Here is a 137,503-nt window from a genome sequence, read left to right as displayed (position 1 = left end):
CACACACAGTTTAATTGACTATTTTAATTGATTGAAAGATTGGGGAAGACCATTGGACCAGCGATTATTAGTTCATTAAGATTTGATTGTTTAGTTAAATATGTTAAAGGGTTAAATAACGTTCAGGAGGGAAGTGTTTTTAATAGGAAAGTGAACACAAGAACAAGGGGACACAATCTGAAGTTAGCTGGGGGAAAGATCAAAAGCAACATGAGAAAATATTATTTTACTGAAAGAGTAGTAGATCCTTGGAACAAACTTCCAGCAGACGTGGTTAGTAAATCCACAGTAACTGAATTTAAACATGTCTGGGATAAATATATATCCATCCTAACATAAAAATACAGGAAATAGTATAAGGGCAGACTAGATGGACCATGAGGTCTTTTTCTGCCGTCAGTGTTCTATGTTTCTGTGTTTCTATGATAAATTGGGACTAATAGATGGGAACTAATCACACACAGTTTAATTTACTATTTTAATTGATTGAAAGATTGGGGAAGGCCATTGGACCAGCGATTATTAGTTCATTAAGATTTGATTGTTTAGTTGATAGAGGATCATCTACTAGACTAACAGCCAGATTAATTGAATAGATAACTCCAATTGATGAAAAACTATCCAACCAATTAACTAATTGATTGATTGCCCCATATATTGAATACCTGCAAATAAGGAATTAACTAGAAACCAAAGTTTCAAACTTGACAGGTACTCGAAAACCTGATACTAGGCACTCATTAGTCACTTAAACTTTCAACTTTAACTAGGCTGGGATTCCTCAAATTCAAAATCTCAACTGAACTGGGGGAACACTTCAATCCCCAATTGGACTACCTTAGAAAACAGGGTAAGACACGCTACACCCCACTCTCAACTAAAATCACACATGGAAGAAGGCACAGACACCACTGTGATCTGCAGAACTTGTTTCGGGTACACGCTTATGCCCACAAATACCAAAACTACATATGCACCAAATGCAAATTAATCAAACTACTATAAGAAAAAGTATAACTATTTACGGGACTGTCTCCTGCTGCATAGTTCCATGCGACTGATTAGAGCTCACATGGTTGGCCTTCTCCAGGTTCTATTGACTAAACAGTGTTGGTTGGTGGGGCCCCGGAGGAGGACCTTCTCTGTGGTGACCTTCCACCATTCTTGTAGCCCGTCTTTGGACCCGTTCAATTTTGTCAATATCTTTTTGTAGGTGAGGTCTCCAGAACTGAACACAGTACTCCAAATGTGGTCTCACCAGCGCTCTATATAAGGGGATCACAATCTCCCTCTTCCTGCTTGTTATACCTCTAGCTATGCAGCCAAGCATCCTACTTGCCTTTCCTACTGCCCGACCACACTGCTCACCCATTTTGAGACTGTCAAAATCACTACCCCTAAATCCTTCTCTTCTGACGTTTTTGCTAACACAGAACTGCCAATGCAATACTCAGATTGAGGATTCCTTTTCCCCAAGTGCATTATTTTACATTTGGAAACATTAAACTGCAGTTTCCATTGCTTTGACCATTTATCTAGTAACGCTAAATTATTTACCATATTACAGACACCTCCAGGAATATCAACCCTATTGCACACTTTAGAGTCATCGGCAAATAGGCAAACCTTCCCTACCAAACCTTCCCCTATGTCACTCACAAAAATATTAAAAAGAATAGGACCCAGAACAGACCCTTGTGGCACACCGCTTGTAACCTGTCTCTGCTCAGAATACTCACCGTTAACAATAACTCTCTGATGTCTATGCTTCAGCCAGCTTGAAATCCACTGAACTATCCAGGGATTATGAAACCAGGTTGCAACGCCTTGGTCTCTTCTGCCTTGAAAGACGGTGTTTACAGGGTGACTTGATCGAAGTGTATAAAATCACGTATGGGATAGAAAAGGTGGATCGAGAAAAATTCTTTATCACACAATACTAGGACGAGGGGGCACTCCCTAAAGCTCATAGGTAAGAAAGTGAGGACAAATAAAGGGAAATATTTCTTCACCCAGAGGGTCGCTGGTTTATGGAATTCACTTCCAGAAGAGGTCGTGACAGCTGTCAGCCTTGATAGCTTCAAGGCAGGATTAGACAGATTCATGGATGCCAAGTGTATCAGTGGTTATTGAAATATGTCCAAGTGCTGCCTGTATGTTGGTTGAGGCAGGCAGGATTCCCTTGAGTGCCATTTGTTGGAGGTCAAGGGAAAGGGAGGGTCTTGCCTTCTCTTTCTGCTCAAGATCCCCATGGACAATTGGGCCACTGTGTGACACAGAATTCTGGACTCGATGGGCTTTGGCCTGATTCAGCATGGCTCTCCTTATGTTCTTATGCATTGTGCTGACCACATCCACACACCATTTAGTGAATGGGGGGAGGCTAATAGGTCACCTGACACTGCCATGACAACTTGAGTTTGACACCCCAGGTCTACAGGGGGAGTTCAAAAGCCATAAGTTCCCAATTAGAGGAACAGTCCATTTCCTCAGAATCAAACTTTGAAGCTCAAATTAAAATGTGTAAAATCTGTATTATACCTCACACCCTATACACACACACACACACACACACACAAACACACTAGTTCCTAGGGTCCCACCAAAGCCCCCTGGAGGGGAATCAAAAATTGTCTTATCCTGTGACTTCTCTGAGGAACCACTGTTGATGGTGGGAGCCTCCCAAAACAACAAGCAGCTAGAAGGACATCAATTATGCTGCAGAAAATGTTAACCCAAGTCTTTTTGGAGTAGCACTCGTCGCCTGGTGAGTAAAAAGGATTAACCATTAACCAAAATGGGTGAGCAGTGCAGTCAGGTGGTAGGAAAAGCAAATAGGATGCTTGGCTGCATAGCTAGAGGTATAACAAGCAGGAAGAGGGAGATTGTGATCCCGCTATATAGAGCGCTGGTGAGACCCCATTTGGAATACTGTGTTCAGTTCTGGAGACCTCACCTACAAAAAGATATTGACAAAATTGAACGGGTCCAAAGAAGGGCTACAAGAATGGTGGAAGGTCTTAAGCATAAAACGTATCAGGAAAGACTTAATGAACTCAATCTGTATAGTCTGGAGGACAGAAGGAAAAGGGGGGACATGATCGAAACATTTAAATATGTTAAAGGGTTAAATAAGGTCCAGGAGGGAAGTGTTTTTAATAGGAAAGTGAACACAAGAACAAGGGGACACAATCTGAAGTTAGTTGGGGGAAAGATCAAAAGCAACATGAGAAAATATTATTTTACTGAAAGAGTAGTAGATCCTTGGAACAAACTTCCAGCAGACGTGGTTGGTAAATGCACAGTAACTGAATTTAAACATGCCTGGAATAAACATATATCCATCCTAAGATAAAATACAGAAAATAGTATAAGGGCAGACTAGATGGACCATGAGGTCTTTTTCTGCCATCAGTCTTCTATGTTTCTATTCGTATAAATAAATATAAATTCAATATAAATCCAATAAATAAATGAATAAACAAACAAACGAACAAACAATTCTACCATGCCACGGAGTCCGTTCATGCTGTAGAAAAACCCAGTTTGTTTCTTGAATGCTGTATCAAATATCCATCCTGTCTTTCCGGGACTTCTGCCAGAATGATGTAAATCTGGAATATTAATAACTCCTTCTCAGAGACTGTAATGAACTGCTGGAATTCAGTGCAGATAACTAATTGACACATGGACCATGTTGTGGTTAGCTCTGGCCCTGCTCCTGCCCCAAGGACTGGATGTGGGGGAGACATCCACATGCTGCAGGCCTGTTTTGCCCCCGGTGGAATCTGCTGATGAAGGCTCCTCTGACCAAGAAGACATGAGTGACAGGGAGGAGGAGAGTGTGGCAGACAGCTCAGAAGGAGATCAATTATCTAGCTCCTCCTTGGATTCAGAACAAGAGTTCATGATACAGCCACGCATGAGGAGAGCGATGCATCGGCAGCAACAACTGAGAGATTATTATCAAAGAAAATGAGGCCACCTGTGGTTGGGTGGGGCTGTGGTAATGAATGAGGCTGCTATAAATAGCAGTCTGTGCGTTTGGCCATTGTGGAGGATTATCTGATCATTGTGTTTCATGACTGCTTTACTGACTTTGACTTTTTGTGTGCTGATTTTTCCCCGCTTTGAAACTAAACCAGAGCAAAGTGTTTCACTTTGTGAAAGAAGGAGGACTGTGAATTGCCTCATAGTTGCAAGCTAAGTATCACAGAACTGATAATGGACTTGTACAAATTACCAGTTTGTTTGGAGACGAGTGCTCTTTGCTATACCAAAAGAGGGCTTAGTTTAAGTGAATTTTCATTATAAAGAACATTGTTTTGAATTTTCAAACGTGTGTGTGTCTGAAATTTGTACCTGTGAATTTTTGGGAGGATTCTACCAGAGAGCCCGACAGAACAGACCGTTGCCCAGCTCTTGAATAAGCTTCTTTCGTGTATAAATCTGAAATGCTAATTTTAATACATCTATTTTATATGAACCCAGTCTGATTCCCTGGTTGCGTGAATGTTATTTCCTAGGGTTTGCCGAGCCCAATCAGAACAAAATATATCTATAAGCAGTGCTGGGTTTCAAATAAATCAACAAAGGGTTCTCTGTCCTACTGACCAGCCGGGTGGTCGTGGCCATGGTAGGCAGTATTCGGCCTCCTGCAACTCCCTGGGAGCAAAAACGGGCCACGGGGACATGCCATCCGGGGGTGGGTTCCAACTTACCTCACTGCTGGTTTGCTTCCTCCTGTGCTGCATGGCGATGCCTCATGACTGCATGCGTGTTTTGCTCGCGCACACATTTGCAGTGCAATTTTTTTTAAAAAAAAAATTAAATGCTGAAACCAAAATGGTGACGCATATAGTGCCAGAAATTTGGCTTCTGCGCATGCGCAGAATTTTTTTTTTAAAGATGACAGCGCCCGGGGACCGGCATTGACACATCCAGTTCGGTGACGTCATTGTGACATCACCAGTGGGTTGCTACCGGTTTGGCCACTTCCTGTTCTGCCGGCTTATGACACAAGCCTTCAATTAAAAGTAAAAGTAGCCAAATTCATATTTTGACAGCAGCCAGGATAGTATATGCGCAAAATTGGAAAGGGGAAAATGTCCCCAAAGAAGAGGAGGTTATTAAGAAAATATTGGACTGCGCTGAAATGGATATGATGACAAGACGGTTAAAAGACCAGGAGGAAACAGAATTTTATGAGATATGGCACAAAGTGTATATATGGATAAATAAGAAGAAAAACTAAAAGTAAAAAGAATATGAGAATTGTACAAGTAGGGATATGATTTAAAAGTTATGTTAGAAGTACAGTGGTACCTCAAGATACGAACCCCTCGTCTTACGAACAACTCAAGATACGAACCCGGGGTTCAGAAAAAATTTGCCTCTTCTTACGAACTTTTTTCGTGATACGAACGCCAAACCCGAACTTCCGGGTTTGGCGTTCGGAGGCTGCTGGGAAGCCCCCCAGCGCGGCTGTCAACTTTTAAAACAGCCGCGCGGCTTTCCAGCAGCCTCCGAACGCCAAACCCGTAAGTTTGGGTTTGGCGTTCATATCACGAAAAAAGTTCGTAAGAAGAGGCAAATTTTTTCTGAACCGTTCGGAGGCTGCTGGGAAGCCGTGCGGCTGTTTTAAAAGGTGACAGCCGGGCGGCGGGGCTTTCCAGCAGCCTCCGAATACCAAACGCGGAAGTTTGGGTTTGGCGTTTGGCTTCGGGAGACGGCTGGGAAGCCGCGCGGCTGTTTTAAAAGGTCACAGCCGGGCTGGGGGGGTTGCTGGGAAGCCCCCCAGCCTGGCTGTCACCTTTAAAAACAGCCGCGCGGCTTTCCAGCAGCCCGTGAACGCCAAATGCGGAAGTTTGGGTTTGGCGTTTGGTTTCGGGAGACGGCTGGGAAGCCGCGCGCGGCCGTTTTAAAAGGTCACAGCCGGGCTGGGGGGGTTGCTGGGAAGCCCCCCAGCCCAGCTGTCACCTTTTAAAACAGCCGTGCGGCTTTCCAGCAGCCTCTGAACGCCAAACGCGGAAGTTTGGGTTTGGCGTTTGGCTTCGGGAGACGGCTGGGAAGCCGCGCGGCCGTTTTAAAAGGTCACAGCCGGGCGGCAGCGGGGGTTTTTTTGGTTGCACGGATTAATTGACTTTACATTGATTCCTATGGGAAACAATGTTTCGTCTTACGAACCTTTCGTGTTACGAACCTCCCCCTGGAACCAATTAGGTTCGTATCTTGAGGTTCCACTGTAGTTTATATATGAAGACTTACTATATAAGGTAAAACAAATTTCTTCTTTTTATTCAAAGCAATGAGTTGATTTAAAGTGTATTCTTTTTTCTGTATTGAAATTTTACTTCTAGAATAAGCGGGGAAGATGCAACCCCATTTCTATGTTAAATGTATGTTTGTCAGTTTTGTCTATTATATGAAAATTAATAAAATGTATTGAAAAAAATAAATAAAGGTAAAAGTAGCCAAAACAGACACACACATGGGAAAATGCAACAATAGTTTCTTTATCCAAAGAAAAATAGAAGCAAAACCCCCTTTTTAAATTCAAAGGGATTTCTTGTAAAAACAAAACACACTTGAATGCAGTGAGATAACAAAGACAATAAAACTCCAGTCAATTAACCAGTAACTGTGAAATTTGTCACAGCCACTACTCTTCAGACGTTGTAAAACTCACTACGATTTATGGTCAAAGTCCTGAAATCCGGAGTCCTGAGAACAATCCTGAACGGCAAGTCAAGGTCCACAAGTACGATCAGATAATCTTCCACACTGCGAGGCCAGCACGCTGCCCATTTAACAGCAGCCCTAATTACTTGAACCTCACCCAACCACAGGTGGACTCTCTTATCACCTGTAATACTTTTGAAGCTGTTCTCTCCTATGCATAACTCTACGCATGCATGGATCTATCATTGTTTCCTCATCAGAGTCTATCGAAGATAATGAGGACTGGCTTCTTCCTCGGCTGTCTGCCAGGCCCCCCTCTTCCATCTCACAGAAACTTCCTTCTTCAGATGATAATTCACTGGCCGACTCTGTCGGCAGCAAAACAGGCCTGTGACATTTGGATGTTTCCCCCACATCCACTTCCAGTCCTTGGGGCAGGAGCTGGGCCAGAGCTAACCACAACACTTCTGTGCATTGTTTTATGCCTAGTAGGCCTCCCTGCAGCCTCCTGGGATCAAGAATGGGCAGTGGGAGCATCCCTCATGCCGTTTTGTGCCTGGTAGGCCTCCCTGCAGCCTCGTGGGAGCAAAAATTGGTGGTGGGAGCACCCTTCATGCCCCATTTTAGTCCTCCTCATAGGCCTCCCTGCACTTAACTCAAAGCGAAAACGAGGTGTCTAGGAGGCATGAGTGGTTACTTAGGAGATTTACTCATGAGTAGCTGGCTATTGGGCCACACCCTCACGATATTTAAAATGGAATCACGCATTGCTTCAGTGCAGAGAACAATGTCGTTCATCTAAAAATCTAGTTTCAGTTCGTGTATTCAGTTCGTGTATTGTGTTTATAAGAACCACATTCTTTTCTTTCTTGATGAGCTCCGGGCTTTCAGCCAACTCCTGTAAGTCTACAATAAGAAACCTACTACAATCTAGTAATTATTTGTGGTATTTATCTACTCCTGGGACTCTGGACAGCTGCTAAGACTTTATAATCAGTGCAGTAAAACCTTTGCTGGATTTTACCATCTTTACAAAAAGACTCAAACTGCATAAGACTTTTGTAAATAGTAAAACCTTTATTAGTTAATCCGGTGGTGTGCGTCTCATTTTTAGGGGTCTCGGTGCTGGGACAGAACAAGTATACAGTGTTCCCTCGACTTTCGCGGGTTTGAACTTCGCGAATAGCCTATACCACAGTTTTTCAAAAAATATTAATTAAAAAATTATTTGCGGTTTTTTTTCTATATCACAGTTTTTCCTGCTCAATGATGTCATACATCATCGCCAAACTTTCGTCTGCCATTGCTGATTGGCCGAAATCTCAGCCAATCAGCATTGTTATCACAAAAAAAAATTATTGTTAATAAATAATTACAGTGATCCCCCGGGTATTGCGATCCCGATCATTGCGAAACGGCTATATGGCGATTTTTCAACCCGGAAGTAAACAACACCATCTGCGCATGCGCGCCCTTTTCTTTCTATGGCCACGCATGCGTAGATGGTGGAGTTTGCCGGGCAGATCAGCTGCTGGGCGGCTTCCCTGGGTCTTTCCCCTCCCGGGGTTTCCCCTTTGCGTGGGCGGCGGGGAAACCCCAGCCCCGCTTCCCAGCTGAGTGGCGCGAGCAACGGCGTGGGCGGGCGAAGGGCGGGCGAAGGGCGCGCGGACAAGCGGCGGCCGCACCAGCAGCAGCGAGGAGGCGAACATCCGTGTTTCCCCTTTCCGTGGGCAGCGGGTTTCTTCGGCTCCTCGCTGGTCCCCAATTCCGCCAACATCAGGCTCTTGTGGCCGCCCATTCATGCCGCTCCGTCGCTCGCCATGCTGGCTTCCCCTCAGGAGACGCGCCTGAGTGGCCTTTTTGCTGTTCCTCTCAAGAGTTCTTGCGGGGGAAAAGCCGCTAGCCGGCTTTCGGAGCTCCTCCGGCGTCACCCGGCTTCTGGTAGAAGCCTTCTCTCTTTTTTTTCTTGCGGCGAGCCCGAGCCGTTCCTCTCTCGACCGCAGCCGAGCTTCCCTCGGCCCCCTTTGGCCCCGTCACCTCCTCCCCGCCTGCGAGACTCTTCTTCTCCGGCTTTCGGAGCTCCTCCGCCGTCACCCGGCTTCTGGCAGAAGCCTTCTCTCTTTTTTTTCGTGCGCTTGGCGAGGAAAAGCAGGCGGGGAGGAGGCGACGGGGCCAAAGGGGGCCGAGGGAAGCTCGGCTGCGGTCGAGAGAGGAACGGCTCGGGCTCGCCGCAAGAAAAAAAAGAGAGAAGGCTTCTACCAGAAGCCGGGTGACGCCGGAGGAGCTCCGAAAGCCGGCTAGCGGCTTTTCCCCCGCAAGAACTCTTGAGAGGAAGAGCAAAAAGGCCACTCAGGCGCGTCTCCTGAGGGGAAGCCAGCATGGCGAGCGACGGAGCGGCATGAATGGGTGGCCACAAGGGCGCTCTGGGTCCCGGACGCGCGCGCTCCCCGCCGAGTCTCCCCGCCGCCCAGCAGGATCGGGAGCCCGGGTGAGACGGTGAATTGAAGACGGGCAGCTCGGCGGACGCCCTCATGGAGAGGAACCCTGGCGGGGCGGAGCGCCGATCCGCTTCCTCCTCTACCTCGACGGCGGACGGCGTCGCCTCGTCTTCCTAGGCTTGCCACCCTCCCACGCGCTCCTGAGGCCGGCGGGGAGATCCTTCATGCCCCTGCCCGCCGAGTGCCCCAAACGGCAGGATCCGCTCGGTCGCCCGCGGCTTTTTTCCTGCGGACTCGCCCCGCCGCTCTTGCCCCCGCCTGGAGAAGATGCACTTGCGCGGGACTTTGCTGCTCCTCTCGCTCCTCCTCAGCAGCGGCGGCACAAGCGGCGGCCGGACAAGCGGCGGCCGCACCAGCGGCGGCGGCACGAGCGGCGGCCGGACAAACGGCGGGCAGGCGGGCGGGCAGGCGGCTCCTCAGCTGTTGGGCGGGGGTCTTCCCAGGTGCGGAAGTAAAAAACACCATCTGCACATGCGCGGCCATGGAAAAAAGGGCGCGCATGCGCAGATGGTGTTTTTACTTCCGCACCACTATATTGCGAAAAACTGATCATTGCGAGGGGTCCTGGAACGGAACCTTCGCAATGATCGGGGGATCACTGTATGTTCATAAATATTAGGATCACTAAGTGTCTTATTCAATGGTGAGTAAATGGTTTTTACAGGAATGGGAAATAGTAATTTAGGGGTTTAAAGTGTTAAGGGAAGGCTTGTGATACTGTTCATAGCCGAAAATGGTGTATTTACTTCCGCATCTCTACTTCGCGGAAATTCGACTTTCGCGGGCGATCTCAGAACACGTCCTCCACGAAAATCGAGGGAACACTGTATTGCCATTTTTTTCTTCCTCCTTCCTGTCTACAAATTTTTTTCTTTTCTCAATCCGCATCTAATACCATTATAAATTCTTTGCAGTCAAATTAAATGGTCAGCTTCTCAGCTGGATTTACAAGGGGACATTAGAAATGAAATTCAAGCCTTCTCTACACTTATCACTTGGAGCCTCAGGTGGATTCTCATGTGTGCAATAAGGGTACAATGTTTCCTGAAGCACCATCCACACACAGAACACGCAAATGGTTTCTCCTTTGAGTGTATAAGCATATGATTTAGAAGGGTGGTCCTAACACTGAAATTTTTCCCACAATCTGGACACTCATATGGTTTCTCTCTTGTGTGAGTTCTTTGGTGTGTCACTAGGCTGGAACTCTGGGTGAAATTTTTCCCACAATCAGTACATTCAAAGGGTTTTTCTCCTGTGTGAGTCCTCTGGTGTACCACCAGGCTGGACCTCCGACTGAAACTTTTCCCGCAATCAGGACATTCAAAGGGTTTCTCTCCTGTGTGAATCCTTTGGTGTACCACCAGGTAAGAACTCTGACTGAAACTTTTCCCACAATCAGAACATTCAAAGGGTTTCTCTCCTGTGTGAGTCCTCTGATGTATCAACAGGTAGTTCTGACTGAAACTTTTCCCACAAACAGGACACTGAAGCAGTTTCTCTCCTGTGTGAATCCTCTGGTGTCTCACCAGGCTGGAGTTCCAATTGAAACCTTTCCCACAATCAGGACATTCAAAGGGTTTCATTCTGGTGTGAGTGCTTTGGTGTGAAACGAGGTAAGAATTTCAACTGAAATTATTCCTACAGTCAGGACATTCAAATGGCTCCTTGCCTTTGTGAATCCTTATTGTATCACCAGGCTAGAATGATCACAGAAACATTTCCCTCAAACAGGACATTCAAACAGGTTCTCCTTGGTATGAATCCATTTGGCCATGCTCGCTAAAGGATTTACCACATTGGGAGCACTTGTAGGTCTTCTCTCAGGTGTGAATCCTTCCCTGAAACAAAGCAGAGTTGTTCTGATCAAAGATTTTGCCACATTCAAAGTACAGTGATACCTTGTCTTACGAACTTAATTGGTTCCGGGACAAGGTTCTTAAGGTGAAAAGTTTGTAAGACGAAGCAATGTTTCCCATAGGAATCAATGGAAAAGCGATTAATGCGTGCAAGCCCAAAATTCACCCCTTTTGCCAGCCGAAGCGCCCGTTTTTGCACTGCTGGAATTTCCCTGAAGCTCCCCTCCATGGGAAACCCCACCTCCGGACTTCTGTGTTTTTGCGATGCTGCAGGGGAATCCCAGCAGGGGAATCCCAGCATCGTAAAAACGAGCGCTTTGCTGGCAACGGAAGTCCGGAGGTGGGGTTTCCCAGCAAAGGGAGCATCAGTGAAATCGCAGCATTGCAAAAACACTGAAGTCCTCGAATCCCCACCTCCAGACCTCTGTGTTTTTGCGCTGCTGCGATTTCACTGAGGCTCCCCTCGCTGGGAAACCCCACCTCCGGACTTCCGTTGCCAGCGAAGCGCCCATTTTTGCGCTGCTGGGATTCCCCTGCATCATCACAAAAACATGGAAGTCCAGAGGTGGGGTTTCCCATGGAGGGGAGCCTCAGGGGAATCCCAGAAGCGCAAAAACGGGCGCTTCGCTGGCAATAGAAGTCTGGAGGCGGGGCATCCCAGCGGCGGCGGTGGGTTTGTAAGATGAAAATAGTTTGTAAGAAGAGGCAAAAAAATCTTAAACCCTGGGTTTGTATCTCGAAAAGTTTGTATGACGAGGCGTTTGTAAGACGAGGTATCACTGTACACTGCTCAAAAAAAATAAAGGGAACACTCAAATAACACATCCTAGATCTGAATGAATGAAATATTCTCAGTGAATACTTTGTTCTGTACAAAGTTGAATGTGCTGACAACAAAATGAAATTGACTGTCAATCAGTGTTGCTTCCTAAGTGGAGAAGTTTGATTTCACAGGAGTTTGATTTATTTGGAGTTATATTCTGTTGTTTAAGTGTTCCCTTTATTTTTTTTTAGCAGTATATATGTAAGGCTTTTCTTCAGTCGGGATCCTTTCATGCATAATCAACTGTGATTTGCAAGTTGTATCATTCCCACAACTGGGAGGGGGGCATTTGCCCAGGTTCGCCTGGTGCACCAGTTGTGGCCCTATTTGGACAGGGAGTCACTGCTCACAGTCACTCATGCCCTCATCACCTCGAGGTTCGATTACTGCAACGCTCTCTATATGGGGCTACCTTTGAAAAGTGTTCGGAAACTTCAGATCGTGCAGAATGCGGCCGCAAGAGCTATCGTGGGGCTTCCTAGATTCGCCCACGTTTCTGCAACACTCCGCGGCCTGCACTGGCTGCCGATCGGTTTCCGGTCACAATTCAAAGTGTTGGTAATGACCTTTAAAGCCCTACATGGCATTGGGACAGAATACATCCAGAACCGCTGTATTGTCTGGCCACCAGGACTCTGCTGTGAAGTCTCATAGCCTGCCTGTTGGGAAGAACTTGAATTTCACCGTCTACTTTTCCCAGGTAGAAATCTCTCCTTGATTTTCTTTCGTTTCTCTCTCACTTACTGAGGAAAGTGAAGAATTGTGTGGCTTTCTCAATATTTAGAATGTAGTGATTTTCTATTAGCAAATGAGATGCCTATTTTTTTTTATAAACCACGACCATTACTTTGTTCCACAATTTTTCAGTCATTGCTTGTCTTGCATTAGCTAATTAGCTACGTTATCATATACAACATATATGAAGCAGAGTATAAGATCATTAATTATGAGCTCTGGCTGTAGAACAAGGCTGCAATCTAACATTCATGAAATGACTAAGTCCATAACTTTTCATTAAATATAAAACATATTGCACTTCAAACTATCTGTATCCTTACAATAAACAAAGTTTATATCAGATGATAATTATTTTCAATTTGGCGTTACAGATTGTAATTGGCGATGCAACCACTCAAATGCCAGCTGCTTTAGATAGCTAACAGAAACAGTTTATCACAAAATTAATGTTAAAAGTTTGATTTTAGTTTTCTGTAATTCTCATCCTGCAAATTTGACAAAAAATTAAAAATGATTGAACCCTCATAATATCTAATTGCAAAGTCTGTTTTAATAACTATTTTACATGGTTTAGTATTCCCAGATTGCTAAATTGGAATAATTCCAGGGATTAAATGTTGTGAGCCACCCTGAGTCTCATGAGAAGGGCAGCATAGAAATCGAATAGATAGATAGATAGATAGATAGATAGATAGATAGATAGATAGATAGATAGATAGATAGATAGATAGATAGATAGATAGATAAATAAATTTTTATTTCTGGACTGACTTGTTTTGCTATTCAATGTTGTTTATTATCCTCAGGGTTGTCCACAGTGCTCTTATTGCCTTCCTCTTTGTCTATAAGATTCAAATAAAAAGGATATCTTTAATTGTGCATAAAATGGTTGCAGAAGATGAAAAAAAAAGGAAAACCGTTTACATTCATTAGAATGAAAAATGATGAATTTCACTTGTTGACTAAGTCAATCGCAAATTCTTAGCAGTGCAAAGGGTTGTTTCAAATACAGTCAAGTGAAAAAGAAAGTACACACTCTTTCCTTTCTATGGTTTTACTTATCCAGACATAACAAATATCATCTCAATTGAGCAGAATTGGAAGGGACTCTGCGGTCCCTCTAGCCCAGCCTTTGCTCAAGCAGGAGATCCAATACCAGGCCTGTGAAACTGGCAGCCTGTTGGTCGGACATGGCCTGTGCAGGGTACCCCAGTCTCCAGTGATGGAGCACCACAACTTCTGAAGGCAAGCTGTTCTGCTGGCTACTTGTTCCCACCATTAGGAAATTTCTCACTGCTTCCATAGTACAGAAGAAGCCAAGTAGCATCACTCATGCCCTCATCACCTCGAGGTTCGACTACTGTAACGCTCTTCATATGGGGCTACCTTTGAAAAGTGTTCGGAAACTTCAGGTCGTGCAGAATGCAGCTGCGAGAGCAGTCATGGGCTTCCCTAGGTATGCCCATGTTTCACCATCACTCCGCAGTCTGCATTGGCTGCCGATCAATTTCCGGTCACAATTCAAAGTGTTGGTTATGACCTTTAAAGCCCTTCATGGCACTGGACCAGAATATCTCCGAGACCGCCTTCTGCCGCACGAATCCCAGTGACCGATTAGGTCCCACAGAGTGGGCCTTCTCCGGGTCCCGTCAACTAAACAATGTCGTTTGGCGGGCCCCAGGGGAAGAGCCTTCTCTGTGGCGGCCCCGACTCTGTGGAACCAACTCCCCCCACAGATTAGAACTGCCCCTACTCTCCCTGCCTTCCGTAAAATCCTTAAAACCCACCTTTGCCGTCAGGCATGGGGGAACTGAAACACCTCCCCCGGGCATGTACAATTTATGCATGGTATGTTTGTGTGTGTGTTTATTAATAAATGGGGTTCTTTTTAAATCTTTTTAAATATTTTAAATTTATTTGGATTTGTCATGATTGCTGTATCTTGCTGTGAGCCGCCCCGAGTCTGCGGAGAGGGGCGGCATACAAATCTAAATAATAAATAAATAAATAAAAATAAATAAATAAATAAATAAGTACTGCTAATGAAAAGCCCTTGATCAATTGATCATCATCAATTATGACTACATTTATAAAAGCTGAAATTGTAGGAGTTTCCTGCTCTCCGGCATAGAGGTGTGTATTAACACAATACCAAAGAGTAAAGACATGAGCAGTGATCTTAAGAGAAGGAATTGTTGCTGCCCATCAATTTGGAAAGGTTTAAAAGGCTGTTTCCAAACAATTTATAGCAATAGCATTTAGACTTATATACTGCTTTATAGTGCTTTTACAGCTCTCTCTAAGCAGTTTACAGAATCAGCATATTGACCCTAACAATGTTGGTCCTCATTTAACCCACCTCGGAAGGATGGAAGGCTGAGTCAACCCTGAGCCGGTGGTGAGATTTTTTTAAAAGATACATTTGTAAAATAATGATCAGATCATTTGTAAAATAATGATCAGAGAACTTCCATTTTAATATGAAATGCACCTATTTAACATAACAAAATTATAAATGCTTATTTGGTCACTACAAAATCTTTAAAGGTTGTTTAATTGTAACAAAATTATTAAAAGTACTGTAATTATTACAAAATAATTGAACCTTATTTGAGGGTGGCTTGCTGATGTTGTTGGGAAAGTCAGTCCCATATTCCAGAGCTGTAGCTGTAGTACCTTCCCTCCCCACTCCTCCTTTCCTTTCCTTCCCTTTCCTTTCTTCTTCCTGGACTGGATTAATTGCTCTCCGCCATATCTGGCCCAGGGACCAAGATTTTTCCATGGACCACCAAAGGTAGAACGTGGTCCGGGGACAAGATTGGTGACGTGTGCTCTATAGAGTGCTTGCCTTTTTCTATCTCTTTGTAATGTAGTGGGATAACAGTATATAATATCTCCGGGACCGCCTTCTGCCGCACGAATCCCAGCGACCAGTTAGGTCCCACAGAGTTGGCCTTCTCCAGGTTCCGTCCACTAAACCAGTGTTTCCCAACCTTGGCAACTTGAAGCTACCTGGACTTCAACTCCCAGAATTCCCCAGCCAGCAAATGCTGGCTGGGGAATTCTGGGAGTTGAAGTCCAAATAGCTTCAAGTTGCCAAGGCTGGGAAACACTGCACTAAACAATGTCATTTGGTGGGACCCAGGGGAAGAGCCTTCTCTGTGGCGGCCCTGACCCTCTGGAACCAGCTCCCCCCCCACCCACCGGAGATTAGAATTGCCCCCACCCTCCTTGCCTTTCGTAAACTCCTTAAAACCCACCTCTGCCCTCAGGCATGAGGGAATTGAGACATCTCCCCTGGGCCTATACAGTTTATGCATGGTATGTTTGTGTGTATGTTTTGCTTTTTAATAAGGGGTTTTTAGTGACTTTTAATTATTAGATTTGTTATACATTGTTTTATTACTGTTGTGAGCCGCCCCGAGTCTGCAGAGAGGGGCATCATACAAATCTAATTATTATTAATAATATTAATAATAATATTAACATTAATAATAATAATAATAATAATAATAATAATAATAATAATAATAATATAAGCTGCAGTTCTCCTTTAGGTCAGGGCTGCTCAGAAAGCTGGCAATACTTTGCTGGAATCTAGGGTGAACAAGGACCGTTTGCATATTTAGTATATGTTGAATCTCTTGCTTTAGATGAGGCAGGATTTAGCCATGTTTCCTTTATGCTTCAAATTGTTCTAGCAGTTTGCAATGTCCGCAGGTGTGACAGCGTGCAGCACCAGTGGACTTAGGAACCTGCAGCAGCAGCCGCTGACATGCTGCAGTCCAGTTACTTCTCTGCTTCCAGGCCGTGCAGGAAACCAAACAGCCCGACTTGCTCCTGGACTCTTCCCCCACCCGCTCTCAACTCACCTTCCAGCTGCTGCTTCGATCATAGGAAGAACAAAAAAAGCCGCTTTACACTCCACCTTTCTCCTACGAGTCTCCCGGAAGAGGAAGTTCCTCTGCGCTTCTCTTCCCTCACATCCTTTCTATATTGCAGTACTCTATGGTTTAAAAAACCTTTTTTAAGGTCAAGCAAGGATGGCACTAATGTGTTGATGCCTTTCTATGCACAGGCTCCATCTAGCGACAGGAGGTGGAAAAAACAGTCGTCCAATCTCCATCAAGGCGTTTGGAAGCTGTTTTCACTGATTACATGGCAGTAGGTCGTTTCCACTCCTAACAACCGGCTTTTGCATTTGAGCCAGGGGTGAGCTACTGCCCGGACGGGGGGGCGGAGCTCCACCCCAGAGCACCCAATTTGCACTGAAAGATGTTGGGGAAAAATGCATAAGCCACGCCCACAGTGATTTGAGCCAAGTTGATGTCTGACCTTGCAGTTTCCCTGGCAAGGGTTTTTAGAACTTATTTTCTCCCTTTCCTTAACCACAGGGATAGGTTCCTCCCGGTTCAGGGAGCAAAAATTCTGGGAAAACTAACAAAATTCATTCATTTATTTACTTATTGGATTTATATGCTGCCCCTCTCCGAGGACTCGGGGCGGCTTACAACATATAAAAACAATACAAAATACCTAAATCCGATTAAATTTAAATGTAGCCAATCTAAAAGCCCAAATTTTGTAAAAATCAATCATTCCAGTTCAAACCAGCAAACATACATCAGGCAAGGAGCAGATCCTAACGGCCCCAAGCCTGACGACACAAATGAGTCTTCAAACTGCTGCAGAAGGCCGAGGAGGATGGGGGCAGTGCGAATCTATGGGGGGAAGCTGACGGTCTAAGTGCAAAACTTTACTTTTATCTATGTAACATACAGTGTTCCCTCGATTTTCACGGATTCGAACTTCGTGAAAAGTCTATACCACGGTTTTTCAAAAATATTAATTAAAAAATACTTTGCGGGTTTTTTCCCTATACCACGGTTTTTCCTGCCCGATGACCCGATGAGTATTGTGAGCAGAGTCAGGTTACAAGCGGTGTGCCACAAGGGTCTGTTCTGGGTCCTATTCTTTTTCATATGTTTGTGAGTGACATAGGGGAAGGTTTGGTAGGGAAGGTTTGCCTATTTGCCGATGACTCTAAAGTGTGCAATAGGGTTGATATTCCTGGAGGCGTCTGTAATATGGTAAATGATTTAGCTTTACTAGATAAATGGTCAAAGCAATGGAAACTGCAGTTTAATGTTTCCAAATGTAAAATAATGCACTTGGGGAAAAGGAATCCTCAATCTGAGTATTGTATTGGCAGTTCTGTGTTAGCAAATACTACACAAGAAAAGGATTTAGGGGTAGTGATTTCTGACAGTCTCAAAATGGGTGAACAGTGCAGTCAGGCGGTAGGGAAAGCAAGTAGGATGCTTGGCTGCATAGCTAGAGGTATAACAAGCAGGAAGAGGGAGATTATGATCCCGCTATATAGAATGCTGGTGAGACCACATTTGGAATACTGTGTTCAGTTCTGGAGACCTCACCTACAAAAAGATGTTGACAAAATTGAACGGGTCCAAAGACGGGCTACAAGAATGGTGGAAGGTCTTAAGCATAAAACGTATCACGAAAGACTTAATGAACTCAATCTGTATAGTCTGGAGCAGTGATTTTCAACCTTTTTTGAGCCGCGGCACATTTTTTACATTTACGAAATCCTGGGGCACATTGAACGGGGGGAGGGTGGGGTTAAAAAAAGTTTGAACAAAAAAATTATCTCTCTCTCTTCCTCCCTTTTGCTCTATTTTTCTCTCCCTCCCTCTTTCTCTCACTTCTTTCTCTCTCCATCCCTCTTTCTTTCTCTTCCTTCCTTCCTCTCTTTTTTGCTCTTTCTCTCTCCCTCACTACCTCCCTCTATGTCTTTCCCTTGCTCTCCTTCCCTCCCTCTCTTTCTCTCTCTCTATTGCTTTCTTTCTCTCTTTCTCTCTTGCTTTCTTTCTCTTGTTCTCTTTCTCTCTTGCTTTCTCTCTCTTGTTCCCTTTCTCTCTCACACTCTTTCTCTTTCTTTCTCTCTCTCTCTTGCTTTCTTTCTCTCTTTCTTTCTTTCTCTCTCTCTCTGAGCTTCGCGGCACACCTGATCATGTCTCACGGCACACTAGTGTGCCGCGGCACACTGGTTGAAAATCACTGGTCTGGAGGACAGAAGGAAAAGGGGGGACATGATCGAAACATTTAAATATGTTAAAGGGTTAAATAAGGTCCAGCAGGGAAGTGTTTTTAAAAGGAAAGTGAACACAAGAACAAGGGGACACAATCTGAAGTTAGTTGTGGGAAAGATCAAAAGCAACATGAGAAAATATTATTTTACTGAAAGAGTAGTAGATCCTTGGAACAAACTTCCAGCAGACGTGGTAGATAAATCCACAGTAACTGAATTTAAACATGCCTGGGATAAACATATATCCATCCTAAGATAAAATACAGAAAATAGTATAAGGGCAGACTAGATGGACCAGGAGGTCTTTTTCTGCCGTCAGACTTCTATGTTTCTATGTTTCTATGATGTCATATGTCATCGCCAAACTTTCATCTGCCTTTAATAAATATTTTTTTTAATAAACTTTAATAAATAAACATGGTGAGTAATGATCTAAATGGTTGCTAAGGGAATGCTAAATTGCACTTTAGGGGTTTAAAGTCTTAAGGGAAGGCTTCTGATACTGTTCATAGCCAAAAATAGTGTATTTACGTACGCATCTGTACTTCGCGGAAATTCAACTTTCGCGGGTGGTCTCGGAACGCATCCCCCGCGAAAATCGAAGGAACACTGTATTGTTAAATAGGGACCAATCTTAAGTTTGTCAAGTCTTTTTTGGAACTTGAGCTGGGGTGTTGGCAATTCCTGCCAGTTTGTTTGTTTGCTGTTTGTTTGTTTATTCATTCATTCATTTATTCTATTTTTTTAAAAACTCACGGCAGCTTACATGTTAGCAATAGCACTTTTTAACAGAGCCAGCATATTCCCCACAATCCGGGTCCTTACTTTACCCACCTCGGAAGGATGGAAGGTTGAGTCAACCTTGAGCCAAAGATGAGATTTGAACCGCTGACCTGCAGATCTACAGTCAGCTTTAGTGGCCTGCAATAGTGCACTCTACCTGCTGCGCCACCTCGGCTTTTTAAATGGGACTCTACCATGAGGCTCTGGTTACTGCTTGATTTATTTATTATATTATTTATTACTTAGATTTGTATGCCGCCCCTCTCCGAAGACTCGGGGCGGCTCACAACATGTGGAAACAAATCATAAATAATCTAACAAATTTAAAATTAAAAGATTTAAAAGACCCCATATACTAACAGACATACACACAAGCATACCATATATAAATTAAACATGCCCAGGGGAAGATGTTTCAGTTCCCCCATGCCTGACGGCAAAGGTGGGTTTTAAGGAGTTTACGGAAGGCAGGAAGAGTAGGGGCAGTTCTAATCTCCGGGGGGAGTTGGTTCCAGAGGGCCGGTGCCGCCACAGAGAAGGCTCTTCCCCTGGGGCCCGCCAAACGACATTGTTTAGTTGACGGGATCCGGAGAAGGCCCACTCTGTGGGACCTGATCGGTCGCTGGGATTCGTGCGGCAGGAGGCGGTCTCGGAGATATTCTGGTCCAATGCCATGAAGGGCTTTAAAGGTCATAACCAACACTTTGAATTGTGACCGGAAACTGATCGGCAACCAATGCAGACTGCGGAGTGATGGTGAAACATGGGCATACCTAGGTAAGCCCATGACTGCTCTCGCAGCTGCATTCTGCACGATCTGAAGTTTCCGAACACTTTTCAAAGGTAGCCCCATGTAGAGAGCATTACAGTAGTCGAACCTCGAGGTGATGAGGGCATGAGTGACTGTGAGCAATGACTCCCGGTCCAAATAGGGCCGCAACTGGTGCACCAGGCGAACCTGGGCAAACGCCCCCCTCGCCACAACTGAAAGATGGTTCTCTAATGTGAGCTGTGGATCGAGGAGGACGCCCAAGTTGCGGACCCTCTCTGAGGGGGTCAATAATTCCCCCCCCCAGGGTAATGGACGGACAGATGGGATTGTCCTTGGGAGGCAAAACCCACAGCCACTCCGTCTTATCCGGGTTGAGCTTGAGTCTGTTGACACCCATCCAGGCCCCAACAGCCTCCAGACACCGGCACATCACTTCCACCGCTTCGTTGACTGGGCATGGGGTGGAGATGTACAACTGGGTATCATCCGCATATTGATGATACCTCACCCCATGTCCTTGGATGATCTCGCCCAGCGGTTTCATGTAGATGTTGAATAGCAGGGGGGAGAGGACCGACCCCTGAGGCACCCCACAAGGGAGAGACCTAGGAGTCGATGCCTGTGCATTGAGAAAATCTCCGTTCCTCTGCAGATATGAGCAACATGGAAGTGTTGGGCTGGATTTTTCTGAGGAATGGACTTCAGGCCAGGATCGGTTTCCAAGGAAGTTTTTATTCTGGCCAACTGAGCAGAGGTCATTTCCATATAATGTGATGACAATTTTACAACAGAGAAAAGGGCAGAAGATGCAATTATATGACTTTTCTTTTTTTTTAATTCCTTTCCTGCTTCTCTGTATCAATTGTTTTTGTTTGTTTTGTATATTTTATTAGATTAAAATTTTGAATTAAAAAAAAGGAATGTGTATCAAAGAAAGACAATTTTGATACATTTTTGTACACACTTTTCTATTACCAATCTTTTTTCTGTTGAAATGCCTTTTGGAAACATTTCTCATACCATATACAGTCAGTCATCTCCTCTTTGTTAAGACCCCTTTTCTAGCTCTGCTGGGTATGTAACTTTCTCATTTTTGACCTAATGCAAACTTCTCTGTATGCAGTTACAAACACACAAGGCGTTTAGCATGGGGGGCAGGGCTTGGAAGCATCTTTGGCTGTTGATATTGGCTGTTGGTGGTGGTAATATTGTTAGTTGCCTGGCTGAGCTGTTTTGAGCTTAATTATTGAATTAGAGCTGTAGTGTTGAGGATTGCTTTAGTATCTACATACAGTGGTACCTCGGTACTCGAACGCTTTGGTTCTCGTACATTTCGGATAACGAACAAAATTTTCGGCAAAAATTTGCTTCGGTATCTGAACAAAAATTCGGATACTGAACAGCCACAGAAAATGTTGTTCATTATCTGAAATTTTACCGTCGGGGGCTGCTGCAATCCCAGCAGCTTCAGGGGGCTGAGGAGCTCTATAAGAGCTCCAAGCTGCAGGAAGGGTGGGGGCGGCTGCAATCCCGGCAGCTTCGGGAAGCTCCTTTCCTCATTGCTTCCTCTTATTACATGTAAGCAGCTGCAAAAACTTTGTCCTTCCCGGCGGCGGCAACGGCGGTGGCTTCCCTTCGAGGAGCAACAGCGCCAGGAACGTCACGTGATGAAGGGAAGCCGCTGGAGCCATCTCAGCAGTTGCCGCTGCTCCAGCAGCGGCAACTTTATAATTATAATATAATTAACTCAGTTCTACCCAATAATACAGTGATCCCTCGAGTTTCGCGATCTCGATCTTCGCGAAACGCTATATTGCGATTTTTAAAAAAATATTAATTTAAAAAAAACCCACTTCCGGGTTTGGCTTCGGGAGTCAGCTGGGAAGCGGCGCGGCTGTTTTAAAAGGTCGCAGCCGGCCTGGGGGGCTTCCCAGCACCCCCCTGAACCCTGGGTTCGGGGGGGTGCTGGGAAGCCCCCCAGGCCGGCTGCGACCTTTTAAAACAGCCGCGCCGCTTCCCAGCTGAGTCCTGAAGCCAAACGCGGAAGTTCGGCGGCTGGACAAACGGCGGCCGGACAAGCGGCGGCCGCGGCAGCAGCGAGGAGCCGAAGATCGGGGTTTCCCCTTTGCGGCGCTGCCGAGCAGATCAGCTGCTGGGCGGCGGAAGGAACCTTCCCTGGGCCAGGTGCGGAAGTAAAAACACCATCTGCGCATGTGCGGCCATGGGGAAAAAGGGCGCATGCGCAGATGGTGTTTTTACTTCCGCACCACTATATTGTGAAAAATCGATTATCGCGAGGGGTCTTGGAACGTAACCCTCGCGATACTCGAGGGATCACTGTATACAGTATTGGGTAGAACTGAGTTAATTATATTAATCCGGCCCTTTAAAACCATCCCAATTTCTCAGGCGGACCCATGGCAAAATTAATTGCCCACCTCTGCTCTTGGGGCTGCTTTCTCAGTGCCAGGGGCTTCATCAAGCTGAACTGGGGGTAGAAAGCAGCAAATGTGTGGGTGAAAGCAGGAAGTGATGTTGTTCCATGAATTCCCACGAATTCTCAAGTTCTGGATGGAATGGGCAGACTCCATTACATTCGTAGCTCAAGGACTCTTACCCGGATGGAAGTGGTGGGCAGCACCCGGTGCGCCCAGAGCGTGGCACCAGTAGGTTGGTTGCACCCAGGGGCACGGCTCCGGTACATCGGCGGCCGTGCATGGGCACAACCAGTGAGATACCAGCGATTTTTGCTTTTTGCTTCCGTGCATGTGAAAAATGCCCAAATCTCCTGCGCCTACGTCTTTCCGCGAGGGAGATTTGGGTGAAAATTGCCGAAATTTCACACGAGGACGTTTGTGCGCTAGAGATTTGGGCGATTTTCACCTATGCCGAAAATTGCCCAAATCGCTCATGCATGAGGACGCTTGTGCGAGATTTCATGTGTTGCGTATGGTTAGAGCGCACACCGTGAGGCTGGTGGCTGCCAGCACATCACTGGCTGAAGGCCAGATAGCCATTATCAAAGGAATATGTTCCATTTTCTTTTCTCAATCCCCATCTAATACCATTACAAATTCTTTATAGTCAAATTAAATATTCAGTTTCTCAGCTGGACTTACAAGGGGACATTAGAAATTAAATTCAAGCCTTCTCTACACTTATCCCCTGGGGCTTCAAGTGGATTTTCTTGTGTGCAATAAGGCTGGAATGTTTCCTGAAGCACCACCCACACTCAAGACACTCAAATGGTTTCTCCCCTGTGTGTATAAGCATATGGTTTAGAATGCTAGTCCTAATACTGAAATCTTTCCCACAGTCTGGACACTCGTATGGTTTCTCTCCTGTGTGGGTTCTCTGGTGTATCACCAGACTGGAACTTTGACTGAAACTTTTCCCGCAATCAGGACATTCAAAGGGTTTCTCTCCTGTGTGAGTCCTCTGGTGTATCGCCAGGTAGGAATTCCGACTGAAACTTTTCCCACAATCCGGACATTCAAAGGATTTCTCTCCTGTGTGCATCCTTTGGTGTCTCACCAGGCTGGAATTCCAACTGAAACTTTTCCCACAATCAGGACACTTAAAGGGTTTCTCTCCTGTGTGAGTTCTCTGGTGTTCCAGCAGGCTGGAATTGTGACTGAAACTTTTCCCACAGTCAGGACACTTAAATGGTTTCTCTCCTGTGTGAGTTCTCTGGTGTGTCATCAGGTTGGAATGCTGGGTAAAATTTTTCCCGCAATCAGGACATTCAAAGGGTTTCTCCCCTGTGTGAGTCCTCTGGTGTGAAATGAGGTGAGAATTTTGACTGAAACTTTTCCCACAATCGGGACATTCAAAGAGTTTCTCGTTGGGGTGAGTCCACGTTGCCATGCTCGATAAAGCATCTACCGCACTCCTTCACGTGTGAGTCGTTCCCTGAAACAAAACAGAGTTGTTCTGACCAAAGGTTTTGTTACACTCAGAGTATATGTAAGGTTTTTCTCCAGTCTGGATCCTTTCATGGATAATCAACTGTGATTTGCAAGTTGTATCGATCCCACAACTGAGATTTTTCAAAACTCATATTTATTTATTTTATTTATTAATCAGATTTGTTTGCTGCCCCTCTCCGCAGACTCGGGGCGGCTCACAGCAATAATAATACAATGTAAACAAATCTAATATTTAAGTTAATTTAAAACCCCATTTTAGAAACCAATCATACATACAGACCTACCATGCATAAATTTTATAAGCCTAGGGGGAGGGAAAGTCTCAATTCCCCCATGCCTGACGACAGAGGTGGGTTTTAAGGAGCTTACGAAAGGCAAGGAGGGTGGGGGCAACTCTGATATCTGGGGGGAGTTGGTTCCAAAGGGTCGGGGCCGCCACAGAGAAGGCTCTTCCCCTGGGTCCCGCCAAATGACATTGTTTAGTTGACGGGACCCGGAGAAGGCCAACTCTGTGGGACCTAACTGGTCGCTGGGATTCATGCGGCAGAAGGCGGTCCCGGAGATATTCTGGTCCAGTGCCATATTCCTGAAGTCATCAAAAATATAGATGATGGCTTGTTTATTGATGCTTTGATTCAAGCTGTTTTCCTCCTCCCAGAGTGAGGCCTGCAACACTGTCTGCACTATGTAGTTTTCCAATTGACCTTTAACTCCCCACTGACTTTTTCACTTCCCTCTTTTGCTGAATGGAAAAATAATCTCCCTTGAATTTCACGTAATGCTATGCTTGGATTTCACCCTCTACTTTTCCCAGGTAGAAATCTCCTTTTGATTTTCTTGTTTCTCTCTCACTTGTGGCCCTCTGAAGGAAATGGAAAATATTTTTTCCAAGTCTTGGGAGAAGGGCGGCATACAAGCCTAATAAATAATAATAATAATTTTGATTTCTGGATTGACTTACTTTTCTATTCAATGTTGCTTGTTGTCCTCAGTTTTCCAAAGCGCTTTTATTGCCATCCTGTTTGTCTATAAGATTCAAATAAAAAGGATATATTTAATTATAATAATATTTTATATATTAATATTTTATATATTATATAATATATTTAAAAATAAAATGGTTGCAGGAGAAAAAAACATTTACATTACAACGAAAAATGATGAAATTTACTTATTACTGACTCATTATCACAAATTCTAGGCAATGCAAAGGGTTGTTTTGTACAGTCAAGTGAAAAAGAAAGTACACTCTCTTTCATATTATTATTATTATTATTATTATTATTATTATTATTATTATTATTATTATTAAATTAGATTTGTGTGCCGCCCCTCTCCAAGGACTCGGAGCGGCTTCCAACAAACATTTCTTTGTTTTTACTTATCTGGACATAACAAATATCATCGCAACTGAACAGAATTGGAAGAGACTTTTCAGTCTTCTAACCCAGCCTTTGTTCAAGCAGGAGACCCAATACCAGGCCTGTGAAACGGGCAGCCTTTGCAAATACCCCCAATCTTAGCTCCAAAAAGGCAAAAAAAAAATAAAATGCAATCAAATAAAATAAATAAATAAATAAATAACTGACTGCAATTGGGACTGTCATTAAGTGGCCTAATCAATAGCTATTTTTCAAAAAGTGCTGCATTAAGCACAAGAACCTAGTTTATTTATTTATTAATGGGATTTGTATGCCGCCCCTCTCCGTGGATTCAGGGCGGCTCACAACATGTCAATAAAACAATATACAAATTACAGTCAGATCCCAATTAATATAGATAATTAACTAAAAACTAAGCATCACAATCATTCATTCAATGCACAGTTAATACACAGACGAGGGCACCAATAGGAAACACGGTGCTTGTTAGCTAGAAATGGAAGTAAAACAATAACCCAAAAAGGACCAGAAGCAAATCAGTCTGATCTTGCTGCCCGGAGAACATCAAGTCCATAACAGAATAATTGAGTTTTGGAGGGACCTTGGAGGTCTTCTAGTCCAGTGTTTCCCAACCTTGGCCACTTGAAGATATCAGGACTTCAACTCCCAGAATTGAAGACTCCCAGTTGAAGTCCAAATATCTTCAAGTGGCCAAGGTTGGGAAACACTATTCTAGTCCATCCCCTATTCAGGCAGGAGACCTTATTCTATTCCGAACAAGTGACTGTCCACTCTTCTCTTAAAACCCTCCGGTGATGGAGCCTCCACAACCTCCGGAGGGAAACTGTCCCCAAAGACTTTTTCAATCTTCCCACCAGCAGAATATTGCAGCCACCAGTTTCACAGCGTGCAGCACCAGTGAGCTTAAATTTGGGCAGGAGGGGAACCTGCAATAGTAGCAGAAGCTGACACGCTTCAGCCCACTTGCTTCTCTGCTTCCAGGCCGTGGAGGAAACCAAACAGCCCGACTTGCTCCGGGACTCTCCTCCCACCTGCCCTCAACTCACTTTCCAGCCGCTGCTTCGAACCCTGCAAGAGCAGAAAAGCCACTCTGCACACCATCTTTCTCCCAGGAGTAATCCGGAACAGGAAGTTGCTCTGCGCGTCTCCTTTCCTCCCAACATTTCTAGCAATGTAGTACTCTATGGTTTTCAAAAGTCGTTTTTTTAAGCTCAAGCGCCTATGACACTACTGAATTTGGTGCCTTTCTAGGCACAGACGTTGCCTGACCGCCATCTAGCGACAGGGGGTGGAAAAAGTCGTCTGTCCAGTCTTTACCAAGGCGTTTGGAAGATGTTTTCGTTGATTAAATGGCAATAGGTCATTTTCGACTCCCAACAATCGACCTTTGCAACTGAGCCAAGTGAAATAGTGAAACATGGCGCTACTTAGCTTCAGTTTTGGTGCCTTTAGGTCAGTTTTGATGCTCGGGAGGGGGTCTCTCCCCCACCCCCCCTTCCTGCTGCCTAGGCTTGAGAAGACCGGCCAATACAGGGAGTGGACAAAAAACTGGAAACACCTAGCAGCTCTTCCCTGGAATCCAGATTTGTGAAGCTCCCTTCGAACAAATTTTGTGGAAACTGGGTTATGTATATGTCTATTGAGCTCTGCGGTGATTTTAGGAGCTGCGGTCTTGCGATCCGCTCTAACAATTCAGTTTAGAGTGTAACGGTCTCTCTCAGACAACTTCGACTTTCGACCAGACCTGTGCTTGGCTGAGGACGTTTTCCCTTCTCTTTCAAAAGCAGTCATTACTTTTGAGACATTGCCTCTTGAAATGCCAAACATTTGGGCACTTTCTGTTACACTAGCACCTGCCATTCGAGCACCAACAATTTGGCCTCTTTGAAAGTCTGAGAGATCTGCCATTTCTTACATAGAAACATAGAAGACTGATGGCAGAAAAAGACCTCATGGTCCATCTAGTCTGCCCTTATAATATTTCCTGTATTTTATCTAAGGATGGATATATGTTTATCCCAGGTATGTTTAAATTCAGTTACTGTGGATTTACCAACCACGTCTGCTGGAAGTTTGTTCCAAGGATCTACTACTCTTTCAGTAAAATATTTTCCCATGTTGCTTTTGATCTTTCCCCCAACTAACTTCAGATTGTGTCCCCTTATTCTTGTGTTCAGTTTCCTATTAAAAACACTTCCCTCCTGAACTTTATTTAACCCTTTAACATATTTAAATGTTTCGATCATGTCCCCCCTTTTCCTTCTGTCCTGCAGACTATACAGATTGAGTTCATTAAGTCTTTCCTGATACGTTTTATGCTTAAGACCTTCCACCATTCCTGTCTTTGGGCCTGTTCAATTTTGTCAATATCTTTTTGTAGGTGAGGTCTCCAGAACTGAACACAGTATTCCAAATGTGGTCTCACCAGCGCTCTATACAGCGGGCTCACAACCTCCCTCTTCCTGCTTCTTATACCTCTAGCTATGCAGCCAAGCATCCTACTTGCTTTTCCTACCGCCCAACCACACTGCTCACCCATTTTGAGACTGTCAGAAATCACTACCCCTAAATCCTTCTTCTCTTCTGAAGTTTTTGCTAGCACAGAACTGCCAATACAATACTCAGATGGAGGATTCCTTTTCCCCAAGTGCATTATTTTACATTTGGAAACATTAAACTGCAGTTTCCATTGCTTTGACCATTTATCTTCTTGAAGGTTATAACCAATTTCCTTAAATTTCTGCTTTAAAAAAAGGTAGTTTTAAAAAAACATATCAAATAACATAATTTTTTTTAAAACTATTAAAATGTCAAGTTTTGATTGATTTGAACATGTTCAAACATTATGATGCCAAAAATTCAAGTGTTTCCATTTTTGTGTCCACCCCCTGTAATTTGACCCACTCCTCCTTATGGCAGTCACTCTAATATTGGAATCGGGGGGGGGGGGTTCCACTTACCGGCCACTACCAGTACACCCTCCAGGATTGTCACACATGCCCTTTGGCATAAGATTTGACTTCTGCGCATGTGCAGCAAGTGAAATCTCATCTGAGGACGCCCACGCGTTATTTGTTTGCTTCAGTGCATGTGCAGAAGCAAAAAACCCGCCGAAAATTGGCAAAATCCCATGCGTTGAGAGCGTCCTCGTGTGCGATTCCGCTTGCTGTGCATGAACAGAAGCCAAATGTCACACGTGCACAAGCGTGCATGCGTCCGGGGCGCGGAGAGGCATGCGCATCTCGGTTTATGCCACTGGAACCCCGATCCCAGCTATACCGGCTGCAACCCATTACTGATTGGAATAAAGCACAATTTACACCTTTTTTTTTTTCAAATGCACTTGCAAGACAGGCATGGTCAGACACCTTGTGGCCTGACATAAGTGGCATTGCAACACCCCCCCTCTGGAGGGAAGGAAGGGAACCACTCCCTGCAGGCAACGCCAGAGTCAGATCTCCCCGAGGAAAACCCGGCAAGCCCAAGAACGGGATCTGCAGCTCCCTTCCTCCTGGCAGGGAGAAGATCTCCTGGAGGCTGGAGGGAGAGCAGCTTTACTTGCACCAAACGGGATCCAGGAGCCTTTCCAGAGGGATCCAGCACTGATCCTCGCCGGGTGAAGGAAAACGGAGATCCAGCCACTGGTTAAAGGCAACTGATGAGTTACCGGGGGGGGGGGGGGTCACCTTTAGTGAAGCCAATGAATCCCACAAAACTATTTGAAGTGATATCTCTATGGAAGATTTAGTAATTGGTTCCAATGTAGACCATCTCCTCTGACTCTTAAGGTGGCTTTGTTTAATTTTGCTTGATATTGTTATATAGCCCTGTGTGATAGCTTTTATTTATTTATTTATTTATTAGTTTATTTGTTTGTTTTGTCAAAAACAAACGTATTGGTGGTATACAAAGATATAATATTTATATACATGATACTTGTAAAAAAGAAACATTAGGACAGAGAACGGAAGGCATGCTGGTCCACTTATGCACGCCCTTTGCTGACCTCTTAGGAATTGGGAGAGGTCAGGAGTGGATAGTCTAAGGGTAAAGTTTGAGGGGGTTAGGTGATGATACTACAGAGCCTGGTAGTGAGTTCCATGCATCAACTACTCGGTTACTAAAGTCATATTTACTGCAGTTCAGCTTGGAGTGGTTTACATTAAAGTTTGTATCTGTTGTGTGCTCATGTGTTGTTGTGGTTGAAGCTGAAGTAGTCGTTGACAAGGACATTGTAGCAGATGATTTTTATGGGCTATGCTTAGGTCGTGTTTAAGGCGACATAGTTTTAAGCTTTATAAAACCTAGGAGTGTAAGTCTAGTTGCATAGGGTTTTCTGTTGCGAATGGAGGGCTCTTCTGGTAAAGTATCTCTGGACATTTTCTACAGTGTTTATGTCTGAAATGCGGTGAGAATTATTTCTGGAAATTATATGAAAGACATACATTATTTAATAATTTAACATTTTAATTATTTAGACAGGATTATATACGTGTCAAAATATAAAAACAATGATATACCAAACGAAGATGAAATTGTAAGGAAAAATTTTAACTGCTAAAATGGATAAGATGTCCAAAAAATTGCAAAATAAGAAAGAATCAGAATATTATTTAATTTGAAACAAGTTTTATGAAAGGTTAAACAATAGGAATTCAATGCTACAAAATGTTAAATAACAAATTGTTAGATCTATATATATATAATTATATAAAAATGGAAGAGATCTATGTGTAAATAAATGTATATAGAAATTGAAGAGAGAATATGTATTAAATCCAGAAAAGAGATATATGAAATAAGATAAAAGGTAGACCAGAAAGTACATACAAATAGAAGAAATAGGTATGGAAATAAATTATAAATATAACAAAATATTTAAACTATAAGTACAGTGTTCCCTCGACTTTCACGGGGGATGTGTTCCAAGACCACCCGCGAAAGTCGAATTTCCGCGAAGTAGAGATGCAGAATACAGTGATCCCCCGATCATTGCGAGGGTTCCGTTCCAGGACCCCTCGCAATGATCGGTTTTGCGCGAAGTAGCGCTGCGGAAGTAAAAACACCATCTGCGCATGCGCAGATGGTGTTTTTACTTCCCAGCAGCGAGGAGCCAAAGATTGGGGTTTCCCCCAACTCCTCGCTGCTGCCGCGCCCGCCGCTTGTCCGCCGCCTGCCTGCCCGCGCGCCCGCCCTTCGCCCGCCCACGCAGTTCGCTCGCGCCGCTTCCCAGCTGGGAAGCAGCGCTGGGGGTCTTACCGGCCGCCCACTCCTCGCTGCTGCCGCGCCCGCCGCTTGTCCGCCGCCTGCCTGCCCGCGCGCCCGCCCTTCGCCCGCCCACGCCGTTCGCTCGCACCGCGACTCAGTTGGGAAGCCACGCGGCTGTTTTAAAACATCGCCGCCGGCATGGGGGGCTTCCTAGCAGCCCCCCAAACCCGGGTTGGGGGTCCGGGGAGTGCTGGCAAGCCCCCCATGCTGGCGGCGACGTTTTAAAACAGCCGCGCGGCTTCCCAACTGAGTCGCGGCGCGAGCGAACCCGGGTGGCCGGGCGAGCAGCGAGCGAACGGCGGGTGGCTGGGCGAACGGCGGGCGAACGGGTGCTGTGGGGGGCCTTTAAACAAGCAGAAGATTTATGGTGGCTTTCCATTTTAATTATGTCTGGATACAGGATTTCCTTGGGCTTAAGCTGCAATCACCCACAAAGCTTGGGCTTAAGCTGCAATCACCCACCCTCCCGCCAGCAAGAGGGGGAAGACCCAGGGAAGCCGCCCAGCAGCTGATCTGCCCGGCGCCATCTACGCATGCGTGGCCATAGAAAAAAAGGGCACGCATGCGCAGATGGTGTTTGTACTTCCGGGTTGAAAAATCGCCATATAGCCGTTTCGCAATGATCGGGATCGCAATACCCGGGGGATCACTGTACACTATTTGTGGCTATGGACAGTATCACAAGCCTTCCCTTAACACTTTAAAACCCTAAATTACAATTTCCCATTCCCTTAGCAACCATTTAGATTATTACTCACCATGTTTATTTATTAAAGTTTATTTTAAAAATATTTATTAAAGGCAGACAAAGGTTTGGTGATGACATGACGTCATCGGGCGGGAAAAACCATGGTACAGGGGAAAAATCAGCAAAGTATTTTTTTAATTAATATTTTTGAAAACCAGTGGTACAGTAGTCCCTCGCTATATCACGCTTCACCTACTGCAGCTTCACTTCATCACGGGTTTTCAAGAAATATTAATGAGAAAAATCATTCGCGGATCTTCACTGGTTCGCGGGTTTCTGAGAAAGTCAATCGGCAGATTTAAACAGCCTGCGAAACTCGATCGGCAGGTTTTAAAAAAAAAAAAATCTAAAATTGTAAATACTGTATTTAAATACTGTATCTAAAATAAATACTGTGTGGGAAGGGTTTATAAACACTTAAAACAATGAAAACTTACCAAACAATTACAATATAAATACTTAAATAAGTACTATCAGTCAATAAATTCCCCATCGCGGATTTCACCTATCGCGGCCGGGTCTGGAATGTAACACCCGCGATAGGTGAGGTCTTACTGTATAGACTTTTCGTGAAGTTCGAACCCGCAAAAATCGAGGGAAGGCTGTATATAAAAATCTTGTGGACTGATCTTGCGCTATAACCTAAATAGGAACTATGGTTTCTACTAATGTATATGTATATGTTATATAATGTTTTTGTGTATATTATAATAATAATAAAAATAACAACAACAATAAAAAGAAATGAAATTCAAGCCTTCTCTAATATCATCACTTTGGGCCTCAGATGGATTTTCTTGTGTGCAATAAGGGTGGAATGGTGCCTGAAGGACCGTCCACACTTGGGGCATTTAAATGGTTTTTCTCCTATATGTATAAGCATATGATTTAGAAGGTTAAACCTAGTACTGAGATCTTTCCCACAGTCTGGACATTCATACAGTTTCTCTCCTGTGTGAGTCCTCTGGTGTTTAACCAGAGTGGAATTCTGACTGAAATTTTTCCCACAATCAGAACATGCAAAGGGTTTCTCTCCTGTGTGAGTCCTCTGGTGTCTCCCCAGGCTGGAAATTTGACTGAAACGTCTCCCACAATCAGGACATTCAAAGGGCTTCTCTCCTGTGTGAGTCCTCTGGTGTATCACGAGCTGGGAACTCTGAGAGAAACTTTTCCCACAATCCGGACATTCAAAGGGTTTCTCTCCTGTGTGAATCCTTTGGTGGCTAATGAGATTGGAACTCTCACTGAAACTTTTCCCACAATCAGGACATTCAAAAGGTTTCTCTCCTGTGTGAATCCTCTTGTGGCTAATGAGGTGGGAACTCTTACTGCAACTTTTCCCACAATCAGGACATTGAAATGGTTTTTCTCCTGTATGAATCCTCTGGTGTATTACTAGGTAGTAATTCTGACTAAAATTTTCCCCACAATCAAGACATTGAAAGGGTTTCTCTCCTGTATGAATCCTGTGGTGGCTAATAAGGTGGGAATTCTGACTGAAACTTTTCCCACAATCAGGACATTTAAAGGGTTTCTCTCCTGTGTGAATCCTCTTGTGGCTAATGAGGTTGGAACTCTTACTGAAACTTTTCCCACAATCAGGACATTGGAAGGGTTTCTCTCCTGTGTGAATCCTCTGGTGTATTACCAGGTAGTAATTCCGAATGAAGCTTTTCCCACAGTCAAGACATTCAAAGGGTTTATCTCCTGTGTGCATCTTCTGGTGCTGAAACAGGCTGTAATTCTGACTGAAACTTTTCCCACACACTGGACACTCATATGGTTTCTCTCCTGTGTGAGTCCTCTGGTGTTTCACCAGGCTGGAATTGGTACTGAAACTTTTCTGACAATCAGGACATTCAAAGGGTTTCTGGCCTGTGTGAATTCTCTGGTGTATCACCAAGCTGGAATTATCACTGAAACTTTTCCCACAAACAGGACACTGAAATGGTTTCTCTCCTGTGTGAGTCCTCTGGTGTTTCACCAGGCTGGAATTGGTGCTGAATCTTTTCTGACAATCAGGACATTCGAAGGGTTTCTCACCAGTGTGAGTTCTCTGGTGTATCACCAGGCTTGAATTCTTACTGAAACTTTTCCCACATACAGGACATTCAAATGGTTTCTCTCCTGTGTGTGTCCTCTGGTGTGCAACGAGGTCAGAAATCCGACTGAAACTATTCCCACATTCAAGACATTTACAGAGTCTCTCCACCGTGTGAATCATCTGGTGGCTGACGAGGTAGGAGTTTTTAATGAAACTTTTCCCACAAACAGGGCATTCAAAGGGTTTCTCGCCTGTATGAGTTCTCAGGTGTATCATGAGCTGGTAGTTCTGGGAGAAACGTTTACCACAGTCGGGACATTCAAAGGGTTTCTCGCCTGTGTGTGTTCTCTGATGTAGGAAAAGCTGGGAATTCTGAGAGAAACTTTTATCACAGTCAGGACATTCAAAGGGTTTCTCGCCCGTGTGAATCCTCTGGTGTCTAATGAGGTTGGAATTCCTATTGAAAGGTTTCTTACACTCAGGACATTCAAATAATTTCTCCTTGGTATGAGTCCACGTTGCCATGCTTGCTAAAGCATTTACCGTATTGGAAGCACTTGTAGGGATTCTCTCCCATGTGTATTCTTCCATAGATCATAACAGAGTTGCTCTGACCAATGGTTTTTGTCACCTTGAGAGTATTTGTATGGGTTTTTCCCCAGTCTGGATCCTCTCAGATATAATCAGCTGTGATTTGCAAGTTGTATCTTTCCCACAACAGGCATGTCTATGGAGCTCTTCCACAACTAATATTCCTGAGGAGGTCCAAAATATGGATGATCCCTGCTTAATAGGGCTTTGATTCAATCCATTTTATGCTCCCAGAGCGAGACCTGCAAAACCATCTGCTCCATATGGCTTTCCAATTGAAATGTTTCTCCCCACTGACTTCCAGATATTTTCCTCTTTTGCTCAATGGAAAAAATAATCTTCCTTGACTTTTCATGTAGCGTATGCTTGAATTTCACACTCTACTTTCCCCTGCTAGAAATCTCTTCTTGATCTTCTCTTGTTTCTCTCTTGCTTGCTGAGAAAGGTGCATAATTGTAGGCTCTGCAAAAGAAATGGGAAATATTTTTATTTCTGGACTGACTTTTATTTGCTATTCAATGTTGCTTGTTATCCTCAGTTCTCCAGAGTGCTCTTACTGCCCATCCTCTTTGTCTAGAAGATTTTTTTTTCAAGTGTATCTTTAATTGTACATAAAATAGTTGCAGAAGATGAGGAATGAAGGAACTAGCTAACATTACAAAGAAAAAGCAAACATGCCACAATCCTCCAATAAGCTCTTACATTAATCATGATTCATTTGAGACATGGAAGGCTACCCAGATACAAGTTTAAATATGCATTCAATGACTGGGTCAATTAAAAATCCTTAGTAGTACAAAGGGTTATTTTCAAATACAGTCATACCTCGTCTTACGAACCTAATTGGTTCCAGGGGGAGGTTCGTAAGACGAAAAGTTCGTAAGACGAAACATTGTTTCCCATAGGAAACAATGTAAAGTCAATTAATCCGTGCAACAACAACAAAAAACCCGCAAAAAAACGCTGCCGCCCGGCTGTCATCTTTTAAAACAGCCTGGGGGCTTCTCAGCGACCTCCTGAACGCCAAACGCCAAACCCGAACTTCCGGGTTCAGCTTTCGGGAGGCCGCCGAGAAGCCCCCCGGCTGTTTTAAAAGGTGACAGCCGGGCGGTGGGGCTTCTCGGCGGCCTCCCAGTGCCGAACCCGGAAGTTCAGGTTTGGCGTTCGGCTTCGGGAGGCTGCTAGGCAGCCCTCCGGCTGTTTTAAAAGGTGACAGCCGGGCTGGGGGGCTTCCTAGCAGCCTCCCGAACCCCGAACATTTGCCGAACTTCCGTGTTCGGGGTTCTGGAGGCTGCTGGGAAGCCCCCCAGCCCGGCTGTCACCTTTTAAAACAGCCGGAGGGCTTCCTAGCAGCCTCCCGAACACCGAACCCGGAAGTTCGGGTTTGGCGTTCGTAACACGAAAAAAGTTTGTAAGAAGAGGCAAAAATTTTCTGAACCCCGGGTTCGTATCTCGGGTTGTTCGTAAGACGAGGGGTTCATATCTTGTGGTACCATTGTACAGACAAGTGAAAAAGAAAGTAAACTCTCTTTGATATGATAGGCTATCATTGCAACAGAACACAATTGGAAGGGACTTTGAAGGTCTTCTAATTCAGCCTTGCTCAAGCAGGAGACCCTATAACTGTGATGGTGAACTTATGGCATGTATCCACAAGTGGCATGCAGACCTATATCTGAGGGCACATGAGATGTTATCCCATGTCAGCTCCAGTGCGCTTGCCAGCTGATTTTCAGCCTTCCGGAGGGATGGGGAAGCCATTTTTGCCCTTCCCAGGCTTCAGGCTACAGAGCCTGTTGGTGGTGAAAAACGGGCTCAAGGGGCCTACCAGAAATGAACTTCTGGTAGGCCCATTGGGCTGTTTTTCGCCCTTCCCAGGCTTCAGGCTCCAGAGCCTGTTGATGGTGAAAAATGGGCTCAAGGGGCCTACCGGAAATGAACTTCCGGTAGGTCCGTTGGGCTGCTTTTTGCCCTTCCCAAGTTTAAGGAAAATCTCTTGAAGCCTGGAAAGGGCAAAAAATGGCCCAATGGGCCCACTGGAAGTCTGAAGGCTTCCATAACAAATTCTTTCTAGAAAGCCAAGGTCATCCTTTGTCTCTGCACTTCTGCACCTGCACGTAAAGAGATGGACTCTGCCAGCATAGCAAATGGAGATTGGACAATGTGATGGATTTGTGGGTGTGGGGGCAAGGACTTGAACTTTCAACTGGGTGGTGAAACCCAGGGGACTTCAGATTCAGTTTTCACCCAGATGTACATAGAAACATAGAAGACTGACGGCAGAAAAAGACCTCATGGTCCATCTAGTCTGCCCTTATACTATTTCCTGTATTTTATCTTACAATGGATATATGTTTATCCCAGGCATGTTTAAATTCAGTTACTGTGGATTTACCAACCACGTCTGCGGGAAGTTTGTTCCAGGCATCTACTACTCTTTCAGTAAAATAATATTTTCTCATGTTGCTTCTGATTTTCCCCCCAACTAACTTCAGATTGTGCCCCCTTGTTCTTGTGTTTACTTTCCTATTAAAAATACTTCCCTCCTGAACCTTATTTAACCCTTTAACATATTTAAATATTTCGATCATGTCCCCCCCCCCCTCTTTCCCTTCTGTCCTCCAGACTTTACAGATTGAGTTCACTAAGTCTCTTGTGAGTTCCTGATAAGTTTTATACTTAAGACCTTCCACCATTCTTGTAGCCCGTCTTTGGACCCGTTCAATTTTATCAATATCTTTTTGTAGGTGAGGTCTCCAGAACTGAACACAGTACTCCAAATGTGGTCTCATTAGACCATTAGAATAGCAAAAGACCAAAGCTTGTACAATTTCCTGGAGCATTTCAAACACATTACCCCCAAAGAATGTATAAAGGCCCAAACAGTATTCTTTCAGCTGTCCAAAAACAACATGCAGCTGCTGTTTCTGCTCATAAGGAAACAGAATCCTTCTTTCCAATCAGCCTCCATTTTATTTCCAGCTTCTTTCTCCTGGCTTGCAAGTTGCAATTGGACCGGAATTTTCTTCCTACAATCTATTTAGCTTTTAATGGGTATGTATTACCTTCTGTCTCTAAGCTAAGCTACATTGTGTCGTGGTAAGGTTTGTGGCCAATACATTTTATTTATTTATTATAAACAAATAAACAAACAGATACAACTGAACAATCAAAATGTTCACTAGATAGATTACTGTAAGTAGAGTTGAACGAGGTGAATACACAGATGGGGGCATCAATAGGCAACACAGTGCTTGTTAGCTAGAAATTGACCTAAAACAAAACAACCCACAAAAGACCAGAGGACCATCAGTTTGAATTTGTGGCCCAGAAAACATCAAATCCACTACACAATAATTGATTTGGGAGGGACCTTGGAGGTCTTCTAGTCCAGTGTTTCCCAACCTTGGCAACTTGAAGATATCTGGACTTCAACTCCCAGAATTCTCCAGCCAGCATAATTGGCTGGAGAATTCTGGGAGTTGAAGTCCACAAGTCTTAAAAGTTGCCAAGTTAGAGGACCACTGCCCTACTCGATCCCAAACATTTGGCGGTCCAATATTCTCTTAAAACCCTCCAGTGAAGCCATTCCGAAAGAATCAACCTTAATTTAAAAGGGACTTTTTAAGTCTTCCCACCAGCAGAAAATTGCACCCACCAGTTTCCCAGCGTGCAGCACCAGTGGGCTTAAATTTGGGGAGGGAAGGAACCTGCAGCAGCAGAAGCAGAAGCTGACACGCTTCAGCCCACTTGCTTCTCTGCTTCCAGGCCGTGGAGGAAACCAAACAGCCCGACTTGCTCCCGGACTCTCTTCCCATCTGCCTCCAACTCACCTTCCAGCTGCTGCTTCCACCGTGGGAAGAACAGAAAAGCAGCTCTGTACACCACCGTCCTCCTATGAGCGATCCGGAAGAGGAAGATCAACTATGCTTCTCCTCTCCTCCCAACCTTTCTAGCAATGCAGTACTCAATGGTTCAAGACTTTTTTTTTAAGTTCAAGCACAGATGGCACTACTGAATTGATGCCTTTGTAGGCAGAGATGTTACCTGACCGCCATCTAGCGACAGAAGGTGGAAAAATACGGCTGTCCAGGCTCCACCAAGTCGTTTGGAAGATGTTTTCACTGATTAAATGGCAGCAGGCAGTTTTTGAGTCCTAGCAATCAATTCAATTCAATTTATTAGATTTGTATGCCGCGCTTCTCCGAAGACTCGGAGCGGCTTGCAACCGACCTTTGCAATTGAGCAAGTGAAATGTGAGGCTACTTAGCTTCGATTTTGGTGCCTTTAGGACAGTTTTGATGTAGTTTCCATGGCAAGGATTTCTGGAAGGGATTTCCCCCCCTTTCCTGCTGCCTAGGCTTAAGAGGACTGGCCAAAAGTTTTTATTTATCGATTGATTGACTGATTTTGTCCAATACACAATGAGGTCAGTTATCTGTATTTAGGCAGAAGGTTATAGAGGAGATACTCGTAGTAAAATATATCTAAGAAAGAATAGAAGAGAAGGTTTCATAGATATATTTTATATATATATATTTTTTACTATATTTTACTATGAATATCTCCTCTATAACTTTCATCATGTATTTTACTATGTGTGTGTGTATGTGTGTATATAGCTGATGAGGCCAAAATAAGGCCGAAATAGATCTATCCTAGTCTCCCCTAATTTTATACATAGAGAGAGACACACACACATACACACACACAGTAAAATACATGATGAAAGTTATAGAGGAGATACTCATAGTGAAATATATCTATGAAACCTTCTCTTCCCACTAAAACTCTCGTTGTATATTGGACAAAATAAAATAAATAAATAAATAAAGTATAGGAATAGAACATATCAATGAAAGAATAGAAGAAGAGATACATAGGAATAGAAGAAAGGAATAGGAGATATAGGAGAGCAATAGGACAGGGGATGGAAGGCACTCTAGTGCACTTGTACTCGCCCCTTACTGACCTCTTAGGAATCTGGATAGGTCAACCGTGGATAATCTAAGGGTAAAGTGTTGGGGGTTTGGGGATGACATTATGGAGTCCGGTAATGAGTTCCACGCTTCGACAACTCGGTTACTGAAGTCATATTTTTTACAGTCAAGTTTGGAGCGGTCAATATTAAGTTTAAATCTGTTGTGTGCTCTTGTGTTGTTGTGGTTGAAGCTGAAGTAATCGCCAACAGGCAGGACGTTGCAGCATATGATCTTGTGGGCAATACTTAGATCTTGTTTAAGGCGTCTTAGTTCTAAGCTTTCTAGACCCAGGATTGAAAGTCTAGTCTCATAGGGTATTCTGTTTCAAGTGGAGGAGTGAAGGGCTCTTCTGGTGAAGTATCTTTGGACATTTTCAAGGGTGTTGATGTCTGAGATGCGATATGGGTTCCAAACGGATGAGCTGTATTCGAGGATGGGTCTGGCAAACGTTTTGTAAGCTCTGGATAATCCAAGGGCAAAGTGTTGGGGGTTTGGGGATGACACTATGGAGTCAGGAAGTGATGGTTGTGCCCTTCAGGTAGGACTGGAACTGAGAGTTTCTCTGACTTTAATCTGGTGCCTTCACCACTATATCAAACTCCATCAGCAAATTCAGAGATGCAGCTTTCAAAAATCAACCAATCAGAATAGATCTAGAAAGGACCTTGGAGGTCTTGAGTCCAACCCTTTGCTCCAGCAGGAGACACTAAGTTGCTTCTCTGTGTCATTAGTTTCCATCCATTGTTCCTTGCCTTGCCTTCTGGTGCTTTGGAAAATAATAGCCATTCAACTATTGGAATATTGCTATCATGTCTTCTCCCCCTTTTTCCTTTCATTAGACTAAAGTCTAGTGGGCTGCAACTTTAAACACTCAAACAGCCATTTGGTCCTTTTCCCACAGAGAGGAAAACCTGGGTTTCTCTTGGGAACAGGTCCAAATTGGTCTTTTGAATGTACAAGGTCACTAGACTCTAATCCAGTGTTTCCCAACCTTGGCAACTTGAAGATGCCTGGACTTCAACTCCCAGAATTCCCCAGCCAGCATTTGCTGGCTGGGGAATTCTGGGAGTTGAAGTCCAAATATCTTCAAGTTGCCAAGTTGGGAGACACTGCTCTAATCTAATGAAAAGAAGGACAATCCTCCCTCTTTCTTTCTCATCTCCCCCTCTCTCTCTTTCATCTCTCTCTTTTTTCTCTTGTTTTCTCTCTCTCTTGTGAGTGTTCCCAGATAAATGAAGCTCTTTGGGCCCCCTATTGGGGCTTCTTGCTGGCTGAACCTACCACTGGTTGGCCCCACCACCTCCCCTACCCCTCCCTGTCAGAGGTTAAGGGTGATGGTGGCAGATAGAGACTTGCTCCATATTCCAGAGCAGGGGAGAAGTGGTCCTATACTTGTCTCTTCTTCCGGCCCTTGTTGGTGCTGTGTGCATTTCTGTTGCTCGGGGAGATAAGTAATTTCTCTCTGCCCCAAGACACTGGCCCAGCCACTCCCATGGCCTGCTTGCTGCTCTTTCTTGAAGCACCTTGTGTAGCACACTTAAATTTAGCAAGCTTCACAATGGGGGAGATGGCATCCCCTGCTCCTCCTGGAGCCCATTTGGATGCGGAGCATTGGCTGCTTGAGGAGACGCCTGACTTTTTCTCCTCCCTGGGACACTGGCCCAGCCCAGCCCGGCTGCAGCCGATGCTCCACTTCACTGCAGGGATATTTATCTATCTATCTATCTATCTATCTATCTATCTATCTATCTATCTATCTATCTATCTATCTCCCTCTCTCTCTCTCTCTGCCTGCCTGCCTGTCCATTCATTCATACATACATTCATTCAGAGTTGAAAGGGACCCTGCAGGTCATCTAGTCCAACCCCCTGCTCGAGCATGCGGAGCATGTATGTATATACACATACATACAGTAGTACCTTTAGATACGAGTTTAATTCGTTCCAGAACGGAGCTCGTATGTCGATCAGCTCGTATCTGGAACAAATGGCTTTAGACTTTGTTTTTCCGCCCCGGAGGTAACCAGAAGCAAGGATTCTTGCGCCACCTAGTGGAAGCTTGGCTCGTATCCCGAATTTGAGCTCGGGTCTGGAACAGAAATTTCGCTCCCGTCGTGGCTCGTAACTTGGAATACTCGCATGTGGAGCAGCTCGTATCTAGAAGTACTACTGTATATATATATATATATATATATGTATGTATGTATGTACGTACGTACGTACGTATGTATATATATATATATATGTTTTCGTAGATTTTCACGGGTATATGTATGTAGATTGTTCTGAGTTCGGGTTTTGCCCCGTGTAATATTTTGAGTGTCTATGCGACGTTTCGGTGAAATCACATTCACCATCATCAGGCTGGAGTTATAAGCTTCGTGCTGCTGTAAATATAGAATGTTCGCAACTGCCATTTGTTCCACCCCCAACACTATATATAAGGAACAAATGGCAGAAACACCAGCCTGAAGATGACGAGTGGGACCTCATCGAAACGTCGCCAGAAATTTTCAAATCCTACACGGGAAGAAACCCGAATATACCAAGACCGTCATACCTGTACCCGTGAAAATCTATGAAAATATATATTCATTCATTCATTCATTCACTCATTCATTCATTCATTCATAGTTGAAAGGGACCCTGCAGGTCATCTAGTCAAACCCCCTGCTCGAGCAGGAAATCTTACACCACCCCAGTAAGATGGCATTCCAGTCTCCTCTTGAATACAGGTAGTCCCCAGGTTACGTCATCCCCGAACGTCGGTCTCAGAGGCTACAGCAACGCAGTGCCGAGAAGGACCGGCTTCAAGGGACCAACAGCCGGTCCTTCTCGGCGCTGCGTTGCTGCAGCCTCGGAGGCTGCCCACCACGGAGATCCCCTTGCCTGAATGGAGGCAGTGGCGGCAGCCTGCTACTCCAACCCCAGATTCAGGACTGCAGCTTCCAACACCCAATTTCCATGAATAACACATACTTTACACCTTTCAATCTCAGCTTCAAATTTTGATTCTGAGGAAATGGACCGTTCGTCTTATGGATTTTGACCTCGCCCTGTAGACTGTCCCCTCTGACTCATAGGTTGGCTTTATTTTTTTCTTGATATTTTTACATGTTGTGGTTGGCTCTGGCCCAGCTCCTCCCCCAGAGAATGTGGAGGTGGATGCAGGGGAAACTTCAACATGTCATAGGCCTGTTTTATTGCCGACAGAGTCAGGTAGTTCAGTTTCCTTGGACGAAGAAGGTGGGAGCAACTTGGAAGAGGGGAGCTTGGCACACAGCCCAGGAAGTCAATCTCCAGGCGCAGAGTTATGCGTAGAAGAGACCAATTGAGGGCATATTACAGGAGATAAGAGTGGTCACCTGTGTTTGGGTGGGGCTCCAGTAATTAGTGCTGCTGATATAAATAGCAGTGTGTGGGTTTGGCCGTTGTGGAAGATTATCTGATCATTGTGCTTCAGGAGTGCCTTGCTGTCTCCAGACTTTGTTTGTTGATTTTTCACGACTTTGAAACCAAAGCAGAGCAAAGTGTGTGTGTGTTTCACTTCGTGGAAGGAGAAGGGCTGTGACGTTTCTTCACAGCTGCAAGCTAAATATTTAAAAACTGATTAAGGGACTTGTACAGACTACCAGGTTGTTTTGGGACGAGTGCTCTTTGCAATACAAAAAGACTGCTTAGTTTATTTTGAATTTTGAGATAAAGAACATTGTTTTGAATTTTCAAACGTGTGTGTGTCTGAAATTTGAATTTTCGGGAGGCTCCTACCAGAGAGCCCGACAGAACATTACATAGCCCTGTGAGAGATTCAGAGTCTTTGGCAACATTGAAAGGGTTTCTGACTCTTAACCATAACAAAAATGAGACGTAATAGAGATGGTGTACTAAACTGTGACATCCAGGGAGGGGAAAAACGAAAATTGATTAAATATATTTTTACTAATTTAAATTTTAGAAATGTTGCATATGTTTACATTTGAAATCACTTGGACTTAAGACTCAGGCCAAGAACCTCTTGGTTTCTCCACCAAACAGTATCTTCGTGGTTGGTCCGGTCCTGGTTGCTGTGTGCCTGCAAGGTCCAGCCTCTCCTTACTCAAGAAAGTAAATGTATGTCTCGGCGCAGCCCTGTGCGAAACCGTTGACATACACACAGCAGAGTTATAGCAAGGGTGTAGTTGTGTGATCCAGCCAGTAAGACACAGACTTAGTATTTAACAAAGTATTATTTACATATATACAACACAAAGTAGCAAAAGATAACAAGCCTCACACAGCTGCACATAGCTAAGAATATCTCTAAGTAAACTTCCCCCACAGGAAAAAGTACTGGCGCCCTCTTATGGACAAACCAGTCAAAGCTCTTAAAGACATATTACAACTTTACAGTTATAAACTACCATGGGTAGTTCAATACACGGCAACCCAAAAAACAGGTGAGTACCATGTACTAACAGTATAAGACTCTTGAAACTTTAGCATTTCAGAAGGAACCTTGTATTGAACAGAAGTGATAGGACAAAGGAAAGCAGACTCTGAGATTTCCCCAGGCAATACAGTTAGGATAAAGGATTTAGAAACCTCTCCATTCGGTCTGATGTGGAGATGTTATTGTAATGGCTTTCCTGAGAATTTGATAAGCACACGTTCTCATGGTCATTTTCTGAAGTTCTTCAGAATGATACAACCCACACGGCCCTCCTCCCACACATACCCCCAAAAGATGAGAAAATCCCAGGACAATTAGGCTAGGGAAAGGTTACAGGGAAAAGAAGCAATAACTGACTAATCCATCCAGGGCTACCACTGCCTCCTTACCCCAGAAGAATGGCAGTATCACGTGAGGGATCTGATGGTGTCCTTCATCTAATGAGTTACTAAAAAAAATTGTGATGAAAGGAACAATCTTGGAATTCTTTGGTGTCTTCCAATCCCCAAAAATCAGGATCATTCATCTGCCTAGCTAAAATGTCACTTTCGCTGCTGCAAATAATGTTCCTCCCTATATTTGAAGGATAATTTTTTTGGGGAGGGGGGAGAACATTAGGGAGTCCTGAGAGACAAATGAAAGAACAGGAAATGTCTTTGGTTTACAGAAATGCTAACACCTTCCTTTATTTGTCTTTCTCAAAAGCTATTCAAGATTCTAACGCAACACTGTTTTATAAATAAAACATTAACTACTGTACAATTTTCCCCCTTCACATCTACCTACCGGGGGGGGGGGATGGACAGACCACAAAAGTATCAGTATTTTGGTGCGGCAGAAGGAGGTCTCAGAGATATTCTGGTCCGATGCCATGTAGGGCTTTAAAGGTCATAACCAACACTTTGAATTGTGACCGGAAACTGATCGGCAACCAATGCAGACTGCGGAGTGTTGGTGTGACATGGGCATACCTGGGGAAGCCGATGATAGCTCTCGCAGAGGCTTTTCCCAAAGGGCTGCCAAAGCCTACAGGAATGCAATTCTCAAGCACATTGATTGATTGATTGATTGATTCATTCATTCATTCATTTATTAGATTTGTATGCCGCCCCTCTCCATAGCCTCGGGGCGGCTTTCTGGCCGACAAGAAAGTAAGCTTGAGAGGCTGTGGGTGTGAACCCCACTCCAGGGGTTGCTTTCTCACCACCAGAGGCCTCATCAAGCCAATCTGGGGTTAGAGAGCAGCGAATGCCAGAGTGAAAGCAGGAACTGATATCGTTCAATGTAAGAGATCCACTCCCATGAATTCAAGAGTTACAGGCTGACTGGGCAGGATCCACTACACTCGTAACCTAAGGACCACCCAAATCCACGAGTCCACGGAGAGGGGCAGCATACAAATCCAATTAATAAATAATTAATAAATCCAACAACTTTTGCTGCTGATGGCCAGACAGGCATTATCAAACTAGTATGTTGCCATTTTCCCCTTCTAATACCTACAAAAAATAGGTCAAATTCCTTATAGTGAAATTGAATAGTCAAATGTCTCAGCTGGACTTACAATGGGACATTAGAAATTAAATTCAAGCCTTCTCTACATTCATCAATTGAAGCATCAGCTGGATTTCTTTGTGTGCTTATAAGGCTGGAATGTTTCCTGAAGAACCATCCACACTCAAGGTACTCAAATTATTTCTCCCCTGTGTGTATAAGCATATGATTTAGAAGGCTAGTCCTAACACTGTTTTTTTCCCCACAGTCTGGACATTTGTATGGTCTCTCTCCTCTGGTGTATCAGCAGGTTGGAATTCCAACTGAAACTTTTCCCGCAAACTGGACATTCATATGGTTTCTGTCCTGTGTGAGTTCCCTGGTGTACCACAAGCTGGGATCTCTGAGATAAACTTTTCCATTATCAGGCCATTTAAAGGGTTTCTTTCCAGTGTGAGTCCTCTGGTGTTCCATGAGGTGGGAATTCTGACTGAAACTTTTCTCACAAACAGGACATTCAAATGGTTTCTTTCCTGAGTGAATCCTCTGATGTTGAACCAGGGTCGAATTCTGTCGGAAGCTTTTTCCACAGTCAGGACATTTAAAGGGTTTCTCTCCTGTATGAATCCTCTGGTGGTTCACTAGACTGGAATTGTGACTGAAACTTTTACCACAATCAGGACATTCAAAAGGTTTTTCTCCTGTGTGAGTCCTCCAGTGTCTGACAAGTCTGGAATTCTTACTGAAACTTTTCCCACAAACAGAACATCCAAATGGTTTTTCTCCTGAGTGAATCCTCTGGTGTTGAACTAGGGTGGAATTCTGACTGAAACTTTTCCCACAGTCGAGACATTTGAAAGGTTTCTCTCCTGTATGTGTCCTTTGATGGTTCACCAGGCTGGAATTGTGACTGAAACTTTTACCACAATCAGGACATTCAAAAGGTTTTTCTCCTGTGTGAATCCTCTGGTGTGAAACGAGGCTAGAATTTCGACTGAAACTATTCCCACAGTCAGGACATTTAAAGGGTTTCACGCCTGTGTGAACTCTCTGGTGTATCACCAGGTTGGAATTATCAGAGAAACATTTCTCACAATCAGGAATTTCAAATGGTTTCTCATTGGTGTAAGTCCATGTTGCCATGCTCGCTAAAGCCTTTACCACATTGGGAGCACTTGTAGGGCTTGTCTCCTTTGTGAGTCCTCTGGTGCACCACAAGCTGCAATCTCTGAGATAAACCTTTCCATGATCAGGACATTCAAAGGGTTTCTCTCCTATGTGAGTCCTCTGGTGTATCACCAGGTTGGAATTGTTGCCGAAACTTTTACCACAGTCAGGACATTCAAAGGATTTCTTTCCTGTGTGAGTCTTCTGGTGTTTAATCAGGGTGGAATTCTGACTGAATTGTTGCCCACAGTCAGGACATTTAAAGGGTTTCTCTCCTGTATGTATCCTAAGGTGTTGAACCAGGGTGGAATTCTGAGTGAAACTTTTTCCACAGTCAGGACATTTAAAGGGTTTTTCTCCAGTGTGAGCCCTCTGATGTTCCACAAGGTGGGCATTCTGACTGAAACTTTTTCCACAAAGAGGACATTCAAACGGTTTCTCTCCTGTGTGAATCCTTTGGTGTTGAATCAGGGTGGAATTCTGACGGAAATTTTTCCCACAGTCAGGACATTTAAAGGGTTTCTCTCCTGTGTGAGTCCTCTGGTGGTTTACCAGGCTGGAACTGTGATTGAAACTTTTACCACAAACAGGACATTCAAAGGGTTTTTCTCCTATATGAATCCTCTGGTGTCTCACGAATCTGGAATTCTTATTGAAACTTTTCCCACAAATAGGACAGTCAAATGGTTTCTTTCCTATGTGAGTCCTTTGATGTTGAACCAGGGTGGAATTCTGACTGAAACTTTTCCCACAATCAGGACAGTTAAAGGGTTTCTCTCCTGTGTGAGTTCTCTGGTGTTTCCTGAAGTGGGAATTCTGACTGAAACATTTCCCACAAACAGGACATTCAAATGGTTTCTCTCCTGTGTGAATCCTCTGGTGGCTAACAAGGCTGGAATTCTGACTGAAACTTTTCCCACAGTCAGAACATTTAAAGGGTTTTTCTCCTGTGTGAGTCCTCTGGTGTTTCACCAGGCTGGAATTGTTGCTGAAACATTTCCCACAATCAGGACATTCAAATGGTTTCTCCTTGGTGTGAGTCCACGTTGCCATGCTAGCTAAAGCACTTATCACATTGGGGGCACCTGTGATTGAAACTTTTACCACAAACAGGACATTCAAAGGGTTTTTCTCCTATATGAATCCTCTGGTGTCTCACGAATCTGGAATTCTTACTGAAACTTTCCCCACAAATAGGACAATCAAATGGTTTCTCTCCTATGTGAGTACTATGGCGTGAAACAAGGTGAGAATTTCAATTGAAACTATTCCCACAGTCAGGACATTTAAAGGGCACGTGCTTTAGCGAGCACAGCAACTCCTTTGTGAAACATAACAGAGTTGTTGTAATCCAAGGTTTTGCCACATTCAGAGTATATGCAAGGCTTTTCTCCAATCTGAATCCTCTCATGAATAATCAACTGATTTGAATCTGAAGTTAGTTGGGGGAAAGATCAAAAGCAACGTGAGAAAATATTATTTTACTGAAAGAGTAGTAGATCCTTGGAACAAACTTCCAGCAGACGTGGTTGGTAAATCCACAGTAACTGAATTTAAACATGCCTGGGATAAACATAGATCCATTGTAAGATAAAATACAGGAAATAGTATAAGGGCAGACTAGATGGACCATGAGGTCTTTTTCTGCCGTCAGTCTTCTATGTTTCTATGTTTTTATTTGCAAGTGGTAGCTTCCCCACAACTAATATTCTTGAGGTCAAAAATATGGTTGTTCCCTTGTTCAGTGATCTTTCGATTTCTCCCAGAATGTCCTTCAACAGTAGCTTTCCAATTGACCTTTTCCTCCCCATTGATTTTTTTCACTTCCCTCTTTTACTGAATGGAAAAATAATCTCCCTTAACTTTTCATGTAACATATGCTTGAATTTCACCCTCTATTTTTCCCAGGTAGAAATCTCTCCTTGATTTTCTCTCATTTCTCTCTTACTTTGATGAGGAAGGTGAAGAATTGTGTGGCCCTCTGAAGGAAACGGAAAATATTTTCATTTTCTGGACTGACTTGTTTTGCTATTCAATGTTGCTTGTTATCCTCAGTTGTCCAAAGTGCTTTTATTGCCGTCCTCTTTGTCTATAAGATTAAATAAAAAGGATATCTTTAATGGTTGCAGAAGGTGAGGAAAAAAAGTAAAACATTTAGATTACAATGAAAAACGATGAAATTCACACTGATTGGGTCAATCACAAATTCTTAGCAGTGCAAAGAGGGATAGAATCAAGGTTACATTAAGCGTTAATACAAGTAGGATGCTTGGCTGCATAGCTAGAGGTATAACAAGCAGGAAGAGGGAGATTATGATCCCGCTATATAGAGCGCTGGTGAGACCACATTTGGAATACTGTGTTCAGTTCTGGAGACCTCACCTACAAAAAGATATTGACAAAATTGAACGGGTCCAAAGACGGGCTACAAGAATGGTGGAAGGTCTTAAGCATAAAACGTATCAGGAAAGACTTAATGAACTCAATCTGTATAGTCTGGAGGACAGAAGGAAAAGGGGGGACATGATCGAAACATTTAAATATATTAAAGGGTTAAATAAGGTCCAGGAGGGAAGTGTTTTTAATAGGAAAGTGAACAAAAGAACAAGGGGACACAATCTGAAGTTAGTTGGAGGAAAGATCAAAAGCAACATGAGAAAATATTATTTTACTGAAAGAGTAGTAGATCCTTGGAACAAACTTCCAGCAGACATGGCAGATAAATCCACAGTAACTGAATTTAAACATGCCTGGGATAAACATATATCCATCCTAAGATAAAATACAGAAAATAGTATAAGGGCAGACTAGATGGACCATGAGGTCTTTTTCTGCCATCAGACTTCTATGTTTCTATGTTTCTAATACCACTATATAAGGCCTTGGTAAGGCCACACTTGGAATTCTGCATTCAGTTTTGTTCACCACAATGTAAAAAGATGTTGAGACTACATAAAAAGTACAAAGCGGAGCAACAAAGATGATTAGGGGGCTGGAGGCAAAAACATATAAATAATTAATTTAATTTATTCGACTTCTATGCTACCCAATCCCGCAGGGCTCAGGGCGGCTTACAACAATAAAAAATAATACAATAGTACAATAATAAAAAGAAGTCAAATATCAACTGTAGATTAAAACCCCATTATAACCCTAACAAACCCATTATAAAAGAAAGGTTACAGGAACTCGGTATGTCTAGTTTAATGAAAAGAAGCACTATGGGAGACATGAAAGCAGTATTCCAGTATCTCAGGGGTTGCTACACAGAAGAGGGAGTCAACCTATTCTCCAAAGCACCTGAGGGTAGGACAAGAAACAATGGGTGGAAATTAATCGATAGAAGCAACTTAGACCTAAGGAGAAAATTCCTGACAGTTAGAACAATTGATCGGTGGAACAACTTGCCTCCAGAAGTTGTGAATGCTCCAACACTGGACATTTCTAAGATGATGTTGGATAACAATTTGTCTGAAATAGTGCAAGGTCTCCTGACCAAGCAGGGGATTGGACTAGAAAATCTCCAAGGTCCCTTCCAACTCTGTTGTTATTATTAACCTGGAAATAAGGAGGAACTTTCTGATGGTGAGAGGTATGGCAAGAGTGACAACCTGCTGAGGTTATGAGAGCTCCAACACTTGAGACTTTCAAAGGGAGATTGGATTGTCATTTGTCCAAAATGGTGTGGACTCCTGCTTAAGTGGTGAGTGGGTGTTGGATTAGATGATCTACAAGGTCCCTTCCAACTCTAACAATCTATAATCTACAGAGAGAAATAAAAATATACACATCTACAATAAGGAAAAAAATCCATGTCTTTCAAGCCTGAAAAATATCTCAAAATGGTTACAGGCAAACCTTTTATACTAATGCCAATTAGGAATATGATGAACTTGCCATCTCATGTGTTGAGATGGCAAGGCTGAATATGGTAAATGATTTAGCTTTACTAGATAAATGGTCAAAGCAATGGAAACTGCAGTTTAATGTTTCCAAATGTAAAATAATGCACTTGGGGAAAAGGAATCCTCAATCTGAGTATTGTATTGGCAGTTCTGTGTTAGCAAAAACTTTAGAAGAGAAGGATTTAGGGGTGGTGATTTCTGACAGTCTCAAAATGGGTGAGCAGTGTGGTCAGGCGGTAGGAAAAGCAAGTAGGATGCTTGGCTGCATAGCTAGAGGTATAACAAGCAGGAAGAGGGAGATTGTGATCCCCTTATATAGAGCGCTGGTGAGACCACATTTGGAGTACTGTGTTCAGTTCTGGAGACCTCACCTACAAAAAGATATTGACAAAATTGAACGGGTCCAAAGACGGGCTACAAGAATGGTGGAAGGTCTTAAGCATAAAACGTATCAGGAAAGACTTAATGAACTCAATCTGTATAGTCTGGAGGACAGAAGGAAAAGGGGGGGACATGATCGAAACATTTAAATATGTTAAAGGGTTAAATAAGGTTCAGGAGGGAAGTGTTTTTAATAGGAAAGTGAACACAAGAACAAGGGGACACAATCTGAAGTTAGTTGGGGGAAAGATCAAAGGCAACATGAGAAAATATTATTTTACTGAAAGAGTAGTAGATCCTTGGAACAAACTTCCAGCAGACATGGTTGGTAAATCCACAGTAACTGAATTTAAACATGCCTGGGATAAACATATATCCATTGTAAGATAAAATACAGGAAATAGTATGAGGTCTTTTTCTGCCGTCAGTCTTCTATGTTTCTAACATAACATAACATAAGTAGAACGTAGTAATAGAAAGGATAATAAGACAATAAGACAGGGACATTAGGCACAAAAGTGCACTTATGCACGCCCCTTACAGACCTCTTAGAAAAGGGGAGAGGTCAATTGTAGATAATGTAAGGTTGAAGACTTGTGGACTTCAACTCCCAGAATTCCTGAGCCAATCATGCTAGCTCAGGAACTCTGGGAATTGAAGTCCACATGTCATAAGAGCCAACTTTGCCTACTTCTGCACTAGCAGATCATTGCAGCCACAAGTTTCACAGCGTGCAGCACCAGTAGGATTAAATTTGGGCAGGGGAGGAATCTACAGAACCAGCAGCTGACATGCTTTAGCCCAGTTGCTTCTCTGCTTCCAGGCCGTGGAGGAAACCAAACAGCCCGACTTGATCCCGGACTCTCCTCCCACCTTTCCTCAACTCACCTTCCAGCTGATGCTTCGATCTTTGGAAGAGCACAAAAGCCGCTCTGCTCATCACCTTGCTCCCATGAGCGATCCGGAAGAGGAACTTCCTCTGCACTTCTCCCCTCCCATCCTATCTAGCAGTACTGTACTCGACGGTTTTAACTCCTTTTACTCTGAAGTACGAATGACATTAATGTGTTGATAGCTTTGTAGGCAGAGATGTTACCTGACCGCCATCTAGCGACGGTAGGTGGAAAAACACGCCTGTCCAGGCTCCACCAAGTCGTTTGGAAGATACTTTCACTCAATGGCAGCAGGTCTTTTTCAACTCCTAGCAACCGATCTTTGTGATTGAGCAAGTGAAATAATGAAACGTGATGCTACTTAGGTTTGGTTTTGGTGCTTTTAAGTCACTCTTGATGCCTGGCCTTGCACTTTCCTTGGCAAGGGTTTTTGGAAAAAACCCTTTCCTGCTTCTTAAGCTTGAGAGGACTGGCCAAAGTTGAACATGTTGGAAACAGTTCTAGTTGCATATGGAACTACTAGAGATAGCACTTGAAATCAGCAAAGAATTTCATTAATGTGTTTGCAAATAGTGATGTGCAAAGATGTGGGCCTGTATCACAGTGCATAAGGGTGATTTATCACTCACACAAACCCACTTCCTGTTCCCACCCTTCTTCCTTTTTAAAATATGTTTCTATTTCAAAGTTCCCCCAAAAGTGTTCAGCATGGCATCCTGTTTCTTTCACAGCTTTTAGCCCAGTCAAGTCTTATTCCCTGCTTTCATCTGGCATTTGTGGTTTAGCTTAGCTTAGTTCCTGTAAAAACAGTCTATATTCTTTCTGGTTACATATAGTTTCAAGTTTATTGGATTTATATGCCGCCCCTCTCCGAAAACTCGGGGCAGCTAACAACAATCATAAAAACCAAACATACATACAAACATACCATGTATACAGTTGTAACGGCCTAGGGGGAGAAAAAAGTCTTAATTCCCCCATGCCAGGCGGCAGAGGTGGGTTTTAAGTAGCTTACGAAAGGCAAGGAGGGTGGGGGCAATTCTAATCTCTGGGGGGAGTTGGTTCCAGAGGGCCGCCACAGAGAAGGCTCTTCTCCTGGGTCCCGCCAAGTGGCATTGTTTAGTTGACGGGACCCGGAGAAGACCCACTCTGTGGGACCTAACTGGCCGCTGGGATTCATGCGGCAGAAGGCGGTCCCTGAGGTAATCTGGTCCGGTGCCATGAAGGGCTTTATAGGTCATAACCAACACTTTGAATTGTGACCGGAAACTGATCGGCAACCAATGCAGACTGCGGAGTGTTGGTGTGACATGGGCATATTTAGGGAAGCCCATGATTGCTCTCGCAGCTGCATTCTGCACAATCTGAAGTTTCCGAACACTTTTCAAAGGTAGCCCCATGTAGAGAGCATTACAGTAGTCGAGCCTCGAGGTGATGAGGGCATGAGTGACTGTGAGCAGTGACTCCCGGTCCAGATAGGGTCGCAACTGATGCACAAGGCGAACCTGGGCAAACGCCCCCCTCGCCACAGCTGAAAGATGTTTCTCTAATGTGAGCTGTGGATCGAGGAGGACGCCCAAGTTGCGGACCCTCTCTGAGGGGGTCAATGATTCTCCCCCCAGGGTGATGGACGGACAGATGGAATTGTCCTTGGGAGGCAAGACCCACAGCCACTCCGTCTTGTCTGGGTTGAGTTTGAGTTTGTTGACACCCATCCAGGCCCCAACAGCCTCCAGGCACCGGCACATCACTTCCACTGCTTCGCTTTATGCTCAAGCTACTCAGAATCAGTACATATTTTAGAAACAATGCAAACTCCATTTTGTTTTACATATGATTATATTGATTGTGTATTGATTATGTATTTATATAAATTCTCCCTTTTTCTGTTTCCTGTATTGATTCCTAAACATTTTATGACAATTTCATACTGTTGTTCAAATTCTTGCAATAAAGCTCGACTGTTCATTTTCTTCCTCCTCTTAATCACATAATTTCCCCATTTTAGTGTGATGGATTTCTTAATGCCATTCTCTTAGTTATTGCAGTTTCTATTAATCTTTGAGTTGGCTCCCTCACAGAAGGAATCATACAACACTCTAATGCTACCAAAACACTAAACACAGCTACAAGGGATGTTGCCAGAATCACACCTTTCCATTTCCCTGTAAATGAGGTGTCTACTCCTGCGTTTTCAGCTAATTCCTCTGATAAAGTGGTTAATCCTTGTAATGCTGATAATGGTTCCATCTGGAGCAGTGTTATTAGGGATGTAAGTACAGCATCCTTTGTCCAGTAGAATGACCCATAGCTCCCCACTTTTCTGCCAGTAACATATCTGTTTGGTTTTTAATAAGGGTTTAATTATTTTAAATATTAGATTTGTCATATGATGTTTTATTATTGTTGTTAGCAGCCCCAAGTCTACGGAGAGGGGCGGCATACAAATCTAATCTAATCTAATCTAAAAATAAATAAATAAATAAATAAATAAATATTTATTTATTTATTTTCCCAAGCCATTTGGCTAGTGCCGTCCAATTGTTCAGATATTCCTTTGATTCAAGGATGGGTTCCTACCAGTTCGAATTGGATCACCCAAACTGGTAGAGACCCACTGGTGAAGTCACTGACCTGGATTGGCCAATGCTGTTCCCTGGACGCCGGGTGCTGGTCCATGGACGCTGCCACCTTTTAAAAAAAAAATTAGCTACTTTTTTATTGTTTTGAAGTATTTTCCTTTTCTGCTGCATGTAAAAGGGTCCTCTCACCTGCCCCCGGGTCTATACTGCTCTTTATTCCTTCCCCCAAAGCACAGCTGTTCAGCTCCTCAGCTGTGTTTAAGGCCAATTTCAGCTATGGAGTTTGCACGGATGGAGAATTGAACAAGGATGTGCACACAAAACGTCACGATGCGAAACACCACCCCTGCTTTATGAATAGTTTATGAATCTCTGTTGGTTATGACAGATATAATTGATCCAACCCACATTTTTATTAATTGTTATCCACCAAAACAGAAATGATTCAAAACCAGTTACTATCTGGTTTCTTGCTTTATATTCCGTTAGCTGGGAGCTTGAAGAAAAGGCTTCAGACAGGCTTGTCTTAACAGGGACGGTTTACTCAGCCCCAAATCACAGCCGTAGAATGTAAATGGGTGTACAAAAATAAATTTGAAGTCCAGACCAGACATAGCTTATGCAAAAAGCAACTTAAGTCACTTTACTGTTGCACCAACCCAATTGTGTTGGATGGGTATAAAAAGGAATTCTCAGGTATTTAAAGGGAACTGTGAACTTGGGTCTTCAAATACAGATGTGGGAAGAATATTAAGTGATTTGCTTTTATTTCTATTCCAGTTATGAAGGGAGGAGTATCACAGTATCAATCAGTTTTCATAGACTGGAACAGACACGGCAACAAGTCAGCCTACGGGGACTGTTTGGAAACTGAAACATAGCTGAACCCCCCCCCCCCCCTCCCCGGAAGAATGAAATACAGTAATACCTCGTCTTACAAACTTAATTGGTTCCGGAAGTAGGTTCGTAAGGTGAAAAGTTCGTAAGACGAAACATTGTTTCCCATAAGAAACAAGGTAAAAGCGATTAATGCATGCAAAAAGAAAAAAATCGCAAAATGGCGCTCCGCTAGGCGCCGCCAGGGGGCTTCTCGGCGTTCTCCCAAACCCGAACCCAAAAAGTTTCAGAAGGTGACAGCCGGGTGGCGGCACTTCTTGGCGGCCTCCTGAACCCGAAAACATTGTTTTCTCAGTGCCAGAGGTCTCGTCAGGCTGATGTGCAACGGTAAAAGCAGAGAGTGATATTGTTCAATGTACCAATTCACTCCCATGAATTCACGAGTTATGGATGGATTGCCCAGGATCCATTACATTCCTAACCTGAGGACTACCCATATCCAGCAACTTCTGCTGCTGATGGCCAGGTAGGAATTATCAAGCTAGTATGTTGCCATTTTTCATAGAAACATAGAAGTCTGACGGCAGAAAAAGACCTCATGGTCCATCTAGTCTGCCCTTATACTATTTTCTGTATTTTATCTTAGGATGGATATATGTTTATCCCAGGCATGTTTAAATTCAGTTACTGTGGATTTACAAACCACGTCTGCTGGAAGTTTGTTCCAAGGATCTACTACTCTTTCAGTAAAATAATATTTTCTCATGTTGCTTTTGATCTTTCCCCCAACTAACTTCAGATTATGTCCCCTTGTTCTTGTGTTCACTTTCCTATTAAAAACACTTCTCTCCTGGACATTATTTAACCCTTTAACATATTTAAATGTTTCGATCATGTCCCCCCTTTTCCTTCTGTCCTCCAGACTATACAGATTGAGTTCATTAAGTCTTTCCTGATACGTTTTATGCTTAAGACCTTCCACCATTCTTGTAGCCCGTCTTTGGACCTGTTCAATTTTGTCAATATCTTTTTGTAGGTGAGGTCTCCAGAACTGAACACAGTATTATTCCAAATGTGGTCTCACCAGCACTCTATACAGCGGGATCATAATCTCCCTCTTCCTGCTTGTTATACCTCTAGCTATGCAGCCAAGCATCCTACTTGCTTTCCCTACCGCCTGACTGCACTGTTCACCCATTTTGAGACTGTCAGAAATCACTACCCCTAAATCCTTTTCTTCTGAAGTATCCTTTTCTTTTCCTTCCTCCTTCAAATCTAATCCCATCACATATTTGCCTACAAAAAAATAGGCAAATCCTTTGTAATTAAAATTACAACTTAAATTTAAAGAGTTAATATCTGAGCTGGACTTACAATGGGACATTAGAAATGAAATTCAAACCTTCTCTACACTCATTACTTGGGGTCTCATGTGGATTTTCTTGTGTACAGTAAGGGTGGAATGTTTCCTGAAGCACCGTCCGCACTCGGGGCACACAAATGGTTTCTCCCCTGTGTGTATAAGCATATGATTTAGAAGGCTAGTCCTAATACTGAAATCTTTCCCACAGTCTGGACACTCGTATGGTTTCTCTCCTGTGTGAGTCCTCTGGTGTTTCACCAAGCTGGAATTTTCGCTGAAACTTTTGCCACAATCAGAACACTGAAAGGGTTTCTCTCCTGTGTGAGTCCTCTTGTGGCCAATGAGGTTGGAATTCTTACTGAAGCTTTTCCCACAGTCGGGACAGTTAAAGGGTTTCTCTCCTGTGTGAATCCTCTGGTGGACAATGAGGTTGGAATTCTTACTGAAACTTTTCCCACAGTCGGGACAGTTGAAGGATTTCTGTCCTGTGTGAGTCCTCTGGTGGACAATGAGGTTGGAATTCGTACTGAAACTTTTCCCACAGTCGGGACAGTTAAAAGGTTTCTCTCCTGTGTGAGTCCTCTGGTGTTCCGTGAGATGGGAGTTCTTACTGAAACTTTTCCCACAATCGGGACATTCAAAGGGTTTCTCTCCTGTGTGAGTACGCTGATGTACAATAAGGCTGCAATTGTGACTGAAACTTTTATCACAAGCTGGACACTCAAAGGGTTTCTCTCCTGTGTGAGTCCTCCGGTGTTTCATCAGGTTGGAACTTTGGCTGAAACTTTTACCACAATCAGGACACTGATACGGTTTCTCTCCTGTGTGAGTCCTCTGGTGTTCCATGAGGTAGAAATTCTGACTGAAACTTTTCCCACAAACAGGACATTCAAACAGTTTCTCTCCTGTGTGAGCCCTCTGGTGTTTTACAAGATTGGAATTTTGGCTGAAACTTTTACCACAATCAGAACATAGAAAGGGTTTTTCTCCTGTGTGAATCCTCTGGTGTCTCACCAGGTTGGAATTATCACAGAAAGATTTCCCACAATCCGGACATTCAAATGGTTTCCCCTTGGTGTGTGTCCACGTTGCCATTCTCGCTAAAGGATATACAGTGTTCCCTCGCTTTTCGCGGGGGATGCGTTCCAAGACCACCCACGAAAGTTGAATTTCCGCGAAGTAGAGATGCAGAAGTAAATACGCTTTTTTTGGCTATGAAGAGTATCACAAGCCTTCCCTTAACACTTTAAACCCCTAAATTGCAATTTTCCATTCCCTTAGCAACCATTCAGATTATTACTCACCCTGTTTATTTATTAAAGTTTATTTAAAAAAAATTTATTAAAGGCAGACGAAAGTTTGGCGATGACATATGACGTCATCGGGTGGGAAAAACCATGGCATAGGGAAAAAACCCGCAAAGTATTTTTTAATTAATATTTTTGAAATACCATGGTATAGACTTTCTGCGAAGTTTGAACCCTCGAAAATCGAGGGAACACTGTACTGCATTGGAAGCACTTGTAGGGCTTCTCTCCTATGTTGGTCCTTCCAAGAACTGCAACAGAGTTGTTCTGATTAGAGGTTGTGGCACATTTAGAGCACTGTATGTCCTCGGTGAGGGGCGGAATATAAATCCATTAAATAAATATATAAATTGTATGGATTTTCTCCAGTTGAGATCCTCTCAGCTGTGATTTGCAAGTTGTATATTTCACACAATAGGCACATCTATGGAGCTCTTTCACAACTAATATTCTTCAGGAGGTTCAAAATATAGATGATGCCTTCGTTGGTGTTGCTTTTATTTAGTGGCATTTTCTTCCTCCCCGAGCGAGGCCTGCATGGCTTTCCAATTCAAATTTTCTTCCCCACTAACTTCCAGACATTTCCCTCTTTTGCTGAATGGAAAAATAATCTCCCTTTATTTTCCATGCCATGTATGCTTGAACTTCACCTCCTACTTTTCCCAGCTAGAAATCTCCTCTTGATTTTCTCTCGTTTTTCTCTCATTTGCTGAGGGAAGTGAAAAATTGTGTGGCTCTCTGAAGAAAACAGAAAATATTTTGACTTCTGCCTTGTTTTGCTATTCAATGTTGCTTGTTATCCTCTCAGTTCTCCAGAGTGCTCTTATTGCCTTCCTCTTTGTCTATAAGATTCAAATAAAAAGACATGTTTAATGGTTGCAGAAAATGAGAAAAAAAAGTTTATGTTACAATGAAAAAGCAAATATGCCACAATGCTCCAATAAGTTCTAACATTAGTCATGATTCATTTGAGACATGGAAAACTATCCAGATCCAAGTTCAAATATCCCTTCAATGATGAAATTCACTTGTTGTCTTGGTCATCACAAATTCTTAGAAGTTCAAAGGGTTGTTTTCAAATACAGTCAAGTGAAAAGGAAAGTACACACTCTTTCCTTTCTATGGTTTTACTTATCAGGATGTCATACATGGGGCTACCTTTGAAAAGTGTTTGGAAACTTCAGATCGTGCAGAATGCAGCTGCGAGAGCAATCATGGGCTTTCCCAAAAATGCCCATGTAACACCAACACTCTGCAGTCTGCATTGGTTGCCGATCAGTTTCCGGTGACAATTCAAAGTGTTGGTCATCACCTATAAAGCCCTTCATGGCACCGGACCAGGGTATCTACGAGACCGCCTTCTGCTGCACGAATCCCAGCGACCAGTTAGGTCCCACAGAGTGGGCCTCCTCCCGGTCCCGTCAACAAAACAATGTCGTTTGGCGGGACCCAGGGGAAAAGCCTTCTCTGTGGCGGCCCCGGCCCTCTGGAACCAACTCCCCCCGGAGATTAGAATTGCTCCCACCCTCCTTGCCTTTCTTAAGCTCCTTAAAACCCACCTCTGCCGTCAGGCATGGGGGAACTGAGATATTCTTTCCCCCCTAGGCCTTTACAATTCATGTATGGTTTGTTTGTATGTATGTATGTCTGGTTTTACAATAAGGGTTTTTAGTTGTTTTAGTATTGGATTTACATGGTTTTTTGTTACTGTTGTTAGCCACCCCGAGTCTACGGAGAGGGGCGGCATACAAATCCAATCAATCAATCAATCAATCAATCAATCAATATAGCTGCCAACAGAACAGAAGAGGATAACAACATTGAAAGGCACTTTGCATGTCTTCTAATCCAGCCTCTGCTCAAGCAGGACACCCTATACCATTTGAGATAAATGGCTGTATCATCTCTTCTGAAAAGCCTCCTGTGATGGAGCACCACAACTTCTGAACACAAGCCATTCTGCTGGTTACTTGTTCCCACTATTAGGAAATTTCTCACTGCTTCCATAGTATAAAGAGGCCAAGTAGCAGCCAAGTACTGCTAATAAAGTGCCCTCGATCAATTGATTATCAGCAAGTGTGACTACATCTATCAAAATCAAAGTTGTAGGGATTTCCTGATCTCCAGAATTGAGATGTATGCCAACACAAAGCCAAAGGATAAAGACATGAGCAATAATCTAAGAGAAGCAATTGTTGCTGTCTATCAGTTTGGGAAGGTTTAAGAGGCCATTTCCAAACAATTTAAAATCCATCCTTCTACAGTGGGAAAGATTATTCACAAGTGGGAAACATTCAAGTAGGTTGCCAATCTTCCCAGGAATGGACACCCAAGAATATTCGTGCCAAGATTAGATGACACAATGAGAAATTGCTAAACAAAAACCCAAAGAGCTGTATGTCAGACTCTACATGCTTCGGTTACTGGGACAGAGCTAGCCAGAATGGACGACAGACGCTGAATTTCTGTCTCCTCCAGGCCGTCGCAAAGAATGGATTTTAAAAATACCATCTTTTCTGCCGGGCTCTCTGATAGGAGCCTCCCGAAAATTCAAGGGTACAAATTTCAGACACAAAAAAATTCAAAACAATGTTCTTTATCACAAAATTTAAAATAAACTTAAGCACTGTTTTTGTATTGCAAAGAGCACTCCTCCCAAAACAATCGGGTAGTCTGTACAAGTTCCCTTAAGCAGTCATTAAGTACTTAGCTAGCAGCTGTGAAGAAACTTGACACCCCTTCTTCTTCCAACGAAGTGAGACACACACACACACGTTGCTCTGCTTTGGTTTCAAAGACATGAAAAAGCAACAAAGTCCAGCAACACAAGATTCCTGACGAACTGCGATCAGATATTCTTCCACAATAGTCAAACCCAGATGCTGCTATTTATAGCAGCAGCCCTAATTACTGGAGCCCCACCCAAACACAGGTGGCCTCCCTTATTTCCTGTGATACGTTCTTACTTGGTCTCTTCTACGCATAATTCTGCGCTTGCGTGGGTCCAAAACGTCATCATCTGAATCAATGGAAGATAAGGGAGATTGACTGCCTTGGCTGTGTGCCAAGCCCTCCTCTGCCGAGTCACTCCCACCTTCTTCTTCGTCCGAGGAAACTAAACTCTGAACTGATTCTGTCGGCAATAACACAGGCCTGTTACATGTTGAAGTTTCCCCTGCATCCACCTCCCCATTCCCTGGGGCAGGAGCTGGGCCAGAGCCAACCACAACACCCATCTAAAGATTATGGAATTTAAGAGATTATGAAACTGGAATATGTATTGATGTTTATGTGGTGTGTAAAAAAAATTAAAAACTTGCAAAAAAAAAAAATTAGGAAAGACTGTGTTTGTTAGCTAGAAATGGAAGTAAAACAACCACCCAGAAAAGATCAAGAGACACGTCAGACCAATCTTGTTGCTCGTAAAACATCAGGTCCGTAACAGAATAATTGAGTTGGGAGGAACCTTGGTGGTCTACTAGTCCAGTGATTTTCAACCTTTTTTGAGCCGCGGCACATTTTTTACATTTACGAAACCCTGGGGCACATTGAGCGGGGGGGGGGGGGCTAAAAAAGTTTGGACAAACAAATTCTCTCTCTTCCTCCCCTTCGCTCTATTTCTTTCTCCCTCCCTCTTTCTCTCCCTTCCTTCCTCTTTCTTTCTCTCTCCATCCCTCTTTCTTTCTCTTCCTTCCTTCCTCTCTTTTTTGCTCTCTTTCTCTCTCCCTCCCTACGTCCCTCTATGTCTTTCTCTCTCTCTCCTTCCCTCCCTCTCTTTCTCTCTCTCTCTTGCTTTCTTTCTCTCTCTTTTTCTCTCTCTCTCTTTCTTTCTCTTGTTCTTTCTCTCTCTCTTGCTTTCTTTCTCTCTAGTTCTTTTTTCTCTCTCTTGCTCTTTCTCTCTCTTGCTTTCTCTCTCTCTTGCTTTCTTTCTCTCTGAGCTTCGCGGCACACCTGACCATGTCTCACGGCACACTAGTGTGCCACGTCACACTGGTTGAAAAACACTGTACTAGTCCATCCCCTACACAGGCAGGAGACTCTATTCAATTCAATTCAATTCAATTTATTAGATTTGTATGCTGCCCCTCTCCGAAGACTCGGGGCGGCTCACAACAACAATAAAAACAGTATAACAATTGAACAAATCTAATAATAAAATTACATTAAAAACCCCCAACAATTGTTTACATTCCAAACAATTCATTATTTATTTATTTATTTATTTATTTTTGTCAAACATGTAGAAGATGATAGTTATTGGTATAAACATAAACATTAGCAAAGTAAGTACAGGTAAATTAGGCAATAGGACAGTAGGACAGGAACTGTAGGCACAGTGGTGCATTTTTGCACGCCCCTTACAGACTTCTTAGGAATGGGGTGAGGTCGACTGTAGATAGTCTAAGGTTAAAGTTTTTGGTGTTTGGGGAAGTAACCAGTCAGGTAGTGCATTCCAGGTATTGATCACTCTGTTGATGAAGTTGTGCTTTCTGCAGTCGAGCTTGGAGCGGTTAACATTAAGTTTGAATCGATTGCGTGCTAGTGCTTTGTTGCGGTTGAAGCCAAAGAAATCACTGACAGGTAGGACATTGTGGTAGTCGAATTTATGAACTACGTTTAGGTCAGATCGAAGACAAGGAAGTTCTAGGCCAAGGATAGGCAAAGTTGGCTATTCTATGACTTTATTTATTTATTTATTTTATTTATGCCGCCCCTCCCCGCAGACTCGGGGCGGCTCACAACAAAGTGAAAAACAATTTATAACAAATCTAAATTTCTACTAAAAAAACATTTTAAAAACCCCATTTTCTAAACACACATACATACACACATACCATTCATAAATTGTATATGCCCAGGGGAAGATGTCTCAGTTCCCCCATGCCTGACGACACAGGTGGGTCTTAAGGAGCTTACGAAAGGCAAGGAGAGTAGGGGCAGTTCTAATCTCCGGGGGGAGTTGGTTCCAGAGGGTCGGGGCCGCCACAGAAAAGGCTCTTCCCCTGGGGCCCGACAACCGATATTGTTTAGTTGACGGGACCCGGAGAAGGCCCACTCTGTGGGACCTAATCGGTCGCTGGGATTCATGCGGCAGCAGGCGGTCTCGGAGATATTCTGGTCCAGTGCCATGAAGGGCTTTAAAGGTCATAACCAACACTTTGAATTGTGACCGGAAGTTGATCGGCAACCAATGCAGACTGCAGAGTGTTGGTGAAACATGGGCCTACCTAGGTAGGCCCATGACTGCTCTCGCAGCTGCATTTTGCACGATCTGAAGTTTCCGAACACTTTTCAAAGGTAGCCCCATGTAGAGAGCATTACAGTAGTCGAACCTCGAGGTGATGAGGGCATGAGTGACTGTGAGCAGTGAGTCCCGGTCCAGATAGGGTCGCAACTGGTGCACCAGGCGAACCTGGGCAAACGCCCCCCTCGCCACAGCCGAAAGATGTTTCTCTAATGTGAGCTGTGGATCGAGGAGGACGCCCAAGTTGCGGACCCTCTCCGAGGGGGTCAATAATTCCCCCCCCCAGGGTAATGGAAGGACAGATGGAATTGTCCTTGGGAGGCAAAACCCACAGCCACTCCGTCTTATCCGGGTTGAGTTTGAGTCTGTTGGCACCCATCCAGGCCCCAACAGCCTCCAGACACCGGCACATCACTTCCACTGCTTCGTTGACTGGACATGGGGTGGAGATGTAAAGCTGGGTATCATCAGCGTACTGATGATACCTCACCCCATGCCCTTGGATGATCTCACCCAGCGGTTTCATGTAGATATTGAATAGCAGGGGGGAGAGGACCGATCCCTGAGGCACCCCACAAGGGAGAGACCTCGGAGTTGACCTCTGACCCCCCACTAACACCGACTGCGACCGACCGGAGAGGTAGGAGGAGAACCACTGAAGAACAGTGCCTCCCACCCCCAACCCCTCCAGCCGGTGCAGAAGGATACCATGGTCGATGGTATCGAAAGCCGCTGAGAGGTCAAGAAGCACCAGGACAGAGGATAAACCCCTGTCCCGGGCCCGCCAGAGATCATCCATCAACGCGACCAAAGCAGTTTCCGTGCTGTAACCGGGCCTGAAACCCGACTGCTGGGAACCTAGATAATCGGCTTCTTCCAAGGATCGCTGGAGCTGGAGTGCCACCACCTTCTCGACAACCTTCCCCATAAAAGGAAGGTTGGAGACTGGCCGGTAGTTATTAAGTACGGCTGGGTCCAGGGAAGGCTTCTTGAGGAGGGGGCACACGAGCGCCTCTTTATAGGATGATGGAAAGGATCCCCTCCCCAAGGAAGCGTTGATAATCTCCTGGACCCAGCTCCGTGTCACCTCTCTGCTGGCCGAAACCAGCCAGGAGGGACACGGATCCAGTAGACAGGTGGCGGAACTCACAGCTCCAATGGCCTTGTCCACTTCATCAGGTGTCACCAGATCAAACTCTTCCCAGACAGGTGGACAAGTACGGGCCCCAGTCACCTCAACTGACTCGTTGTCAGCCGACTCTGTTTTCCAATTGGAGTCGAGGTCCGCCCGGATCTGAGCGATTTTATCAGCGAAAAACGTGTTAAAATCCTCGGCACTACTCTGCAAGGGCTCCCCAACTCCCCCCTGATTAAGAAGGGAGCGGGTCACCCTAAACAGAGCGGCCGGGCGGGATTCCGCTGATGCAATCAAGGCGGCATGGTACGCACATCTTGCCGCCTTGAGCGCCACTTTGTAAGTCTTAATAAACGCTCTTACAAGTGTTCGATCAGATTCAGACTTACTCTTCCTCCATCGCTTCTCTAGACGTCTCTTCTGGCGTTTCAACTCCCGGAGCTCCTCGTTGAACCATGGAGCTCTACGGGGTCTAGCGCTATGGAGAGGTCGCAAAGGCGCAATCCAATCAAGAGCCTCCGCTGCAGCCTTGTTCCAGGCTTCCGCAAGAGACTCCGCCGAACTGTGGATGAGTGCATCTGGAATAACCCCTTGTGGACTTGTGGATTTCAACTCCCAGAAATCCTGAGCCAATCATGCTAGCTCAGGAATTCTGGGAATTGAAGTCCACGTCATAGAAGAGCCAACTTTGCCTACCCATATTCTAGACCAGTGTTTCCCAACCTTGGCAACTTGAAGATATTTGGACTTCCATTCCCAGAACTCCAAATCTCAACTAGCAAATGCTCTGTTCTACACATTGGGAAGAAGAATCTGAACTCCAAATATGAACTGAATAATCAAATTATCACAGATAACCCCCACTCGGTTAAAGACCTTGGTATACTAATAACAAAAGATTTAAGTGCCAAAGCCCACTGCAACAATATAGCCAAGAAGGCTTCAAGAGTTGTAAACCTAATCCTACGTAGCCTCTGCTCTGGCAATCTCACACTACTTACCAGAGCTTACAAAACTTTTGCCAGACCCATTCTCGAATACAGTTCATCTGTTTGGAACCCATATCGCATCTCAGACATTAACACCATTGAAAATGTCCAAAGATACATCCCCAGAAGAGCCCTTCACTCCTCCACTCGAAACAGAATACCCTACGAGACTAGACTTTCAATCCTGGGCCTAGAAAGTTTAGAACTAAGACGCCTTAAACAAGATCTAAGTATTGCCCATAAGATCATATGCTGCAACGTCCTTCCTGTCGGCGACTACTTCAGCTTCAACCACAACAACACAAGAGCACACAACAGATTTAAACTTAATATTAACCGCTCCAAACTTGACTGTAAAAAATATGACTTCAGTAACAGAATTGTCAAAGCGTGGAACTCATTACCGGACACCATAGTGTCATCCCCAAACCCCCAACACTTTACCCTTAGATTATCTACGGTTGACCTAGCCAGATCCCTAAGAGGTCAGTAAGGGGCGAGTACAAGTGCACTAGAGTGCCTTCCGTCCCCTGTCCTATTGCTCTCCTATATCTCCTATACCTTTCTTCTATTCCTATATCTCTTCTTCTATTCTTTCATTGATGTGTTCTATTACTATACCTTCTTTTCTATTATTTCTTAGATATATTTTACTATGAGTATCTCCTCTATAACCTTCATCATGTATTTTACTATGTGCATATAGATATATACCCACTAAAACCCTCATTGTGTGTTGGACAAAATAAATAAATAAAAAATAAAAATAAATAAAAATTCCCCGGTTGAAGTCCAAATATCTTCAAGTTGCCATGGTTGGGAAACACTGTTCTAGACTATCTAAGCCCAAAAAAGTCTGGTAGAATATGAATTGGCTGTCCAGTCTTCACCCAATCACCCCATGATGCAGCACCTCTGGAGGGAAGCCATTCCCAAAGAATGAACCTTCACTTAAAAGAGACTTTTTAAATCTTCCCACTCTCAGAAAACTGCAGCCACCACTTTCACAGCGTGCAGCACCAGTGGGCTTAAATCTGGGGAGGGAAGGAACCTGCAGCAGCAGCAGCTGACACGATTCAGCCCAGTTGCTTCTCTGCTTCCACATCATGGAGGAAAGCAAACGGTCCTACTTGCTCCCGGACTCTCCTCCCATCTTCAACTCAACTCACCTTTCTAGCCGCTGCCTCGATCCTCGTAAGAGCAGAAAAGCCTCGCTGCCCATCAACTTCCTCCCATGAGCCGGGCGGAAGAGGAAGTTGTTCTGCGCTTCTCTTCTCCTCCCGTCCTTTTTAGCAATGCAGTACTCTCAATGGCTTAAAACGCCTTTTTTAAATTCAAGCTCGGATGGCACTTGTGGGTGTGGGTGGCTCTCTAGGCACAGGTGTTGCCCGATCGCCATCTAGCGGCAGCAAGTGGAAAAATACGTTTTTACAAGCTCCACCAAGGCGTCTGGAAGAGGTTTTCCCTGATATACCTGGCAGCAGGTCATTTTTACTACTCGCAACCGACCTTTGGAACTGAGCCAAGTGAAAAAGTGAAACGCGACACTACTTCGCTTCGTTTTTTGGTGCCTTTGGGTCAGTCTTGACGCCTGGCCCTGCAGTTTCCTTGGCAAGGGTTTTGGGAAGTGGTTTTCCCCTTTTCCTTCACCACTAAACCAAACTGGAACTTCTTCCTCCCCACAAACTCTCTATCCATTGACTGCTCCTGCTGCTCCACTAGCAAATTCAAGGATGTAGCTTTCAAGATCATCAATCAATCAATCTGAATAGATCTGGAAGGAATCATGGAGGTCTTTTAGTCCACCTCCCCCCTTCAAGCAGGAGACCCTAAGTTGCTTCTCTCCTTCATTAGTTTCCATCAGTTGTTCCTTGTCTTGCCTTCTGGTGCTTTGAAAAATAATTTGACTCCCTCCACTTTATGGAGTCTATGGAGAGGGGCGGCATACAAATCTAATAAATAAATAAATTAAATAACTAAGATAAAAATGTTGCAATACTGCAATCATGCCTCCTGTTGTCTGTCTTAGAATAGATATACCCAGTTCCTGTTCTTAGTAAGTTTTAGCCTCCAGTCCCCTAATCATCATTGTTACTATTCTCTGCATTCTTTCCAGAGTCTCAATATAGAATAGAATTCTTTATTGGCCAAGTGTGATTGCACACGCAAGGAATTCGTCTTGGTGCATATGCTCTCAGTGAACACAAAAGAAAATATAGATTTGTCAAGAATCATGACTTTTTAATATTGTGGTCACAAGAATTGTATGTAGTATTCCAAGTATGGTCTTACTAAGGTTTGTAACTATAACTTCATGTGATCTTAATTCTATCTACTAATGCATTTTAGTTGTATAGGTTATTTTGACTGCTGCCACTCACTATTGGCTCACATTTAAGTAACTGTCCACTAGGACTCCAAGACCCCTCTCTGTTACTGGTATTAAGCTAGGTTCCACCTAGTTCATGCCTACGCAGTTGATTTTCCTTGTCTAAGTGTAAAACTTTACTTTTACTCTGAGTCTTCGGAGAGGGGTGGCATACAAAACTAATAAATATTATTATTATTATTATTATTATTATTATTATTATTATTATTAGTTAGAAAGAGCCCATTGTTCACGTCTGTCAAGTGTTTTTGGATCTTAACCTTGTCTTTTGGGTGTTGGTCATTCCTGCCAGTTTAGCGTCATATGCAAACTTGATGAGTTCCCTTTCAATTTCCTTGTCTAGATCAGTGTTTCCCAACCTTTTTTGAGCCACAGCACATTATTCACATTTACAAAATCCTGGGGAACATTGAGTGGTGGGGGGAGGGGGGCTAAAAAGTTTGGTCAAAAAACCCTCTCTCTTCCTCCCTTTCGCTCTTTCTCTCTCTCTCCCTCTTCCTTCCTTCCTCTTTCTTTCCCCCTCTGTCCATCCCTCTTTGTTTCTCCCTTCCTTCCTCTCTTTTTTGCTCTTTCTCACTCCCTCCTTACCTCCCTCTATGTCTTTCCCTCACCCTCCTTCCCCCCTCTTTCTCTCTCTCTCTTGCTTTCTCTCTCTCTCACTTGCTGTCTTTCTTTCTTTCTTTCTTTCTCTCTCCCTCTCTCTCTTTCTTGCTATCTCTCTCTTTCTTTTTTGCTTTCTCTCTCCCCTCTCCCTCTCTTTCTCTCTCCCCCTCTCTTGCTATCTCTTTCTCTCTCTCTTTCTCGTACACCACACCGCACCAGCGGCATTGGGCAGTAGCCGTGGGGCGGCGGCAGAATGGTCAGCTGTGAGGCGGAGCTTTGGAATGGAAGCACCGACGACGACGGCTGGATGTGTTGCTAGATGCCGTACATGCTGGCGTTGCGCTGGGCATGGGCGTGGAGCTGGAGCTTCCATCCCGGCCCAGCCAGCAGGCAAGTGCCAGCCACGCAATGCCAGCATGTACGGCGTACAGCAACATGTCCAGCCGCTGCCATCGGTGCCTCTGTCCTGGAGTTCTGGCTTGCAGTCGACCACCCTGCCGCCGCCCAGTGGCTACTGCCTGGTGCCGCTGCCTTCCCGCTGCCGCCGCCCTCCTACCAGGCCCCAAAGCTCACCTGCTGCCGCCGTCAGGGAAGCTCCAGCCAGGCGGGGCACTGCAGCTGCCAGAAAACCTGGAAGGCGCAAAGAAGGAAGCTCAGCTTCCAGTCTCACAACTTTTTGCTCTTCGCACTCTCAGCAAAAAGTTGCGAGACCAGAAGCTGAGCTTCCTTCTTCGCAGCACACCTGACCATGTCTCACGGCACACTAGTGTGCCGCGGCACACTGGTTGGGAAACACTGGTCTAGATAGTGTATGAAGATTTTGATCAGTGCTGGGTCTAAAATGCAACCTGGGAATACCCCACTGCTTACTTTTCTTCATGTGAGTGTAGTTCCATTGACGACTGCGGAGAGGGGCGGCATACAAATCTAAATAAATAAATAAATAAATAAATAAATAAATAAATAAATAAATAAATAAATAAATAAATAAATAAATAAATAAATAAATAAATAAATAAATAAATAAATAAATAAATAAATAAATAAATAAATAAATAAATAAATAAATAAATAAATAAATAAATAAATAAATAAATAAATAAATAAATAAATAAATAAATAAATAAATAAATAAATAAATAAAGTATGATTTGAGAGCCAGTTAGAAACCCATCTAGTGGTGGTGCTGTCTATCCCACATTTTTCTAGCTTGCCAAGAAGTAGACTGTGATCTACTTTATCAAATGCTTTACTGAAATCTAAGTATACTAAGTCCATAGCATTTCTCTGGTTCACTAATTCAGTCACTTGTCAAGGAATGAAATAAAGTTCAGTTGGAATAATCTGTTTTTAATCAACCCATGTTGGTTACTGATTTACTTCGATGTCCATGATGGCGAACCTATGGCACGCGGAGCCATGTCACCCAATATGCCAAGTGTCATGGAACTTCTGGATTTCTGCCGTGCACATGTGCAGTGACCAGAATGCTACCCAAACTGAAAGTTGATTCAGCTCTTCACTGTAGTAGGCTCGCTATTTACTGCTCCCTCTCATCACCTGCTTGATTATAAGTGGGCTGGTGCATGGTGCATGCACAAAAGCCAAACCCCACATCAATGTGCATGCCCACGCCAGTCTCTGAAAAGTGCACTGGTAGTGCCGAAGAGAAGGAACCTCTGCCTGGATGGAGGGGATTATGTGCCCTCCCCCCCCTGAGACTCTCTGGAAGCCCAAAATGCTCTCCCAGAGCCTCTGTGTGAGCCAAAAATTAGCTGGCTGGCACACACATGCACATTGGAGATGAGCTAGGGCAAAGGCTTGCGTGCCAACAGATATGGCTCCATGTGCCACCTGTGCCATATGTTCACCATTACTGGTCTAGGATATCTGCTGTACATCTGCTGTGGGGTATGAACTGTTGTACATCTGCTGTAGGTTATGAGATCCCTGGGCAGCAACAAGTGAAAAACATGGCCTGTTGGCCCTGTCTCATTCCCTGGGATCCCACTTGGCCCAAGGAGTCTTTAAGTGGGACTCAACCAGGATGGTCTGGTTACTGCTTTATACCTGTGCATTGAGGAAATATCCGCCTTCCTCTACACACATATGAGTAACATTGAAGGGAAATCTTGGACTGGATTTCTCTGAGGAATGAACTTTAGGCCAGGATCCATTTTCAAGGAAATTTTTATTCTGGTCAAGAATAAGCAGATAAACCAGAGATAATTTCCATATGTGGTAGAGATAATTTCCATATATGGTAAGAATGTGTAATGACAATTTCACAACAGAGAAAAGGGCGGGGGGTGCTATTATAATATTTTTCTTTTTTCAATTCCTTTCCTGCTTCTCTATCATTTGTTTTTGCTTTTCTTGTATAATTTATTGAAGTTTTGAATTAGAAAAAAGGAATGCATATCTAATGAAGTGTGGGGAAACTTTGGCACATTTTTGTATGCATATCTATATTACCAACATTTTTTTCCAATCCTTTGAAATGGCTTTTGGAAACATTTCTCTCACCATTTCCCCCTTTTCTAGCCCTGCTGGATATATGACTTATTCACTTTCACCTAATGGAGGCTTCTGTGCGTGTAGTTACATGGGGGGGCTTGGAAGCATCTCTTAGCAGCATGAATGAAGCTGGCGCCTTTTCAGCCTCTGACCCACTGATTCTCCTGGGTTCTGAATCCTTGGGAGTCACAAGAAATCAATCATGACGTATTGGTATGTAGAGGGGTTATGTATGATCTCCACCGAGTTACCTCTAAGAAAGTATAAAAGCTATACATCGGTTTTCTGCAAACTAGTGCCCTCCAAGTCTTCTGTCCAGGTTGCTCAGAGCAATTCATCATCCCTCTCGTGAGATTTAGGTTCTGCAAGGATGCAGACAGATAAAATAGCTCCTATCTAGACATCATTTGGAAGCAAGGAGAGTGGATGGTTCCAGTTTTTGTTCCATGTTTCATTATTAATAAGATGAAGCTGGAAATCATTGAGCAGCTGTGCACACAAACACACAGTGTCCCCCGGGGTGCTGCTATGTGGCCTTAGCAAAATTTGGTGTATAAGACACACCCAATTTTTAAAGCAGCTTTTTGAGGTAAAAAGGTGCATCTTATACACCAAAAAATGCAGTAATATGGGATAATAAATAGTATTGATTATGTTGGATATGACAGTAAAAATGGATGGAGTAGGGAAAAGCTGAATCTAACAGATTAGGGAACATTATTACACTGAGTTCGATAGTAGAAGGTACATAGAATAGGGAAAATATATAGATTAGGGAAGATTATCGCACTGCAATTGGCAGTGAAAGCAATTAGAATAGGAAAGATTATTGCACTGCTGTGCCAGTGACACACAGAATAGGGAAGAAAATTACACTGGTTTTGGCAGTGGAATTTATAGATTAGGGAAGATTATTACGCTAAGAACAACAGTGGAAGATATATAGATTAGGGAAAAATATTAATATTTTTTTAGTTGGGATTTTAGATATCAAGTCAATAATATGATATATAATGATTATGATTTGTTAAAACAGAAATATATTGGTATAATGAAAGAAATGAAAGGAATGGAAGAATGGGAAATACATTTAATTTTTTTTTTAAACACAAACCTTTCTCCTATGCATATTGATATTGTTATAATTAGATTAAGTTTTGATATGAATGGTTATTTTTTCTTTCCTTCCTGTGATACAAAGAGAAGTAAATTTGGAAATTTCTTTTGTTAAGGGCAGTTACGATAAGATGGTTTTTTTTTTAAAAAAAAGTAATAATAAATTTAAGAATATAAGAAATGGATTGTAGCACGATGGCACAGTTTTGGTAGATAAACAGCAAAGAGCCACGAGGAATTGTGATAGCTAAAGGCATTTTGAATTCAAATCAGGACGAAGGAGAATATCTGAAATCTGGATGATAGGATTTGAAAAGGAGGTAGCACAGGATGAATGATATGTACCAGAACAAATTGGATAAATAATTAGGAATTTTGGATTAAGAATTTGACATTTGGTTTTATATTGTATTTTAATTTGAGATATGTGAATTTGAATCTCTCTAAGGTGTGGAAAAACAATAAAAATTTATACACACACACACACACACCCCTCACCCCCAAAAAAGCTTGTTGGCACAAGCGGAGATTGGGAGGAGATGTTGTGTCCTCCAAACGGCTACAGGAAAAGGACTTTTGCAAAGGGATGCCAAATCCTAAAATAATACAATCCTCAAATGATTTGCCAACAAGAAAGTAGCCCGGGCATTGTTTTCTTCGTGCCAGAGATCTCAGCAAGCTGATGTGCAATTTATTTATTTATTGGATTTGTATGCCACCCCTCTCCGCAATGGCAAAAGCAGGGAATGATGTCGATCAATGTACAAACAAGTTCACTCATATGAATTCACGAGTTATGGATGGATTGGGCAGGATTCATTACATTCATAACCCAAGGATACCTATAGAAACATAGAAACATAGAAGACTGACGGCAGAAAAAGACCTCATGGTCCATCTAGTCTGCCCTTATACTATTTTCTGTATTTTAACTTAGGATGGATATATGCTTATCCCAGGCATGTTTAAATTCAGTTACTGTGGATTTATCTACCACGTCTGCTGGAAGTTTGTTCCAAGGATCTACTATTCTTTCAGTAAAATTTTCTCATGTTGCTTTTGATGTTTCCCCCAATTAACTTCAGATTGTGTCCCCTTGTTCTTGTGTTCACTTTCCTATTGAAAACATTTCCCTCCCGGACCTTATTTAACCCTTTAACATATTTAAATGTTTCGATCATGTCCCCCCTTTTCCTTCTGTCCTCCAGACTATACAGATTGAGTTCATGAAGTCTTTCCTGATACGTTTTATGCTTAAGACCTTCCACCATCTTTGGACCCATTCAATTTTGTCAATATCTTTTTGTAGGTGAGGTCTCCAGAACTGAACACAGTATTCAAAATGTGGTCTCACCTGCACTCTATATAGCGGGATCATAATCTCCCTCTTCCTGCTTGTTATACCTCTAGCTATGCAGCCAAGCATCCTACTTGCTTTCCCTACCGCCTGACTGCACTGTTCACCCATTTTGAGACTGTCAGAAATCACTACCCCTAAATCCTTTTCTTCTGAAGTTTTTGCCAACACTGAACTGCCAATACAATACTCAGATTGAGGATTCCTTTTCCCCAAGTGCATTATTTTACATTTGGAAACATTAAACTGCAGTTTCCATTGCTTTGACCATTTATCTAGTAAAGCTAAATCATTTACCATATTACAGACGCCTCCAGGAATATCAACCCTATTGCACACTTTAGAGTCATCGGCAAATAGGCAAACCTTCCCTACCAAACCTTCCCCTATGTCACTCACAAACATATCCAGCAACTTGTGCTGCTGATGGCCAGGTAAGAATTATTAAACTAGTATATTGCCATTTTTCCTTCCTCCTTCGAATCTAATAACATATTGCCTACAAAAAAATATGCAAATCCTTTGTACTCAAAGTAAACAGTTAATATCTGAGCTGGACTTACAATGGGACATTAGAAATTACATTCAACCCTTCTCTACATTCATTACTTGGGGTCTCATGTGGATTTTCTTGTGTGCAGTAAGGGTGCAATGTTTCCTGAAGCACCGTCCACACTCGGGGCACACAAATGGTTTCTCCCCTGTGTGTATAAGGACATGATTTAGAAGACTACTACTAATACTGAAATCTTTCCCACACTCTGGACACTCATATGGTTTCTCTCCTGTGTGAGTCCTCTGGTGTTTCACCAGGTTGGAATTATTGCTGAAATATTTATCACAATCAGAACATTGAAAGGGTTTCTCTCCTGTATGAATCCTCTGGTGGCCAATGAGATTGGATTTCTGACTGAAACTTTTTCCACAATCAGGACAGTTAAAGGGTTTCTCTCCTGTGTGAATCCTTTGGTGGCCAATAAGGTAGGAATTCTGACTGAAACTTTTCCCACAAATAGGACATTCAAATAGTTTCTCTCCTGTGTGCGTCCTCTGATGTACGCCCAGTTTGGAATTTTGCCTGAAACTTTTACCGCAATCAGAACATTGAAAGGGTTTCTCTCCTGTGTGAATCCTCTGGTGGACAATAAGGCTGGAATTGTTAATGAAACCTTTCCCACAGTCAGGACAGTTAAAGGGTTTCTCTCCTGTGTGAATCCTCTGGTGGACAATGAGGTCGGAATTCTTGCTGAAACTTTTATCACAATCTGGACATTCAAAGGCTTTCTCTCCTGTGTGAGTCCTCTGGTGTTCAACAAGGTTGTAATGCTGACTGAAACTTTTTCCACAATCAGGACATTCAAAGGGTTTTTCTCCTGTGTGAGTCCTCTGGTGTTTCACCAAATTGCCATTTTGACTGAAACCTTTACCACAATCAGGACACTCAAATGGTTTCTCTCCTGTGTGAGTCCTCTGGTGGACAATAAGGTTGGAATTCTGACCGAAACTTTTACCACAATCAGGACATTCAAACAGTTTCTCTCCTGTGTGAGTCCTCTGGTGTTTCACCAGGTTGGAATTTTTGCTGAAACATTCACCACAATCAGAACATTGAAAGGGTTTCTCTCCTACGTGAATCCTCCGGTGGCGAGTGAGATTGGAATTCCTACTGAAATTTTTCCCACAATCAGGACATTCGAACAGTTTTTCTCCTGGGTGATTGCTTTGGTGTGTCATCATGTTGGAATGCTGACTGAAACTTTTTCCACAATCAGGACACAAACAGGGTTTTTCTCCTGTGTGAATCCTCTACCCATTCCAGTTAAAAATTTTCTCCTTTCTCACTTGCTAAGGAAAATGAAGATTTTGTGTGGTTCACTGAAGAAAACGTAAAATATTTAGCTTTCTGCCTTGTTTTCCTATTCAATATTGCTTGTTATCCTCTGTTCTCCAGAGTGCTTCATTGCTTCCACTTTGTCTATAAGATTCAAATAAAAAGATATCTTTAATGGTTGCAGAAGATGAGAAAAAAAGAAGTTTATATTACAATGAAAAAGCAAATATGCCACAATGCTCCAAAAAGTTCTAACATTATCTGCGAGACCGCTTTCTGCAGCACGAATCCCAGCGGCCGGTTAGGTCCCAGAGTTGGCCTTCTCCGGGTCCCGTCGACTAAACAATGTCGTCTGGCGGGACTCAGGGGAAGAGCCTTTTCTGTGGCGGCTCTGACCCTCTGGAATCAGCTCCCTCCAGAGATTAGAACTGCCCCTACCCTCCTTGCCTTTCAGTAAACTTCTTAAAGTTTATAGTGTTCACTTTTAATTTTTAGTCCTTGGATTTCCTTGTTGTGTCTTATTTTATTTAGTAGAACTTCTAGTGCGAAGATAAAGATCAGGGGGGCTAAGGGACAGCCCTGCCTCACTCCTTTTTTTATGTTTATTGTTTCTGTCATTTCATTGTTTATCAGTATTTTGGCTGTTTGTATTGGGTATATAGTTTTAATGAGTTCTGTAAATTTATTACCGAGTTGCATTGACGCTATTTGTGTTGTGAAGAATTGCCAGTATAAACTATCAAAGGCTTTCTGTAAATCTGCGAATAGATTTAAAACCCACCTCTGTCGTCAAGTGTGGGGGAACTTAGACATCTCCCCCTGCCTATGTAGTTTTTGTGCATGATATGACTGTATGTATGTTTTTCATATTGGGGTTCCTTGCTTTTAGATTTTTAAATGTACAACTGTTATTTTAGATTCTAATTATTAGATTTGTCATTATATATTGTTTTTATCATTGTTGTGAGCCGCCCCGAGTCTGCGGAGAGGGGCGGCATACAAATCTAATTAATTAATTAATTAATCATGATTCATTTGAGACATGGAAAACTATCCAGATCCAAGTTCGAATATCCCTTCAATGATGAAATTCACTTGTTGTCTTGGTCGATCACAAATTCTTAGCAGTGCAAAGGGTTGTTTTCAAATACAGTGATCCCTCTATTATCGCGAGGGTTCCGTTCCAAGACCCCTCGCGATAATCAATTTTTCGCGATGTAGGGTTGCGGAAGTAAAAACACCATCTGCGCATGCGCGCCCTTTTTTCTATGGCCGCGCATGCATAGATGGTGGAGTTTGCATTCCCCGCCGCCCATGCAAAGGGGAAACCCCGATTTGGCTCCTCGCTGCTGCTGTGCTACCGAGCAGATCAGCTGCTGGGCGGCCGAAGGAACCTTCCCTGGGTCTTCCCCCTCTTGCTGGCGGGCGGGCGAGCGGCGGGCATCAGCGAGGAGCCGGGGTTTCCCCTTTGCGTGGGCGGCCGGGAAGATCCAGGTTGGGGGTTCGGGGGGGTGCTGGGAAGCCCCCCAGGCCGGCTGCGACCTTTTAAAACAGCCGCGCCGCTTCCCAGCTGACTCCCGAAGCGAAACGCGGAAGTGGGGTTTTTTTTAATTAATATTTTTTTTAAAATCGCGATATAGCGTTTCGCGAAGATCGAGATCGCGAAACTCGAGGGATCACTGTACAGTCAAGAGGGGGGAAAAGTACACTCTCTTTCATTTCTATTTTATTTCATTTTATTTATCAGGATATCATAAATATAACTGCAACAGAAGAGACTAACAGAATTGGAAGAGACTAACAGAATTGGAAGGGACTTTGCAGATCTTCTAATCCAGCCTCTGCTCAAGCAGGACACGCTATACCAGTGATGGCGAACCTATGGCATGGGTGCCACAGGTGGCATGCGGAGCCATATCTGCTGGCACGCCAGCCGTTGCCCTAGCTCATCTCCATCGTGCATGTGTGTGCCGGCCAACTGATTCTTGACTTGCACAGAGGTTCTGGGAGGGCATTTTAGACTTCCAGAGAGTCTCCAGGGGAATGGGGGAGGGCATTTTTGCCTCTCCAGGCTCAAGAGAATAGAATAGAATTTTATTGGCCAAGTGTGATTGGACACACAAGGAATTTGTCTTGGTGCATGTGCTCTCAGCGTACATAAAAGAAAAAGATACATTTGTCAAGAATCATGTGGTACAACACTTTCTTCAATAAAGCAATGAAGAAACAATCAATATTAATAAAAATCTTAGGATACAAGCAACAAGTTACGGTTATACAGTCCTAAGTGGGAGGAAAAGGATGATAGGAATGATGAGAAAAACTAGTAGAATAGAAGTGCAGATCTAGTAAATTTAGTAAAAAAAGTCTCTGGAGCCTGGGAAGAGTGAAAAACAGGCCTACCGAGCCCACCAGAGGTTTGGAAATGGGCTGTTTCAGGCCTCCAGATGGCCTCTAGGGGGCGCAGGGGAGGCCATTTTCGCCATCCCTAGGCCTTGAATTATGGGTGTGGGCACTCGTGCATATGCCATAGTACATGCACACACACTTTCGGCACCCAAGGAAAAAAAAGGTTCGCCATCACTGCTATAGGTTAGGTCCCACAGAGTTGGCCTTCTCCGGGTCCCGTCGACTAAACAATGTGATTTGGCGGGACCCAGGAGAAGAGCCTTCTCTGTGGCGGCCCCGACCCTCTGGAACCAGCTCCCCCCGGAGATCAGAACTGCCCCCACCCTCCTTGCCTTTCGTAAAGTTCTTAAGACCCATCTCTGCCGCCAGGCATGGGGGAACTGAGACATCTCCCCTGGGCCTATACAGTTTATACATGGTATGTTTGTGTGTATGCTTGCTTTTAATAATGGGGTTTTTAGTGTTTTTTAAATTATTAGATTTGTTCTTACATTGTCTTTGTTATTGATGTGAGCCGCCCCGAGTCTACGGAGAGGGGCGGCATACAAATCTAATAAATAATAATAATAATAATAGTAATAATAATAATAGTAGTAGTAGTAGTAATAATAGTAATAGTAGTAGTAGTAGTAATAATAATAATAATAATAATAATAATAATAATAATAATAATAATAATAATAATAATATAGAGCAGTGTTTCCCAACCTTGGCAACTTGAAGATATTTGGACTTCAACTCCCAGAATTCAACTCCCAGCGTCCTCTGGCTGGGGAATTCTGGGAGTTGAAGTCTAAATATCTTCAAGCTGCCAAGGTTGGGAAACACTGCTATAGAGGCTTCAGTTAGCACGTTAAATATCAAGATTCATGACAGTGCAATTAGAAAAAAACGGAACCAGCATGGTTCGTTTGGAAGGGTTGCCAGCCAGGAGAAAGCATCTTTCCTCTAAAAAAGTCATCGCAGCACAGGCGACGTTTGCAAAGTTGCATCTGAACGAATCACAGGGCTTCTGGAACGCTGTCCTTTGCAGAGACCAGACCAAAGTGGAGATATGTGGCCATAATGTACAGTGACACGTTTGACGAACACAGCACATCAGCACAAACATTTCATACAAACTGTCAAGCACAATGGTGGAGGGGTGATGATTTGGACGTTTGTTTGTTTGTTTGTTTGTTTATAGAGCAGCTCACAACATAGATAAATAAAAAATACAAAAATAAAGCGTGTAAGAAGTCTAATGTTAAAACAGACTAAAAAACCCCAGTTCATAAAAACAATCATTCACATTCATCCAGCCAGAGCTTGATATTAGCACTCAACGGCCCCAGGCCTGATGGCAAAGCTGAGTCTTCAGGGCCTTGTGGAAGGCCAGGAGGATGGGGGCGGTACGAATCTCTGGAGGGAGTTGTTTCCTAAGGGCCGGAGCCACCACAGAGAAGACTCTTTCCCTAGGCTCCATCAGATGGCATTGCCTGGCTGATGGGACCTGGAGAAGGCTGACAAATTATTGAATCACATGATTTTTTGCACGAGTTCTCAATTTTTGGCTTTCTTTTTATAAAATAAATTACGGCCTTATGTAATAACTCATATGTTGTTGTTCATCTATGGTTGTATTTACTTACTTTTAAGAACTTCTAAGGACCAAATGATTTTTACTATGTCCTAATAAGTAAAATCATAGATGTCAAGGAGAGTGTACTTTTCCCCCCACATGACTGTCTATTTGGAAGTCCTTGGGAGAGATTATATGTTTGCAAACATGTACATTAGGACAGAAATAAAAATATACACCTTGACTTTATTTATTTTTTAATGGATTTTTAAAAATTAAATCAGATTGTTTTGATTTTTATCAAATTTATTTCAATATTAAAAGGCTTTTGAAGTGAAAATCTATCTAAAGGTAGTTTTCTATTTAAGATACATTAAATTTACTTTATTATGCATAAAATAGGGCTTAGTAATATACAATGAGGCTGTATGTTCTGCAATATTGGAACTGTTGGTATGTCAACAACAGGCCAGAGCTGCTGCAGGACAGAGATGACAGCTGCTCTTTAAAAATGATTTATATCGAGTTTATTTATTTATTTATTCATTCATTCATTCAATTTTTATGCCGCCCTTCTCCTTAGACTCAGGGCGGCTTACAACATGTTAGCAATAGCACTTTTTAACAGAGCCAGCCTATTGCCCCCACAACTTGGGTCCTCCAATCAACTTGATTTTAATCAAATTCACCCTGCACACGCCTACAATATAACTAGTCTGTGGGTTAGGCATGTGACCAAAACCACACAAGGCATTCTTGACAATCTCTCCAGGGAAACCATTCCTAAAGAATCAACCTTAATTTATTAATTTTATATTCTTTTATAATATTAATTTTCCATTCTTTTCTTTAAAAACAGTTACACAATACAGTAATACTTTAAGTAATTCTGCATTGTTACATTATTGCATTTTTCCCTTTGAGCTTATTCACATTCTATAAACTTAATCTCATTTTCTTTGTTATAATACTTATAATTCTTATGCATTTCTATTTACATATTTACACATTATACTTTTAGCTCTAACCTTTCATTTTGTTTTTCTATGCTCAATCCATTGGTACCAGAGATCCCAGATTTTGAATACAGTATTCTGAATCTCTCTGGCCACGCAAATCTATTTAAGCTCACTGGTGCTGCACGCTGTGAAAGTGGTGGCTGCAATTTTCTGCTGGTGGGAAGCTTTAAAAAGTCTCTTTTAGATTAAAGTTGAATCAACCTTAATTTTAAAAAGACCTTTTTAAAGCTTCCCGCCAGCAGAAAATTGCAGCCACCTTTTTTCACAGCGTGCAGCATCAATAGGCTTAAAATTGGGCAGGGGAGGGACCTACAGCAGCTGACACTCTTCAGCCCAGTTGCCTCTCTGCTTTCAGGCCGTGGAGGAAAAATAAAGAGCCCGACTTGCTCCCGGACTCTCCTCCCACCTTCAACCCAACTCACTCTCCAGCTGCTACTTCGATCCTCGGAAGAGCACAAAAGCCGCTCTGCGAACCACCGTCCTCCCATGAGCCATCCGGAAGAGAAAGTTCCTCTGCGCTTCTCCTCTCCTCCCATCCTTTCTAGCAATGCAGTACTCAATGGTTGAAAACTCCTTTTTTAAGTTCAAGCCCGGATGACACTAAAGTGTGGGTGGCTCTTTAGGCAGAAATATAGCCTGATCGCCATCTAGCGACAGGAGGTGGAAAGACATGATTTTTCCCAAGCTTCATCAAGGCGTTCGGAAGATGTTTTCACTGATTACATGGCAGCAGGTCATTTTGTATGGACAGTATCACAAGCCATCCCTTAACACTTTAAACCCCTAAATTACCATTTCCCATTCCTTTAACAACCATTTACTAACCATTATTACTGGTACTCACCATTGAATAAGACACTTAGTAATCCTGATATTTATAAACATCATTATTTATTAACAATATATCATCGGGCAGGAAAAACCGTGGTATACAAAAAAAATTTTTTTTTAAATTAATTAATATTTTTTGAAAAACCATGGTATAGGCTATTCGCAAAGTTCGGACCCACAAAAATTGAAGGAACGCTGTAATTTTGTTTTCCGGACCTGTCAGGAGTTTATCTTTTTTTCCTTGCTCCATAAAAAGGAGGGCCAGCCAGTCAATAAATCATGGTCTTTTAACAGCAATAGCCAACTATTACCGGTATCTAGAATTACCCAATCTCTTACTCAGACTAATGCTTCCACTGTTTGATAAAGCTTCCAGTCTGGGAGACCAAAGCCACCTCTACCTTTATTGTCGTTTAAGTCTACGTTTTTTATTCTTGTTTTTTTTTTTTTTGCCAAATAAATATTTTTAATTTAATTAATTTATTTATTTTTTATCAAATTTGAGTGGAACTACTTGAAACAAATATAACATTATAGGAAGAATATTCATTTAAATGATAGCTATCTGGCCTAGCACCGATAGTTGTAAACTTCCCCATCTTTTAAGATCTGGTTCCATTTGTACTTTTTATGATTATTCTCTTTTATTGTTGAACACTTGTTAGATTGATACCTAGGTATTTTATTTTCTTTACCACTTGAATGCCCGTATTTCCTTCCATCTTTCTTTCTTGCTGAGATGTCATATTTTTTGTTAACAATTTAGTCTCCAGAGAGGGGCGGCATACAAGTCTAATAAATTATTATTATTATTATTATTATTATTATTATTATTATTATTATTATTATATTTGTTTTAAGACCTGCCTCCAAGTCATAGTCTTCTAACACAATCAGAAGCAGGCCAGTTTCATGTGGATCTTCTAGGGAAAACGCTAAGTCATCCGCAATTGCTTGTAATTTATAAACTTCCTTTTTTACTGTAGTTCCTTTAATTTCCAAATTCACTCTAATCTTTATTCAGCAATATTTCAAGTGTTAAAATAAATAAAGAGGTGAGAGTGGGCACCCTTCTATAAGTCCTTTTTGTATGGAGTTAACTCCTACTCCTTTTAGTTATGCCTCCATTTATTATTACCTTCGCAGATTGGGAAGAGTACAGTATATAGCTTCAATCATTTTTAAAAATTTATCACCAAATTCCATTTTTTGAATCAGTAATTTCATGTATTGCCAGGTGCCACTTGCCTTTCTGGATGCACTTAATAATATTCAAAAACATTTAAAATTGTTCTTATATTTGTCTCATTGGCAGAAATCCAATTGGGTTCAAATATATAATTTTATTCAACATTTTCTTTGTTCTTTCTGCCACTATATTCATAAAAAATTTGTAATCAGCCTGCAATTTTGCATTAAATTTGGTTTCACATCTTCTTTCAACAATGTGGTGATATTTTCAGAGCTTCATTATATAATTCTAACTGTAGTTCCAGTATTTCTTCATGCACTGTTTTGTAAAATTCTGTGGGGAATCCATCTGATCCAAGTGATTTATTGATCTTATGCTTCTGTATAGCATTTTTAATTTTTTTCATAGTTATATCTCTGTTTGACATTTGTTTATCTTCTTCTGTTATTCTAGAGATGGTTGCTTGTTACTAATTTGTATCCATCCACGCTCTGTTAAAATTCTCAGTGTTGTCGAAGGTTTCATAGCCTAGCTAACCGAGACAAGCCAACAACAACTATGGGTTTATAAATCTTTTTTAACATTAACCCGATTTATCCATATAGAAAGCAAATCTTACAATGAACATCAAAATGTGATTCAATCCAACATATACCAATTTAATTTAAATGTATTAACTTAAAAACACCTCTTGACATAATCGTGTTGATTAATTATACACTCTTATCTACACTAATATTGTTAATACAGTTGTAACAGCTCAATTATTCTAATTCTAGGAAGGACCTTCTATTCTAATTCTATCTTTGAAGAGTGTAAATCATGCAAAATGCAGTTGCGCGGGTGGTCATGGGCCTTCCTAGGCATGCCCATATTTCTCTTTTTTTTTCTTTTTTTTTTAAATATAGTTTTTTATTGGGTTTTTTAAAAAATTTAACAAAAAACAAAACAGAAAACATAAGTGTACCATCACCATACAGAAAAAAAACCCTTCACCAGGGAAGAATCAATTTTTGTCCTTCATATGCTTTGTCTCTGGGTTACATTGTTCATTCTTTATAGAATGATTGAATTTTATTTCTTACATTTGCATCGCTTACTGATGTTAAATATATAATTTTTTACCTTTTCCCACCGCCTCATTGTTGCTGCTAATTTCCCTTCATTATAATTATGTAGTCTAATTTCCATAATTTCAGTGAATGTGATCCACCATATATTTGCACCAATTTTTTATCGTCCATTTATTGTCATCTTTCCACCCAAGCACTATAGTTGCTTGGGCACTTTCTATCGCTGCAATTTTGATTTCTTCGTATTCTTTTACCTCACTATTTTTTATCAATAATGCTGCTTCCTTGGTTATTTTCCAATTACCATTTATTTATGCATATGTTTTGGGAATGTAATAAACTTCAAAAATTTTGGAAACAAATACAAGTGGAAGGCATGCCCATATTTCTCCAGCACTCCGTGGACTGCATTGGCTGCCGATTGGTTTCCGGACTCATTTCAAAGCGTTCGTTATGACCTATAAAGCCCTACATGGCATCGGATTAGATTACTTGCAGGACCACCTCCTGCTGCATGAGTCCTAGCAATTGGTTAGGTTCCACAGCCGGCCTTCTCCAGGTCCCGTCAACCAAAAAATGTTTTTTGGTGGGACCTGGGGGAAGAGCCTTCTCTGTGGGGGCTCCGGCCCTCTGGAATCAGCTCTCCCCAGAGATTTCTACTGCCCCCATTCTCCTTGCCTTCCATAAGAGTCTGAAGAATCACCTATGCCATCAGGCTTGGGGCCACTAGAGTCTACCCCTCCCCGGTCGACGATTATGATGTATGTATGTTGTTGGATGGGAATGAGTGGTTTTTAATATGTACTAGGTTTTTTTAAAAGTCATTATTTAAATTAATTGGATTTTAGGTATTTATACTGTAATTTGTTTTTTAAATATGTTGTAAGCCGCCGCGAGTCCTCAGAGGGGCGACATACAAATCCACTAAACAAACAAACAAATAACTTGTTCTTTCTATTGTTGCTATACCAATAACTCCTTTTCTTCCAATAAATATATTCTTAGTTTTTCCAAATCCCTATTACCCATCTTATTTTTAAATTGCTTCCTCTGGTATCAATTATTCCCTCTTCCTCTTTTCATGTCACTGTAAATCCCAGTGTTGTTATCAATCTGTTCCTTTTCTGTTTCCTATTCATCTGTGCAGCCAACTTGATTTTCATTTTTTTCATCTTACTTTTCCCTAATTATGTATTCTGTATATTCTTTATATGCCAACTTCATTTCTACTCTTTTAACCAGTGGTTTCCAGGAGACAATTTTTAAAATCTTCATACTTTTTAAAAATCTCTCTGGTGTATCGTGCGATGGGAATTAAGACTGAAACCTTTCCCACAATCGGGACATTCAAAAGGTTTCTCTCCTGTGTGAGTCCCCTGGCGTGTCAACAGGCTGGAATTGTCACTAAAACCTGTTCCACAGTCAAGATAGTCAAAGGGTTTCTCTCCTGTGTGAGTCATCTGGTGTTTCACGAGCTGAGAACTCAGATTAAAACTTTTTCCACAGTCAGGACACTCAAAGGGTTTCTCTCCTGTGTGAGTTGTCTGATGTACCAGTAGGGTGGAATTATGACTAAACACTTTCCCACAGTCAAGATATTCTAAGGGGTCCTCTCCTGTGTGAATCTTCTGGTGTTCCAAAGGTCTGGAATTATGACTGAAACCCTTCTCGCAGTCAGCACGTTCTAAAGGTTTCTCTCGGGCGTGAATCCTCTGGTTTTGCACCAGGCTGGATTTATCACTCCAACCTTTCCCACAGTTAGGACATGCAAAGCGTTATTCTCCTGTGTGAATGTTCTGGTGTTCCAAAGGCCTGGAATTATGACTGAAACTCTTCTAGCAGTCAGCACATTCTAAAGGTTTCTCTTTGGTATGAATCCTCTGGTTTTGCACCAGGCTGGATTTATCATTCAAACCTTTCCCACAGTTATTCTCCTGTGTGAGTCCTCTGGTGTTTCACCAGTTGGGAACTCTGACTAAAACATTTCCCACAGTCAGGACATTCAAAGGGTTTTTCTCCTGTATGAATCTTCTGGTGTTGTATCAAGCTGGAACTCTGACTAAAACTTTTCCCACAGTCGGGACATTCAAAGGGTTTCTCTCCTGTATGAATCTTCTGGTGTTGTACCAGGCTGGAACTCTGACTAAAACTTTTCCCACAGTCCGGGCAATCAAAGGGTTTCTCTCCTGTATGAGTCCTATGGTGTTGCACCAGGTGGGAACTCTGACTGAAACTTTTCCCACAGTCAGGACATTCAAAGGGTTTCTCTCCTGTGTGAGTCCTCTGGTGTTTCACCAGGTTGGAATTCTGGCTAAAACTTTTTCCACAATCAGGGCATTCAAAGGGTTTATCTCCTGTGTGAATCCCCTGGTGTGTCACCAGGCTGGAGTTATCACTAAAACTTTTCCCACAGTCCAGACATTCAAAGGGTTTCTCTCCTGTGTGAGTCCTATGGTGTTTCAAAAGGCTGGAGATATGACTAAATCTTTTCTCACAGTCAGGACATTCAAAGGGTTTTTCTCCTGTATGAGTCCTCTGGTGTTCCACCAGGTGGGAACTCCGACTAAAACTTTTCCCACAGTCAGGACACTCAAAGGGTTTCTCTCCTGTATGAGTCCTCTGGTGTTGCGCCAGGTGGGAACTCTGACTAAATTTTTTCCCACAGTCAGGACACTCAAAGGGTTTCTCTCCCGTATGAGTCCTCTGGTGTTGCACCAGGCTGGAACTCTGACTATAACTTTTCCCACAGTCTGGACATTCAAAGGGTTTCTCTCCTGTGTGAGCCCTCTGGTGTTTCACCAGGCTGGAATTATGACTAAAACTTTTCCCACAGTCAGGACACTCAAAGGGTTTCTCTCCTGTGTGAGTCCTCTGGTGTTGCACCAAGTGGGAACTCTGACTAAAACATTTCCCACAGTCAGGACATTCAAAGGGTTTCTCTCCTGTGTGAGTCCTCTGGTGTTGTACCAGGCTGGAATTCTGACTAAAACTTTTCCCACAGTAAGGACATTCATAGTGTTTCTGTCCTGTGTGAATCCTCTGGTGTTTCATGTCTGAAATGGTGACTGAATTTTTTACACAGCACATTCAGATGTTTTCTCTTCTTTGCGAGTCTTGCGTGCTTCACCAAACTGGAATTGTCTCTTTGAAGCCTTTCTCACAGAAAGGATGTTCAAATGGTTTTATTCCTGTGTGTGCCTCCTTTAGTGTCCCTTGACCTGAGAATTTCTAATGAAACGTTCACACAATCTGCAGAGTCTTATGTTTTCTCCCCCATGTATTTTTCTAGTGTACCAGGTTGTCATGCTCACTAAAGCACATAGCGCATTGGGGGCACTTTTTTGGCTTCCCTCTTGTGTGTTTGTTTCTAGGAATCACAAGGGAGCTGTTCTGACCAGTTTTTGCTAGCTCTTTGTCTAGCTCTTCCTTCCATAAACAGCTGTGATATTTCTTCTTTTCCCACAGTAGGCAAATCTATGCTGCCTTTCCACAGTTGAAGTCACCAAAAATATGGACAATGCCTTTTTTAGTGATGCTTTCATTCAAGCCATTTTCTTCCTCACAGGGAGAGGCCTGCATCCCTGTCTGCTCTATGTGGCTTTACTATTGACCTTTTCCTCCCCACGGACATCCAAATATTTCCCTTTTTTGCTGATTGAAAAATAATCTCCTTTAACTTTTCACGTAACCTATCCTTTAGTTCTGCATAATCGGCTTATTTGAGCTTGAAATCCTTCTTGATTTTCTCTCTCTTGTCTAACAGCTGCTGCTGGAGGTGGAGGAGAGTTGTATAGTTTTCTGAAAGAAATAGAAAATATTTTGTTTTTTCGCTTGATTTTGTTCCCTTTTCAACATTGGTTCTTATTTTCAATTGTCCCAAGTGCTCTTATCGCCATCTTCTTCGTCTGTAAGATTCAAAGAAAAGCAGAAATTTAATTTTTATGAAATAGAGATGATGTGAAAAAAGAAACAAAAGTAAATATTATGAAAAAGCAAACATGCCCCAATACTAATCACTTACATTATTTATGATTCATTTGATACATAAAAGACTACCGAGATGCATGTTCAAATATCCATTCAAATTCAGTTGTTTAATTGGGTCAATCAAGAATTCTTAGCAATGACTATCATCAAGTACACTGCTCAAAAAAAATAAAGGGAACACTTAAACACAATATTATTATTATTATTATTATTATTATTATTATTATTATTATTATTAAAAAGTGCTATTGCTAACATGTTGTAAGCCGCCCTGAGTCTAAGGAGAAGGGCGGCATAAAAATTGAATGAATAAATAAATAAATAAATATTATTATTATTATTATTATTATTATTATTATTATTATTATTATTAATTAGATTTGTATGCCGCCCCTCTCCGAAGACTCAGAGTGGCTCGCAACAACAACACAGTACAAATCCAATGATTAAAAGCCATTTAAAACACTTAATATAAAAAACAGTCATACATCTCAGATAAACCATACATGGTATGTCTGTCTGTATGTTTGGTTTTATAATAAGGGTTTTTAACTGTTTTAATATTGGATTGTTATATGCTGTTTTTATTACTGTTGTTAGCCGCCCCGAGTCTACAGAGAGGGGCAGCATGCATACAAACAAACAAACAAAATAAATAAAATAAATAAATAAATTTGACTTCAATTGATGATTTTTGTATGATTTTGTTATCAGCACATTCAACTTTATACAGAACAAAATATTCAATGAGAATATTTCATTAATTCAGATCTAGGTTTATTTTTCTGAGCAGTGTATATCTTGAAGTGCTGGGCAGAGTTCCCTGGTAAGCTGAGCAGTGAGCCATGGCGCACTTAAAAATCATCACCAACTCAGAGTTTTTCAAACCTGCCCAGAAGCCGATCGCCAACCTTTTGCAAAAGCAGATTGCCTCTCTTTTGCAAAAAGGTTCTCCCACCGGATCTTCCACTAGCACCCTGCAAACAGGCTCAAGCAGCGGGGTGCTGAAAGAGGAGGCGGTGGAGGTGAGGGGCTTACAGCTGCCCCCCCCCCACGCAGCACAATGGAGAGAGAGAGAAATTCAAAGGAAAGGAGGCAGAGAAAGAGAGAAAAAGAATGAGAGGGGAAGAGAGAGAGAGGAAGAGAGAGAAACAGATAGAAAAAAGAGAGGAAGGAAAAGAGAAAGAAAAAGAATGGGAGTAAGGAAGAGACAAAGAAAATCAAAATCTAGTTTGAAACTAGTTCAACTATTTAAGTGGCATTTTGATATTGATAGAGTTGCCCTATTATGAGCTCACTGTTATAGACACAGTACAGTATTTTATTTTGAAATTCTCTGAGGCAAAACAGGGTGGGGTTTTTATTTATTTATTTATTTATTATTATTTTTTTATTTATTTATTATTTCTGTGCTGCCCAGTCCCGAAGGGACTGCCGCTCAGACACTATACTTTTCTGCCCACCCCCCCAAAAAATTAGAGGGAACACTGGTGCTGGGGATAGATTATATAATAATAGATACCCTATTACCCTGAAAATAAGACAGAGGCTTATATATTTGACACCTCACCCCACCCCCGAAAGTCCCTGATCTTATCATTGAGGGATGCTTTATTATTTTGGGAGTGCAGTAGGCTGGGAGCATGGTACTAGATGTCCCATGGGCACCGCCTCTCTCTCCCTGCTCTTAGCGCCAGACAAGTAGCTGGCCTGCTGCCGCTGCCTTAGGCCTGCCCCTGCTGCAAGGCTTCAGACTAATCTCATTGATTTCTTTGACTATGTCACAAAGGTGTTGGATGAAGATGGTGCCGTGGATATTGCCTATCTAGACTTCAGCAAAGCCTTTGATACGGTTCCACATAAAGAGCTGATAGATAAATTAGTGAAGATTGGACTTAATCCCTGGATAGTTCAGTGGATTTCAAGCTGGCTGAAGCATAGACATCAGAGAGTTATTGTTAATGGAGAGTATTCTGAGCAGAGACAGGTTACAAGCGGTGTGCCACAAGGGTCTGTTCTGGGTCCTATTCTTTTTAATATGTTTGTGAGTGACATAGGGGAAGGTTTGATAGGGAAGGTTTGCCTATTTGCCGATGACTCTAAAGTGTGCAATAGGGTTGATATTCCTGGAGGGGTCTGTAATATAGTAAATGATTTAGCTTTACTAGATAAATGGTCAAAGCAATGGAAACTATAGTTTAATGTTTCCAAATGTAAAATAATGCACTCGGGGAAAAGGAATCCTCAATCTGAGTATTGCATTGGCAGTTCTGTGTTAGCAAAAACTTCAGAAGAGAAGGATGTAGGGGTAGTGATTTCTGACAGTCTCAAAATGGGTGAGCAGTGTGGTCAGGCGGTAGGAAAAGCAGGTAGGATGTTTGGCTGCATAGCTAGAGGTATAACAAGCAGGAAGAGGGAGATTGTGATCCCCTTATATAGAGTGCTGGTGAGACCACATTTGGAATACTATGTTCAGTTCTGGAGACCTCAGCTACAAAAAGATAGACAAAATTGAACAGGTCCAAAGACGGGCTACAAGAATGGTGGAAGGTCTTAAGCATAAAATGTATCAGGAAAGACTTAATGAACTCAATCTGTATAGTCTGGAGAACAGAAGGAAAAGGGGGGACATGATCGAAACATTTAAATATGTTAAAGGGTTAAATAAGGTTCAGGAGGGAAGTGTTTGTAATAGGAAAGTGAACACAAGAACAAGGGGACACAATCTGAAGTTAGTTGGGGGAATGATCAAAAGCAACATGAGAAAATATTATTTTACTGAAAGAGTAGTAGATAGTTGGAACAAACTTCCAGCAGATGTGGTTGGCTAATCCACAGTAACTGAATTTAAACATGCCTGGGATAAACATATATCCATTGTAAGATATAATACAGGAAATAGTATAAGGGCAGACTAGATGGACCATGAGGTCTTTTTCTGCCGTCAGTCTTCTATGTTTCTATGCTTCTTGTGCCATTGCATGCACGAACTGCAGAACTGCTGTGAGTTTCATCATATCAGCACAGCTGGGGTCCTCCTGCCATTTGTGCATGCAATGGTACAATAAGCCTTACAGGGTCCTGCTCCATGAGGTAGCAGCATTGTCGGGCAAGATGGGTGTCTTACCGGTACTGGAGTTCAGCAGCTCTGTGTGTCTCTTGGCTGGTCTCTTTAGGGAAAAATGCTTGCAAAATACACATAAGCAACAGCTTATGTGCCAGCAGATATGACTCCGCATGCCACCTGTCGCACCCTTCCCCTAGGTTTGCCATCACTGCCCTAAATGCTTACTTTCTTCTCCCATTTCATATCTCCCTTCCAACCTTTTAAAATTCTACTTTAAATCATTCTCTATATTTAAACAAATACAAATCTTGTCATTATTATTCCATCCATCGGTTAATAACATTTTAAATTCCCCATAACAAAAAACACAACTTATAAATTACATAAACTTATATAAATACTTTTAACAATATTGATTATACAGATCTTATATCATTCCAAAAGTATCAATAATCATCTGAATATTTTCAATATTAGATCAGGCTTGTAAATTATACAAACCTTATATAAAAGAAATCTTATAAAAAAGGGTAATAATTGCCCAAATTACATATCCTTCCAACAATTGACCTACTATAGTCTAATTTATTTCCCTTTTCTTTATCCTTTTTTTCACTATCAACATCAATATTTGTCAACAAATTGCCGGGTCCAGATGGCATCCACCCTAGAGTTCTCAAGAAACTCAAGTGTGAAATTGCTGAACTTCTAGCTAAAATATATAATCTTTCTCTAAGATCAGGCATTGTACCTGAGGGTTTTAGGGAGGCAAATGTAACCCTGATCTTCAAGAAAGGATCCAGAGATGATCCAGGAAATTATAGATCAGTCAGTTTAAACTCAGTTCCAGGCAAAGTGATGGAAACCATTATTAAAGATAAAATTACTGAGCACATAGAAGAACAGGCATTGCTGAAAGAAAAGCAACATGGTTTTCGCAAAGGTAAATCACGTCTTACTAACTTTTTAGAATTCTTTGAAGGTGTAAATAAACACATAAAGGGGACCCAGTTGATATTGTATATCTTGACTTTCAAAAAGGTCCCTCACTAAAGGTTCCTAAAAAAACTCGAAAAACTCCACGGAATTAGAAGACAGGTCTTGTCCTGGATTGGTAACCAGATAAATTGTTGGAAGCAAAGGGTGCCAATAAATGGACAATTCTTTGGATGGAAAGAAGTGACAAGTGGTGTACCCCAAGGTTCAGTTTTGGGACCTTGGTTTTTTAATTTATTTATCAATGATCTAGATGTAGAAATAAATAGTGAAGTAGCAAAGTTTGCTGAGGACACTAAATTGTTTCTGGGTAGTGAAAAGTGAAACTGGTTGTTGGAGGCACCAGAAAGATCTCTCGAAATTGAGTGAAAGGGCAACAAAGGGGCAATTGCATTTTAACCTAAACAAGTGCAAAGTTATGCATATTGGGGCAAAGAACCCCAATTATACCTAGCAACTGATGAGGACAAGCTTTCTGAGAAAACCCAAGAAAGGGATCTTGGGGTTTTGGTGGACAGCTCAATGAAGATGTCAACCCAGTGTGCAGCAGCAGTAAATAAAGCAAATTCCATGCTTGGCATGATTAGGGAGGGAATCGAAAGTAGGTCGGCAGGTATTGTATTGTCTCTGTACAAATTGATGGTGAGACCACAGTTGGAGTGCTGTGTACAGTTCTAGTCACCGCACCTCAAGAAAGATATATTTGAACTGGAAAAGATGCAAAAAAGGGCAACAAGAATGATCAAGGAAATGGAGCACCTCCCTTATGAAACCAGGTTGCAACGCCTTGGTCTCTTCAGCCTTGAAAGATGGTATTTCAGAGGTGACTTAATCAAAGTGTATAAAATCATGCATGGGATAGAAAAGGTGGATAGAGAAAAATTCTTTTCTCTATCACACAATACTAGGACGAAGGGGCAGTCCCTAAAACTCATAGGTAAGAAAGTGTGGATTATAGAATTCACTTCCTGAAGAGGTCATGACAGCTCTCATCCTGTATAGCTTCAAGGCAGGATTAGACAGATTCATGGGTGCAAAGTATATTGATGGTTATTGAAATGGATCTCCAATTGCCACCTCTAAATTGGTTGAGAAAGGCAGGATTCCCTTGGGTACCATTTGTTGGGGGTCAAGGAAAAGAGAGAGTTTTGCCTTCTTTCTGCTCAAGATCCCTATGTACTATTAGTGGGCCAGAATGCTGGACTCGATGGGCTTTGGCCAGATCTTGTTGTTGAGCCTGTTCTAGTAGCAGCCTACAACTAAGGAGAATTTTCCTGACACTGAGAACAATTAACCAATTGTCTGAAATGGCATTGGGTCTGATGCTTTTGCACAGCATCCGAATCTGCAAGGTCCCTTCCAACTCTGTCACAAACCCCAGTGATGGAGCACCCACAACCTCTGGAGGGAAGCCATTCCCAAAGAATCAGGCACAATCTGAGGTTAGTTGGGGGAAAGATCAGAAGCAACATGAGAAAATACTATTTTACTGAAAGAGGAGTAGATGCTTGGAACAAATTTCCAGCAGACGTGGTTGGTAAATCCACAGTAACTGAATTTAAACATGCCTGGGATAAACATAGATCCATCCTAAGATAAAATACAGGAAATAATATAAGGGCAGTCAATCTTTTATGTTTCTATCAGCCTTAACTTGAAAGAGGCATTTTCAATTTTCCCACCAGCAGAAAATTGCAGCCACCAGTGGGCTTAAATTTGGGCAGGAGGGAAACCTACAGCAGCAGCCGAATCTGACACGCTTCAGCCCAGTTGCTTCTCTGCTTCCAGGCCGTGGAGGAGACCGAACAACCCTACTTGCTCGGGGACTCTCCTCCCACCTTCTCTCAACTCACCTTTCAGCTGCTGCCTCGATCCTCGGAAGAGCACAAAAGCCGCTCTGCGCGCCACCTTCCTCTCATGGGTCATCCGGAAGAGGAAGTTCCTCTGAGTGTCTTCTCCCCCCTCCCATCCTTTCTAGCAATGCAGTACTCAATGGTTTTTTTTTAAATTGACGCTCAAGCATCAACGTATTGATGCCTTTCGAGGCATAGATGTTGCCTGATCGCCATCTAGCGACAGGAGGTGGAAAAATACGCTTTTCCAGGCTCCACCAAGCCGCTTGGAAGGTGTCTTTACTAATTACATGGCAGCAGGTCGTTTTCGACTACTCACAACCGACCTTTAAAACTGAGGAGCCTAATGAAAAAGTGAAAGGCGACACCACTTAGCTTCGGATTTTTGATGCCTTTGGGTCAGTCTTGATGGCTGGCCTTGCAGTTTCCTTGGCAATGGTTTTTGGAAGTGGTTTTGCCCCCTTTCCTTTAGCACTACACTAAACTGGGTCTTCTTCCTCCCCACAAACTCTATCCATTGACCTGCTCCTGATGCTCCACTAGCAAATTCAAGGATGCAGCTTTCAAGATCAATCAATTAATCTGAATAGACCTGGAAGGGACCATGGAGGTCTTCTAGTCCAGTCCCCTGCTCAAGCAGGAGACCTTAGGTTGCTTCTCTCCATCAGTTTCCATCAATTCATACGCTGCAACATCCTACCGGTCAATGACTACTTCAGCTTCAACCGCAACAACACAAGAGCACGCAACAGATTCAAACTTAATATGAACCGCTCCAAGCTTGATTGTAAAAAATATGATTTCAACAATCGTTTTATCCAAGCGTGGAACTCATTACCGGGCTCAATTGTGTCAACCCCTAACCCCCAACACTTCTCCCTTAGACTCTCCACAATTGACCTCTCCAGGTTCCTAAGAGGCCAGTAAGGGGCGTACATAAGTGCACTGGTGTGCCTTTCACCCCGTCCAATTGTCTTTCCTTTCTCTCACTTATCATATATATTTTCTTTCTTTCATATATGATCTCCTCTAAGTTCACTTTTACCCTTATATATATTACTACATGTCTATTTTTCTTCCTATGTATTTGTGTATTGGACAAATGAATAAATAAATAAATTATTATTCCTTGTCTTGCTTTCTCGTGCTTGGAAAATAGCTCGACCCCCTTCGCTTTATGGCAGCCAGTCAAAATATTGCAATACTGCTATCGTGCCTCCTCTTGTCTGTCTTTTTATTAGAATAGACATACCCAATTCCTGTTCTTTGTAAGGGGAGTGCATAAGCGCACCAGAATGTTTTCCATCCCCTGTCCTAGTTTCTCTTTTAATATTATCATGTATATAAATATTATTATATCTTTGTATACCACCAATATGTAACAAAACAAATTAAATAAATAAGCCTCCAGTCATCATTGTTGCTCTTCTCTGCACTCTATCCAGAGTCTGAATATCTTTTTATATTGTGGTCACTACAATTGGAAGGAGTATTTCAACTATGGTCTTACTAAGGTTTGTAACTATAACTTCATGGGATCTTAATTCTACCTACTAATGCATCTTAGGATTATATAGGTTATTTTGACTGCTGCCACTCAGTATTGTCTCACATTTAAGTAATTGTCTACTAGGATCCCTCACTCAGTTACTGGCAGTTAATGACATTGTCTAGTTGACAGGACCTGGAGAAGGCCGACGCTGTGGGACCTAATCAGTCACTGAGACTTGTACAGCAGAAGGCGGTCCCACAAATAATCTGGCCCAATCAATGTTCCCTCTAATTTTTTTTCGGGGTGGGCAGAAAAGTATAGTGTCTGAGTGGCAGTCCCCTTGGGACTGGGCGGCATAGAAGTATGTATGTATGTATGTATGCATGTATGTATGTATAAATAAATAAATAAATCATACATACATACATACATACATACATGCATACATACATACATTAAAAAAATCCCTTCTTTTTTATTAAAAGAAATTAATAATAAAACAAAAGCAAAATCTATTACTATTAAAACTAAAACAACCAGCAAAACCAAAAACATAACTATTAATAAAAACAGGTGAGGGCTGGGTTTTTTTTCTCTGTCATTATTTAAGTGCTTTTACCATATGCTTTAAATCAAGAGTCACTTCTCTCTGTTTCTCTTTCTTTCCTGTCATTCTCTGCCTCAATTCTCTCTCGTTCTTTCTCTCTTGTTTTCTTTCTCTCTCTCTCTCTTGATTTCTCTCTCATTCTTTCTCTCTTGTTTTCTTTCTCTCTCCCTCTCTTGCTTTCTCTGTCTCACTCTCTCATTTTCTCTCTCTTGCTTTCTTTCTCATACTTTCTCTCTCTGGTTCTCTCTCTCTTGCTATATCTCTTTCCCACTCTCTCTCTCTCTCTTTCTCACTTTCTCTCTATCTCACTATGTCTGTTGCGCTCTCTCTCTCTTGTCCTCTCTTTCTCTCTCTTCCTTTCTTCTCTGCGAAGGGTGGCGAAGGTTTTTATTTTGAATGGCAGGGGGATGGGGAGTGCGCGCATACGCACGCCCGACATTCCAAATCACCTTCGCCTGCCTCCACTGTCAGAAGAAAGCCCACCCCGCCTCTCATGTAGCCCCTTTGCCGACAGCCGGGACAAAAGCGCTCTTGGCGAAGGGACTGTGAGAGAGGCGGGGCAGGCGTTCTCAAAGCGGAAGTTCGGCAAAAGTTCGGGGTTCCTTTTTCGTAAAAATATTTTTTTTATTTTTACGTGAAGACCTCCCTTTGAAGGAGCTGGGGAGTGAGGACAAACATATCTTTTGGCAAGACATGGAAATAAAAACAAAAATTGAATGGTTGAACAGTGTTCCAATACTTGAGGAGGTGGTATTAAAGAAGAGGGTGTCAGCTTAGTTTCCAAAGCAAAGGAAACAAGACAAGAAGCAATGATGGAACTAACCCAGGAGAGAAGCAACCTACAACTTCCGGTCAGGAGAAACTTCCTAACAGTGAGAATACTTAACCAGTGGAACAGCTTACTTTCAGTTGTAGGTGCACCACTAGAAAGACACTGGAGTTTTTAAAGAGGATGTTGGATAAACATTTTTCCTGCCTAGGCAGCGGGCTGGACTATAAGACCTCAAAGGTCCCTTCCAACTTGTAATTCTCTGTGAGTCTTTGATGAGTTTTTAACCAGCCTGGAATTCTGACTGAAACATCCGACAATCGGAACATTCAAAATCTTTCTCTACTGTCTGAGTCCTCTGGTGTATCACTAGCTGGGAACTTTGATTGGAAGTTTTTCTACAATCAGAACATCCATAGTTCTTTCCCCCCTGCGAGTCCTTTGGTGTTTCACCAAGCTGGAATTCCAACTAAAATGTTTCCCACAATCAGGATATTCTAAAAGTTTATCTCCTGTATGAGTCCTCTAGTGCAGTGTTTCCCAACCTTGGCAACTTGAAGATATTTGGACTTCAACTCCCAGAATTCCCCAGCCAGTATTCGCTGTTGGGGAATTCTGGGAGTTGAAGTCCAAATATCTTCAAGTTGCCAAGGTTGGGAAACACTGCTCTAGTGTTCCACCAGATGGGAATTCTGACTAAATCTTTCCCCACAGTCAGGACTTCAAATGGTTTCCCTTCTGTGTGAGTTCCCCAGTGTATTAGCAGGCTGGAATTCTGACTGAAACCTTTCCCACAATCAGGACAGTCAAACGGTTTCTCTCCTGTGTGAGTCCTCCGGTGTTTCACAAGGCTGGACCTATGACTAAAATCTTTCCTACAGTCCAGACATTAAAAAGGTTTCTCTCCTGCATGAGACCTCTGATGTTCCATCAGGTGGGAACTCTGACTAAAACGTTTCCCACAGTCAGGACACTGAAACGGTTTCTCTCCTGTGTGAGTCCTCTGCTATTGCGCCAGGTGAGAACTCTGACTAAAACCTTTCCCACAGTCTGGACATTCAAAGGGTTTCTCTCCTGTATGAATCCTCTGGTGTTGCGCAAGGTTGGAACTATAACTAAATCTTTTCCCACAATCATGACATTCAAAAGGTTTTTCTCCAGTGACTCCCCTGGTTTGTCACCAGGCTGAAATTATCACTAAAACCATTCCCACAGTCAGCACATTCAAAGGGTTTCTCTCCTGTGTGAATCCCCTGGTGTTTCATGACTGAAATTGTGACTGAATTTTTTACACAGTCACATTCAAATATTTTCTATTATTTGTGAGTCTTGCGTGCTAGACCAGACTGGAATTGTCTCTTTGAAGCCTTTCTCACGGAAAGGATGTTCAAATGGGTTTATTTCTGTGTGTGCCTCGTTTAGTGTCCCATGGCCTGAATATTTCACAATCTTATATTTTCTCCATCATGTGTTTTTCTGGTGTACCATATTGTCATGCTCACTAAAGCACATAGCGCATTGGGGGCACTTTTGTGGCTTCCCTCTCATGTGGTTGGTTCCATGAATCACAAGGGAGCTTTTCTGAACAGTTTTTGCTACCTTGAGATAGTGTGTGTGGCTTTTCTCCTGTCTAGCTCTTCCTTCCATAAACAGCTGTGATATTTCTTCTTTTCCCACAGTAGGCAAATCTATGCTGCCTTTGCACACTTGAAGTCACCAAAAATATGGACAATGCCTTTTTTAGTGATGCTTTCATTCAAGCCATTTTCTTCCTCACAGGGAGAGGCCTGCATTCCTGTCGGGTGCAGGATCTCTCCTCCTCCAGATCGCGTCGCTGGGAAAAAAGATCCGGGGAAAGTTTCTCGTTCGCTCTTTGCCCGTGAGCGGCTCCAAAGCAGCAGCAGCGCTGGCTTCTCCCGTTCGCCGCCGGTCGCCTCCCCAGACTGACACCAACCCCCCGCTTCGAAGCGTCTCCCCCCCAAGCGCTATCGCTGCGGCGCTTTTTTTCCCACCTCCCCCCCCCACCTGGCGGGTGCAGGATCTTTGCAGAGGCGCCGAAGCTGTGGCCGAGACCATCGCTGAACGAAAGGAAGGTGCTGCAACGCTCCGGCCAGGATTTTGCTCCCCGCTCCATTATTATTATTTTTACAGTTCGGCATGGCCAAACGGGGCACGGGAACCGGGGGCTTCTCCTCGGTCCGAGCTTCTCCCGCTGCCGTGAGCCCGAAAATATCGGAGGGAGGTGGGCAGGGGGTGGACGAGAGACTCCCGTTTCTGAAGGGGGGCCGCGAGCCCCCCCAGCCGCGTTTGGGCTTCTGGCACTTCTCTTTTTTAGCCCTCGTTCTCCTCCTCTTCCTCCCCCTCCATCACCGCCGCCACACCGCACTGCTCACCCACAGCGAGGGGAGGAGGATCTGAAGAGAGCGCCAATGGGAAGGAAGCGCTTCCCCCAGGAGGGACTGTTATTTCCCTCAAAAGCCCCGTGGAAGCGGCTAACTCGGGTGCTTTCCCTGCGGCTAACTCGGCTCCACCGGCAAGTTTCACTGGCTCTCGAGGAGGCGAAAGCGAAGGCAGGAGCAGGTCGCTCGCTGCAGCAAGCCCCGCCGTCTCCGGCCGACAGCTCCCTCTAACGAGCCGAAGCTTTACCCCCGTGTTTCCCCGAAAGTAAGACATATGTCTTACTTTTGGGGTATGGCTTATATTAGCCGACCCCCCTGAAACCCCCCATATGTCTTACAATCGGGGGTGTCTTACTATCGGGGAAACACGGTAGGTATAGATTATATAATTGTTGATACCCTGTTTCCCCGAAAATAAGACAGGGGCTTGGACCCCTCTCCCCCAAAAGCCCTGGCCTTATCATTGAAGGATGCCTTATTTTGGGAGTGCAGTAGGCTGGGAGCATGGTAGAACATGTCCCATGGCAAATGCCTCACCCTCATCACCTCGAGGTTCGACTACTGCAACGCTCTCTACATGGGGCTACCTTTGAAAAGTGTTCAGAAACTTCAGATCGTGCAGAATGCGGCCGTGAGAGCTATCGTGGGGCTTCCCAAATTTGCCCACGTTTCACCAACACTCTGTGGCCTGCACTGGCTGCCGATCAGTTTCCGGTCACAATTCAAAGTGTTGGTAATGACCTTTAAAGCCCTACATGGCATCGGAACAGAATACCTCCGGAACCGCCTTCTACCACACGAATCCCAGCAGCTGATAAGGTCCCACAGAGTTGGCCTTCTCCGGCTCCCGTCGACTAAACAATGTCGTCTGGCGGGTCCCAGGGGAAGAGCCTTCTTTGTGGCGGCTCTGACTCTCTGGAACCAGCTCCCCCTGGAGATTAGAACTGCCCCCACCCTCCTTGCCTTCCGTAAACTCCTTAAAACTCACCTCTGCCATCAGGCATGGGGCAATTGAGGTATTCCCCCCTCCTCCCCCAGGCCTATACAATTTATGTATGGTATGTCTGTGTGTATGTGTGTTTTAACAATGGGGTTTTTAAATGTTTTTTAAATCTATTAGGTTTGTCATGAATTGTTTTATTGTATGCTGTGAGCTGCCCCGAGTCTACGGAGAGGGGCAGCATACAAACCAAACCAAACCAAACAAATCAAATCAATCAATAAATAAGAAAGAAGCAATGGATGGAACTAACCCAGGAGAGAAGCAACCTGCAACTTCCGGTCAGGAGAAACTTCCTAACAGTGAGAATACTTAACCAGTGGAACAGCTTACTTTCAGGAGTTGTAGGTGCACCACTAGAAAGACACTGGAGGTTTTTAAGAGGATGTTGGATAAACATTTTTCCTGCCTAGGCAGCAGGCTGGACTTGAAGACCTCAAAGGTCCCTTCCAACTTGTAATTCTCTGTGAGTCTTTGATGAGTTTTTAACCAGCCTGGAATTCCAACTGAAACATCTGACAATCGGAACATTCAAAATCTTTCTCTACTGTCTGAGTCCTCTGGTGTATCACTAGCTGGGAACTTTGATTGAAAGTTTTTCTACAATCAGAACATCCATAGTTCTTTCCCCCCTGCGAGTCCTTTGGTGTTTCACCAAGCTGGAATTCCAATTAAAATGTTTCCCACAATCAGAATATTCTAAAAGTTTATCTCCTCTATGAGTCCTCTAATGCAGTGTTTCCCAACCTTGGCAATTTGAAGATATTTGGACTTCAACTCCCAGAATTCCCCAGCCAGTATTCGCTGTTGGGGAATTCTGGGAGTTGAAGTCCAAATATCTTCAAGTTGCCAAAGTTGGGAAACACTGCTCTACTGTTTCACCAGATGGGAATTCTGACTAAATCTTTCCCCACAGTCAGGACTTCAAATGGTTTCCCTTCTGTGTGAGTCCTCTGGTGTTTCACAAGGCTGGACCTATGACTAAAATCTTTCCCACAGTCCAGACATTAAAAAGGTTTCTCTCCTGTATGAGACCTCTGATGTTCCATCAGGTAGGAACTCTGACTAAAAAGTTTCCCACAGTCAGGACATTCAAAGTGTTTCTCTCTTGTGTGAGTCCTACGGTGTTTAAAAAGGCTGGAATTATGACTAAAACCTTTCCCACAGTCTGGACATTCAAAGGGTTTCTCTCCTGTATGAGTCCTCTGGTGTTGAACCAGACTAGAATTCCGACTGAAACTTTTCCCACAGTCAGGACATTCAAAGGGTTTCTCTCCTGTATGAGACCTCTGATGTTCCACCAGGTGGGAACTCCTACTAAAACATTTCCCACAGTCAGGACACTCAAAGGGTTTCTCTCCTGTATGAGTCGTCTGGTGTTGCACCAGGTGGTTACTCTGACTAAAACTTTTCCCACAGTCAGGGCATTCAAAAGGTTTCTCTCCTGTGTGACTCCTTTGGTGTTTCACTAGGTTGGAACTCCTACTAAAACATTTCCCACAGTCAGGACATTCAAAGGGTTTCTCTCCTGTATGAGTCGTCTGGTGTTGCACCAGGTGGTTACTCTGACTAAAACTTTTCCCACAGTCTGGACATTCAAAGGGTTTCTCTCCTGTATGAGTCGTCTGGTGTTGCACCAGGTGGTTACTCTGACTAAAACTTTTCCCACAGTCTGGACATTCAAAGGGTTTCTCTCCTGTATGCGTCCTCTGGTGTTGAACCAGACTAGAATTCTGACTGAAACTTTTCCCACAGTCAGGACATTCAAAAGGTTTCTCTCCTGTATGAATCCTCTGGTGTTTCACCAGGCTGCAATTATGACCAAAACTTTTCCCACAGTCTGGACATTCAAAAGGTTTCTCTCCTGTATGAATCCTCTGGTGTTTCACCAGGCTGCAATTATGACCAAAACTTTTCCCACAGTCTGGACATTCAAAAGGTTTCTCTCCTGTATGAGTCCTCTGGTGTTTCACCAGGCTGGAATTATGACCAAAACTTTTCCCACAGTCTGGACATTCAAAGGGTTTCTCTCCTGTATGAATCCTCTGGTGTTGCGCAAGGTTGGAACTATGACTAAATCTTTTCCCACAATCATGACATTCAAAAGGTTTCTCTCCTGTGTGAGTCCCCTGGTGTGTTATCAGGCTGGAATTATCACTAAAACCTTTTCCACAGTCAGGACATTCAAAAGGTTTTTCTCCTGTGTGAGTCCTCTGGTGTTTCACCAGGTTGGAATTATCACTAAAACTTTTCACACAGTCCGGACATTCAAAGGGTTTCTCTCCTGTGTGAGTTCGATGGTGTTGAACCAGATTAGAATTCTGACTGAAACTTTTCCCACAGTCAGGACATTCAAAGGGTTTCTCTCTTGTGTGAATCCTCTGGTGTTTCATGACTGAAATTGTGACTGAATTTTTTACATATTCACAGCACATTCAAATATTTTCTATTATTCGTGAGTCTTGCGTGCTAGACCAGACTGGAATTGTCTCTTTGAAGCCTTTGTCACAGAAAGTATGTTCAAATGGCTTTATTTCTGTGTGTGCCTCGTTTAGTGTCCCATGGCCTGAATATTTCACAATCTGCAGAACTTTATGTTTTCTCCATCATGTGTTTTTCTGGTGTACCATATTGCCATGCTCACTAAAGCACATAGCGCATTGGGAGCTTTTCTGAACAGTTTTTGCTACATTGAGATAGTGTGTGTGGCTTTTCTCCTGTCTAGCTCTTCTTTCCATAAACAGCTGTGATATTTCTTCTTTTCCCACAGTAGGCAAATCTATGCTGCCTTTCCACACTTGAAGTCACCAAAAATATGGACAATGCCTTTTTTAGTGATGCTTTCATTCAAGCCATTTTCTTCCTCCCAGGGAGAGGCCTGCATTCCTGTCTGCTCTACGTGGCTGTACAATTGACCTTTTCCTCCCCACGGACATCCAAATATTTCCCCTTTTTGCTGATTGAAAAATAATCTCCTTTAACTTTTCACGTAACCTTTCCTTGAGTTCTGCATAATCGGCTTATTTGAGCTTGAAATCCTTCTTGATTTTCTCTCTCTTGTCGAACGGCTGCTGCTGGAGGAGGAGGAGAATTGTATCATATTCTGAAAAAAATGAAAAATATTTTGTTTTTTCGCTTGATTTTCTTCCCTTTTCAGTGTTGGATTTTATTTACAATTGTCCCAAATGCTCTTATTGCTATCTTCTTCGTCTGTAAGATTCAAAGAAAAAAAGAATTTTAATTTTTATAAAATAGTAAGAGATGATGTACAAAAAGAAAAAAAAAGTATATATTACAACAAAAAGGCAAACATGCCTCAATAATAATCACTTACATTATTTATGATTCATTTGATACGTAGAAGACTAACAAAGCTTGCATTTGGGGAAACTAGCCTGTTTGTCCAGCAAATCAGTCCAGCCAGCCCACCAACCCAACCAGCCAGCCACAACCAGAAGAAATGGAGTTGAAGTCTTCAATGAAACACAACAGCAGCAGCAGTAGGAAGTTGTGGAAAAATATATCTACTTCTTTATACTACCATTACTACTACTGTATATACTATAAATACAATAAACTAGTATCTTACTAGTACCTTGCTACAACTATCTTAGTTCAATAACTCACAGGAACCAACTTTTACAGTGTTACAGCTTCTTCAAAGCATACTTCCACGAACAGCAACAGCACACAGTTAACAGCAAACAGACAGAGAGAGAAAGAGCTCTTGCCTAGTTAAACACTTTTCACATATTTACTAGGTTGCTGCATGCTCAACTGCCTCACAATGAATCAGCATTCTCAACAGAGGCCTACTTTCTGCATTAAGATATTATTCAGGGATTTTTAATTCCTGACAAAGACTACCTTTGAAAAGTGTTCGGAAACTTCAGATCGTGCAGAATGTGGCCGTGAGAGCTATCGTGGGGCTTCCCAAATTCGCCCACGTCTCACCAACACTCCGTGGCCTGCACTGGGTGCCGATCAGTTTCCGGTCACAATTCAAAGTGTTGGTAATGACCTTCAAAGCCCTACATGGCATCAGAACAGAATACCTCCGGAACCGCCTTCTACCGCACGAATCCCAGCAGCTGATAAGGTCCCACAGAGTTGGCCTTCTCCGAGTCCCGTCGACTAAACAATGTCGGTTGGCGGGCCCCAGGGGAAGAACCTCTGGAATCCACTCCCCCCCAGAGATTAGAACTGCCCCCACCCTCCTTGTCTTTTGCAAATTACTTAAAACCCACCTGTACGCCTCCCCCAGGCTTTTATATTTTATGTTTGGTATTCGTGTGCTGCATGGTTTTAAATGATGGGGTTTTAGATGTTTTTAATATTAGATTTGCTTCATTGTAATATTGTTTTATTATTGTTGTGAGCCGCCCCGAGTCTTCAGAGAGGGACGGCATACAGATCTAATAAATAATAATAATAATAATAATAATTATTATTATTATTATTATTTTAGCGCCGGCCGAGTAGCAGGCCCACTGCATGAACATGTATCCTTGGTTTTCTCCTTTTATACTTTTATATCCAGACTGTTTCCTTCTAAATTTTTACTACTCCCCGCCTTCCCTTCTCTCTACCTACTTTCTCCCTCCCTCTTTCCTACTTCTCTCCTCTTTCTCTCTCTTTCTACTTCCTCTTTCTCCCTCTTATCCTTCCCTGAATACATCCATTTTATGGTTAGCAGACTAGCAATTCAGAAGCCTTAATTTCATTTCAACATTGGAGCTGTTTCTTAAACTTATGTCATTATCATGCCTCTTGATTTTAGGCCGTATTTCTCCCTCTCCTCAATTGGTATCTTTATTCATCATTTTTTTTAGTTCTATAATTTCTAGATGTGCTAAATGTTTAATTTCTTTTCCCCTTCCAACTTTTTAAAATTTTACTTTAACTCATTCTCTATATTTAAACAAATACAATTCTTGTTATCTTTATTCCATCCATTTGTTAATCATTTTAAATTCTACATAACAAAAAAACCAATTTATAAATTATTTAAAGTTATATAAATACCTTTAAGAGTATTGATTATACAGATTTTCTATCATTTGGTATCAATAAGCATCTGAACCTTGTCAATATTAAATCAGGTTTGTAAGTTATAATCTTATAGAAAACAAAGAAAGGGTAATAATTGTCCAATTTATATATCTTTCCAACAAATGATCTACTATAGTCTAATTTATTTCTTCTTTTCTTTATTCTTTTTTCCTATCAACATAATATTTGTCAACAAATCGCCAGGTCCAGATGGCATCCACCCTAGAGTTCTCAAGGAACTCAAGTGTGAAATTGCTGAACTTCTAGCTAAAATATATAATCTTTCTCTAAGATCAGGCACTGTACTTGAGGATTGGAGGGAGGCAAATGTAACCCTGATCTTCAAGAAAGGATCCAGAGGTGAATTATAGACCAGTCGGTTTAAACTCAGTTCCAAGCAAAGTGATGGAAACCATTATTAAAGATAAAATTACTGGGCACGTAGAAGAACAGGCATTGCTGAAAGAAAAGCAACATGGTTTCTGCAAGGGCAAATCATGTCTCAAAGTTAGAATTCTTTGAGGGAGTAAATAAACACATAAAGGGGACCCAGTTGATATTGAATATCTTGACTTTCTTTTTTTAAAATAAAAATAAAGTTTATTAATTAACAAAGGGTAAATGGGGAAAGGAAAGGAGGAGTACATAAATTTTTTAAAAAAGGGATAAGGGTATTTCTTACATGTATGTTGATGTATATACAGTGTTCCCTCGATTTTCGCGGTTTCGAACTTCGCGAAACGTCTATACCACGGTTTTTCAAAAATGTTAATTAAAAAATACTTTGAGGTTTTTTCCACTCTACCAGTTTTTCCCGCCCGATGACGTCATATGTCATTGCCAAACTTTCGTCTGCCTTTAAAAAACATTTTTTAAAATAAACTTTAATAAATAAACATGGTGAGTAATAATCTAAATGGTTGTTAAGGGAATGGGAAATTGTAATTTAGGGGTTTAAAGTGTTAAGGGAAGGCTTGGGATTCTGTTCATAGCCAAAAATAGTGTATTTACTTCCGCATCTCTAGTTCGCGGAAATTCGACTTTCACGGGTGGTCTCGGAACACATCCCCCGTGAAAATCGAGGGAACACTGTATCTTACATTGTAACAAAAATCCAATGTTCACATTTATATCCTATTACTATCAATACTTCATTTTCCTAGCTTATTTTGTTATTTAAAAGGTAGGAGTGAGTAGCGATAAGGATAGTAAGAGACATATTTATAAAAAGTAGTTAGAAAAATAGATTTACAATTGTATAAAGTATTTGTAAAGTAATAAGGGAGGGAGAAAGGAAGGATCTGCCTACAGAGCAGACGTTATCAGGAGTTACGACATGGTGTGATAGTAAGTTAATGGGTGTAGGAGTAATATATCAGTAATGAGAATATAACAGGAAGAAAAGGAAATATATTTATATAAATATTAAAAAGGAGGAAAGGTGTAGCTCAATTAGTATAGAATACAGTAAGTAATTGGGTTATAATGTTGTTTAATTGAGTTTAAGAAACAAGTAAAAAGAGTAATGTTGTCGGAATCAGGTTCTGATAAAATTTTAGGGGTTTTTTGTTTATTAATTAATTAATTTATTTATTTATTTATTTGTTTATTTTAAGTGTCCGTATTGAAATTATTTTATTAATCGATGGTTGTTTTGAATTCGAAACGTTGCGAGATAAGGGAAGTAGTTGAGTTATAAAATAAAAGTTAGATATCTTTTGGCAGTAATCCATTTATACCAGTTATCCCATATATTATAGTAATCGGAATCTTTTTTGTTATGGATCTACATTGTAATTTTTGACATCTCCGCACATTCCATAATCTTAGAAATAATTGTTAGTATTGGAGGTTTTTTTTTCTTGTTTCCAATACTGTGCGTTTGAGATTCTTGCGGCCGTTATAATCTGTAAGATGAGATATTTTTGTGGTTGGGTGAGTTTCTGTCTAAATATACCCAATAAGTAGGTTTCAGGTTTAAAAAGTAAATTAATTGAGCTGACTTGGTCTATCAAATTTCTAATAATTTTCCAAAATTTTTGGGCGTACGTACAGGTCCACCATGTGTAATAATAAGTTCCTATTTTTAATTTGCATTTCCAACAGCTCGGAGGGAAATTAGGAAACATTTTGGATATTCTTGCAGGGGGAAGGTACCATCGATAAAACATCTTCAATTGGTTCTCTTTGTAGGAAATTGCTGTGGTCATTTTGTAATTTGTTGTCCATGTTTTTTCCCAATCTGCTAGGCTAATCAAATAACCAAAGTTTTGGGCCCAAGCAATCATACATCCTTTAACTTGTTCTTCACAACTGTCAAATGCTAATAAGTAATTATATAGTTTTGAAATCATTTTGGATGTTGGGCCGAAAAGAATTGTGTCTATTAGATTATTTTTTTGAAATCCATACTGTTTTTTGTGTTCATTGTATTTTGATTTAATTTGTAAATATGTAAACCAGTTTAAATTTATTCCTGTATCATGTAGTTGTTGCTTAGATAAAAGAATGTTATTTTTATCTAATAATTGTTGGTATGTGAGTAGTTTGGGGAATGAGAAAAGATTAGGATGAATTATTAATTCGTTAGGTGATAGCCATTTGGGTATTGAGTCGTAATGGTTCTTTTTTACATGGTGCCAAGTTGTTATTAATGTCTTCCTTAGGTAATGATGTTTAAAGTATTTGGGTATTTTATATGGGTCCATTATTAAGAATGCATGCCATCCGGCATGGAGGTCAAAATCTTCAATTGTTAGTAGTCTTCTATTTTTAAGAGTCACCCAATCTTTTAGCATCATTAAAATCGTTGCTTGGTAATACAAGTGAAAATTGGGTAATCCAGGACCATCTCTGATTCTGGGGACTTAGAGATTTTGCAGTTTGATTCTAGCCTTCCTTTTTGCCCATATAAATTTTCATATTTCCCTGTGCAATGATTAAAAAAAACCCTTTATTTAGAATAGTTGGGGCCACTTGACTTTCAAAAAGGTCCCTCACTAAAGGCTCCTAAAAAAGCTCTTCATCCATGGAATTAGAAGACAGGTCTTGTCCTGGATTGGTAACTGGCTAAATTGTAGGAAGCAAAGGGTGTCAATAAATAGACAATTCTTTGGATGGAAGAGCGGGGAGTGGTGTACCCGGAGGTTCAGTTTTGGGTCCTTTACTTTTTAATGTATTCATTAACGTTCTGGATGTAGAAATAGTGAGGCAGCCAAGTTTGCTAACACTAAATTGTTTCCCAGTAGTGAAAAGTGAAACTGATTGTCGGGAGCTCCAAAAAGATCTCTCAAAATTGAGTGAGTGGGCAACGAAGTGGCAAATACACTTCAACCTAAACAAGTGCAAAGTTATGAATATTGGGGCAAAGAAACCCAATTATACCTACCAACTGATGGGGACCAAGCTTTCCGAGACAACCCAAGAAAGGGATCTTGGGGTTTTGGTGGATAGCTCAATGAAGATGTCAACCCAGTGTGCAGCAGCAGTAAATAAATGATTAGGAAAGGAATCAAAAATAGGTCGGCAAGTGTTGTATTTGTCTCTGTACAAATCGATGGTGAGACCACAGTTGGAGTAGTGTGTACAGTTCTGGTCACTGCACCTCCAGAAGGATATAATGGAACTGGAAAAGGTGCCAAAAAGGGCAACGAGAATGATCATTAGCCAAACAGCTAATATAACAATAAATGGAGATAAGACAGATAAAATTAACATTGAAAAAGGAGTTAGACACGGTTGTCCTATTTCCCCCCTATTATACATTTTGTATATTGAAATCTTATTGAATACTGTGAGAGCAAATCCAGACATTAGAGGTTTGAAAATTAAGGATCAACATTATGAGCCACAAGCTTTTGCTGACAATTTAGTCTATATCGTAGAGAATTCATCAATTTCGGGATTGAAACTGTTAAGGGAAATGAAAAAATTTGGAAGAGTAGCGGGGCTCAAAATTAACAAGGATAAAACAAAGATGTTAACTTAAATGTTGTCTAAAAAACACAGAGGGATTACAGCTAAATGTACTTCGATAAAAGAAGATAATTATCAAAAATTATTAAAGGATATCCAGAAAGATTTAGTGAAGTGGTCTAAATTACAAAAATATCCCTGCTAGGTAGAAGCTCAGTAATTAAGATGAACGTACGTCTGAAGGTACTTTACCTATTTCAGACAGCTCTAATTAGAAACTAACAAAAATTTTATAACAAATTGGATAAATCAGTTAGGAAATTTATTTGGAAAGGGAAAAAACCCAGAATTAAATATAAACTGTTACAAGATGCAAAAGATCAAAAGGTCTACCAAATTGGAAGTTATACTATCAAGCGGCTACCGCTTCATGGTTAAAAGACTGAGTAGTATTAGTAAATAAGAGATTATTAACCATTGAGGGACAAGACCTACAATACGGATGGCATAAATACCTATGGAATAATGAAGAAAAAATACATAGATACTTTAAAAACCATTATATCAGAGGCATATTAATTCAAAACTGGCTGGAAATTCAGAAAAAAATTTATTCGCAGATTCCAAAATGGCTTTCACCTTTGGAAGCAATAATGTAGCCAAACTCAATTCAGGCAAATATAGTAGTACCTCGACATACGAGTTTAATTCGTTCCGGACCTGGGCTCTTAAGTCGAGCAACTCTTATCTCGAACGACTTTTCCCCATAGGAATTAATGTAAATAATTTTAATTGGTTCCAGCCCTCAAAAAACTCACAAAGTTAGTCTAAATTATGCAGAAAGACATGTTTTTAATGAAGAAATGTACATGTACATATAAATGAATAATGAAGTTTCTTTCACTTAACTTGTAAACTTTCTTAAACTTTTAAATTTACATATGTACACAGTAGCCTAATAATCTGTTCTTGCCTTTTTGGCTGCACTTTCACTTGGAGCAGCTCTTTTCATAAGAAATTTATCCAATGACATCTGCTTTTGCCTGCTTTTCAAAATGTTGCGAAAGTGAGTCAATGAGGTGTCATTGAAAAGTGCTGCTGAACGACTCGTGGCTACTTTCTCTGGGTGATTTTTTTCGATGAAACTAACAACGTTCTCCCATTGCGCTAGCATCGCTTTTATTTCACTGGTAGGAATGACTTTCTGTGGTTCCTCTACCTCTTCCTCACTGCTGCTCATCTCTTGGGTCATCTCCGTCTGTTGCATCTCATGGAGCGCCTTCAGGTCCTCTGTAGAGAGCGGTTCTTCATGCTCTTCGACAAGCTCATTGATGTCACCCTCGTCTACCTCCAGACCCATACACCTACCGAGTGACACAATCTCCTCCAATGGGGTGTCAGTCTCGGTGATGTCCTCGGTCTCACCCTCGGGCTCAGCAGAGTCCCTTGGTGCAACAGCAGCAGCCACAACTTCTTCTCAGCGGCCTTTGCAGTACCGGACACCTTTTTTGGAGCCATGCTCGCTCTAAACACCGACACCACCGAGACCTCTTTTTTCCCACCGAGAAAACCGGAAGCCAACTAGACCGGAAGTTCGGCTCCTATCCCGAATTTGCCTGCAAGCAGAAAAATTAAAATTAGCCAACACTTAGAAGGTCAACCAGATCTGTATTGGTCAGCACTTTGGCCCACAAGCCTATTGTTGCTCCTTCTGGGTGAAGCCTCTGACCATCCTTTGATAGGACTAGAATTAGAGAAAGTGGATGTAGAAATCCTATTTATTATATGGTCTCAGAAATGGAGTGCAGAATGAATAAACATTAAAGCTGATAGACATTACAAGAATAAATGTAACTTTACTTATTGTTATATAATAAGCTGATAAGCTGAGAGCTTTCCTTTCCTTCCTCTTTTTACCCAAAAGAATCAACGTGGCAAACTTTTATTTTTATTCATTAGTTATTTATTCAACTTCTCTGCCACCCAATCCTGTAGGACACAGAAATCCTACAGCACCCAAGCCAAATGAGAGTCCCGCTGACAGCGTTCGGATCCCCCCACCCCCAGCAGAAGCCAAGGACCCCCAGAGTGGGGCGGCAGGGGAGGCGACCGCCTCTCCGCTCACCAAGTGCCGCTCACCAAGTGCCGCTTTGCTGGCTTGCCTTCCTTCCTTCCCGCGCTGATGCAGAGCCACTCGAACAAAGCGTCGCGCCCCCGACGCTTTCGGCGGCTTCCAAAGCGACGCTGGGCGAAAGAGCCCAGCGTCGCTTCGGAAGCCGCCGAAAGCGTCAGGGGGGCGCGACGCTTTGTTCGAGTGGCTCTGCATCAGCGCGGGAAGGAAGGAAGGCAAGCCAGCGCCCGGCTCCTCTCGGCTCGTATCCCGAATTTGAGCTCGGGAGACGAACAAAAATGTCTCTCCCCTCCCAGCTCTTATCTCGAAATCCTCGTAAGTAGAGCAGCTCGTATGTCGAGGTTCTACTGTAATAATATTACATATAAGAAACTACTATCAGAACAGAATGAGTTGAAATCTAGAACAAAATTAGCAGAAGAGGGTGTAAACATTGATTGGTGGCCCTATTTTCAATTAAAAAATAAAGAGAAATTTGACCTAGAAAAATTTGGCTTTGTACAGGACCAGAGGGAAAAGAAATTTCAAAATTTATAAATGTCTTTTAAAAAATGAAATGGAGGAAGAAAGAGTTAAAGAGGTCATGTTAAATGGGCCCAAAATGTAGGCCATACGATTGAGTTAGACAAATGGGAAGACCTCTGGAATTATAATTTAAAACTTACCATCTCTTCTGTGTATAAAGAAAACCTCTACAAAATTTTTTATCAATGGCATTTTACACCAGTAAAATTGAGAAAGATTTATAAAGGAATGTCTCCAAATTGTTGGAAGTGTAAAGATGAATTAGGCACATACTTTCATATGTGGTAGACCTGTGGGAAAGCTAGAAAACTTTGGAAATTAATATGGAAATGGATAAAGGAAATAACTGAAATAGAGATTAAATTTTAACCAAAAACACTTATATTGGGAATGGTTGATAAAAATACCAAAAGAGATGACAAATATCTAATTATCCCTGCTGTTCTGTTCGGGTCTGTGAGACCCGAAATCAAGGTTTGAGACCCTGTAAAAAATTTTCCCTGCATATCTGAAACTTGAAATTTCATGACTTTTCATCATTTCAGGGGTTCTCTCTATGAGAATTTTTTTGGGGGGGTGGGAGGTTTCTTTCTTGCTGAAAAAAAAACCTCCCTAATGTTATGTTCCCGGGTCACCCTGACCCGGACCGAAAACTCTTCATTTGCAGTGCTTATGTTTGGTCTTTTTGAAAGCTTTTTTCACTTGGAAAGTAGTCTGAACATTTCTTCACACAATGGAATGAAAATTGAACTGAAAAAATTAATCCTTATTGGTTTATTTTGCCCATAAATGTGCCTTCCCCCCCGTTTTTGTGAAAGTTTTTTCAATTTATGGATAGTTTTGCTTGCAAAATGCAGTCTATTTTACTGGAGTTGGTGTGGGAATGGTACCTTGAACATTTCTGAATATAAGAAAAATATAAAGGAACTGAAAAAAATGATTCTTACTGTTTTTTTAACATCAGAAATAAGGCCTCCCCCCCCCCCCCGGCTGCTTGCAACAATTTTCACTTTTTATTTTTTTATGCTCCAAATCCGAAATATTCTTTAAAATCTTACGCATTCATTTACTCAATTTAACAATGCTGATCATCAAAAAAATATTTGTGGGGGTGGGGGGAAAATTTTTTTCTTGGCAAAAAAAAAGTCACATTTACTCTGTTCGGGTCATATAGACCCGGATCAAAATGATTTTTTTTAGGTACTTGAATTTGGTCTTTTTGAAAACTTTTTCCACTGGAAAACTAGTTTGAACATTTATGAACATAATGATATGAAAATTGAACTGGAAAAATTGAGACTTATATTTTTATTTTGATCAAAAAGCCCCTCCCCCCATCCTTTTTGAATTTCGTGTCAATTTATATTTTTTAAGGCTACAAATCCCTAAGGAATTTCCCCCCAAAAGGTTTGATATACTAAATTGAACAATCCTGAACATAAGAAAAATATAAATGAACTGAAAAAAATGACTCTTATTGGTTTATTGTTTTATACTCGAGTATAAGCCTACTCGAGTATAAGCCTATTTGAGTATAAGCATGGGGGCCCATTTATGAGCAAAATAAACCAATAAGGATCATTTTTTCAGTTTAATTTTCATATCATTATGTTCAGAAAGGTTCAAGCTACCAATCCCACACCAAAATAGAATAGTAAAATAGAATGCATTTTGCAGGCAAAATTATCAATAAACTCAAAAGTTTTGATATACTAAATTGAACAATCCTAAACATAAGAAAAATAGAAATGAACTGAAAAAAAATGATTCTTATTGGTTTATTTTTGAATATAAGACCATATCATTTTATACTCGAGTATAAGCCTACTCGAGTATAAGCCTATTTGAGTATAAGCATGGGGGCCCATTTATGAGCAAAATAAACCAATAAGGATTAATTTTCTCAGTTCAATTTTCATATCATTGTGTGCAGAAATGTTCAAGCTACCAATCCCACACCAACTTTAGTAAAATAGAATGGATTTTGCAAGCAAAACTATCCATAAATTGAAAAAACTTTCACAAAAACGGGGGGGGAGGCACATTTATGTGCAAAATAAACCAATAAGGATTAATTTTTTCAGTTCAATTTTCATTCCATTGTGTGCAGAAATGTTCAAACATGTTTCCAGGTGAAAAAAGCTTTCAAAAAGACCAAACATAAGCACTGCAAATGAAGAGTTTTCGGTCCGGGTCAGGGTGACCCGGGAACATAACATTAGGAACTTTTTTCGAACAGAACAGCAGGGTTATACATCTACTCACAGCTGCAAAAATCTGTTATGCTCAAAATTGGAAAAAGGAATTTACATCCACTTTCATATTATAAACAAGACAATGGAACTGGCTGAAATGAACAGATTGACTTTGTGCATTAAAGATAGGGAAGACGTGGTTTTCTTCCATACAGACAAATCAAAAATAATACTAGAACAATACTGAATGTAACTCAATATTACGATGTACAGATTGGAAGACAGGCTGCATTGGTCTTTGTGGACGCGGAAAAAGCATTCGACAAAATTAATTGGAGATATTTCACACTGCAGTTACAAAAAATGAACTTTGGAGATCAATTAGTGGGTTTAATTAATATAATATATACTCAGCAAAAAGCCAAAATAATAATTAATAAAGAAATGACCGAGGAAATACAAATTAGAAAAGGTGTAAGACAAGGATGCCCATTGGCACCACTGATTTTTATAACAGCATTAGAAGCACTGCTGATTAAGATAAGAAACAATTCGAAAATAAAAGGATTAAAAACAAAAAACGAAGAATACAAATTACAAGCTTATGCGGATGACATGGTATTCATTCTGGAAGACCCACTGGTATCGGGCAAACACTTATTAAAAGAAATAGATAACTTTGGAGCAGTGGCAGGGTTAAAAATGAATAAAAATAAGACTAAGATAATAGTTAAAAATATGACTTTAAATCAAAGACTAGAACTAGAAAATGAACTGGAAATCCAAACTGCTCCAAAGGTAAGATATTTGGGAATACAGTGATCCCTCGATTATCGCGAGGGTTCCGTTCCAAGACCCCTCGCGATAATCGATTTTTCGCGATGTAGGGTTGCGGAAGTAAAAACACCATCTGCGCACATGCGCAGATGGTGGAGGGTCGCAGCCGGCCTGGGGGGCTTCCTAGCACCCCCCCGAACCCGGGTTGGGGGTTCGGGGGGGTGCTAGGAAGCCCCCCAGGCCGGCTGTGACCTTTTAAAACAGCCGCACCGTGTCCCAGCTGACTTCTGAAGCCAAAAGGCAAAGGCGAACTTCCGCGCTTCAGAAGTCAGCTGGGATGCGGCGCGGCTGTTTTAAAAGGTCGCAGCCGGCCTGGGGGGCTTCCTAGCACCCCCCCGAACTCCCAACCCGGGTTCGGGGGGATGCTAGGAAGCCCCCCAGGCCAGCTGCGACCTTTTAAAACAGCCGCGCCGCGTCCCAGCTGACTTCTGAAGCCAAACGCGGAAGTGGTATAGCAAAAAAACCGTGCACATATTTTTAATTTATTATTTTTTATAAAATCGCGATATAGCGTTTCGCGAAGATCGAGATCTCGAAAATCGAGGGATCACTGTAGTTCTCACAGCCAAATGTAGTACCATATACAAAGACAATTATGAAAAAATTCTGCAAACGACAAAAACAAATTTGGATAAGTGGGCCAATCTCCAACTCTCATTTCTTGGAAAAATCGCAGTGATAAAAATGAATATACTCCCTAAGATTCTCTTTCTTTACCAGACAATACCAATAAAATTACCCAGGAAATTTTTTGATTCACTAAAGAAGTTCACCCATCAATTTATCTGGAGAAAAAAAAAAGCCAGACTAAAATACAAACACCTACAGGACCACAGGAGCAGAGGAGGGATGGGAGTGCCGGATTGGAAGCTATATTACAAAGCTGCATCATTGAATTGGATAAGAGAATGGATCACCTTAAGGGACAAAAGAATACTAGCCTTGGAAGGCTATAACCTGGAATTTGGTTGGCACTCATACCTAATTGGGAAAAAGGGTAAATTACTCACACATTTTAAACAGCATTTTGTGAGAAAAAGCCTAATAGAAACGTGGCAATCAGTGCAAAAGTCCCAATACCTGCAAACACCAAGATGGCTCTCACCGAATGAGGCCATAACTTATCCCAAAACAATGATTTTAAAGAATAAGATAACTTATGACCAATTACTAAATGAAAATGACATACTAATTTCCAAATCGGATCTCCAGGACAAAGGGATCAAATTGGACTGGATCCAATACTACCAAATTAGATCTAAATATAAAGAGGACAGGGAAAGGCAAGGATTCCAAAAAATTGGCATATTTGATAAAATTCTACTGGGCACAGATGATAAACAAATCTCTAAAATATACAAATATTTGCTTTACCAAGAACTTGCTGAGGAGGAAGTAAAAGGTAATATGATAGCCTGGGGGCAAAACTTCGGGTATACGATAAATTTACCAGAATGGGAAAAAATTTGGGTAAATAATTATAAAATAACACTTTCAATCCCATATAAGGAGAACATATATAAGATGTTCTACAGATGGCACCTTCCCCCAGCCCGTCTGTCTAAAATGTATCCAAAAATCTCCCCCATCTGTTGGAAGTGCCGGGGAAAACCAGGCACTTATTATCATATGTGGTGGACATGCCCAGTAGTCAAACAATTATGGGGGGAAATCCAAAATATGATTGAAGAAATCACTAAAAAGGAAATAAAAATAACACCAGAACTCTTTTTATTAGGAATATTCAGACAACACTTCTTAAAACACGATAGACATCTAATACTACACATCACAACAGCGGCCAGAATCATGTATGCCCAATCATGGAAGGGGGAGCTCCCACCCACAATCTATAGTGTGATAAATAAAATTTACCAGGTGGTCGAAATGACAAAGCTGACCTACGAGTTACAAGACAAGGACATGGAAGACTTCCATAAAAGCTGGGACAGGTGGTATATCTGAGTTGCCAAAAAAAAAAAAAAAAAATTAGAACAAAATTTTAACTTATCTAAATTAAAATTAGGAACCTCAATACCAAATTTAAAAGTAATAAATTTAAATAATATTCACACATACTAAGATACCACAGCACCATTATACCATTGAAGGATAGATATGAGTGATAAAATGTTATGAAGAACTGGAAATGTATAAATGTAAACGATATATAACAAGTAATAAAAGGACTAGACTTAAGCTGCACATCGAATTTACTACTCCTAGAGTAGTTCAAATGTAAATAACGATATCAAAAATGTAATTGATAAAGCAGAGTGCTTTATTCTTTTTTTCCCTTAATTTCCTTTACATCTATTTCTCTTTTTTCACCCTTTTTCTTTTCTCTATTTAAATTTTTGTGTACGTCGTGTTGCATTATATGTATTGTAGTTGTGTGATTTTAGTGTAAATATTTAATAAACTTAAAAAAAAAAAAAGGATAGGGAAGACGCAGTGTTTTACAAAATTTGGGATAAATGGTATATGGGTAATTGGCTACGCAAAGGGAAAAAAACCCTGGAAATAAATAGTCCTTATTTTACATAGCAAAAGGGAAGTATACTAAGAACCAAAACCATTTTTCCTTAACCCAGACATGCTATAAATGTATATAATCTAAAACTATTTTGGATTAGAATCTTAACATCTAATTAATGATTGTAATATTTGAATTTTTTTTTCTTTTCTTAATTAGTTTTATGATAGCTCTAGAACTGAAAAGTATAATACTTTTATTATTCTTTTTGGTTTTCAAGAAACATGGAGCTAACCTGATAGGAGTGCATGAAAAACTTTAATATGGAAAACAGCTAATTGAATATTAAATTGTTTGTTTAGAAAATATAATAAGGAAAGAGAGAGCGTGACACCTCTTTAATGCTTGCTGTTCTTTTTATTTTTTCTGTTGTTTTCTGTTTTGTTCTTCTTCTAAGCGTTGTTCTTTTCATTTGATATTGGTTGACTGACGTTTACTTTCTGTACTATATACTCTCTAATAATTTTTTTTTCTAAAAAAAAAGAGTGATCAAGGAAATGGAGCACCTACCTTATGAAACCAGGTTGCAACGCCTTGGTCTCTTTCAGCCTTGAAATATGACATTTCAGAGGTGACTTGATCAAAGTGTATAAAATCATGCATGGGATAGAAAAGGTGGATAGAGAAATAATCTTTTCTCTATCACACAATACTAGGATGATGGGGCAGTCCCTAAAATTCATAGGTAAGAAAGTGTGGACTATGGAATTCACTTCCTGAAGAGGTTGTGACAGCTGTCAGCCTGGATAGCTTCAAGGCAGGATTAGACAGATTCATGGATGCCAAGTGTATCGGTGGTTATTGAAACGGATGTCCAAGTGTCCTCTACGTTGGTTGAGACAGGCAGGATTCCCTTGGATACCATTTGTTGGGGGTCAAGGGAGAGGGAGGATTTGCCTTCTCTTTCTGCTCAAGATTCCCATGTGGTCAACAAGTTGTCAAAATAGGAAGCACCATATCCACCCCTGTCCCAGTTAACAGCAGTGTTCCCCAAGGTTAGATTAGATTTATTGAATTTATATGCCGCCCCTCTCCGCAGGTACTGTACTGGGACCAACGCTCTTCATTCTCTACATCAATGATCTTTGCGATTACATCACAAGCAACTGTGTCCTCTTCGCCGACGATGTAAAACTCTTCAACACCACCGATAACACAACTACTCTCCAAAAAGACCTGAACTCTCTTTCTGAGTGGTCTAACACATGGCAACTTCAAATCTCAACTAGCAAATGCTCTGTCCTACACATTGGGAAAAAGAATCTAAACTCCAAATACGAACTGAATAATCAAATTATCACAGATAACCCCCACTCGGTTAAAGACCTCGGTATACTAATAACAAAAGATTTAAGTGCCAAAGCCCACTGTAACAATATAGCCAAGAAGGCTTCAAGAGCTGTAAACCTAATCCTACGTAGCTTCTGCTCTGGTAATCTCACACTGTTTACCAGAGCTTACACAACTTTTGCCAGACCCATTCTCGAATACAGCTCATCTGTTTGGAACCCATATCGCATCTCAGATATTAACACCATTGAAAATGTCCAAAGATACTTCACCAGAAGAGCCCTTCACTCCTCCACTCGAAACAGAATACCCTATAAGACCAGACTTTCAATCCTGGGTCTAGAAAGCCTAGAACTAAGACGCCTTAAACAAGATCTAAGTATTGCCCACAAGATCATATGATACAACATCCTGCCTGTCAGCAACTATTTCAGCTTCAACCACAATAACACAAGAGCACACAACAGATTTAAACTTAATATTAACCATTCCAAACCTGACTGTAAAAAATATGACTTCAGTAACCGAGTTGTCGAAGCGTGGAACTCATTACCGGACTCCATAGTGTTATCCCCAAACCTCCAATACTTTACTCTTGGATTATCCACAGTTGACCTATCCAGATTCCAAAGAGGGGGGAGTACAAGTACACTAGAGTGCCTTTGGTCCCCTGTCCTATTGCTCTCCTATATCCCCTATACCTTTCTTCTATTCCTATATTTCTTCTTCTATTCTTTCATTGATATGTTCTATTCCTATAACTTCTCTTCTTTCTTAGATATATTTTACTATGATTATATCCTGTATAACCTTCCTCATGTATTTTACTATGAGTATACCCACTAAAACCCTCATTGTGTATTGGACAAAATCAATCAATCAATCAATCAATAAAAATGTACAATTGTCTTTCTCCGGATCTTGTTGTCGAGCCTGTTCTAATAAAGAGTTGTTTTGAGATGGCTTGCTGGTCTTTCTGAGATTTAACGAGAAGGGTTGCATAAATTGGGCATGTCTAGCCAAGTGAAAGGAAGGGCTAGGTATGACATGGTAGCCATCTTCCAACACTTGAGGGGTCAAGAAGGGGGTTAATTTATTATGCAATGCAGCAGAAGGCAAGACAAGAAGCAGTGGATGGAAACTAATTCAGGAGAGAAGCAGCCTACAACTAAGGAGAATTTTCCTGACACTGAGAATAATTAACCAATTGTCTGAAATGGTATTGGGCCTTTTGCTTGTGCATGGCATCCGAATCTGCAAGGTCCCTTCCAACTCTGTCACAAACCCCAGTGATGGAGCACCCACAACCTCTGGAGGGAAGCCATTCCCAAAGAATCAGGCACAATCTGAGGTTAGTTGGGGGAAAGATCAGAAGCAACATGAGAAAATACTATTTTACTGAAAGAGGAGTAGATGCTTGGAAGAACCTTCCAGCAGACGTGGTTGGTAAATCACAGTAACTGAATTTAAACGTGCCTGGGATAAACATAGATCCATCCTACGATAAAATACAGGAAATAGTATAAGGGCAGTCAATCTTTTATGTTTCTATCAGCCTTAACTTGAAAGAGGCATTTTCAATTTTCCCACCAGCAGAAAATTGCAGCCACCAGTGGGCTTAAATTTGGGCAGGAGGGAAACCTACAGCAGCAGCCGAATCTGACACGCTTCAGCCCAGTTGCTTCTCTGCTTCCAGGCCGTGGAGGAGACCGAACAACCCTACTTGCTCCCGGACTCTCCTCCCACCTTCTCTCAACTCACTTTTCAGTTGCTGTCTCGATCCTCAGAAGACCACAAAAGCCGCTCTGCGCGCCACCTTCCTCCCATGAGTCATCCGGAAGAGGAAGTTTCTCTGAGTTTCTTCTCCCCCTCCCATCCTTTCTAGGTATGCAGTACTCAATGGGTTTTTTTAAAATTGGAGCTCAAGCTTTCAAGGCATAGATGTTGCCTGATCGCCATCTAGCGACAGGAGGTGGAAAAACACGATTTTCCAGGCTCCACCAAGCCGCTTGCAAGATGTCTTTACTGATTACATGGCAGCAGGTCGTTTTCGACTACTCACAATCGACCTTTAAAACTGAGGAGCCAAGTGAAAAAGTGAAACGCGACACCACTTAGCTTCGGGTTTTTGGTGCCTTTGGGTCAGTCTTGATGCCTGGCCTTGCAGTTTTCTTGGCAAGTGGTTTTGCCCCCTTTCCTTTAGCACTACACTAAACTGGGTCTTCTTCCTCCCCACAATCTCTATCCATTGACCTACTCCTGATGCTCCACTAGCAATTTCAAGGATGCAGCTTTCAAGATCAATTAATCTGAATAGACCTCGAAGGGACCATGGAGGTCTTCTAGTCCAGTCCCCTGCTCAATCAGGAGACCTTAGGTTGCTTCTCTCCTTCATCAGTTTCCATCAATTCATATGCTGCAACGTCCTACCGGTCAATGACTACTTCAGCTTCAACCGCAACAACACAAGAGCACGCAACAGATTCAAACTTAATACAAACCGCTCCAAACTCGACTTTAAAAAATATGATTTCAACAATTGAGTTATCTAAGCGTGGAACACAGTACCAGACTCAATTGTGTCAACCCCTAACCCCCAACATTTCTCCCTTAGACTCTCCACGATTGACCTCTCCAGGTTCCTAAGAGGCCAGTAAGGGGCGTACATAAGTGCACTGGTGTGCCTTTCATTCCCTGTCCAATTGTCTTTCCTTTCTCTCACTTATCATATATATTTTCTTTCTTTCATATATCCTCTCCTCTAAGTTCACTTTTACCCTTATACATATTACTACATGTCTATTTTTCTTCCTATGTATTTGTGTATTGGACAAATGAATGAATGAATAAATAAATTATTATTCCTTGTCTTGCCTTCTCATGCTTGGAAAATAGCTCGACCCCCTTCGCTTTATGGCAGCCAGTCAAAATATTGCAATACTGCTATCGTGCCTCCTTTTGTCTGTCTTTTTATTAGAATAGACATTCCCAATTCCTGATCTTTGTAAGGGGAGTGCATAAGTGCACCAGAATGTTTTCCATCCCCTGTCCTAGTTTCTCTTTTAATATTATCATGTATATAAATATTATTATATCTTTGTATACCACCAATATGTAACAAAACAAATTAAATAAATAAGCCTCAAGTCATCATTGTTGCTCTTCTCTGCACTCTATCCAGAGTCTGAATATCTTTTTATATTGTGGTCACTACAATTGGAAGCAGTATTTCAACTATGGTCTTACTAAGGTTTGTAACTGTAACTTCATGGGATCTTAATTCTATCTACTAATGCATTTTAGGATTACAGTATATAGGTTATTTTGACTGCTGCCACTCACTATTGTCTCACATTTAAGTAATTGTCTACTAGGATCCCTCACTCAGTTACTGGCAGTTAATGACATTGTCTAGTTGACAGGACCTGGAGAAGGCCGACGCTGTGGGACCTGATCAGTCACTGAGACTTGTACAGCAGAAGGCGGTCCCACAAATAATCTGGCCCAATCAATGTTCCCTCAAATTTTTGTTTAGGGTGGGCGGAAAAGTATAGTGTCTGAGCGGCAGTCCCCTTGGGACTGGGCGGCATAGAAGTATGTATGTATGTATGTATGTATGTATGTATGTATGTATGTATGTATGTATGTATGCATTTATGTATGTATGTATGTATGTATAAATAAATAAATCATACATACATACATAGTTCCCTCTAAGCTGAGCAGTGAGCAATCGCTCACTTAAAAATCATCATCAACTCAGAGTTTTCCAAACCTGCCCAGAAGCCGAGAGGGAAGGAGAGAGAGAGGAAGAGAGAGAAACAGATAGAAAAAAGTGACAAAGGAAAAGAAAAAGAATGGGAGTAAGGAAGAGAGAAAGAAAATCAAAATCTAGTTTGAAACTAGCTCAACTATTTAAGTGGCATTTTGATATTGATAGAGTTGCCCTATAATGAGCTCACTGTTATAGACACACAGTATTTATTTATTTATTTATTTATTTATTATTTCTGTGTCACCCAGTCCCGAAGGGACTGCCGCTCAGACACTATACTTTTCCGCCCACCCCCCCAAAAAATTAGAGGGAACACTGCATACATACATACATACATACATACATACATACATACATACATACGGTACATACATACATTTAAAAAATCCCTTCTTTTTTATTAAAAGAAATTAATAATAAAACAAAACCAAAATCTATTACTATTAAAACTAAAACAACCAGCAAAACCAAAACATAACTATTAATAAAAACAGGTAAGGGCTGGGGGTTTTTTCCTCTGTCATTATTTAAGTGCTTTTACCATATGCTTTAAATCAAGAGTCACTTCTCTCTGTTTCTCTTTCTTTCCTGTCATTCTCTGCCTCAATTCTCTCTCATTCTCTTTCTCTCTCTTGTTTTGTTTCTCTCTCTCTCTTGCTTTCTCTCTCTCATTCTTTCTCTCTTGTTTTCTTTCTCTCACTCTTTCTCTCTTGTTTTCTTTCTCTCTCCCTCTCTTGCTTTCTCTCTCTCACTCTCTCATTTTCTCTCTCTCTTGCTTTCTTTCTCACACTTTCTCTCTTGTTCTCTCTCTCTTGCTATATCTCTTTCCCTCTCTCTCTCTCTCACTTTCTCTCTATCTCGCTATGTCTGTTGCGCTCTCTCTCTCTCTCTCTCTTGTTCTCTCTTGCTCTCTCTCTTCCTTTCTTCTCTGCGGAGGCCGGCGAAGGTTTTTATTTTGAATGGCAGGGGGATGGGGAGCACACGCACACGCGCCCGACATTCCAAATCACATTTGCCTGCCTCCACTGTGAGAAGAACGCCCGCCCCGCCTCTCCTGTAGCCCCTTCACTGACAGCCGGGACAAAAGCGCTCTCAGCGAAGGGACTGTGAGAGGGGCGGGGCGGGCGTTTTCAAAGTGGCTAGCGGCCGGATGGGGAGGACGAGAAGCCACAGCCACCAGCGCCGCTGCAGCCACTGATGCAGAAGGAGCCGCGCCCCAAGGCGGGAAGCGAAGGAGGAGAAAGAGGGGCGGATCAAGCAGGTGGGCGGGGGGCAGCAGCGAGAAGCCAGAAGCGTATGGGGGCCAGAGGTGCTGTAGGGGCAGGGGCGGCCGTGGCTCCTTGCACGGGCTTGGAAAAGGGTGCATGGGGGGGTGTTTTCGGGTGCGTAGCTGTGCGGCCGCGCACCTTAGAAAGTACATTGGGCCCAATGCCATGTAGGGCTTTATAGGTCATTACCAACACTTGGAATTGTGTCCAGAAACCAATCGGCAGCTGATGCAGTCTGCAGAGTGTTGGAGAATCATGGGTGTGCCTAGGGAGGCCCATGACTGTCCACCCAGCTGCATTTTGCACAATTTGTAGTTTCTGAACAGTCCTCAAAGGTAGCCTCATGTAGAGAGCATTGCAGTAGTCAAACCTCCAGGTGATAAGTGCATGAGCGACTGTGAGTAGAGACTCCTTGTTCAAACAGGGCAGCAACAGGTGCACCAGGCGAACCTGGGCAAACGCTCCCCTCGCCACAACCGAAAGATGATGGTCGAAAGTCAGCTGTGGATTGAGGAGGATGGCCAAGTTGCAAACCCTCTCTGAGGGGGTCAAAAGCTCCCCCCCCAGGTAATGGACGGACAGATGGTATGTCAACCATGTGTCTGGGCAGGACTGGCTTGCAGGCCATGTGACCAGGTGGGAGCGGCTTGACAATCATGTGACTGGGGGTGGCTTAAAGGTCATGTGACTGGCTTAAGGGTGGCCAACTTGACATCACTCACATCAAGGGTTTGAATTAGGGTGCCTGACCTCTCCTTGCCTCAAAGAGATACAAGATATTTACTATTACTGAACATTCAAAATATAGTAATTAATCCTATATGAATATATGCCACATGTATTAATAATAATAGTAGTAATAATAATAATAATAATAATAATTTATTAGATTTGTATGCTGCCCCTCTTTGAAGACCCGGTGCGGCTACGTGTTATAGACAGGCACTCAAAATATACATTATCTACCATATGTACACACACACAAACACACGTTCAACGTTCAAGATGAAGTTATTTGAACTGAATTAAACTAATTTGAATTGATTTGATCTAATTGGACTGATTGATTTGACTGAAATTACATTGAATAATATAGATTGAAATTAAATACTTCTAAGAATTAAATGCTTTTAAGAAAAATAAAATTAAAATACTTGTAAGCATATTTAGAAGTTACTAAAGGTTATTAGCACTTTCTTTTCTCCTTTCTCTGTTCTTACAAAGTTATAAATTAGAAAAAGATTTGAGTATACTTAATGAATTGGATTTATTAATATTTTAACATTTTAATTTCATGGGAGCTTACCAATGAAAATACATATACTTTATATATATATACAAATATACAAGCAAGTGATATAAAGTGTGAAATGGAAGAATTATATAAGAGGAGAAATTTTAATGGCTTATAAAGGAAAAAATTGAAAATAGCTTTGATTATTGCGCATAACATAGGTGAGATATTTGATAATGATTATGATTATTTCTGGATGACCTTTTTTCTCTTTTCTTCTTTGCTCTTTTCTCTCTCTTTTTTTATTCTTCCGATTGGTTGAATTATAAATTGCATATTTGATTTTTGTTGATAAACAAAGTGGGAGGAAAAGTAAAGGGAGGAGAGTTATAATAACAGGAGTAGGATTAATATGGGATAATAACTAGCACTAATTATGTTAGGCATTATGAGTAGTGTTGGACGAACCCATTGAATTGCACTGCAAGTAAAAGGAGGCGGGGAATCCCATTTCCCATTTGCTTGCCACCCCCGCTGGGATTCCCGGATCAGGGCTTTGAGGTCACGGAGACTCCTTCCTGGCCGGGGCCGAAACGGTGGTTGATGAGGAAATGAAACCACAGGCGGATGGGGACAGCAGCCGGGCTGAGGTCGCATGGAGGTCGCATGGAGGGGTCGTGGCCGTCTTGTGTGCTGAAGGGACGACCGGCCAGCCAGAGCCCTCCCCGCCTCCCCTCCCGGCCATCACTCGCTTGATGGAGCCTGACACCTCCCCACCAGCACTTCAGGATCCTGGCCAGCAGCTTCAGCTTTGGCCCCAGCCAGGAAGGAGTCTCCATGATATCAAAGCAAAAGGATTCCAGAGGGGGCGGCAAGCAAATGGGATTCCCCACCTCCTTTTGCTTGCAGCGCCATTCCCGATGTGGGGAATCCCGTCAACCCCGGGCAGCCCACCTTCTTGCCGGGGAGGCGGGAAACAAAGCCCAAGCGGAGGGCACCCAAGGTGGGGGAGCTGCTGCGTGCACCAGAGCAGGTATTTTGGGCTCGGAGGTGGCGCTGCTCTCCCCCCATTGCGCCCATTGTCCAGGGCAGCCTTAGCTCACCCCAGCGCTCTTTGGAAAGGGGAGGGGAGCGGGTTCTGTGTTGACATAGGCCCCACCCTCCCATCTTCCGCCAAAGCAGCCCGCGGCCACCTGTCTCCTTTTATTTCTTATGGAAAAGGCTCAGCCACCACAATCATCGACCCCCATGGTGGTGTGTTGCTTGAGCTGCTCCAGGACCAACTCCATCTTCTGCTTTTTCACGGGGGAAACTAACATGATCGCGTGCGTGGTGGCGAAAGAAATTAAAGGAGGCGCAAATGTGGTGTCCGAGCCTTTTCCGTAAGAAATAAAAGAACACAGGCAGCCGCGGGCTGCTTTGGCAGAAGATGGGAGAGCGGGGCCTACAACAACACAGAACCTGCCTCCTCCCCTTTCCAAAGAGGGTGAGCTAAGGCTGCCCTGAGCAATGGGCGCAACAGGCGATTGGTGCAGACTTTAGTTTTGTTTCCTACTCGGCAGCCAATCAGTATTGCTCTGGAGTGCAGGACGAGCAAGGCGGTGTCGTGCCCGTAACTTCCTTATTTATTTAGTCAGTCCAACCTTGGCCACTTTAAGACTTTGTGGACTTCAACTCCCAGAATTCCTCAGCGACCTTTGCTGAGTCAGAGCCCTCCCCACCTCCCCCAAGCAAACGCCAAATCTTAACATGGACTTTTTAAAAAATCCGGGTTCAAGTTTGGTATGCCGAACACCGCAAAGTTTGGCAGAGACCTGAACTATGCAAGTTCGGTTCACCCAACACTAATTATAAGGAAAGACAGTTGAAACAACAAAGAGTTAAAATCAATAGATTAGGGAAGATTATCACTGAGTTCGATAGTGGAATATATTTAGAATTAGGGATAATATATAGATTAGAGAAATATATAGATTAGGAAAGATTATGGCACTGCATTTAGCAATGAAAATAATTAGAATAGGGAAGATTATTGCACTGATATGATAGTGACACACAGATTAGGGAAGATAGGGATTAGCAGCGGGGTTTATAGATTAGGGAAGATTGTCACACTAAGAACGGCAGTGGAAAATATCTAGATTAGGGAGGAATATTAATACTTTGGTCTTTTTTAATGGAAGAGACTTTTCGCATAAAATAATGGAATAATGATTTTAGTAGAAATGATGAAAGAAGTGAAATAAATGAATTGAGTAGGAAATGTATTTTAAAATTTCTAACAACCCTTCCTCCTATGTATAGATTAAGATACGATATGAATAGTGTTTTTCCTTTTCTTTTCCGCTCTCCTTTCCCCCCCTTTTTTTCTTTTATTCTTTTTAATTTTTTTCCTTTCCTTCCTGTGCTTTTAAAGAGACATAAATTTGGATATTTTCTATACCATTCTATGATTAAATTATGGATTGGAGAAATTCTACAACAAAAGTTACGTTTAAACCAGAAGTATTTTTACTTGGTATTTTACCAGAGAACTTTAATAAAGATTTAATTGTCTGTGTGGTGACAGCAGCACAAATAGCATATGCCCAAAAATGGAAACAAAATGTAACACCAATGGAAGAAGAAATTTTGAAGAATATAATGGACAGTGCAGAAATAAACAGTTTAACAATGAGAATTAAAGATAAGGAAGACTCAAGTTATTATAAAGTATGGGGAAAATTTTATGTTTGGTTAGAGGGGAAATATATGTAGCGTTTATGCGATTGAAGATAAAAGAAATAGGAAGAATTGGAACAATTTAAATAACCCAGATGATGTAATTAGCTTAGGATGTGGCATTAAAAAGAAATGACATGTACCTAAAATAAGAACCTATGTGTTTAGAAATTTTAATACATACTTTTCTCTTTTTTCTTCAATGAGCCTCTGCCCTCCGTTATCCCCACCCATTATTCCTACATACTTTTTCTCCTCTTTTTTCTTCAATGAGCATCTGTCCTCCTTTTTCGTAAAAATATTTTTTTTATTTTTATGTGAAAGGACCGCCCTTTGCTTGCAGCGCCGCTGTGGCGTCCTTTTTCGTAAAAATAACAATGTTTATTTTTACGTGAAGACCTCCCTTTAAAGGAGCTGGGGAATCCCTCCCACGAAAAGATTCCGGGGGAAGAGCTTTGACGTCACTAGCAGGTTGCTAAGGACGTCCAGGAAGTGATCACCTTGGCGTCCTTAGCAACCTGACGGTGATGTCAAAGCTCCGCCCTCAGAATCTCTTCGTGGGAGGGATTCCCCGTTCGGGTTCAAGTTCGGTTCAGGTTGCCTGCTGTGTAGAAGGAAGTTTCAACACAGCAGGCAATTGCTGAGCCATCAAACCACACCCAGCCACCAGTATTTACAGAAGGAAGGCAGCTCAGGTCTCGTTGTGTTCGCCCTAGAACAAGGAGAGAAACACCAGCCTGAAGATGACGAGTGGGACCTCGTCGAAACATCGCCAGAAATTTCTAAATCCTACACGTGAGGAAACCCGAATATACAACACCGTATATATATGTGTGTTTGTGTGTGTGTGTTTTTACTGAATTTTTAAAATTAAGGGAGACTAAGATAGCGCTATTTCGGCCTTATTCTGGCCTCGTCAGCTAGCCATACCCTCACTGGGATTATACCCTCACTGGGATATATGGAATGTTTGATAGTAATATTTAAATACTTTTGAGTTATCAACAGTAACACCGAAAGAAGATCAGGCTCTTTTCCAAAGGGGAGGGCAGGGAAACATAAAGAAGCAACAGACGGCTGACTGTGAATCTAAATATCTTCAGACTGACTGACTTCCTCCTGATTTTGTGTCATTTGTGTATGCTTATGGACACTGCTGAGAAAGATCTGTTATACTAAGATCTTCACAAAGGGAACGTGAGATTTTGTATTAAGAAGATTCAAAAGATAAAGACAATATCAGAAACTTTCACTTTTTGTGATATATAGACTGATTTAGAAATACTACCCAAATAAGGAAGTAATGACTTGCAAGAACTGAATGAATTGATTTGGATTAAATAATAGCCATCTGATTAGATAACCAAAAAGTGATTGATAAACTGTGATTAGACATGACGTTTTTGATTTAGTATTAGTATTAGAACATGTTTCTTAACTGCATTTTCTTGAATATTAATTGATCATTGACTATCTGATTACCTGATTAACTAATCTATGAACTGGAAAAAAAAGAACTCTTTTTTTCCTTTTGTTATTATTGATATATAGTAGGATTAAGTTTTGATTTATAAATATAGTAGGATTAAGTTTTGATTCATATATATTTGGCATATAGGAGTATTAGACGAGGTTTATCGAATCCATACTAATTATGCTAGGTGTTATAACAGTGATGGGCAACCTTTTGAGCTTGGTGTGTCAAAATTCGCCAAAAAACCGAGCATAACTCGGGTGGTGTGTCACCTTGAGAAAAAAACACTCTCACTCTCTCTCACTCTCTTCCTTCCTCTCTCATCTCTTACTCTTTCTTTCTTGCTCTCTCTCACTCTCTCTTCCTTTCTTTCCTTCTCTCTTCCTTCCACTTTTTTTCTCTTTCTCTCTTTTCCTTCCTTCCCCTCTTCCCCTCACTCTCCGTCTCCCTCTCTCCCTTTATATTTATCTCTTCCTTCCTTCCTCTCTTCCTCCCTTTCTCTCTCCCTCTCGTTCACTTTTCTCTCCCTTCCCTCCCTCCTTCCTTCTTTCCTCTCCTCTTTCCCTCCCTCCCCCCTCCCCTCCTTTCCACTTCTCTCTTCCCTCTCCCTTTTTTTCCTTCTTTCTCGTTTGTTTTGTTTCCCTCTCCCTCGTTCTTTCCCTCCATCATTTTCTCATTTTTCTCTCTCACATTCCTTCCCCCTCACTTCTGTTTTCTCTCCCTCTCTCTTGCTTTCTCTCTCTCTCTCCTCACTTCCTTCCTCCCTTCTTTTTTTTCCTGCCCTGCAACACGCCGTGGGGCAATAGGCTGCAAGCAGGAGCTCCAAGACGGTGGCACCGACGTCGGGTCGCAGTACATTGCTGGCACTGGCCCGCTGGCTGGGCTGGGACGGAGGTGCCAGCCCCATGCCCAGCGCAGCAATGTACAGCATCCTGCAACACATACAGCCGCCGCCGGTACCTTGCAGCCAACCACCCCACCGCCGCCCCACGGCTACTACTCAGTGCCCTCCCGCTTGACCCATGTTTGGCTGCGCCACCTTCGTGGCTTGCCCTGCTGCCCCGCACCCGCTAGAGCTGCCCAGTGCAGCCGAAGCGCGGGGCGGAGTAGGCAGCGGCTGCTTCAGGCCGGCCCCCGAGCTGAGCTTCCTTTGGCTTCCTTCGAGGCAAAGCTGCAAAGCTCACCTGCTGCCTCGAAGGAAGCCAAAGGAAGCTCAGCTCAATGAGGATCGGCTGTTGGTCTCTTCAAGCCGCTGTCGCCCACTGCGGAGATCCCTTCGCCTGGAGGCGGAGGTGGCGGCGGCCTCAGACACTGCAACAACGCAGCCCCGAAAAGGACAGGCTGTTGGTCCCTTGAACCCGCCGCCGCCGCCTCTGTTTGGGCGAAGGGATCTCCGCAGTGGGCGGCAGCAGCTTGAAGAGACCAACAACCGATCCTCATTGAGCTGAGTTTCCTTTGGCTTCCTTCGAGGCAGCAAGTGAGCTTTGCAGCTTTGCCTCAAAAGAAGCCAAAGGAAGCTCAGCTCAGGGGCGGGCCTGAAGCAGCCGCCGCCTACTCCGCCCCACGCTTCGGCTGCACCGGGGCCAAGTAAGCTGAGGCTAGGCCCATCGCCCCGGCTCCAAGTGCGGGGCCTGGGCGGGCAAGCATTGGGAGGGCCTCGCCGTCGCTTGGCGGGAGAAGAGCTCCCCTCCCTGCGATCCGGGACGGCATGGCCGTCAACAAGTTAGTGCACGGGGGTCCTGATGGCTTGCTTACGGCCCCCTCCAGCCGCTCTTGCAGGGCTTCCATGCTTCCCGCGGGGCGGCGAAGAAGCAAAAAAGCGGCACTGGAGGGACCAAGACGGTCTGCAGCTGAGCGTCTGGAGGAGGAGGAGGAGGAAAGCCAGGGGGCAGGGAGGAAAGTGGGCCTGCAATTGGCCAATTTCTTTCTCGCCTTCAGGGAGAGGAACTGCTGCTGCTCTGCCATAGGGTGCTTTCCTCCCTGTCCCCTGGGTTTCTTCCTTGCCACCGCCAGATGCTCAGCAGCAGAGCGGAGATTCGGGAGCTTATGGTAAAATCTCGTACGTTGCCGGGGGCTGTTCTGTCTGGGTGCCCCCAGACTTCAACACCAACTGAAAAAAGCAGCCAGACACGCTGGTAAAAGCAAAGGCACTTTATAGTTGGAAAAACAAACACAGAGAAAAACCTGTTCTTCTCAACAGACAGGCTATGAGGCTTCACAGCAGAGTCATGACGGCCAGACAATACAGCAGACTTCTTGCTGGCACACACACCACTATAGAGAATAAGACCCACGTCTTTCCCCTCAAGGTTTCAGCCTTCAGGGCCACAAGCCAGAGTCAGAAACGCCAAAGATCACAGCCAGGTCCCAGGACTCCCAAAGATAATACTCCACAATACAGGAAGGGTGGGTTTGCCTTTTCAGCCTTTCTGGGGAGAACCACACCCAAACCCAGCTGTTGCCTATTTAGGGCTGGAAATACCTGGCTAATTGTCCCCTTCGTTGTGCTGCTCTTCTCTGCCTGAGATCGATGATGGCTTGTGCATTTTCATCCAAGGACTCCAGGCTGCTTGCTGGGGAGAGCTCCACCCCAGGGGACTCAGGCTGTTCTCCCTCTCCCTCGGCCTGATATTCCTCCTCCCCGTCTGCCTGGGCCTCCTCCTCCTCCTCCTGTTCCTCATCCTCCCCCTCTGAGCATGGAGCCGGCAGAGGTTCAGCCGTTCCCTGAGGAGCCTCAGACGGAATCACAACAGGGGCCGGGTAAATGGCCTCAGTGGGCCTTAGTTTGGGGACCGCTGCCCTAAAGCTCCCCGTTCCTCCAGCCGCGTGTCACCGAAAATGGCTACGCGTGTCAGTGCTGACACCCGTGTCATAGGTTCGCCATCACTGTGTTATAACCTTCCTAAAGAGGTGCACATTAATCAAAAAATCTGTGAGAGATGAGATTTTACACAGAGCATGTTGAGTATAGGGGTCAACAACTAGTGGTGTTAAAACAAGTCCCAAAAAGAGTAAGAGACTTCCATAAACCATACCTGTTCTTGTCAGCTAAGCTAACTAGGAATAATATAAATTTTAGGTGGTTAGTCCCGGAAGGAATCTTGGTTACTTGGCATGAGAAAACATTTTTTAAAAGATAAAATACAATAGAAAAAGCCGAGGAATTTTATGAGAAAAACGTTAACAACGAGCAAACTTTAGAAGACTAAACCTTTTCCCACAGACACGACATTCAAAGGGCTTCTCTCCAGTGGGAGTCCTCTAGTGTTCCAGTCAGAAATTATGATTAAAACCTTTCCCACAGTCAGGACATTCTAAGGGGAACTTTCTTGTGTGAGTCCTATGGTGTTGTATTACATGGGAATTACAACTAAAACTTTTCCCACACAGGACATTCAAAGGGTTTCTCTTCAGTTTGAATCCCGTTTTACCAGATTGAAACTTTGACTAAAAGTTTTCCCATTCCTGTGTGAGTTCCCTGGTGTCTCACAAGGCTGGAATTATCCCTAAAACATTTCCCACAGTCAGGACATTCAAAGGGTTTCTCTCCTGTATGCGACCTCTGATGTTGTACCAGTGTAGAATTCTGACTAAAATTTTTCCCACAGTCAGGACATTCAAAGTGTTTTTCTCCTGTATGAATCCTCTGGTGTTGTACCAGGCTGAAACTGTAACTAAAACTTTTCCCACAGTCAGGACGTCCAAAGTTTTTCTCTCTCTTCTGAATATTCTGGTGTTTCATGACTGAAATTGTGACTGAATTTTTTATAAAATCAGCACATTCAGATGTTTTTCTCTCCTGTGTGAAACCTCTGGTGTCTCACCAGGCTGGAATTATGGCTAAAACCTTTCCCACAAACAGGACATTCAAAGGGTTTCTCTCCTGTGTGAGTCCTCCTGTGTTGCACCACACTGGAATTATGACTGAAACCTTTCCCACAGTCTGGACACTCAAAGTGATTCTCTCCTGTGAGAATCCTCTGCTGTTTCATGGCTGAATTTTTTACACAGTCACCACATTCAAATACTTTCTATTATTTGTGAGTCTTGCGTACTAGACCAGACTGGAATTGTCTCTTTGAAGCCTTTTTCACAGAAAGGATGTTCAAACAGCTTTACAGTGTTCCCTCGATTTTCTTGGGTTCGAACTTCGCGAATAGCCTATACCACGGTTTTTCAAAAAATATTAATTAAAAAATACTTTGCAGTTTTTTTCCTATACCACGGTTTTTTCCACCCGATGACGTCATATGTCATCACCAAACTAATAATTTTTGCAAATAAATAACAAAAAAATAATTAATGTTAATAAATAATTATGTTTATAAATATCAAGATCATTGTCTTATTTAATGGTGAGTACCAGTAATAATGGTGAGTAAATGGTTGTTAAGGGAATGGGAAATGGTAATTTAGGGGTTTAAAGTGTTAAGGGATGGCTTGTGACACTGTACATAGCCAAAAATGGTGTATTTACTTCCGCATCTCTACTTCACGGAAATTCGACTTTCGCGGGCAGTCTCGGAACGCATCCCCCGCGGAAATCGAGGGAACACTGTATTCCTTTGTGTACCTCCTTCTTCTTCATCCTAAAACTCCATTCTCCTTTTACCTCTATCATGTGAAGACATATTTGTTGTGTTGTCCCTCGAGACATGTTTTGTTTTTCTACATTTATAATAAAAGAAATCTTGTTTTGAACAAATGACTAAACGCTTCATCTATCGCCTCCATGGGGTTAATGTTCTAACGGACTTTAATCACTTACAAACTGCGACATGGTAGCAGAGGATGGTTCTCTTAATTAAGCTGCAAAAATAAGCTTTAAGGCTTGCTATGCCTGGCAAAAAACAAACATTCTATTTTTCTGACACTTTGGCTTTCGCGATGATTGATCAAGAAGTAAAAGATGCACTCTCAAAGTTAAATAGAGTACAAGAAATTAGGAGCGCTGAATTACAAAAGAAACAAACAAAAGAACAAGCAGCCCTGTCTGCCACAGAAGAAATCCAAGCTGGGGAGAAGGAAACCGTAAGTAAATCCACTTCCCCCTTAAGGTTTGATGTTGAACAATTAGCTATTCTTACAGAAGCTGTACAATTGTCAGAACAACCCTCTTCTCAGTTAGTTTATGCCTCCAGTCAGATACAAGACTTTTCTGGCTATTCTTCTAAGCCTCATACTGAGTCGAAATGCAAAAATATGGCAAGACCTAAGACCAGACGTTTTGATGAACAACAGAAATCTTTAATAGACTCTGAAATGCCTTTAAGGAGTGGTAGAAACTCCCCCTCACCAAGTATAGCTTCAGATGCTGCTATATTTACTTTAAATTCTCTGGCTGCAAATCTGAAAGAAGATATAAAAGGAACTAGAAATTTCTTAACTAATTTTTATGCAGTAAGGATGTCAGGCGATCTTACCATGAAAGAAAAAAAATTAATAGATTTTTATTCAGATCAACTCATGCAAAAAGAAGAAAAATTTAATAAAATCAGAGACTTACAAATACGTTACTGTCTAAATGATGAAAGACATTTTAAAACACAAAAGGACATGTCTATGCATTCTCTCTCTGCCGATGTGGCACTGTCAAAAAAAATTGCTGCAGCGGCATCTAGTGGCCAAATTAAGCAAAAAAAACAAAAATTAATTATTCAACCCAAATCCTGAAAAATGATCCTGCAGTGCCATCTAGTGACCAAATAAAGCAACATTTATATGATGAAATGTATTTTCAAAAGCGTTCAACAGATTTTATTCCAGATGTCCCAAAGGAACAAAAGGACTATGCATTGCACTACTACCCTGCAGATAAACCACAAGTACCACAGGGAAGCCAAAGTGCGCAGATGCAACAGGACCAACAACCACAATTTCAAACTCAACATGTGCAGCAACCATGGGTTCCAGTTTCTCAGACACAACAACCATGTAATATTTTGAGTGTCTATGCGACATTTCAGTGAAATCACAAATCACATATATATATATAAATAATATCCTTTATTTTATTAAAAGAAATTAATAATAAAACAAAACCAAAATCTATTACTATTAAAACTAAAATAACCAGCAAAACCAAAAACAAAACTATTAATAAATCTATGCTTTAAAATCCACTTAAGTAGTTGAGCTAGTTTCAAACTAGATTTTGATTTTCTTTCTCTCATTCTTCCTCCCATTCTTTTTGTTTCCTTTCTTTATCGCTTTTCCTCCCTCTTTTCTATGTTTCTCTCTCTTTTCCTCTCTTCCTCCCTCCCTCTTCCCCTTCTTTCTCTCTCCCTCCCTCCCTCTCCCTTTCCCTCTTTCTCATCCTCCTTTTCTATTTCTCTATCCCTCCCTTTCCTTCTCTGTCTTCCTTCCTCTTTTTTCTCTCTGACTTACTCTCTTCTTTTTTTCCTGCCCTGCAACACCACTCACTTGCACAAATATGTTTTTGGGGCCAGAAGCACGGGGGCTTCCTGGGAAACTTTCCTTTTTCCCTGGGACCCAGAGAAGGCGGCCGTCAGATTTGGGGAGAAAAGGCTCAGAGGCAGTAGCAAGAGCCCCACCATCAGCCCAAGCAATTCACGTGCTGAAGTAGGAGGGGGAGGGCGCCGGGATCCGGGCAGTAGCCATGGGAAGGTTGGGGGAACTGCAACAGGGCGGCAGCCGGGCTTGGGTGGCAGGGGAACCGTGATAGGTTGGCAGGTGGGCCTGGGTGGTGGGCAGGCGGGCCACGGCAAGCCGGTGGCTGGGTCTTGGCGGCGGGGGAACCACGGTAGTCTGGCAGGTAGGCCTGGGTGGCGGGCGGGCTGCAGCAAGCCAGTGGCCAGGTCTGGGCATCGGGGAAGCTGCGATAGGCCTGTGTCTGGGTCTGGGCAGTGGCGAGCGGGCCGCAGCAAGCCAGCGGCTGGGTCTTGGCGGCAGGGGAGCTGCAATAGGCCAGCGGCCTGGCCCAGGGCCCCCAGTCATCACCCTCCACCCTTGTTTCCACCCTCAGCCCACGGATGCTTAGAAGGCCCGGCAGCAGACCACGCCGCCAGACCCAGGGCCCCCCGGACGGTTTCCTTACCTTACCTGGACAGCAGCTAAACAACCATTTGGCTGCCGGTGGGGTACAGGGAGGAGAACGTCCAGGATTTAAGGGGCAGGGAAGAAAGTGGGCCTATAATTGGCCCCTTTCTTTCCTGCCTTTACTTGAAGGAACTGTTGCTGCAAAATGTTGTATACAGAGCAGTGGCAGTTCCTTTAATTTCAAATTCCGGCGCAGAGGTCGGTCCTGTGCGGTGGAATTTGAAATTTGCGGGCTGAGGGTTAAAAACCTCTGCGCTAAAGTGCGCTGCACAACTTACAGGGAACTATGGTTCCAGCTCCTCGAAGGCAACAACCAACAGCAGTATAAACTGCAGTTCAAAGGCAAGTTCCTGCTTCGTCACCATTGAAAGGCGAGTCAAGATTAAAAAATAATGGACAAAATTATAAGGCTTGGTTACATGAAATCAGAGTAATATTACAGAGTGAAGGTGCTGATCACATGGCATTCAATCCACCAAATAGACAGTGGACTGAAGAAGAAAGGGCTTTAAATACTAGAGTGAGCCCATTAATGCTAATGTCAATGGATACAGATTTATCAGTTAGATTTCCATATAATATCACTGCAAGTGCCTTGATCCCAGCTCTAGATGAATTTTATAGACCAATTTCAGCTGAAGGGACATGTTTACTGTTTTCTGAATTTTTCACTACAAAATTAAAGCTTGGAGAGAAAATTGCTGCACATTTGTCTAAACTTTTAGAAATGCAAAAGGAATTGATTGAAAGAGGCTATAATATTGATGACATACAGATGAACACAGCCATAATTACATCTTTAAATGATTGGAAGGATGCTATTTCAAAATATAACAACATACCTTTAGCTCAACGCACCACATCCAGAATTTGCAAATTTTTAACAGAAGAAGCAGCTATTATGCAAGGTAGACTTAAATCCAGAGCAACTACTTCCAGAGCTCCAATGAGTCAGTCAGTGTTCCCTCTAATTTTTTGGGGTGGTGGTGGTGGAAAAGTATAGTGTCTGAGCGGCAGTCCCTTGGGGACTGGGCGGCACAGAAATAATAAATAAACAAACAAACAAACAAAAAACCCATCCTGTTTTGCCTCAGAGAATTTCAAAATAAAATACTGTACTGTGTGTCTATAACAGTGAGCTCATAATAGGGCAACTCTATCAATATCAAAATGCCACTTAAATAGTTGAGATAGTTTCACACTAGATTTTGATTTTCTTTCTCTCTTCCTTACTCCCATTCTTTTTCTTTCTCTTTTCCTTCCTCTCTTTTTTCTATCTGTTTCTTTCTCATCCTCCCTTCCTCTCTCTCTCCTTCCCTCTCACTCTTTCCCTCTCGGCTTCTGGGCAGGTTTGGAAAACTCTGAGTTGATGATGATTTTTAAGTGAGCCATGGCTCACTGCTCAGCTTAGAGGGAACTATGGTCACAGTTACCAACCAAGGGGCTACGCTCCAAGATATCCAGGGTATAATCAGCCCAGAAGAACAGATTTTCAACGCACTCAATATCCAGATTCGCAACGCTCTCAATCTGCTGATTTTCAATGCTCCCAATATCCTGCTCAGCCCAGAGGAACAGATCCTAGGAGCGGCAGACGCAAAAGCTCCAGCAACTACAGATCATCTCAACGAGGTTGCAGAAGTGAATCACGTCCTTCCATCAGTTCTTTGGTCCTGAACAACGTCCCACAATCACATCCAGAGTATGACATTCGAAGTTTATGGACTTTAGATAGAGGAGCAGCTTTTCACATTACTTACCAAAAAGAACTTTTCACAGAACTACATAAGACTGACATAAAAGAACTATATTCAGTGTCAAATCACTTATGCAAAGTTGAAGGAGAAGGAACTGTTTACGTAAAAGAGTTAGACCAAATGATTCCACGTGTTCTATACATTCCAGATGCTACAAGCAACTTACTCAGTATGTATCACCTAAACAAAGACTTAGGTTATAAAGTTATGTTTTTAGGAAAGGAAGCCCACATTATCAACAACAGGACAGTTGTTGCTCGTGCTTTTCCAATTAGAGGTGTATACTACATAAAGCCAAAACCACAGATGAAAATTGAAGTAAGTATAAAAGTTCCAAAAAATGAAAGCACAGGTCCAGAGAGAAAACCTGTTGCTACTCCAGAAACAAAGGCTTCTAAAGCCAATGAAGTTCAAAGGGTTGACCAAAACCAATCTGAGGTTCCGCATAATGTTGCAAATGTTAAACCTGTACTAACAAACAAATCTTTTCATTCCAGGTGTGTTCACCGTTGGCATCGTCGTTTGGGCCATGCATTCTTTGCAGTTTTATCCCAGATGCCAGAATTTGTCAATGGTTTTAAGGTTGATAGTAATTACAAAATTTACTTAGATTGTTCTGTTTGTAACAAATCAAAATCCAAAGCTGCACCTATTGCCAAACATGCCACACGTTTGTCTACATGCATTTTTTATATGGTTCATACCGACATT

The 137,503-nt window shown here is 42.4% G+C and overlaps 6 protein-coding genes and 1 pseudogene across 9 annotated transcripts; all 7 read right to left on the bottom strand.

The window, feature by feature from the left end:
- Window positions 1-10,095: 10,095 nt before the first annotated feature.
- On the bottom strand, window positions 10,096-16,566 carry LOC139163070 (zinc finger protein OZF-like). Of its 2 annotated transcripts, XM_070744016.1 has the most exons (3): window positions 16,472-16,558; window positions 13,371-13,441; window positions 10,096-11,020 (listed from the first exon to the last, which is right to left on the bottom strand). In XM_070744016.1, the coding sequence occupies exon 3, from the start codon at window positions 10,763-10,765 to the stop codon at window positions 10,151-10,153; it is 615 nt and encodes a 204-aa protein (XP_070600117.1). In that variant the 5' UTR covers window positions 10,766-11,020; window positions 13,371-13,441; window positions 16,472-16,558; the 3' UTR covers window positions 10,096-10,150. The 2 variants fall into 2 exon arrangements, with proteins under 2 accessions (XP_070600117.1, XP_070600116.1); XM_070744015.1 differs by lacking the exon at window positions 13,371-13,441 and having other exon boundaries at window positions 16,472-16,566.
- A 5,950-nt stretch (window positions 16,567-22,516) lies between these two features.
- LOC139163068 (zinc finger protein OZF-like) lies at window positions 22,517-26,740 on the bottom strand. Its single transcript, XM_070744011.1, has 3 exons — window positions 26,642-26,740; window positions 25,154-25,218; window positions 22,517-24,175 (listed from the first exon to the last, which is right to left on the bottom strand). The coding sequence occupies exon 3, from the start codon at window positions 24,128-24,130 to the stop codon at window positions 23,405-23,407; it is 726 nt and encodes a 241-aa protein (XP_070600112.1). The 5' UTR covers window positions 24,131-24,175; window positions 25,154-25,218; window positions 26,642-26,740; the 3' UTR covers window positions 22,517-23,404.
- Window positions 26,741-32,275: 5,535 nt separating this feature from the next.
- LOC139163033 (zinc finger protein 850-like) lies at window positions 32,276-38,154 on the bottom strand. The gene is made up of 2 exons (XM_070743953.1): window positions 38,080-38,154; window positions 32,276-34,708 (listed from the first exon to the last, which is right to left on the bottom strand). Exon 2 carries the CDS (start codon window positions 34,244-34,246, stop codon window positions 32,363-32,365), a length of 1,884 nt encoding a protein of 627 aa, XP_070600054.1. The 5' UTR covers window positions 34,247-34,708; window positions 38,080-38,154; the 3' UTR covers window positions 32,276-32,362.
- Window positions 38,155-43,082: 4,928 nt separating this feature from the next.
- LOC139163032 (zinc finger protein 850-like) lies at window positions 43,083-51,599 on the bottom strand. Its single transcript, XM_070743952.1, has 2 exons — window positions 51,493-51,599; window positions 43,083-48,407 (listed from the first exon to the last, which is right to left on the bottom strand). The coding sequence occupies exon 2, from the start codon at window positions 47,369-47,371 to the stop codon at window positions 45,455-45,457; it is 1,917 nt and encodes a 638-aa protein (XP_070600053.1). The 5' UTR covers window positions 47,372-48,407; window positions 51,493-51,599; the 3' UTR covers window positions 43,083-45,454.
- A 4,645-nt stretch (window positions 51,600-56,244) lies between these two features.
- On the bottom strand, window positions 56,245-80,280 carry LOC139163061 (zinc finger and SCAN domain-containing protein 2-like). 2 transcript variants are annotated; one of them, XM_070744000.1, is made up of 3 exons: window positions 80,180-80,280; window positions 73,625-74,912; window positions 56,245-57,350 (listed from the first exon to the last, which is right to left on the bottom strand). In XM_070744000.1, the coding sequence occupies exons 2-3, from the start codon at window positions 74,672-74,674 to the stop codon at window positions 56,313-56,315; spliced, it is 2,088 nt and encodes a 695-aa protein (XP_070600101.1). In that variant the 5' UTR covers window positions 74,675-74,912; window positions 80,180-80,280; the 3' UTR covers window positions 56,245-56,312. The 2 variants fall into 2 exon arrangements, with proteins under 2 accessions (XP_070600101.1, XP_070600100.1); XM_070743999.1 differs by lacking the exons at window positions 56,245-57,350; window positions 80,180-80,280 and adding an exon at window positions 79,767-79,801 and having other exon boundaries at window positions 72,261-74,912.
- Window positions 80,281-84,030: 3,750 nt separating this feature from the next.
- LOC139163059 (zinc finger protein 135-like) lies at window positions 84,031-92,842 on the bottom strand. 2 transcript variants are annotated; one of them, XM_070743994.1, is made up of 2 exons: window positions 92,757-92,842; window positions 84,031-86,758 (listed from the first exon to the last, which is right to left on the bottom strand). In XM_070743994.1, the coding sequence occupies exon 2, from the start codon at window positions 85,938-85,940 to the stop codon at window positions 84,780-84,782; it is 1,161 nt and encodes a 386-aa protein (XP_070600095.1). In that variant the 5' UTR covers window positions 85,941-86,758; window positions 92,757-92,842; the 3' UTR covers window positions 84,031-84,779. The 2 variants fall into 2 exon arrangements, with proteins under 2 accessions (XP_070600095.1, XP_070600096.1); XM_070743995.1 differs by lacking the exon at window positions 92,757-92,842 and adding an exon at window positions 92,641-92,714.
- A 7,036-nt stretch (window positions 92,843-99,878) lies between these two features.
- Window positions 99,879-102,221, bottom strand: LOC139163046 (zinc finger protein 135 pseudogene; annotated as a pseudogene).
- Window positions 102,222-137,503: the final 35,282 nt, after the last annotated feature.

This window comes from Erythrolamprus reginae, chromosome 2, assembly GCF_031021105.1.
Source record: "Erythrolamprus reginae isolate rEryReg1 chromosome 2, rEryReg1.hap1, whole genome shotgun sequence".
In the NCBI taxonomy this organism is placed as follows: Eukaryota; Metazoa; Chordata; class Lepidosauria; order Squamata; family Dipsadidae; genus Erythrolamprus; species Erythrolamprus reginae.
Note: the sequence above shows the minus strand (reverse complement) of the source record. Positions and strands in the feature narration are given on the sequence as shown.

Bases quoted from the DNA above. Each gene is read 5' to 3' on its own strand.
- LOC139163070 (XM_070744015.1), bottom strand. From the start codon at position 10,765: ATGAAACCCTTTGAATGTCCTGATTGTGGGAAAGGTTTCAATTGGAAC.
- LOC139163061 (XM_070744000.1), bottom strand. From the start codon at position 74,674: ATGATGACACACCAAAGCAATCACCCAGGAGAAAAACTGTTCGAATGT. The intron at 57,351-73,624 runs GTGTGCCCCGAG...ACACACACCAAG, and splicing joins ACACAGGGGAGAAACCATTT to GGGAAACCATTTGAATGTCC.
- LOC139163059 (XM_070743994.1), bottom strand. From the start codon at position 85,940: ATGTGCTGTGTAAAAAATTCAGTCACCATTTCAGACATGAAACACCAG.
- LOC139163032 (XM_070743952.1), bottom strand. From the start codon at position 47,371: ATGGCAACGTGGACTCACACCAAGGAGAAACCATTTGAATGTCCTGAT.
- LOC139163068 (XM_070744011.1), bottom strand. From the start codon at position 24,130: ATGGCAACGTGGACTCACCCCAACGAGAAACTCTTTGAATGTCCCGAT.
- LOC139163033 (XM_070743953.1), bottom strand. From the start codon at position 34,246: ATGGAAGAATACACATGGGAGAGAATCCCTACAAGTGCTTCCAATACG.